Genomic DNA, 144,179 nt, shown 5'->3' with positions numbered 1-144,179 from the left:
TCGACATGCCCCCAAATGAATTAAATTGGTTTTGATATTTTAACCTGCGTGTTACCAACTTCGGGTGCTTCCACATCATGGTTTGCATTTTCAACATCATAATCAAATAGACTATGTTAATATCAACAAACAGAACATAAATCCATCCCTACCTTGTGCCCGGTATCTAAGGATTGGCTTGACAATCTTCGAATGTCATTACACTTTTTGGTGTTTTGTAGCAGATCTACGTTCATCAAATGGTGTGATGACCCGTAGTACCCGGTGCACAGTTTGGATGCTGGAATTATATTTTGGACAAACGTGCACAGCTATCTTACAGGACTCATTTGAAGTAGCCTAATCAGATTAAAACATTGTGACTTAATATAAAGTTAATTGACAAATATGTAGGCTGTATTGAAGCGTTAGGTTCTAGGTGCGCGAGGAATAGCCACTCGGAATTGGAGAAGAGGCAGAGTGCGTGTTAAACTTTCTTGAATAACTGGGCCTGCTGGGATCATATGTGGCCACATTATTATAGGATGACTTGGAAGAATGGTGAACCGCAACAGACAGATCATCTCAGTATCGTAATTAAAAACACAGCCAGACTGGCCTTCCACTGTGCATTTCTATACTGTATAAACTGTTGGGAGTAGACCCACAACTGATCCAAATGGAAGGAATGGAATGAAACATTCAAATGACAGGGCTTTTGCGCCATTATTCAAATGACATTTTCATTGCAGTTTACAGCCTAGTGTCGAATTTTGTCTCACTTGAAAACATTAATGGAATTATTCATTGCGTTGTGGTGTTGTCTATATCATTTTATTGTCCCTAAACAAAATCAATAGGGAAGCTTTTTGAGCTGCCTGTCTCACTGTTCTTTCATGCATAATGACACACCTGGCCTCTTCCCTGCTTATCAGCAATTCCTTCTAGTTCTTGTGGATTTACAGTATATATAAAATTGGTGCAGCTTAAATTATTTTATGTGTGGTATGATTGCTAGTTAGCCTATTGCAGATCTGGACAAACAATCCACCTACCACTATTGCCACTATGAATGGTGGATAGAGGACAAGGTAGACTATATTGACATGTGGTATAGTTAGCATAGTGCATAAGGGAAGCAGATGAGGACATTTACCGAAGATGGAATCAATTATATAGTAAAGCCTCCAAAATAGTGAATGTAAACCAGGGGAAAAATGCACTACCCTCCCATGCCTAATAAAAAACACACTCAATCCTCTCAAAAGCTAAAAGAAAACCCACCTATTTTGGACCACCCTCCACCCTAGTAACTAAGTGTAAAAAACATTAAGAACACGTTCCTAATATTTAGTTGCACCCTTTTTTGGCCCATGTTGACTCCAATGTTTCCCACAGTTGTGTCAGGTTGGCTGGATGTCCTTTTGTTGGTGAGCCATTCTTGATACTCATGGGAAAGTGAAAAACCCAGCAGCGTTGCAGTTCTTGATACAAACCGGTGCGTTTTGCACCTACTACGTACCATACCCCATTCAGAGGGCCCTTAAATCTTTTGTCTTGCTCAATCACCCACTGAATGGCATACAGACACAATCAGTCTCTCAATTATCTCAAGGTTTAAACATCCTTCTTTATCATGGCTCCTCCCCTTCATCTGTGCTGATTGAAGTGAATTTAACTAGTGACATCAACAAGGGATACTAGCTTTCATCTGGATTCATCTGGTCAGTCTATGTGATGGAAAGAGCAGATTCATAATATTTTGTACACTCAGTATAGATGACTGCGTTGTAGAGGACAGCACTCTTAGCAAAGAAGGTTGGGATGGTCATCATGACAGGGCTGAAGTTGGTTCCTTGATTGGTAAAGATGTACCAGGCCAAGTGGCATAGGGCATCCAGCACACCAGAAATGAGATGACCATGACGTTCACTTACTTCTCTGACCTCTTAGTGGTCTCTGACTCCCCCCTCCCCCAGTAATTTTCAAAACTGTCCCTTAAAGATCGAATCCGCATTAGGGGAAACAGTGCCACTGTTCACCCCAGTGTATTTGTTATTATTTTTGTTTTGTTTATGAAAACGGAAGAGAGGAGCATTCGGCAGCGTGGTAAAATAAATTGCTGTGCATATTCTGCTGTCCTAGTGATGTCTGAGGGGTAAACAATATTTGTTGTTTGCAGTAACTTCTTTGTTGTTGTAACATCCCAAACGGACATAGAGGCTCCCACCACCACCACCTCCACCACCACCACCACCACCACCACCTCCACCACCACCACCACCACCACCACCACCACCACCACCACCACCACCACCACCACCACCACCACCACCACCACCACCACCACCACCACCTCCACCACCACCACCACCACCACCACCACCACCACCTCCACCTCCCACCACCACCACCACCACCACCACCTCCCACCACCACCACCACCACCACCACCACCACCACCACCACCACCACCACCACCACCACCACCACCACCACCTCCACCTCCCACCACCACCACCACCACCACCACCACCACCACCTCCACCACCACCACCACCACCACCACCACCACCACCACCTCCACCACCACCACCACCACCACCACCACCACCACCACCACCACCACCACCACCACCACCACCACCTCCACCACCACCACCACCACCACCACCACCACCACCTCCACCTCCCACCACCACCACCACCACCACCACCACCACCACCACCACCTCCACCACCACCACCACCACCACCACCACCACCACCACCACCACCACCACCACCACCACCACCACCACCTCCACCACCACCACCACCACCACCACCACCACCACCTCCACCTCCCACCACCACCACCACCACCACCACCTCCCACCACCACCACCACCACCACCACCACCACCACCACCACCACCACCACCACCACCACCACCACCACCACCACCACCACCTCCACCTCCCACCACCACCACCACCACCACCACCACCACCACCACCACCTCCCACCACCTCCCACCACCACCACCACCACCACCACCACCACCACCACCCAACGGATATATATATAATATCCCAAACGGACATAGATATTTCACCAGTTAAGGATTCCAGCTTTAAAGCTTTCGGAGCTTTACAAACCAAACAAACAAAACCATGATGACCTTGTTTCTAGCCATAAGCTCAAAGCAACCAGCAGATTTTCATTTGTTTGTTTAATGTTTACTTCCTTCACTCAATCAAGCCATGTGCCTTGCATATTTATGTTGATTTATGTTGTGCTTTCCCCAACCTCTAAATAAATAAGGAGCTAATGATTATGTCATGTCTGTCCTCCCCCTACAGCGTGTGTATCCTGGGGAACCGCACTCTGATCTCCAAGGGATTTGACGTTTGTGCCAAGGTCATTGAGCGGGACAACGGCACAGTCACCACCAAACTGTGGAAGATTTTCTGTGACTCCGAGTTCCTCAATGCTACCTGTGACGAATACTTTGCAAACAACAATGTTTCTGAGATCCAGGGTATCCCAGGGGTCAGCAGTGGTATACTGGCTGGTAAGAAGTGCCCATTCAAAACGTATTGTAATCGAATGTAGTCTGTAGTAGAGCGATGTACTGGTACTCCACAAAAGGTATGTAATTGTTATAATGTGCATCTCTATCTCTCTACTCTCTCTGTCTCGCTCTCTCTCTTTCTCTATTCTCTCTCTCTATTGTATCTCTCTCTCTACTCTCTCTCTCTCTCACACAGAGAATCTGTTTGGTTACTACCTGGAGAAGGGAGATTTCTTAGAGAAGCGGGGGATCTCTGCCATGCAGGATCCTGAAGCTATCATCACCAACTCCAACCGTTACGTCCTGGCTGACATCACCAGCTTCTTCACCCTGCTGGTGGGGATCTACTTCCCCTCCGTCACAGGTTAGTCACTACTGGGTAACAGGTCAGTCACTGGGTCAAGGGTCAGGGGTCACTGCTGGGGACCGACTAGGTGAAGCTTATCCCAAAAGGACAGGATTTTGTTTCAGCCAAGCAGTAACCTGATTTTTCTAATAACCTATATTAAGTTATTATAATTACATTTAAATATCTTACCTTATGAATTCAAAGTAAATACCAGATCAGACCCAAGGAAACCAGCGAGAAACATTATTCCTGTTGTAATATCCACTTCATGGTGACAAATAGTGCCGTGAGAGTCTCTCTACAGGCCCAAATGCAGAGAGAGAGAGAGAGAGAGAGAGAGAGAGAGAAATACATTCCACAACCGATGACACAAGAGGAGCTGAATAGGGCAAAATGAGAGGAAGTAGAATTTCTGCCAAAAACCACATCAGCAGAAATTCTGGGGAATACATGAGTCACATTCCCACTATCATCCCAATGGCACAACAGCTGAATAAAATGCCCATTGTGTATGAACATTTGCTCTGTGACATACAGTATAGTATTATCAGTACTCATGTTTTGTGAGAGCTGCTCCTGGTTTGTTGAACACAGCACCAGTTTGCTGGATCATTTTTAAAAACACGGTTGCTACAAGTAAATAGTAAGTTTTGTTAAGGTCTTTTATCAAAAATTGTATTCGTTTTTTTGTTGTGCCTCCACTTTTTCACTTGTGAAAATGTGCACCACATAATTCCTAGCACAGTATAATGAAGAAAGTAAAACGTGTGAAACAGAGGAACATCAAGTGTGAAGGATGGGAATTGGTCCTGTTTAATCCTGTTAATATCTGTTCCTCTGCCTCCCAGGCATCATGGCTGGCTCCAACCGCTCTGGAGACCTGCGTGACGCCCAGAAATCCATCCCCATAGGCACCATAGCAGCCATCACCACTACTTCTATAGTGTGTATCCTTTACTTAAGCCATAAGGCGTGAGGGGGTGTGGTAGATGGCCACGCCTTTCAGCCAGTCAGCATTCAGGGCTCGAACCACCTGGTTTATAATTAAGCAATAAAGCCCGAGGGGGTGTAGTATATGGCCAACATACCACGGCTAAGGGCTGTTCTTATGCACGAGGCAACGCAGAGTGTCTGGACTATGGTATATTGGCCATATATCACAAACACCCGAGGTGCCGTATTGCTATTATAAACTGTTTACCAATGTAATTAGAGCAGTAAAAATAAGTGTTTTGTCATACCTGTGGTATATGGTCTGACATACCACGGCTGTCAGCATTCAGGGCTCGAACCACCCGTTTTATAATACAGTATATACAGTGCATTCGGAAAGTATTCACACACCTTGACTTTTTCCACATTTTGTTATCCGACATCCTTATTCTAAAATTGATTAAATAGTTTTTTCACCTCATCAATCTACACACAATACCCAATAATGACGAAGCAAAAACAGGTTTTTAGACAATTTTGCAAGTTTATTACAAATAAAAACATAAATATTACATTTACATAAGTATTCAGACCCTTTACTCAGCACTTTGTTTGAAGAACTTTTGGCAGCGATTACAGCATCGAGTCTTCTTGGGTATGACGCTACAAGCTTGGCACACCTGTATTTGGGGAGTTTCTCCCATTCTTCTCTGAAGATCCTCTCAAAACCTGTCAGGTTGGTTGGGGAGCGTCGCTGCACATCTATTTTCAGGTCTCTCCAGAGATGTTCGATCGGCTTCAAGTCCGGGCTCTGGCTGGGCCACTCAAGGACATACAGAGACTTGTCCCGAAGCCACTCCTGTGTTGTCCTGACTGTGTGCTTAGGATCGTTATCCTATTGGAAGGTGAACCGTCGCCCCAGTCTGAGGTACTGAGCGCTCTGGAGCAGATTTTCATCAAGGATCTTTACTTTGCTCCATTCATCTTTCCCACGATCCTGCCTAGTCTCCCAGTCCCTACCGCTGAAAAATATCCCAACAGCATGATACTGCCACCACCATGCTTCACCGTAGGGATGGTGCCAGGTTTCCTCCAGATGTGACGCTTGTCATTCAGGCCAAAGAGTTCAATCTTGGTTTCATCCGAACAGAGAATCTTGTTTCTCATAGTCTGAGAGTCCTTTAGGTGCCTTTTGGCAAACTCCAAGCAGACTGTAATGTGCCTTTTACTGAGGAGTGGCTTTCGTCTGGCCACACTACCATAAAGGCCTGATTGGTGGAGTGCTGCAGGTTGTCTTTCTGGAAGGTTATCCCATCTCCACAGAGGGACACTGGAGGTCTGTCAGAGTGACCATCAGGTTCTTGGTCACCTCCCTGACCAAGGCCCTTCTCCCCCGATTGCTCAGTTTGGCCGGGCGGACAGCTATTGGAAGAGTCATGGTGGTTCCAAACTTCTTCCATTAAAGAATGATGGAGGCCAATGTGTTCTTGGGGACCTTCAATGTTGCCTACATTTTTTGGTACCCTTCCCCAGATCTGTGCCTCGAGACAATCCTGTCTCAGAGCTCTATGGACAATTCCTTCAATCTCACGGCCTGATTTTGGCTCTGACATGCACTGTCAACTTTGGGACCTTATATAGACAGGTGTGTGCCTTTCCAAATCATGTCCAATCAATTGAATTTACCACAGGTGGACTCCAATCAAGTTATAGAAACATAACATCTCAAGGATGATCAATGGAAACAGGATGCACTTGAGCTCAATTTTGGGTCTCATAGCAGAGAGTCTGAATATTATGTTAATTCTGTTTTTTATTTGTAATACATTTGCAAAAATTTCAAAAAACCTGTTTCCGCTTTGTCATTATGGGGCATTGTGTGTAGCTTGATGACGAAACATTTTTATATGATCCATTTTAGAATAAGGCGGTAACGTAACAAAATGTGGAAAAAGTCAAGGGGTCTGAATACTTTCTGAATGCACTGTACTACCCCTGGCAGTTCTACTGAAAGCGGAGCTGTCCATGGTTCTGAAACATAGTCCACTGCCAGTATTACTGAATCAGTGCTGTCCATTGTGCTGAAATCTGATTTGTACTTTCTCAGGGACTGCTGACGATAATACGCTGGAATATTAACTATACTTTGTTTGAATGTTTGAATAAACAATATGAAGCATTTGATCCTTTATTTAGGTTTAGATTTCTTTGAGCTTTTGTAAATGCTCAGCTAACTTTGTTTGGGAGACAGTCTGCAGGTCCTTCACTGCTTCTCTCAGACATGTCTGCAGTGGTCCTGTTTGGGGCCTGTATTGAAGGGGTGGTCCTGAGGGACAAGTGAGTCATTAGTATTCTCCTAATCATCCACTGCCTTCATTATTACTATACAGTGCCTAGTGAAAGTCTACAACCTCTTGCACAGTCTTCCCATTTTTCTGCCTTAAATTAAAACTTAAAAGGGTATACATTTGATTTTCTTTATAGATCTACACAACCTACTCCACATTTTCAAAGCGAATTTCTTTCTCCAAATTATTAATAATAAAGATAATAATAAATGTCTTGATTGCATACGTTTTCACACCGTAGAGAAAATACTTGATAGAAGCAGCTTTGGCAGCCATTACAGATGTGAATCATTTTGATTAAGATTTTACCAACCATGCACAACTTTAAGTGCATTGTATAGATTGATTTAGTTTAAATTGATCAGTAAATTTGGTTGTGAATCATTGTATAGATTGTTTTAGTTTAAATTGATCAGTAAATTTGGTTGTGAATCATTGTATAGATTGATTTAGTTTAAATTGATCAGTAAATTTGGTTGTGAATCATTGTATAGATTGTTTTAGTTTAAATTGATCAGTAAATTTGGTTGTGAATCAATGTATAGATTGTTTTAGTTTAAATTGATCAAGCTCAGTAAATTTGGTTGTGAATCATTGTATAGATTGTTTTAGTTTAAATTGATCAAGCTCAGTAAATTTGGTTGTGAATCATTGTATAGATTGTTTTAGTTTAAATTGATCAAGCTCAGTAAATTTGGTTGTGAATCATTGTATAGATTGTTTTAGTTTAAATTGATCAGTAAATTTGGTTGTGAATCATTGATGGACAGCAATATTCACCTTGTCTCTGATTTTGATGTAGATTAAAGTGAGGACTGAGACTGGACCATTCAGGAAACCTCACCACCTCTTGGAAAGCCATTCTGGTGTGACATTGGCATTAAAATGTGTATAATTGTCTTGCTAAAAAATAAAACTCTGTCCCAGGGTTAGGTAAGTTATTACCTGGGCTTTGCTCCATATTAACTCTGAGGCATGAAGACATACGCAATCAGTACATCAATCCCTTTTTAGATGTCATTTTAAGGCAGCAAAATGTGAAGACTGCGCAAGGGGAGTGTAAACTTTCACTAGCGACTGTAACTAGCATACTCCCACTAATTGTCTATGTAACCAGATACAAAACATAGAATAACAAATAACTTTCAAAACACTGAGAATCCAAAAAACTGTTGTGTACACTGAATGTATGATGCAATGGAAGAGGTCAGTTGTTATAGCAAAAACATTCATTGAAAAAGGCAACTTAGAAATCTATCACTGTGACCTCAGGTTTGGTGAGGGGGTGAACGGTAACCTTGTGATTGGTACGTTGGCTTGGCCATCACCATGGGTCATCGTGATTGGATCCTTCTTCTCCACCTGTGGGGCGGGGCTTCAGAGTTTGACTGGAGCGCCACGCCTCCTGCAGGCCATTTCTCGCGATAGCGTCATCCCTTTCCTTAAAGTGAGTACATATACACACACACACACACACACACATTCATATAAAGGCAAATAAAACACACTTTTACAACCACGTTAGCACAGCTAGTTCTTGGAGTGGTCAATCAGCGAACACACACACACAACATTGGTAATGATCTGTATAGTAAATTTACTGTATACTATTACCAGAACCACAGCTACTACTGTTTTAATACCACATAGAGAATGTATCTGTTTGTTCCGAGCAATGTAAGTCCACTCTTCAAATACCTCTCAAGTATGTAGGAGCTAGCAGTGATTACTTATGCATGGCCCTACTATAGTCCAGGCTCAGGTTGACTTGCTGTGATGGAAGCTGTCTTTACCCCCTGCCAAACCCACCATCTGCAGCTTGTGGATAGATAGTGATTAATCACCCTGCAGCAGGAACCAGTGTGACCTGAATGAGAGAAAAGGAGACACTGGAACTCCTACAGTACACTCAACGTTTTACTACAATGTGCTGTGATTTAGGTTCAGGTGTGTGTGTGCATGCTTTCATGCATGTGTGTTATTTTTACATTTTATTTAACCTTTATTTAACTAGGCAAGTCAGTTAAGAACAAATTCTTATTTACAATGACAGCCTACCCCGGCCAAACCCTAACCCAATTGTGCACCGCCCTATGGGACTCCCAATCACAGCCTGTTGTGAAACAGCCTGGAATCAAACCAGGCTCTGTAGTGACACCTCTACCACTGAGATGCAGTGCCTTAGACCGCTGCGCCACTCGGGATAGTTAATAGTTCATTGTATCTCACTGTTGTGTGTTGTCTGTAGGTGTTTGGGCATGGCAAGGCCAACGGAGAGCCTACCTGGGCCCTGCTTCTCACAGCTAGTATCTGTGAGATTGGCATAATCATCGCCTCTCTGGACGCTGTTGCCCCCATCCTCTCCATGTAAGACAATCCCACATCTAATATTAATTTTGCTTCACCTTAAACACACTATGGAGATGGTTATGTCTTAGTAGCAAGTACAGCTGTTCTGACTGAGTTCTTATTTCTGTCTGTGTAGGTTCTTCTTGATGTGCTACATGTTTGTCAACCTGGCCTGTGCCCTGCAGACTCTACTGAGAACCCCCAACTGGAGGCCTCGCTTCAAGTTCTACCACTGGTGAGTTGAACAACTCAACATAGCAGACATAGCTCTAGATCTTAGCTGTGGGATCATCACCAAAGAGTGCTAATATTCTTAGGTGTGAAACAGACTACTATAGGATTTATGTCTGGCACCGGATATCTGGCCAGGCCAAGTAGGTTTCTGTTAGGAAGCTGTTATTTACCTGAGTAGTCTGCCAGAGACACTGTGGGAATCTGGAGCCTGTCTTAGCCTATATTAATCCTCTATTGGCCAGACCACAACAACAGCAGACAGAGAGACAAGATTTCCTGTCTCCAATCTCTGGCCATTATTATGATCAGTAAATGGTGTGGCTCTAGCAGCAACAAACAACAGACTGAGGATGTGACTTCCTGTTCTTCTGCCCCACAGGGCTCTCTCCTTCCTGGGCATGAGCTTGTGTCTGTCACTCATGTTCATCTGTTCCTGGTACTACGCCATTGTTGCCATGGTGATCGCTACCTGCATCTACAAATACATTGAGTTCGCTGGGTGAGTGAGCTTCCGGTCCTTGGACTACAAAGAAAAGAAAAATTGCAATGGGTTTTTCCCAGAGCCAAGACCCATAACAGACTTGGCTGAGTCTAGAGAGAAAAGTTGTCTTTCTCCGTTTTCTTAGCAATTTATCCTGATTCTGTTCAGAGGGTTATAAAGTTGTATTAACTTAGTCACACTGATTAATGTGGCTGCTTTGAGAAAAACAGGGAGTCTATATTGATGTACCAGCACTTGTGTTATTCTCACAAATGCGCTATCCAAAAATAAATTTGAATGAAATATAAATCAAACTGGAGATTTTCAAATACAATGGTTAAACACTGTTGGGATGTTCTTGTATTCATTAGTAACTCAGTGAACATTTCAGTTCATTAATGGTTGATTGAATCGAACTCTCTGCTCGGTGGTGTGTGACAGGGCGGAGAAGGAATGGGGAGATGGTATACGTGGCATCTCGCTCAGCGCTGCTCGCTTCGCCCTCATGAGGCTGGAGGAGGGACCGCCTCACACCAAGAACTGGAGGTCAGTGACTCACAGAGAGGCTAAATGCCATCTACTCACATCTATAAAATAGACTTCTATTATTGCACAAGCTTTATTCATCATCTGTACCATACTGAACTCAAGGGAAATGTACAGTTCCAGTCAAAAGTTTGGACACACCTACTCATTCAAGGGTTTTTATTTATTTTTACTATTTTTTAAATTTTTACACAGTCTCCTCTGAACAGTTGATGTTGAGATGTGTCTGTTACTTGAACTCTGTGAAGCATTTATTTGGGCTGCAATCTGAGGCTGGTAACTCTAATGAACTTATCCTCTGCAGCAGAGGTAGCTTTGGGTCTTCCTTTCCTGTGGTGGTCCTCATGAGGCTGGTAACTCTAATGAACTTATCCTCTGCAGCAGAGGTAACTCTGGGTCTTCCTTTCCTGTGGTGGTCCTCATGAGGCTGGTAACTCTAATGAACGTATCCTCTGCAGCAGAGGTAGCTCTGGGTCTTCCTTTCCTGTGGCGGTTCTAATGAGAGCCAGTTTCATCATAGCGCTTAATGGTTTTTGCGACTGTACTTGAAGAAACTTTAAAAGTTCTTCAAATTTTCCATAGTAACTGACCATGTTTTAATGGACTGTCGTTTCTATTTGCTTAATTGAGCTGTTCTTGCCATAATATGGACTTGGTCTTTTACCAAATAGGGCTGTCTTCTGTATACCACCCCTACCTTGTCGCAACACAACTGATTGGCTCTAACGCATTAAGAAGGAAAGAAATGCCACATATTAACTTTTAACAAAGAACACCAGGTAATTACCTCATGAAGCTGGTTGAGAGCATGTCAAGAATGTGGAAAGCTGTCATCAAGGCAAAGGGTGGCTACTTTGAAGAATCTCAAATATAAAATATATTTTGATTTGTTCAACACTTTTTTGCTTACTACATGATTCCATATGTGTTATACCATAGTTTTGATGTCTTCACTAGTATTCTACATGGTAGAAAATAGTACAAATAAACAAAAACTCTTGAATGAGTAGGTGTCTAAACTTTCGATTGGTACTGTATTTGTTTGTAGGTAACACAGGCATATTCAAGTATGTTCAAAAACAGACATTACATCAACAGGCCATGTTTTCTGTCGGTTTCCAGCTTTAGTTACTTTCTCTGTAAGTCTAAATGAATTTGATAATCCTGCTGGTTAGGCCTCAGATCATGGTCCTGGTGAGCATGGATGCAGAACATAATGTAGAGCAGCCCCGTCTGCTGTCCCTGACCAATCAGCTGAAAGCAGGAAAAGGCCTGACCATTGTGGGCACCTCGGTGGTGGGCACATACCTCAACAACCATGCAGAGGCCCAGCAGGCTGACCAGGTCAGTACTGTCTGAGACACACACACAGACACAGACACAGACACATACACACACACACTGATGAATCATTGATTAATCATTTATAACACCCTGGTCTCTGCCCCTGCCCCTCTCCCACTGTGTGCTCCAGGTTCTGAGGAAGCTGATGGAGACCGAGAAGGTGAAGGGTTTCTCCCAGGTGGTGATCTCCTCCAACCTGAGGGACGGAACCTCCCACCTGATCCAGGTCGGGGGGCTGGGAGGCTTGAAGCACAACACTGTGCTGGTCAGCTGGCCACGCACCTGGAAACAGGCTGAGGACAACCTGCGCTTCAGGAACTTCATCGGTGAGTTAAAGAAGTGGTCAGAGGAGAAGTTTTTCCATACGCTAACTATGCTTTGGATGGTTTTGTATGTTATCATCATTATATGCAAACTCCTGTTCAATCTATTTGTAGAGGTGGTTAGGGAGACGACTGCAGCCAGCATGGCCCTGCTGGTCCCTAAGAACATTGCTGCTTACCCGTCCAACGGAGAGCGCTTCACTGAAGGCCACATTGATGTGTGGTGGATCGTCCATGATGGAGGCATGCTGATGCTGCTGCCCTTCCTTCTGCGCCAGCACAAGGTGGGAACCAACGGCCCTATTTGGATCCCATTTGGGGATTTGGAGAGATAGCACATGCCACTGGGCACAGACGTCAATTCAACGTCTATTCCACGTTGTTTCAACTGAATTGCATTGCAATAACGTGGAAACGATGTTGATTCAACCAGTGTTTGGGATGTTTTTCAGTGTTGGTTATTGAGATATCAGTCCATGTGTTGACAGGTGTGGAGGAAGTGTAAGATGCGCATCTTCACCGTGGCTCAGATGGACGACAACAGCATCCAAATGAAGAAAGACCTGATCACCTTCCTGTATCACCTGCGTATCGATGCTGAGGTCGAGGTGGTGGAAATGGTGAGAGACAAAAATTAAAAACTATTATATGCTCCATAAATTGATTTATTGGTGAGAGTAATAGCAGTTCAGTCGAATACTGTGCATTGATATATGTATATATGTATACATGTATATATGATATATGTATATATGTACAGTGAGGGAAAAAAGAATTTGATCCCCTGCTGATTTTGTACGTTTGCCCACTGACAAAGAAATGATCAGTCTATAATTTTAATAGTAGGTTTATTTGAACAGTGAGAGACAGAATAACAACAACAACATCCAGAAAAACGCATGTCAAAAATGTTATAAAATGATTTGCATTTTAATGAGGGAAATAACTATTTGACCCCTCTGCAAAACATGACTTAGTACTTGGTGGCAAAACCCTTGTTGGCAATCACAGAGGTCAGACGTTTCTTGTAGTTGGCCACCAGGTTTGCACACATCTCAGGAGGGATTTTGTCCCACTCCTCTTTGCAGAGCAGGGGATCAAATACTTTTTTCTCTCACTGTATTCTGTATACTTCTGGCCCTTCTTTGGAAACTGTGTTAACAACCCTCCAGACGAGCTTCAATGACATACAACTCTCTTTCCGTGGCCTCCAACTGCTCTTAAATACAAGTAAAACTAAATGCATGCTGTTCAACCGATCGCTGCCCGTACCTGCCCACCCGTCCAGCATCATTACTCTGGACGGTTCTGACTTAGAATATGTGGACAACTACAAATACCTAGGTGTCTGGTTAGACTGTAAACTCTCCTTCCAGACTCACATCAAACATCACCAATCCAAAGTTAAATCTAGAATTGGCTTCCTATTTCGCAACAAAGCATCCTTCACTCATGCTGCCAAACATACCCTCGTAAAACTGACCATCCTACCGATCCTCGACTTTGGCGATGTCATTTACAAAATAGCCTCCAATACCCTACTCAATAAACTGGATGCAGTCTATCACAGTGCCATCCATTTTGTCACCAAAGCCCCATATACTACCCACCACTGCGACCTGTATGCTCTCGTTGGCTGGCCCTCGCTTCATACTCGTCGCCATACCCACTGGCTCCAGGTCATCTACAAGACCCTGCTAGGTAAAGTCCCCCCTTATCTCAGCTCACTGGTCACCATAGCAGCACTCACCCATAGCACGCGCTCCAGCAGGTATATCTCTCTGGTCACCCCCAAAGTCAATTCCTCCTTTGGCTGCCTCTCCTTCCAGTTCTCTGCTGCCAATGACTGGAACGAACTACAAAAATCTCTGAAACTGGAAACACTTATCTCCCTCACTAGCTTTAAGCACCAGCTGTCAGAGCAGCTCACAGATCACTGCACCTGTCCATAGCCCATCTATAATTTAGCCCAAACAACTACTGCTTCCCCTACTGTATTTATTTATTTTTCTCCTTTGCACCCCATTATTTCTATTTCTACTTTGCACTTTCTTCCACTACAAATCTACCATTCCAGTGTTTTACTTGCTATATTGTGTTTACTTTGCCACCATGGCCTTTTTTGCCTTTACCTCCCTTATCTCACCTCATTTGCTCACATTGTATATAGACTTATTTTTCTACTGTATTATTGACTGTATGTTTGTTTTACTCCATGTGTAACTCTGTGTTGTTGTATGTGTCGAACTGCTTTGCTTTGTCTTGGCCAGGTCGCAATTGTAAATGAGAACTTGTTCTCAACTTGCCTACCTGGTTAAATAAAGGTAAAATAAAATACAAAATAAAAAATATATGTTTTAACACCCATGTCCCTTTTTAGCATGACAGTGACATCTCAGCCTATACATATGAGAAGACTTTAGTGATGGAGCAGCGCTCACAGATCCTCAAACAGATGCACCTCACCAAAAACGAGATGGAGAGAGAGGTAAGCCCTGACACATCCCACGTAATATGTACAGTATAACTCATACAAAGGTAACTGAATATGATTTATATTATCAGTGTAGTAGTTAGCGATCACCAAACAAAGCCCATAGTGTCCAAAAAAAGCTCCTATGTAGTTTATCTAACACCTGTCATTACCAGCCATCATCACTCACTCAACTTTAAATGCCAGCAACAGGGCAAGGCAGCGTGTGAATGATTATAACTACTGAGCTGGTTTTAAAATATAATCTCTGTGTCTGCACTTGCCCAGTTTGATCTGTCTCATTAATCAAGAAAGCAGACTAAGCAACAATAACATATCAGGGAATCTAAGATACCCCGTGAGGATTTACAGAACAACCTGTGTGATCTTACAATGACTTCCCCACTTTCCCACAAAGAAGTCTTCATTCTATAATGTCATGCATTTCTAAAAAATCTACTTAAAAACACTTGCTATAGATTTATATGCATCAAATCTGCTTTGTGTTGAGCAAATTATAATATTTCAAGTGTTGACATTTCTTTTATGTGATTTTCTTCAGTGTTGTAACAGACACCCTCATATGTCAACTCAAACTCTCACGTTTGAACTCATTTTATCTGTTAAAAGTTAAAATCCCTTGTTGCTTTGACTACCACAGATCCAGAGCATCACTGATTCATCCCGTGGTTCTATCCGTCGTAAGAACCCGTCTAACCTGCGGTCTCAGCAGAGCAGTGAGGAGCCGGCTGGAGTCAGCGTGGAAGAGAAACCGGAGGAGGAGGTACAGCAGTGTCATTTTACCTAACTCACTGACAGTGGCGGTCGGTGCCGTTTAAGATTAGAGAAGAGCATGCCCTTGTTTCTATCACAGCATATTGGATGACTGTCATTCATATTTCATTCTCTCAGTTCAATGTAACAGCTACAGGTTTAGGCTACTACATGATACTCTAATTTTCCCTATCATAAGGTTGCTACAACCAAACCTATGAATGAAAGTTTGCAACTTAGGTACACACAGGCCAAGAGAAAAATGTGCCTGCATCTAGCTGATCTAGGGTGTAATCATTAGTCCAACAGTTGCAAACGAGAGTTTCTATTGGACAAAGTCAGGCATGTTTATCCCCATTTCGTTCTGTTTGCTTCTGTTTAAGAAACGTTTTGTAACAGAATCGGTGGAATGAATACACGCGTAAACACGTTTCACTTTCATATTAGCCAGATTGTGCTCCTTCTCGCATCTATGCGCTCTCCTCCTTTCACCTTTTCCCTTTGCTTGTGGACTTCAATGCACAACACATCAGCTGTATGTGACCAGGTGAACAACCTTTCCAAGCCAAACCATATCCGCTACACACAGCCTAGATCGTTGTCACCATATTAGCTAATGTAACGTTATAGTCAACATAGCTAATAGAACTAATGAAACAATCATGAAGCAATGTTCCAGTTTACATTCAGTAAGAAGTTTAGCACTTACACCGGCGGGCCCCGGTGGCAATAAATTAGTAAAACCAAAAGCTTACCTTGGAAGAGTTCCAGTGTTGTGTTGGATAGTCATAGCCAGCTAGCTAACTTAACAGCCCTCTCTTTGAGCAGAGTGTTTGAGTAGGCTAAACTAGCTAGTTGTATTTTGCTAGCTAGTTTAGCCATAATTTTGGAATAAATAAATTAGTTCCTAACTGTTCAACTATATTCTTTCTCAATCTTTGAGTCAACTACTCACCACATTTTATGCACTGCACTGCTAGCTAGCTGTAGCTTATGCTTTCAGTTCTAGATTCATTCTCTGAGCCTTTGATTGGGTGGATTGGGTCAGTTCATGCTGCAAGAGCTCTGATAGGTTGGAGGACGTCCTACGGAAGTTGACATAATTGCTGTATAAGTCTATGGTAGGGGGTCAGAACCAATGTACCCAGAGGAGGAACTAGCTGACCTTCGTCTACACCATGGTGCTACCCTACAGAGTGCTGTTGAGGCTCATGTAGACCTTCATTGCAAAACAGTGTGTTTTAATCAATTATTTGGTGATGTGAATATATTTAGTATAGTTTTATCTAAAAAGGAATTTAAAAGATAAAGTTTTCCCATTTTTATTTGTATTAAATTCTCTGAGGAGGATGGCATTCCCCTTTCTCCTCTGAGGAGGATGGCATTCCCCTTTCTCCTCTGAGGAGGATGGCATTCCCCTTTCTCCTCTGAGGAGGATGGCATTCCCCTTTCTCCTCTGAGGAGGATGGCATTCCCCGTTCTCCTCTGAGGAGGATGGCATTCCCCTTTCTCCTCTGAGGAGGATGGCATTCCCCGTTCTCCTCTGAGGAGGATGGCATTCCCCTTTCTCCTCTGAGGAGGATGGCATTCCCCTTTCTCCTCTGAGGAGGATGGCATTCCCCTTTCTCCTCTGAGGAGGATGGCATTCCCCTTTCTCCTCTGAGGAGGATGGCATTCCCCTTTCTCCTCTGAGGAGCCTCCACTGCCCTTTGATAACCCTTTGAAGTATAATAAAATAATTTAATAATATATGCCATTTAGCAGACCCTTTTATCCAAATCGACTTACATCCATGCGTGGATACATTTTACATATGGGTAGTCCTGGGAATCAAACCTTCTATCGTGGTGTTGTAAGTGCCATTCTCAGCCAACTGAGCTGCAGAAGATTATTCTATCAGTCCTTCATTCTGCTGTTTAAACTTCTTATTTCTCACCATCTTTCACATCCACTGCATTTTTCTTTATTCTACTGTCTATCCTCTTTCTCATCTTTAGGCCTACTGCATTACCTAATCCTCTGTCCTCTGTCCTCTGTCAAAATGCCAATTCTCTCACTTTGACATTGTCCTCTGGCGTGTAGCATTTTAAGGGGACCTTTTCCTCTGCAGCATAAAGAAGGGACATGCCAGAGCAGCATCTTACATACTTGCTTAGCTAAAATGACCCAATTGTGCTTTCAACTTACTGCCTAGTGGTGGTCTGGTGTTTTTGATGTGTCACCCCAACCGACAGATGTCTCTTTCTTTCCTTCACCCTCTCACGTTGTCGTGCGGTGCCCTTCTCTTAGTCTGTGGCTGTCTCCCGCCTTAAACAGGTGCAGCTGATCCACAATAAGAACGCTACCCCCACCAGCCCCACGTCCCCCATCACGCCTGCAGGGGGAGTTGCCACCCCCGGGTCGGAGGTGCAGATGACCTGGACAGACAAGGCTGAGCACCAGGCCGCAGCAGCCCACCCAGAGCAGGGCGGGATCAAAGACATCTTCAACATGAAGCCGTAAGTCTGCTTTCACTTTCACTTTCAATCACATTGTGCCCAAAGGCTTATGTGGACATCAGCTACTTCTAAAGTAAACAGAAGATAAGGAGAAAGTATTTATAGGTTGTTGCTGTTGGGGAGTGGCAGTGGTTTAAAAGCTAGTTTCAGGAGTAATGGGCCAAAAGTTTGAAAGGCTTTTAGTGTCATTCACACAGCACAACTTCTCAATGTATCTTCAGTATTGTAAAGAGTCATCTTTGCATTGTCGTTCTATTCTTACCATGCTGCAGGGAGTGGGAGAGCCTGTAAGTATTATATTGTCATGAGGTTTAAATTTATTTCATGCAAAAATAGCAGTAATGACACAACATCCACCCTGTACTGTATTCCTTCCTCACCTGTCTGTCCCATTAGGAACCAGTCGAACGTGAGGCGCATGCACACAGCTCTGAGGCTCAACGAGGTCATCATGAAGAAGTCCAAGGATGCCAAACTGGTTCTGCTGAACATGCCCGGACCACCCAAGAACCGCATGGGAGAGGAAAACTGTATCCTATCACTTCTTTGGCATGATGTATCATATTATAGCCTACCGTATTATATGATATTATATTATAACATTATGTGGCTTATACTGTCATTTAAGTAAGTGAAACCAAAGGGCTATACAAGATAGCAAATAGCTAGCATGAAGAGGCTATGAACCCAAATTGAGAAAACTTGCATATTCCTTAACTCTAATCATTTGTCAGATATGGAGTTCCTCGAGGTCCTCACCGAGGGTCTCAACCGGGTCCTCCTAGTACGTGGGGGTGGACGCGAGGTCATCACCATCTACTCCTGAGAAAACAACCTCAAATCATAACAACAACCCCCCACCACCCACTCACCTAGCACCTTAATGGTTTATGGCCCCTGCTTCCATTCCCCCTACACTTTTACTCCCATCACATCCCTCATATCCCACTAACACACACACACACACACACACACACACACACACACACACACACACACACACACACACACACACACACACACACACATAACATATCAGCTCACTTTGCACCACGTAGATAGTACCCCCCCCCCCTCGAGCCCCCTAAATGCACTGGCTGAATTCTCATTTACTATCAGCCACCCCTACCAGCATTATGGCTGCTCCTCCCATCATCTAGAAAGCTGTGGCATCAACCTGTTTAGGTTATTTTATGGCTATCAGATCACTAGATGCCAAATGGCACATGAGTTTCTTCTTATACTGAGGAGTGGACATTATTCCCCAACTAAAAGTAATTTCTGTTTGGTAGACCCAATGTTTTTGTTCTGTTTGTCCTTTTTACCTGTCTGTCAATATTGTTGCTTTTCTTCTTCTTTTTGTAGGGATGTGGGTTACTTGCAAGAGAGGGGTTGATATCTTCTCATTGCTGGTCTATTTTATTTTTTGCTTTTATTTATTAATCTGTTCATGTATTTAGAGGATACACTTCATATGTTGTTGTGCATTTGTTTTTTTAATGTAATTTACGATATGATGTGTTGAGGGATGGGTTGAGAATTCATCAATCATCATCAGCATGTCTTCCTATGGATTTTCACCTTGGGGACGAATCCTGAGCAGCAGCACAGTCTATATCAATTTGAAGGAAGGAAGGATAACTGCATGCATAGGCACAGCACACAGTGACATGTGGAGGACACAGACAAACTGCTACTAGGATGTTGTTGTCAGGCTAGATGGGAGTTGAAATGTAATCAATGAATTGAATGAATTACATTTGTCATTGAACTCACTGAATTCTGATGGTTGGTGTTGACCCAAAGTTAATTACTGTAAATAGTGTGCTTTGTCCTATCATGTGATACATACTATTACCAGCTGATGTTCCTCCTGATCAGTGACTAGTGCTGACAAGACCTTTAGGTGGCATAAACTATTGTTATTACAGTTTAACAACTGTAACGAGAAACCCTGAAAATGGATTGATATAAAGTAGATATGGATGTCAAGAAACTACTGTGTTATAATCTAAAACAAAAGTCCATGTGTTTGAAACTATCATACCAAATGGCAACAATTTGAATATATTACCATGTAGTCTACATTAGAAAATGTAAATTGCTAATTTAGAGACACTCATAAATATAGAATGTCTGTGATACACTGCTATATTTTAGTAAATACCTCTGTTTTTCTTTATCATGATTTGGTTTACACTAATTCCAGTCTAGAAATGTGAATTCTACAATTCTTGCCAAATACAAATATACAAATTGTGCCATAGGACAATAAATTACTTTTTGATACAAACTTATTTTTAGTACAAAGGCAAAACTGTGTAGTGAATGAACAAACTATGCTTTAGATGGAAATTAGCAGTGAAACTACAACTGGTTTGAGTGGATAGTTTTGAACCCATCGCAAATCTTCACAACCTTGGACTAGAATGGGAAGAAACCATTTATTTTCAGTGTGGCACAGCTATTTATTTGCTAAATATAATATGACTGTGAACCCCTATGTTCTGCATATTTACAAGGGTATGTCTAAAGAATCAACCCTGGAATAATACATTCATCATATTAATTATTTTTGTAAACAAATATTATACAGATATATGTACATACAGGTAGACCTCATATTTGCAAGTATTTAACATGCTAGTTTCTGTGCACTGGATGGCACTGTTAAACACGTGATAGAAACATAGGATATATGATATACATTTGTATGATATTGTTTTCAGAAGAAAATTATTTAATTAAATTTACTGAATAATTTACGTAAAAACAATATATTTTGTATGTGATGTACACTGTATTCTGTGAAGGATATTCTTTATCTAACATATTATGACATATTATAGATGTTCTAAAATTTTAAAAGCTGCTATTCTGATTAATGTGTAAATATTGAACCAAAATGTTAAGAAATCTATAAATCAGACTGGGGACTGGGAAGAGTATACAGGGTTCGAGTTACTTGGGTAGCAAGGCAGGGATGTTTGACACTAGTCAGTGGTTTTCAACACTGTCCTTGAGGTTCAACAGTCAGCTACAGTTTGCTCCATCAAATCACATAGTTCATGAAGTTATTGACTGGACATGACATTGTTTTCTTTGTGAAAAAATATGAAAGAAATCATAGCTGACATTAGTCAATCAACATCTCCACTGAGCATTGTTTAGTTGGAGAAAATGTAGATTCATGCCACAAAACAATATTTTGAACTTGTTATTGAAGGGCAGGTCTAAGGGCAGATGAAAATATAAACAATCCTTCATGGAGTTTATTTGAGATATTATTAAATATTCAGTTGTTACCCAAATGCTGAAGTCAGTGAGGGGACAGACCTATTTAGGTGTTTGGCTGGTCCTATAGATACCTGTGAGACACTCCGGGTTTGTTGACAGCTCTAAGCTGAGGGAGAGGGGATGAGGTCTGGGGTTAGATAGTGGTAGATAGTTATCCTCAGTCAGCACACTTTTTAAGTGGCACACAAATACTACAGAAAAACAAAATAATATAATCTTGGAAATATTTAACTATACAATCTATATAAGTATTGAAGTAAAATAAAAAATACTATAATGTATATACAGTAACTGGACATATGAATATGATATGACTTGTTTAAAAGTTGACGGTTGAAAACTATTTATATTCCTGTTGGCATGATATTTGTAACAGTAGTTTCATATGGTATCCTTTTAGACAAGAGTTGGTTAGTTGTCATGGAGGACAAGACACTTAGCACACAGTTGTCACTTTTCTTCTCACTCAACTGTTGTTTTTTTTATTATAAATTAATGCATGAAGAAAATGGTCCAAAGTTTATCTTTTGAGTTCAAAATAGGTAGTTGATATGTCTCAGATATCCCAGACCTAGAGCAAGAGCTGGAACATTGTTTCTTTTGTGGGAGGCAAACTTTCTGCCTAGGGAAACTAGTAATTGAGTCAATATGTTTGGCCTCAGTCATCATTTAACTACAGAAAACATGAAAAGATATGGAGATTTGGAACTGTGGAATATGATTTGAGTGTTAAAACTCTGGTATATATGCAATACAAACCTACTGTAAACCTAAAACACAAGACATTTCTTGGACATACACTGCCGTTCAAAAGTTTGGGGTCACAAGAAATGTCCTTGTTTTTGAAAGAAATTTTTTTGTCCATTAAAATAACATAAAATTGATCTAAATACAGTGTAGACATTGTTAATGTTGTAAATGACTATTGTAGCTGGAAATGGCAGATTTTTTATGGAATATCTACATAGGCGTTCAGAGGCCCATTATCAGCAACCATCATTCCTGTGTTCCAATGGCACATTGTGTTAGCTAATCCAAGTTTATCGTTTTAAAAGGCTAATTGATCAGTAAAAAACCCATTTGCAATTATGTTAACACAGCTGAAAACTGTTGTTCTGATTAAGGGAGCAATACAACTGGCCTTCTTTCGACAAGTTGAGTATCTGGAACATAAGCATTTGTGCGTTCGATTACAGGCTCAAAATGGCCAGAAACAAAGAACTTTCTTCTGAAACTCGTCAGTCTATTCTTGTTCTGAGAAACGAATACTATTCCATGCAAGAAATTGCCAAGAACCTGAAGATCTCGTACAGCGCTGTGTACTACTCCCTTCACAGAACAGCGCAAACTGGCTCTAACCAGAATAGAAAGAGGAGTGGGAGGCCCCGGTGCACAACTGAGCAAGAGGACAAGTACATTAGAGTGTCTAGTTTGAGAAACAGACGCCTCACAAGTCCTCAACTGGCAGCTTCATTAAATAGTACCCACAAAACACCAGTCTCGTCGTCAACAGTGAAGAGGCGACTCCGAGATGCTGGCCTTCTAGGCAGAGTTGCAAATAAAAAGCCATATCTCAGACTGGCCAATAAAAAGAAAATATTAAGATGGGCAAGAACACAGACACTGGACAGAGGAACTCTGCCTAGAAGGCCAGCATCCCGGAGTCACCTCTTCACTGTTGATGTTGAGACTGGTGTTTTGCGGGATTCTCCAGATTCTAAACTAGTCTAAAGATGGCCAGTTTTATTGCTTCTTTAGTCAGGACAACAGTTGAGCTGTGCTATCATAATTGCAAAAGGGATTTCTAATGATCAATTAGCCTTTTAAAATTATAAACTTGGATTAGCTAACACAATGTGCCATTGGAACACAGGAGTGATATTTGCTGATAATGGGCCTCTGTACGCCCATGTAGATATTCCATAAAAAATCTGCCGTTTCCAGCTACAATAGTCATTTACAACATTAACAATGTCTACACTGTATTTCTGATCAATTTTATGTTATTTTAATGGACAAACATTTTGCTTCTCTTTCAAAAACAAGGACATTTCTAAGTGACCCCAAATGTTTGAACGGTAGTGTATAGATTTATTGGAAAGTGATATTTTGTCAGAATAGGAGTTCAGCTGTGTCCATCCCCATATCAACAGTTTGACATGGACGAAAAATGTTGCCCGGCCTTGGGAGTACACTAATGAGCCTACTGTTATTGCATGAGGACGATGTTTAAATTGCTGCATTCTTCTGAATCAAGTAGATCCATCCATTTTTGTGCGTGGGGTTATTGGGTACATGAGATGGCAAGCGCTGGAGCCGTAGAACTATAGAGCTTAAATATCTATGGTTGGAAAATGACTGTGTGTTGGCACACGGATGTATGTTGTGCAGATAATGTGTATGTTTGGCTACAGCGGCACTTAGATATGTGGTTTCTAAAGACATATAAGATTTCCCCTATAACCTACCAATCTACAGATCCACCAGCTTGACTGTGGTAGTTATTAATATTATCAAAGACAACAAAACCATGTCTTCCACCATTGGCAGCGGTCAGAGAGACCAGAATGGTATCATATTCCCATGTTTGATGACTCTATCTCTAGAAGTGAGAGGGTTGTCAGTGACAGAATTGTTGCAGAAAAGCTGCCATTCTTCAGGTGTTTCCAAAGTATCATGTCCCAATATACATTAGAATCCTTCCCTATAGCAAAAAAAGATGTCAGATAATTTACATCCATTTTTTAACAGGGTGTGAAAAGGGCTCTCAAATCCATGTATTCTTACCATGTTACATTGGACCTTGCCTTGCTGACTACATTGAAACTATGAGATATGTAAGTGTTAATCAGTAATGCACTTCTGTTTACAACCCTGTAAAATAACTTGACCAATTTAATTAGACCACCGCTTAATTAATGTAGAATCCAACATGTTATATTGCTGCGAGGCTATTTGTGTCAGTCCAAAGCAGATACAGGCATTGCACTGTGATAGTTCTAGCGCATATTTGCACAAATGTGAATAATTGTGATTTGTTCAATGCATGCAAGTAATGTACACTGAGTGTACAAAACATGAAGAATATTCGGCATGGCGTAGACTCTACAAGGTGTCGAAAGTGTTCCACAAGGATGCTGGCCAACGTTGACACCAATGCTTCCCACAGTTGTGTCAAGTTGGCTGGATGTCCTTTGGGTGGTGGACCATTTTTGAAACACACAGGAAACTGTTTAGCGTGATAAACCCAGCATCGTTGCAGTTCTTGACACAAAACGGTGTGCCTGGTACCTTCTACCATACCCTGTTCAAAGGCACTTAAATCTTTTGTCTTGTCCATTCACCCTCTGAATGGCACACATACACAATCCATGTCTCAATTGTCCTAAGGCTTAAAAATCATACTTTAGCCTGTGTCCTCTCCTTCATCTACACTGATTGAAGTGAAATCAATAAGGGATCATAGCTTTCACCTGGATTCACCTGGTCACACTATGTCATGGAAAGAGCAGATGTTCTTAATGTTTTGTCCACTCAGTGCATACTACAGTTTGTTTCTGCAATGTAATATTCATTTATTTATTTTACAATTTAGACAAAGAATTTAGCCACAAGTATTTCATTAACAGTGTGAAACTAATCACAGGGGTCATATAAATACAATGGTCCTACTGAGCATATTTTCTCAGTAGGCCTACCTGTTTATACATGTTGATTTAGATTGAAAATGTATTATTATGCAATTATTTAACTACAACACAGATTATTTGCCCCCCAAAACAATTATGTTAGGTTGCATATGTCAGCTGCTTCCAGTGTAGTGTGATCATTAAAGTCACAAGGGAAATAAAACTTAAATTAATCATAACCCTTGTGAAGGGCTATTCAGTCCAAGGAAATCTAGACACATAATTATTTTTGGAGAACGTTCCTCCATATCTGTATCTCAAATGACACCCTTTATTTGCAATTATGTGCATATTTGTACTTGTTCAAAATGTGTGCACTATATTTTTAATGGGGTGTCATTTGAAATATACCCCATGCTCCCATTTTATGTACTAATTGCTGTACTGCACAACCACCCCATATTATTCTAAAATAGCAATTGTTTTCCATACAAATCGATTCTTGATTAAGCAAGGAACGTTTTTGTTGTTTTCACTGAGGAAGATACATAGTGTGAGGGGGATTTTGTAGCTTTTACTGAGAATGTGTTCAGTTCTGGTTCCCTCAGACTTTAGAACCTAGTATATGCATGTAGGTGTGTCGTTTTCATGACAGTAAAGTAAACCTCAACACATTGTATTAATGTTGAATAAGCCTCCTTTTTTTAGAAGGTAGAATTTTTGTGCAACCCTCATGATTCCTTCATCATCTCGAGAAGTGTGAGCACTTAATGTGAGCAAGAAAAAAAAACAAGAGCTAGTGTTTCTAAATCTTCACTTATGATACTGTATTTATACTTGGTCCATAGGAGCATTGTAACGCATTTTTAAAGGTAGAAATTGATGTAGATCTAAAGATAGCTATATTGATTAGTAGGTGTTTTGTGTTTACAATTTTATGTTCACTCTCCTAGCAACAAAAGTAATGATATAGAGTAAAAATGTAGTGGCGTGTTCAGGTGTGTGTGTGTGTGTGTGTGTGTGTGTGTGTGTTTGTGTGTGTGTGTGTGTGTGTGTGTGTGTGTGTGTGTGTGTGTGTGTGTGTGTGTGTGTGTGCGTGGATGTGCGTGTGTGTGCGTGTGTGTGTGTGTGTGTGTGTGTGCGTGGATGTGCGTGTGCGTGCGTGTGTGCGTGTGCGCGTGCGTGTGTGCATGTGTGTGTGTGTTAGAGATGACGGTGTATGTACCTGTAAGGAAAGGATAAAGACATAACATCTGTAAATACATCAATAACTACCAAAGTAGAACTTAGATGTTTCATTTGTGTGTCAATGCAAGTCGAATATTTTACAGATATAGACATATGTATTATCTATTGTGTTCAATAAGGATATATAAACAGTTGTTTTACCATGTTGTTTTACCATGTCAAAGGCTTATACATCAACAATGGTTAATGGTTCCCTTAAAACCATTTTATAGATTTGTCTGTACAAAATGCAATAAACTAAAGTAATTTTATTACAACTTTGCTTGCAGGTATATTCTTTGTTTATTATCAAACTATTGAGGGTCTCACTAAACACAAAAAAATGCTCATCTTTAGTCCAGTGACATTTAGTAGACAGAGAAATACTTTGACTTGTGCTATGTGCAGTATCGGTGATCTATATCTGTCTATATTAGTTACTATGCTGTTACTAAGCAGTAATGTATTACAAAAGTGTTATGCTACAACACCTAATAGGAAGTGCACATGCGCACTATGGGGCCGTATTTTCCTTTTTGATCCATTTGTTAATCTTTTTTTTCAACATTTTTCTTTTGTTTAATTTGTTAAATTGTTTTAGTTTTTTTATAATACAAAATTATCAACAACTTACATCGCTACATCAAACATGTCTAACAAAACAAAACCCAGGTATGAACAAAAAAATACTAAATACATGCAAAAAATAAAATATATTAAAAAATAAAATAAAGAAAAAAGAACCACAATTCTAGTGCAATTGTATTCACTCTGAGAAAATCTCATTATAATGATTCTGTCACGTCCTGGCCAGTATAAGGTTAATTGTTTTGTAGTTTGGTCAGGGCGTGGCAGAGGGTATTTGTTTTATGTGGTTCAGGGTGGTGTGTTTTTGTAAAAAGGGTGTTTGATTAGTAATTCCGGGTGTTGGTTTATGTTTAGGTATTTCTATGTAGAGTCTAGTAAGTGTATGTCTATGTTTGGGTTAATTGGGGTTGGGACTCTCAGTTGAAGGCAGGTGTTGTCTATCTGCCTTTGATTGAGAGTCCCATATAGTAGGGTGTGTTTGTGTTTGGTATTGGTGGGTGATTGTTCTGTGTTGAGCTTTGCTTGGCCAGACTGTTTTTTTGTTGATCGTTCGTTTCTTTGTTATTGTTGTATGTTCATTTTTGGAAGTAATTAAAAATCAAGATGAGCATACACGTACCTGCTGCGTATTGGTCCTCCTTCACCGACGACAACCGTGACAGAATCACCCACCACTCAAGGACCAAGCAGCAGAGGAAGGAGCAGACGGTTTTCGAGTTGGACTGGCGGGAGAAGTGGACTTGGGAGGAAGTTCTGGACGGGGCCGGACCTTGGCACCAGGCTGGGGAGTATCGCCGCCCGCAGTGGGAAATTGAGGCAGCCAAGGCAGAGAGGCGGTGGTACGAGGCCAGAGATGCGCTGAGGGAGAAGCACGAGAGGCACCCCCAATAAATTTTTTGGGGGGGGCACACGGGTAGTTTGGCTAGGCGTAGGAAGAGCCGGAGGCCAGCTACCCATGGTTATATGGAGGAGCGTATGAGGTGGGGAGCGCCATGTTTCGCTGAGAAGCGCACTAGCTCACCCATACGCACGCACAGTCCGGTGCGAGTTATTCCAGCCCCTCGCAGGTGCCGTGCTAGAGCGGGCATCCAGCCTGGTAGGAGGATGCCTGCGCAGCGCATCTGGTCGCCGGTACGCCTCCGAGGACCAGGCTACCCAACTCCCGCTCTACGCACGGCTACCATCAGGCCCCTGCACAGCCCAGTCTGCCCTGTACGAGCACTCCGCTCGTACAGGGCTACTAGTTCCATCCAGCCAAGGAGGGTTGTGCAGGAGGTAAGATCTAGACTGGCTGTGCGCCTCCATAGCCCTGGGTTTCCAGCTCCTGTCTCTCGTGCGGACCCGGAAGTGCGTCAACCCAGTCCGACTCGTCCTGTTCCCGCTCCCCGCACTAGCCTGCAAGTGCGTAAACCCAGCCTCGCCAGTCAACAGTCGTCAGAGCTGCCCGCCAGTCAACAGTCGTCGGAGCTGCCCGCCAGTCAACAGTCGTCGGAGCTGCCCGCCAGTCAACAGTCGCCGGAGTGGTCAGACTGCGCTGAACTGCCGGAGTGGCCAGACTGCGCTGAACTGCCGGAGTGGCCAGACTGCGCTGAACTGCCGGAGTGGCCAGACTGCGCTGAACTGCCGGAGTGGCCAGACTGCGCTGAACTGCCGGAGTGGCCAGACTGCGCTGAACTGCCGGAGTGGCCAGACTGCCCTGAACTGCCGGAGTGGCCAGACTGCCCAGACTGTCCCGAGTGGCCAGACTGCCCAGACTGTCCCGAGTTGCCAGACTGCCCAGACTGTCCCGAGCTGCCAGACTGCCCAGACTGTCCCGAGCTGCCAGACTGCCCAGACTGCCCCGAGCTGCCAGACTGCCCAGACTGCCCCCAGACTGTCCCTCCCTTTAGAAAAGGGGAATTTTTCTTTTTGTGTTGTTTGGGGTTATTTTTTGTTAAGGTGCTTCCGGGGTAGCACCTTTAAGGGGGGGGTACTGTCACGTCCTGGCCAGTATAAGGTTAATTGTTTTGTAGTTTGGTCAGGGCGTGGCAGAGGGTATTTGTTTTATGTGGTTCAGGGTGGTGTGTTTTTGTAAAAAGGGTGTTTGATTAGTAATTCCGGGTGTTGGTTTATGTTTAGGTATTTCTATGTAGAGTCTAGTGTATGTATGTTTGGGTTAATTGGGGTTGGGACTCTCAGTTGAAGGCAGGTGTTGTCTATCTGCCTTTGATTGAGAGTCCCATATAGTAGGGTGTGTTTGTGTTTGGTATTGGTGGGTGATTGTTCTGTGTTGAGCTTTGCTTGGCCAGACTGCTTTTTTGTTGATCGTTCGTTTCTTTGTTATTGTTGTATGTTCATTTTTGGAAGTAATTAAAAATCAAGATGAGCATACACGTACCTGCTGCGTATTGGTCCTCCTTCACCGACGACAACCGTGACAGATTCAGGAAGATGTTATTATTTTTGTTATTCGCTAGGGAACAAGATGATTAATTCAATCAAAAATATTTGTAATTTTGGTATAGAATTCTGAAATCTTTGTTTGTGTATAAAGTATTTAGCAACAAGAATAAAACAATTCACAATCCTTTCAATGGTCTTGTTATCATTGCAATAATAACATATTATATCCTTCATGTCAAAAACATGGGTAGTGTTCAAAATGGAAAATAAGTATTCTGCAAGGTTATCCCAAAATTCTATCACAGATCTACATTCATAGAACAAATGAGTCAGATTTTCACATTCTTTTTCACAGAAAACGCAGATATCATCAATAGCCACAAATGTGGACAACATATAATTACATGTATATATCTTGTGTAGAATTTTAAAGTGCACTTCCTTAAATTTGTTTGGTATACAATATTTGTAAGGCATTTTTAAGGGCCGGGGGCTGTAGGACACGAGTGGTTCTTACTAAACTACACTAACTGGTAATTTTCTCCACAACACACATATTACAGTGACGACGAGTTGATTGAGCTTCTTAAACGGACATTGCTTGAAGGGAAGAATGTTGCGTGAGTAATGCAACTCATTATCATTATGTAAATCGTCAGTTATTTGTTTCCGCCTAGTAGAAGACTGCTTATTCTAAGCGCTGCTAGCAGGCACAGTGTTCCAGGAGCTGCCAAGTAGCCTACTGGAGTCCAGAATAGCGACACTGCCGCAGGTAGATAAAGTAAGAACTTTCATTGAACCTATTGAAAATAGGCGATCTCAGCGGAGAAATATTGTAAAAATAAAAAAGACGAAAAAGAGGAACGTAACAATGTGTGTATATTATTACAAATGTGCAAAGAATGATAAATTGCAGAAACTTCTGAAATGGATCAAGTGAAGAATTAGATGAAAATTCTGAAAATGAAGGAATACAAATCAAATCAAGTCATACTTTATTTGTCACATGCGCCGAATATAACATGTGTAGACCTTACCGTGAAATGCTAACTTACAAGCCCTTAACCAACACGACCTACAAGGAATGAGGAAACAGAAAAATTAACTGTGACGATGGCAACCATTGGTCGAGTACCAGAGTTGTATATTTCTGCTGTTAATGTAAGTTTTTGTTATTAATTATTATTATTTATTTGTTATTATTTTTAGACAGTAGTTACCATATTTGTATAGGTAGCCTTGTTTGTTTATTTTTCATTTTTTTCATTTGGATCCTCTTGAAAACGAGATGGTGCATCTGAAGAGATTTCATCCTGCAAAATCTCAAATAAATAAATAAAATATGGCCCATTTTTATCGAGGGGAAACATATTTTTTTTAACTGTAGGCTACACATTTGACATTTGAAATTAAATCGTGAAAGTGTTGTATTTTTGTTGCTACCTTCTTGGCCAAGTCTCCCTCTCGCCAAGAAGGCAGCATGGGCTTTTCCTGGTTAAATAAAGGTTAAGTAAAAAAATATACAAAATTCAACACAATTTTACCCTGTCTAAGCTAGATTTTTTACCAATTTCCTAGTTGTCTTGAACGCACGGAAGATGGAGATTTCCGAGGTGTTTTGAACGTGATATGAATGGACAACGAGCCATGACAACATGCTTACGGAATTCTGCCAACAACACCAGCGACAAACACTTTACCAGCGGTCTGAAAAGAGGTAGCTAGGTCAGAAGTTCATTGACTCTTTCCCACGCTAAATACAAAATGTGTAGCTAACATTAGCTAGCTCTGAAACGAGCAATTTGGAGACCTTATATTTTCTTTTGAGAACTTATCATTCAGTGGTCACTCTGACAGAGCTCTAGAGTTCCTCTGTGGAGATGGGAGAAGCATGGTGGTGGCAGCATCATGGTGTGGGGATGTTTTTCAGTAGCAGGGATTGGGAGACTAGGCAGGATCGAGGGAAACATGAACGGAGCAAAGTACAGAGCGATCCTTGATGAAAACCTGCTCCAGAGCGCTCAGGACCTCAGACTGGGGCGAAGGTTCACCTTCCAACAGGACAGAGGCAAGACAACACAGGAGTGGCTTCGGGACAAGTCTCTGAAATTCCTTGAGTGGCCCAGCCAGAGCCCTGACTTCAACCCGATCGAACATCTCTAGAGAGACCTGAAAATAGCTGGGCAGCAACGCTTCCCATCCAACCTGAAAGGGCTTGAGAGGATCTTCAGAGAAGAATGGGAGAAACTCCCCAAAAACAGGTGTGCCAAGCTTGTAGCGTCATACCCAAGAAGACTCGATGGTGTAATTGCTGCCAAAGGTGCTTCAACAATGTACTGAGTAAAGGGTCTGAATACTTATGTAAATGTGATATAATTTATTTTTATAAATTTGCAAAGATTTCTAAAAAACTGTTTTTTCTTTGTCATTGTGGGGTAGATTGATGAGGGAAAAAACAAACAATTTATGTTTGTTTTTTAGAAAAAGTCAAGTGGTCTGAATACTTTCTGAAGGCACTGTATATATATATATATATATATATATATATTATGACATATATATATATGATATATATATATATATATATATCAGTGCCGTTTCAAATTCAACAACAAAAAAATCATGAGCATGGCCTTATTTCTATTACAGTATATTGGATGACTGTCATTCATATTCCATTCACCCAGATAAATGTAACAGCGATAGCTTTAGGCAACTATATGATACTCATATATTTTTTTCCCTATTCCCATCATATACCCACCATTTTCCCTATACCCATCGTGAGGTTGCTACAACCTAGCCTATGAATGAAAGTTTTCAACGTAGGTGCACACAGGTCGAGAGACAAATTTGATGTGACACACAGTGACACATGGACAGACAGTGACATTCAATACCGCAGTCCAAAAGAGAGTTTCTATTAAACAAATTCAGGTATGTTTATCCCTGTTTTGTTCCATTTGCTTCTGTTTTAGAAATGTTTTTCAACAGAATCGGAGGAATGAATCACGCATAAACACAGTTCACAGTTTCATAGCAGCCACGTTGTATTACTTCTCGCATCTCCTCCCTTCACCTCTTCCCTTCGAAACCAAACCATTGTCACCATATTAGCTAAAGTAATGTCAGAATGAGCATAGCTAATAGAACTTAGTAAACCAGCTACAATCATGCAGTAACGTTACAGTGTAGTCAGTAAGCAGTTACACAGGTGGCAATAAATTAGTCAAACCAAAAGCTTACCTTGACTTGGAAGAAATCCAGTGTTGTATTGGATAGTAATAGCTAGCTAGCTAACATAGCATCCCTCTGTTTGAGCAGGGTGTTTCAGTAGGCTAAACTAGCTAGCTGCATTTGCTAGCTAAGTAAATGAAACTGAAAGTGATTTTTTTTTAAGTGAAAGTGAAAAAAACTATATTTCTCTACTTATTAAAGGGTTTTTCTTTATTTTAAAATGTTTCTACATTGTAGTAAAGAAATCAAAACTATGAAATAACACATATGGAATTATGTTGTAACCAAAAGCAAAGTGGTAAAAGGACTTAAAATTGCAATTGGCTAAGAACAGGGCAGCACAGCTGGCCCTTGGATGTACACAGAGAGCTAATATTAATAATATGCATGTCAATCTCTCCTGGCTCAAAGTGGAGGAGAGATTGACTTCATCACTACTTGCATGTATTGACTTGTTGAATGCACCCGAGCTGTCTGTGTAAACTACTGGCACATAGCTCGGACACCCATTTATACCTCACAAGACATGCCACCAGAGGTCTCTTCACAGTCCCCAAGTCCAGAACAGACTATGGGAGGCACACAGTACTACATAGAGCCATGGAACTCGATTCCACATCAAGTAACTGATGCAAGCAGTAAAATTTGATTAAAAAAAACAGATAAAAAAGCACCTTATGGAACAGCGGGGACTGTGAAACAACACAAACATTGGCACAGACACACACACACACACACACACACACACACACACACACACACACACACACACACACACACACACACACACACACACATGGATTTAGTACTGTAGATATGTGGTAGTGCCTGAGGGCACATGGTGTGTTGTGAAATCTGTGAATATATTGTAATGTTTTAAAATTTTATAAACCGCCTTAATTTTGCTGGACCCCAGGAAGAGTAGCTGCTGCTTTGGCAGCAGGTAATGGGGATCCATAATAAATGCAATCCTGTCTCGGAGCTCTACGGAAAAATCCTTCGACCTCATGGCTTGGTTTTTGCTCTGACATGCACTGTCAACTCTCAGACCTTATATAGACAGGTGTGCGCCTTTCCAAATCATGTCCAATCAATTGATTTTACCACAGGTGGACTCCAATCAAGTTGTAGAAACATCTCAAGGATGATCAATGGAAACAGGATGCACCTAAGATCAATTTCGAGTCTCATTGCAAAGGGTCTGAATACTTACGTAAATTAAGGTGTTTCTGTTTTTTATTTTCAATAAATTAGCATGAATCTGTAAAAAAAAATGTTTTGCTTTGTTATTATGTGGCATTGTGTGTAGCTGTAATGTAATAATATTGGGGAAAATCAAGGGATCTGAATACTTTTCAAATGCATTGTATATAGTGAAAACAATAGTTGTCCTAAAATGGAACCTTGGCGATCACCGAACCATACAATTGATTTGTCAGAGGACAAACCATCCACAGAGACGAACTGATATCTTTTCAACAGATAAGCCCTGGCTGTTTTCGTGTACGTTTTGAGAGATACAGGATTAAAAAACTTGAGTGTCTCCATTGGTCCTGGCAGTTCTGTGCAGATTCAGGACAACTGAGTTTTGGAGAAATACACAGATTCAAAGAGGAGTCCATAAGAGGAGTCCATAATTTGCTTTCTAATGATCATGATATTTTCGTCGAAGAAATTAATGAATTCATCACTGCTGAAGTGAAGGCCATCCTCTCTTGGGGAATGCTGCATTTTAGTTCGCTTTCTGAGAGTATCCAAAATAAATGTGGGATTGTTTTTATTCTCCTCAATCAGGTTGGAAAAGTAGGTTGATCGAGCAGCAGTGAGGGCTCTTCGATATTGCACATTACTGTCTTTCCAAGCTAGTCGAAAGACTTCCAGTTTGGTGGAGCGCGAGAATTTATAGCATTTAGAATTTATAGCACAGCTTTTGAGTTTCTATTGGACAAATTCAGGTATGTTTATCCCCATTTCGTTCCATTTGCTTCCATTTCCCCTTTCCGCCAGCGGAACCCCTAGCCAACAGCCAATGGGATCGCATGGCGCGAAATACAAAAACCTCAAAAATCAAATAATTAAAATTTTTCAAACATATGACTATTTTACACCATTTGAAAGATAAACCTCTCCTGAATCCAACCACGTTGTCCGATTTCAAGAAGGCTTTACAGCGAAAGCAAAACATTAGATTATGTTAGGAGAGTACAAAGACAAAAATAATCACACAGCCATTTTCCAAGCAAGCATATATGTCAATAAAACCCAAAACACAGCTAAATGAAGCACTAACCTTTGATGATCTTCATCAGATGACACTCCTAGGACATTATGTTATACAATACATGTATGTTTTGTTCAATCAAGTTCATATTTATATCCAGAAACAGCTTTTTACATTGGCGCGTGATGTTCAGAAAATGTATTCCCACCAAAAACTTCCGGTGAATTTACAAAAATACTCATCATAAACGTTGACAAAATACATAACAATTATTTTAAGAATTATAGATACAGAACTCCTTTATGCAATCGCTGTGTCAGATTTTAAAATAGCTTTTCGGGGAAAGCACATTTTTCAATATTCTGAGTACATAGCTCGCCATCACGGCGACACCCGCCAAGTTTGGAGCAAACTAAACTCAGAATTAGTATTAGAAATATTGTATTACCTTTGCTGATTTTCGTCTGAATGCTCTCCCAGGACTGCTACTTCCACAAGAAATGATGTTTTTGTTCGAAATAATCCATAGTTATGTCCAAATACCTCCGTTTTGTTCGTGCGTTCAGGTCACTATCCAAAGGGTAACGCACGAGCGCATTTCGAGACACAAAAAGTCAAAATGTTCCATTACCGTACTTAGAAGCATGTCAAACGCTGTTTAAAATCAATTTTTATGGTATTGTTTATGTAAAATTGTGATAATATTCCAACCGGACAATAGTGTATTCATTCAAGGAGGAAAAGAAAAAACAGCGTGCTCGCGGGAATGCGCATATCCAATCTCTTTGTCCTCAGCAGACCACTCAGTAACTGAGCTCCTATACTCTGCCCAGAGACAGGAGAAGGCTCAATCCACTTTCTGAAGGCTTTAGACAGCCAATGGAAGCCTTAGAAAGTGCAACGTGACAGCAGAGATACTGTAGTTTCGAGAGGGACTATAAAGAAGAACTACATTTGTCAGATCCTACACTTCCTGGTTGAATTTTTCTCAGGTTTTTGCCTGCCATATGAGTTCTGTTATACTCACAGACACCATTCAAACAGTTTTACAAACTTCAGAGTGTTTTCTATCAAAATCGACTAATAATATGCATATTCTCGTTTCTGGGCAAGAGTAGTAACCAGTTTAAATCGGTTACGTTTTTTCATCCGGCGTGAAAATACTGCTCCCTATCCATATCAGGTTAAGAAAAGTTTTTCAATATAATAGGCGGAATGAATATACCCTTGATCACACACAAACAGTTCACTGTCATAGACACATACAAACAGCTTGTTGTATTTCTTCTCGCATCTATGCACTTTCCTCCTCTTACCTTTCTCCTTTGCTTGTGGACTACAAATACACAACACATTAGCTATCTGTGACCCGGCGAAAAAAGCTTTCCAAGCCAAACCTTCACATCATAACCTCTACACACAGCCTACATCGTTGTCACCATATTAGCAAAAGTAAAGTCATAGTCAACATAGCTAATCGAACTTAAACATGTCAGTAAACCCGCTACAATCATGCAGTACAGTGTACAGTCAGTAACAGTTTAGCAGTTACACCGTCGGACCCCAGTGGCAATAAATTAGTAAAACCAAAAGCTTACCTTGACTTCCAGAGAGAGTTCCAGAGTTGGATACTCATAGCCAGCTAGCTAACATAGCATCCCTTTGTTTGAGCCAGTTGTTAAAGTAGGCCAAATTAGCTAGCCGCATTTGCTACCGAAGTAAGTGGAAGTAAAAAAATATGTATATAAAGCTTGCTCTTTCTTTCCCTCTCTCTTGCTCCTCCTTCATTTTTGAATACCTTTATTTATTCAAAACTGTTCAACTACTGTCTTTCTCTCTCTTTGAGTCAACTACTTACCACATCTTCTGCACTACATTGCTAGCTAGGTGTTATATCAACTACTTACCACATCTTCTGCACTGCAGTGCTAGCTAGCTGTAGCTTATGCTTCCAGTACTATATTTATTCTCTGATCCTTTGATTGGGTGGACAACATGTCAGTTTTTATTTATTTAACCTTTATTTAACTAGGCATGTCAGTTCATGCTGCAAGAGCTCTGATAGGTTGTAGGATGTCCTCCAGAAGTTGTCGTAATTAGTGTCTAAGTCTATAGAAGGGTGTGAGAACCATGACCCTCCTAGGTTTTATATTGAAGTCAATGTATCCAGAGGAAGCTAGTTGTCCTCCGGCTATGACATGGTGCCTCCCTACAGAGTGCTGTTATTAAGTCTACTGTAGACGTTCATTGCAAAACAGTGTGTTTTAATCAATTATCAGTGAATATATTTAGTATAGTTTTATCTAAAAAGGCTAACTTTTGAATGTTTCACAAATTTTTTTTTTTCTGAAATTTACTGAGGAGGATTGGTCTCCCCTTCCTTCTCTGAGGAGCCCCCACTGGTGTTCTCCCCAAAGAATCCAATAGTAGCACTGCGCCACCATGTTCTCTTTGCTTCGCCACCATGTGAAATTTTAAAACTATCGCTTCTTTATCTCAACATCCAGTTTGGAGTCAATAATTAGCCTAGTTATTTCAGGATAACACACTGTCAATTAGGCAACTAGTGACACAACAAAAAAAGAAATGTCCTCTCACTGTCAACTGCATTTATTTTCAGCAAACTTAACATGTGTAAATATTTGAATGAATATAACAAGATTCAACAACTGAGACATAAACTGAACAAGTTCCACAGACATGTGACTAACAGAAATGGAATAATGTGTCCCTGAACAAAAGGGGGGTCAAAATCAAAAGTAACAGTCAGTATCTAGTGTGGCCACCAGCTGCATTAAGTACTGCAGTGCATCTCCTCCTCATGGACTGCACCAGATTTGCCAGTCCTTACTGTGAGATGTTACCCCCCTCTTCCACCAAGGCACCTGCAAGTTCCCTTATATTTCTGGGGGGAATGGCCCTAGCCCTCACCCTCTGATCCAACAGGTCCCAGACGTGCTCAATGGGATTCCTGTCTTGCAGGAAATTACGCACAGAACGAGCAGTATGGCTGGGGGCATTGTCATGCTGGAGGTCCATCTGCAGTCCTTATGCCTCCTTGCAGCATGCCTAAGGCACGTTCACGCAGATGAGCAGGGACACTGGGCATCTTACTTTTGGTGTTTTTCAGAGTCGGTAGAAAGGCATCTTTAGTGTCCTAAGTTTTCATAACTGTGACCTTAAATGCCTACCGTCTGTAAGCTGTTAGTGTCTTAACGACCGTTCCACAGGTGCATGGGGAGGGGGGAAGCTGGAGTAAATGCCATTTCTTGAAATCTAGAGCCTCAAATTATGGGTGCGTTTGTAAATTCACTCTGGCTATCTATTCCGATTTCAGAGCACTAATTGTTTATGGTTCATTGAACAAGCATGGGAAACATGGGAAAAGTGTTTAAACGCTTTACAATGAAAATCTGTGAACTTATTTGGATTTTTAGGAATTATCTTTGAAAGACAGGGTCCTGAAAAAGGGAAGTTTTCTTTTTTGCTGAGTTTATTTTAGCTACATTGTTTTATATTTGGTGTGTTCATAAATTAAATTCTGGAGTGCTTGTGCACTCAGAGTGTGCTCTGGGCATTCGCAAATTTAGAGCGTAGTCAGATTGTCCCTTTGTAAATTCAGAGCGTTTTGCTCTTGGAGTGTTCAGAACGCGCACTGGACCCTCTGGCAGAGGAGTAAGATAGATTTGAGCGTTCTGACCTCACAATGGCAGTGAAGCACCCACGTTAACGGCTAAAGTTGGCTAGCTTACTAGTTACACCCAGACACAAATGAGAGAACACATCACTCTGATCATTTTACTGACCCTAGCAGAGCTGGTTAGGCTGTTCATGTTATCTAGAGCGTTGGTAACTGTAACTGTGCAGCTGGCAACAATTTAATACATTTTTTAGGTGACAGGTCATATATGTTCGTAAATTCATAAATTATTCTGCGCTCTGGCACACAGGTGAGAGTGCTCTGAAATCGGAATAGATAGCCAGAGTGAATTTACAAACGCACCCATAATTTGAGGCTCTACATTTCAAGAAATGGCATTTACTCCAGCTTCCCCCCTCCCCATGCTTTACATCAGCACCACCTTGTCAGAAATTAATGGGGAGAACCCTGCATGTTCTGAAACACCTTGCCAGAGACTGGGAGCACTACTTGGAAAGGTTAAAACACTCTTATGGTCATCTAATATAGTGCTACTCTCTAAAACAGTAGCCCTTACAAAACTTCAGCCCAGGGCTCAATGCTATCAACTAGTCATCCATTATTATGTCTATGTCAGGGAAATGTGTATTTTTGTGTTGGGACATTTGTGTTGTTCTAATTGAATCACAGTACATTAGCGTTAGATAACATGATTGAGTTGACAGTTCCGTTGGAATTTGTCTGTGATCCTTGTCTTCCATGTATGGTTTTCTGCAGAGACAGAGAAATAGCATACCAAGCAATGATGATAAACATGAAACACATAAATGACATAGATGAAGAACTACTTTATACATGATAGCTCTGCTATAACTTGTGTAGCCTTAAACATTTTGATTGTAACAGCATAATGTCACAATGGGCCAGGCAACTGTAGTCGCCCAGTGACCAATGATCCTAACATATAGTGCCTCCTAGTGTATAAACAAGTTAATATATATAAATAATTACAGTTTTTCCTCAAGCGCTTTGGCTCATTTTTTGAAACAGTCTTAACATTCTCTAAACTGTAAGTGCAATTGTCACAGCTGTTTTATGGGACATCACAACTCTATTGCATGTCTGCAAAATGTAGTAACTCAAGCAAAATATTTAATTTGTGCTTCAAAACCTAGTTATTGTGTCAGTAAATTGACCAACGGCACCAAAATAAAACTTTTTCTTGTCATCGTGTGAGCCGTACTGGTCAAAATGTTTAGATGTTTTTTCTACCCTGGAAATGTTTGTTATATACACCTTTCAGTTTTGTTCTACTTTTTTGTTGACACTGACTGCTTACTGTACTGTACCAGAACATCAGTTTTGTCTAGCTGAATGCTATTGTGTATCACACTGAGCTTTTTAGATAGCAATTTCAACAGTAGGTAAAAGTTAACTGGGAAAAGTCAATACTGTGCAATACTGTAGTACACAGAGAAAGGATATGCACATTTGTATGTATACAGTACATTTATTTTTACAGCAATGTGTTACATGTAAACAGAAAATTCACATTTGCATGTCCATTTTTACATATTTCTTATATGTAAAGTCATATATATTGAACAGAAAATTTGCCACAAGATGACATCATGCAACAACAACAAAAAAACGCTACAATGAAAAACCTGCGGCAGTTCTGTAAAAAACAATAATTGTACCTCCTCACACTACGTAACACTACGAGTTCCCATCTTCTTGGTGGACATCCTGTCTCTCTTGTTGGTCTGGCCAGAGATTTTCGTCAGAATCACATCTGATGTTTTCCCTTGCGATGCACCGGGGGGGGAAATCTCCTTGCGTGGCGCAACCATCCCCTGCGGTGAACGCCTGTGATGTCCTCACAAGCAGCATTCATGGCATCTAACAGAGACATCTGATCTTGTGCCCGATAGTCATATACTTTCCAATGAGATTGCGGCCACGTCTCCTGCCTCTGGCCAGATTGAACCTCGTCCACAAAAACACGAACGTGGGTCACTTCATGTCCTTCCAGCTCCGTTATTCTCTACACACAGAAACAAAATATAGAGTTACAGCCTATTCTGGAATCAGACAGTAAAGTAGAAATGTTTTCTGTTTTTATGGGTACCTACAACTTCAAGAAGTATATACAGGCATCATTGAAGTACAGTAGAACTCCCTGTACAATATACCATGTGCACACCAATGGTTTACCTGGACATACTGGTACCGCAGCTCCTTCACTCTGTCACTATTCCTCTCTAGTGGCACCTTGTACAGTTGTTTCATAGTCATTTGATTTTTTTTCTCGAAACTTCGTCTACAGTGGAAATGCTGACAGAATTGATATTTGCAAAGATATTGTTGTCATTTATGATTGCACTTTGGATCTCTTAGCCTGATGGAATTGTTGGCTATGACCACATTGCAAATGTCTTGTGCTTGATGACATGGTCCACACTTGTGGCTCTGATTTCATCAGGGACTCTTATTCTTTGCCTTCTCCCTCCTCCTCCATTAAACACTCAAAACGCCATCACTGTACAATGAAACCATGCAACATAATGTACTTAAGATGAGATCTGGTGTTTGAAGCTGTAAACCCAATTTAAGTGTTCTGAAACAAACAATGTGTTTTCAAACAGAATAGAAGTTCTCTGAAATATGTTGTTCTTCATTCTGCATATTGGTGTTTAAAACACTTTATCGGGTTTCAGTGCATGTAAAAGGTAACATCAAAGAACAGTGTCTCTCATACTTTCAAATAAAAATGCAAAATGGTGTAGGAGCTGTTCTGGCATTCTTTTGTATGATCTTTTTGTGTTGTGTATGTTACAGTTTTTCTCAATAGCTTTGGCTCAATTCTCGAATGATAATTCTTTTTTTCAAAACAGTAAGTTCAAATCTCTGAACAATTCGTTTCTTGTTCACACCAGATGTGTATTTCTTATTCATTTAAGCAAATTCAAATCCAATCAAATCAAAGTTTATTTGTCACATGCGCCAAATACAAAAGGTGTTGTAAGTAAGTGAAATGCAAAAAAGGTATTAGGTGAACAATAGGTAGGTAAAGAAATAAAACAACAGTAAAAAGACAGGCTATATCCAGTAGCGAGGCTATCAAAGTAGTGAGGCTACATACAGACACCGGTAACTCAGGCTGATTGAGGTAGTATGTACATGTAGATATGGTTAAAGTGACTATGCATATATGATGAACAGAGAGTAGCAGTAGCGTAAAAAAGGGTTGGCGGGTGGTTGGTGGCGGGACACAATGCATATAGCCCGGTTAGCCAATGTGCACTGGTTGGTCGGCCCAATTGAGGTATTATGTACATGAATGAGTAGTTAAAGTAACAATTCATATATGATAAACAGAGAGTAGCAGCAGTGTAAAAAGAAGAATGCAAATAGTCCGGGTAGCCACTTGATTACTTGTTCAGAAGTCTTATGACTTGGGGGTAAAAACTGTTGAGAAGCCTTTTTGTCCTAGACTTGGCACTCTGGTACCGCTTCCCATGCGGTAGTAGAGAGAACAGTCTATGACTGGGGTGGCTGGGGTCTTTGACAATTTTTAGGGCCTTCCTCTGACACCGCCTAGTGTAGAGGTCCTGGATGGCAGGCGGCTTAGCCCAAGTGATGTACTGGGACGTACGCACTACCCTTTGTAGTGCCTTGTGGTCGGATGCCAAGCAATTGCCGTACCATGCAGAGATGCAACCAGTCAGGATGCTCTCGATGTTGCAGCTGTAGAACCTTTTGAGGATCTACAGCTGATCTCAGGACCGATGCCAAATGTTTTTAGTTTCCTGAGTAGTCCACAATCATCTCCTTAGTTTTGGTTACGTTGAAGGATAGGTTGTTATTCTGGCCCCACCCGGCCAGGGCTCTGACCTCCTCCTTATAGGCTGTCTCGTCGCTGTCGGTGATCAGGCCTACCACTGTTGTGCCGTCTGCGAACTTAATGATGGTGTTGGAGTCGTGCCTGGCCATGCAGTCGTGGGTGAACAGGGAGTACAGGAGGGGACTGAGCACACACCTCTGGGAAGCACCAGTGTTGAGGATCAGCGTGGCAGATGTGTTGCTACCGACCATCACCACCTTTCCCACCTGGACAAAAGGAACACTTATGTGAGAATGCTATTCATTGACTACAGCTCAGCGTTCAACACCATAGTACCCTCAAAGCTCATCACTAAGCTAAGGATCCTTGGACTAAATACCTCCCTCTGCAACTGGATCCTGGACTTCCTGACGTGCCGCCCCCAGGTAGTAAGAGTAGGTAACAACACACCTGCCATGCTGATCCTCAACACGGGGGCCCCTCAGGGGTGCATGCTCAGTCCCCTCCTGTACTCCCTGTTGCTCAGTCCCCTCCTGTACTCCCTGTTCACCCATGACTGCATGGCCAAGCATGACTGCAACACCATCATTAAGTTTGCCGACGACACAACAGTGGTAGGCCTGATCACTGACAACGATGAGTCAGCCTATAGGGAGTAGGTCTGGCAGTGTGGAGCCAGAATAACAACCTCTCCCTCAACATGATCAAGACAAAGGAGATGATTGTGGACTACAGGAAAAGGAGGACCGAGCACGCCCCCATTCTCATCGACAGGGCTGTAGTGGAGCAGGTTGAGAACTTCAAGTTCTTTGGTGTCCACATCACCAACAAACTATATTGGTCCAAACACACCAAGACAGTCGTGAAGAGGGCACGACAACGCCTATTCCCCTCAGGAAACTAAAAACATTTGGCATGGGTCCTGAGATCCTCAAAAGGTTCTACTGCTGCACCATCGAGAGCATCCTGACTGGTTGCATCACCGCCTGGTATGGGATATGCTCGGCTTCCGACCGCAAGACACTACAGAGTGTACCGTGTACAACTCAGTACATCCCTGGGGCCAAGCTTCCTGCCATCCAGGACCTCTATACAAGGCGGTGTCAGAGGAAGGTCCTAAAAATTGCCAAAGACTCCAGCCACACCTAGACTGTTCTCTCCGCTACCGCATGGCAAGCGGTACTGGAGCGCCAAGACTTGGTCCAAAAGGCTTCTTTACAGCTTCTACCCCCAAGCCATAAGACTCCTGAACAGCTAATCAAATGGACTCTCGAACTATTTGCATTGCCCCCTCCCCCCATTTTTATGCTGCTGCTACTCTCTGTTCATTATCTATGCATAGTCACTTTACCTCTACCTACATGTACATATTATCTCAACTACCTCAACTAACCTGTACCCCCGCACATTGACTCTATACCGGTACCCCCTGTATATAGACTCGCTACTGTTATTTTATTGTTACTATTTAATTCTTAGTTATTTTTCTATTTTCTTTTCTTATATCTGCTGTATTCGGTGCATGTGACAAATACAATTTCATTTAATTTTTTTATTTGATTTGTATATCTTTGCAATATGAAGATGATATGTTCACCATACCCTCCCTTTGCAACTATAATTATGACTTGGTAAAAACTTTGACATTTTTCCTATTAAAAGTGAATGGACAGTGAAATAGTATGTTATATGTTGTTTCTGCTGCTTTTTCTGAGAGGTATTTAAAATACTTTCAAATAAGATTCTTTTTTTCTGAGACCTGTATGCTATTCAAATCAACTAATCAACTAACTATAGATAGATAGATAGATAGATAGATAGATAGATAGATAGATAGATAGATAGATAGATAGATAGATAGATAGATAGATAGATAGATAGATAGATAGATAGATAGATAGATATAGGCTTTGATTACTGTTATTATAGTGCTACATTTGGGGCAGTGTGTGAAATAGTTAATTGAGAACATAAATTAAAATATTACAGAAATAGTAGGCCTATTGATTGAATCCTCCATCCATGAGTTTGAGAAAATAGGATTATTGCATTATAGCCTTGTGAAATGACGACCATTAACTGTTGACGGTGCAAGTGCCATATGAAAAACAATGTCTTCTGGTGTTCTTTGTCCATAACAAAAATTGGCCTACACTGTAACGTTATCTTAAATAAGACATCTCAGTCTTATACCCCCCCCCCAATAAAATGTGTATAAATACAGTACCAGTCAAAAGTTTGGACACACCTACTCATTCCAGGGTTTTTCTTTATTTTTACTGTTTTCTACATTGAAAAATAATAGTGAAGACATCAAAACTATGAAATAACACATATGGAATCATGTACTAATCAAAAAAAATGTTAAACAAATCAAAATGTGTTTTCTTCAAAGTAGCCCCCCTTTGATGACACTATTGGCATAGTGTCATGTAGATAATCATTGTACCATCTAAACTGCTGTGAATATATATTTTCCATAACCAAAAATATTGTATTTTCAGCTGTTTGAAGCTGGTGTACAATACCAAAAGTTAAAGACAAAAAAGGAAACTTAAGAATGGGAAGCATAGAAATTGCGCACATAGAACAGATCTACAGCTTCTTAGACTTCCCTTCAATGAGAATGACAGATCTATAACTCACATTTCTATGTGGTTTTGGTCAGGTCGCACATAAAGTTACATATTGCAGCTTTAAGGTTGCCTATTCCTCATTTGCGGCCCAGCATTGCAAGTATTTGGTTAAGTCATTTTTGAACTAGCAAAATCAGTCCACCAAGCCTAACTGTTGCCTTCTATCCACTGTCCACTTCTGGCCCACTGGCATCACCTACTGTATATCAAAGCCCATTAGCCCTCTGTGTGCATGGTGTGGTTCTAGTTCACTTTAACACTTTAGAGACTGAGTTCGATTAACCTGAGGCTTGTTTATTCACATGAAATCCTACATCCACATTGTTCTCCTCCTTGCTGTTTATCCAACTATTTGCCCAAAATCCCGGCTCTCTTAATAAAGATGCATAACATTCAAGCATGATCACATATGGATTTTATCAACCTTATCCATATACTGTTAAAGCTCCCTAGCAGATTGTATGACAATGCTTCCAACATACAACAAAGATATGTGTTGATACTGATAGGATCGAAAGAAATCCAGCGCTGCTCTCTGAACAGTTTTCTCCATTCAAATCTTACCTTAGCATTATAATTATTTCACAATACTGACGACAGATCAGCCCCTAAAGATACATTACACCTATGGCTGCAAATAGTGAGGCGGCTTATTCTAAATGCTTAGGGCCATCATTGTACACATGATGTCAAATCATGAAATTGAAGAGAAAATGTAGAAAATAGAACTTGATTAAACATGAAATTGATTTCAATATGATTTAAATATATAGGCCCATGTTGCCTAATTATCTTGCTATGCAGTCATTTCAGTTTACATTTTAAGTATATTTGTATCCTTTGGTTGTTTGTAACAATTCCAAAGACATTAGCAACTTTGTATTTGTAGTCAACTTTGTTCTGAAGCTAACAGTGGTCACAGAGAGACAGAAAAACATATTAATTCCATGTATTGCGGATATCTTGTGTATAATAATGCCCTTAGCTGTCCTACGAGTGGTCTGAGGCAGTCAGTAAATAAAGAGCATTTTCAAGTGCAACATTAGTAACGATGGTTTCGGAAATAGCTTGGAAACAGCTTGGAGATTTAACGATCTAACCATCCTACAAAGGTTCGAACAACGAACTTAGCCTTAACAATGGAAATACATGTCCTCAAACTCTAAGAAAATATGGAAGGCACATGAAAGGAGGCAAATGTAGAGTCACATTTTCAATGTTGCGAGTCACATTAATAAAAATACAGTAATTGAGAAGTAAAAAATAAATGTTTCAGGTTAAAATAAACCTAAAATAAAAGGTTAAAATACCATGAATTAATTTAATCTTGCTGGGCGGCTTTGTACACTCCATCTGAGAATGGTGTTGAGGGTTTGTCATTGTCTGGGAGCACATACAGTATACAAGATGCAAGCAGTGAAGTTTCACACTTTAATGTTTGAAATCAAGTCATTATCCACTGTGACAGGTAGATGTCACAACTTCCACCAAAGTCAGTCCCTCTCCTTGTTCAGGCGGTGTTCGGCAGTCAACATCACCAGCTTTCTACCACCGATCCACTTTTCATTTGTTCTGTCTTACATTTAAGTCACTTAGCAGACACTCTTATCCAGAGCGACTTACAGTAGTGAATGCATACATTTCATATTTAATTTTTTTTTGTACTGGCCCCCCATGGGAATCGAACCCACAACCCTGGCATTGCACACACCATGCTGGCGTTGCAAACACCACGCTCTACCAACTGAGCCACAGGGAAGTCTTACACACCTGGCTTCACTCAACCAATCACTTGTTTATTATTTATCCCTCTGTTCCCCATGTTGTGTTTGTGAGTGATTGTTTATTGTAATTCGGTCCGTCTTTGTGGGCTCGTGATGTTACTTTGTACATGTGTCTTTTTGAGTAAAGTATGTTGATTACTCATATCTGCTGTCCTGCGCCTGAGTCGCTACACCAGCTACACACAGGACCCTTACAGACCTGGTGTTGTTCTACTCATATCTGCTGTCCTGCGCCTGACTACACCAGCTACACACAGGACCCTTACAGACCTGGTGTTGTTCTACTCATATCTGCTGTCCTGCGCCTGACTCTACACCAGCTACACACAGGACCCTTACAGACCTGGTGTTGTTCTACTCATATCTGCTGTCCTGCGCCTGACTCTACACCAGCTACACACAGGACCCTTACAGACCTGGTGTTGTTCTACTCATATCTGCTGTCCTGCGCCTGACTCTCTACACCAGCTACACACAGGCCCCTTACAGACCTGGTGTTGTTCTACTCATATCTGCTGTCCTGCGCCTGACTCTCTACACCAGCTACACACAGGACCGTTACAGACCTGGTGTTGTTCTACTCATATCTGCTGTCCTGCGCCTGACTCTCTACACCAGCTACACACAGGACCCTTACAGACCTGGTGTTGTTCTACTCATATCTGCTGTCCTGCGCCTGACTCTCTACACCAGCTACACACAGGACCCTTACAGTAGATAATGGCAGAATTCCAACCTTGTCTACTTGTATCAGTACATTCGTAAAACTTAAACATCAAATAAGCCTCACCTCATGTAGTAAATAAGCAATTACATTTTTATGCTGACCAAATTCAATACTCTCTCATTGACCTCCATACAAAAACTCCTCAATTGGTGGCATTTAGTCTCTCTTCTCTTTCCTGGAACAAGACGAGTGTGTTATCAGTCTCTGGCTGATGGTGCCCGCCTTCCTCCGCCTCCAGGACCCACTGCGCCTGATCGTGGACAATCAAAAAAATAAGTGTGCATTTCCATTATTTCATGATCATTTGATTACTTTCAGAATTGTATCCAATGTCAAGGTGAATCCCTTTTGGTGAGTTCATAGTGAAGATCTTTAGGTTATATGTGATCACTGGCGTGGTGTCTCAATGTTTATGAAGAATATGTTCATATAAGCTCATTAGAAATTCATCAGGCTTTGGGCAAGCTAAACCCCAAACCGTGACGTATGCACAAAATCATGTTCTGATTCCACTGGGGAAGCATGGATTATTTTTAAGCCCAGATCTACCCATTTTGCTGTTAGCTCATAAGTATGTGTACATCGAATTAAAGGCAATGGGTCGTCTTTAATTTCATCTGATATTTAAAATGCAATATTTCATGTTTGTGTATATTATTTTCTGAAACTGTGACAGTCTCCACTGAAGCATGAGCTGTGATTAACACCAACGATGCGTTTAGAAATGTTGAAGATAAATGTTTACAATCATACCTCTAGTTTTTTTTTTGTCTTTTGGCAGTAGGGTTCCATTGTGGCCTTTGCTTTTGTGCTTAGTTCAAAGCCCTCATCTAAATAGTACACAATATACTGTGGTCAAAAAGGCAGTCAGGGTTAAGGGTTACAGAGACCAGATCAGATTTAGTGGGTTTGTTGATCTGTTTCCAGATGAGTCTGTGTCATACCCTCACAGCTGCTGTCTCTGTAATTTCCTCTGTCTTTTCACAATGTTTCGTCCACACTTTCAACTGCTGACTTCACTTCCACAACCTTAGACCACTTCACATTTTTTGTAAATTCATCTAAAAAGATAGAAGAACATTAACTAGTACCTATTCGAATAGTAGAAAACATTTGCAAATTCATAAGCTTTCTACATGGCTGGGATTGTTTCTGGGCCACTGTTAATTAATTAAATGGCGGACAAAATGACAACAAATGGGTCCAGCAACTGTCCAGGCAAAGCTCTTGATTCTCCTCACACTCCAGCTTCCTCATCAGGCACCTCCATTTTCTTGGCTTTGCTAGTCGGGTTTTACCGTGGCCAGTAACAAAACTTTTGACGAAATGTACTCAAAGATATTACAGTTGTCATTTCAACAGCATTTGTGACATGTGAAGTACGTAAATATAAGTTAACACAGTACATTTAATGGAAGGCCATATAAACAAACACATTTTAATTGCACTAAGAAATATGATGAGAGAATACAATACCTACTTTTCCTGATATCAATATTCTGCCACTAATCCAACACTTTCCTCACCCAGAAAATCCACAATGAAGTACATTCTGTTGATAAAAAGAAACAAAGAGTTAGTGAAATGAAAATGGCGCTGACAGAGATGGAAGCCTCGCTTCGCGTTCTTAGGAAACAATGCAGTATTTAGTTTTTTTATGTATTATTTCTTACATTGTTACCCCAGGAAATCTTAAGTCTTATTACATACAGCCGGGAAGAACTATTGGATATATCAGTGTGGATGACGGATCACCACCTCAAGCTGAACCTCGGCAAGACGGAGCTGCTCTTCCTCCCGGGGAAGGACTGCCCTTTCCTTGATCTCGCCATCACGGTGGACAACTCCATTGTGTCCTCCTCCCAGAGTGCTAAGAGCCTCGGCGTGACCCTGGACAACACCCTGTCGTTCTCCGCTAACATCAAGATGGTGACCCGATCCTGTAGGTTCATGCTATACAACATTCGCAGAGTACGACCCTGCCTCACACAGGAAGCGGCGCAGGTCCTAATCCAGGCACTTGTCATCTCCCGTCTGGATTACTGCAACTCACTGTTGGCGAGGCTCCCTGCCTGTGCCATTAAACCCCTACAACTCATCCAGAACGCCGCAGCCCGTCTCGTGTTCAACCTTCCCAAGTTCTCTCACGTCACCCCGCTCCTCCGCACACTCCACTGGCTTCCAGTTGAAGCTCGCATCTGCTACAAGACCATGGTGCTTGCCTACGGAGCTGTGAGGGGAACGGCACCTCCGTACCTTCAGGCTCTGATCAGGCCCTACACCCAAACAAGGGCACTGCGTTCATCCACCTCTGGCCTGCTGGCCCCCCTACCTCTGCGGAAGCACAGTTCCCGCTCAGCCCAGTCAAAACTGTTCGCTGCTCTGGCACCCCAATGGTGGAACAAGCTCCCTCACGACGCCATGACAGCGGAGTCAATCACCACCTTCCAGAGACACCTGAAACCCCACCTCTTTAAGGAATACCTGGGATAGGATATAGTAATCCTTCTACCCACCCCCCCCAAAAAAGATATAGATGTACTATTGTAAAGTGGTTGTTCCACTGGATATCTTAAGGTGAATGCACCACTTTTGTAAAGTCGCTCTGGATAAGAGCGTCTGCTAAATGACGAAAATGTAAAATGTAAATGTAAGAGCAACGTCAACTTACCAACATTACGACCAGGAATACGACTTTCCCGAAGCAGATCCTCTCACCCAAGAAAATGGATCTAATCCCAGCAGCGAAAACAACGGCGACGCAGAAGGGGCAGACGGACTTCTGGTCAGGCTTCGTAAACGGGTACATTGCTCACCGCTCCCGAGTTCTCGCTAGTCTCTTGACAACAATGTAGATGAAATTCGAGCAAGGGTTGCCTTCCAGAGAGACATCAGAGATTGTAACATTCTCTGTTTCACAGAAACATGGCTCTCTCGGGATATGTTGTCGGAATCGGTCCAGCCGGCTTCTCCATGCATCACACCAACAGAGATAACCACCTCTCTGGGAAGAGCAAGGGCGGGGGTGTATGCTTTATAATTAACAACTCATGGTGTGATCATAACAACACACAGGAACTCAAGTCCTACCGAAAAACTGAAAGCGCAATCCACCGCATTTAACCATGGATAGAGGTCTGGTGATATGGCTGAATATTAAAGAGTAGTTATTCCCTCCGCAAGGCAATCAAACAAGAGAAATGCCGGTACAGGGACAAGGTGGAGTCGCAATTCAACGGCTCAGACATGAGAAGTATATGGCAGGGTCTACAGGAAATCACGGACTACAAAAACAAAAACACAGACGTCACGCTTCCAGGCAAACGAAACACCTTCTTTCCTTGCTTTGAGGATAATACAGTGCCACTGTCGCAGCTCGCTAACAAAGACTGTGCCCCCCCCCCCTTCTCAGTGGCTGATGTGAGTAAAACATTTAAACATGTTAACCCTCGCAAGGGTTCTGGCCCTGATGGCATCCCTAGCCGTGTCCTCAGAGCATGCGCAGACCAGCTGGCTGGTGTGTTTACGGACATATTTAATCGCTCTCTATCCCAGTCTGTTGTCTCCATATGCTTCAAGATGGCCACCATTGTTCCTGTACCCAAGAAGGCAAAGATAACTGAACTAAATTACTTCCGCCCCATAGCACTCACTTCTGTCATCATGAAGTGCTTTGAGAGGCTAGTCAACGATCATATCACCGCCACCTTACCGGCCACCCTAGACCCCCTTCAGTTTGCATACCACCCCAATAGGTCCACATATGACGCAATCGCCATCGCACTATCCCATCCGGACTAAAAGAAAACCTATGTAAGAATGCTGTTCATTGACTACATTTCAGCATTCAACACCATAGTACCCTCCAAGCTCATCATCAAGCTGCAAGCCATGGGTCTCGTCCCCTCCCTGTGCAACTGGGTCCTGGACTTTCTGACGGACCACCCCCAGGTGGTGAAGGTAGGAAACAACATCTCCACTTCACTGACCCGCAACACTGGGGCCCCACAAGGGTGTGTGCTCAGCCCTCTCCTGTACTCCCTGTTCACCCACGATTGTGTGGCCATGCACGCCTCCAACTTAATCATCAAGCTTGTAGATGACACAACAGTAGTGGGCTTGATCACCAACAACGACGAGACAGCCTACAGGGAGGAGGTGAGGGCACTCGGAGTGTGTTGTCAGGAAAACAACCTCTCACTCAACATCAACAAAACAAAGGAGATGATCGTGGACTTCAGGAAACAGCAGAGGGAGCAACCCCTCTCCACATCGAAGGGTCAGCATTGGAGAAGGTGGAAAGTTTCAAGTTCCTGGGCGTACAATTCACAGGCAAACTGAAATGGTCCACCCATATAGACAGTGTGTGAAGGACCTCGGCGTTACTCTGGACCCTGATCTCTCTTTTGAAGAACATATCAAGACTGTTTCAAGGACAGCTTTTTTCCATCTACGTAACATTGCAAAAATCAGTAACTTTCTGTCCAAAAATGACGCAGAAAAATTAATCCATGCCTTTGTTACTTCTAGGTTGGACTACTGCAATGCTCTACTTTCCGGCTACCCGGATAAAGCACTAAATAAACTTCAGTTAGTGCTAAATACGGCTGCTAGAATCCTGACTAGAACCAAAAAAATTGATCATATTACTCCAGTGCTAGCCTCAACCTTTAAGTCTTTACTGAAGACACATCTCTTCAGTAGGTCCTATGATTAAGTGTAGTCTGGCCCAGGGGTGTGAAGGTCAACGGAAAGGCTGGAGCAACGAACCGCCCTTGCTGTCTCTGCCTGGCCGGTTTCCCCTCTTTTCACTGGGATTCTCTGCCTCTTCCCCTACTACGGGGGCTGAGTCACTGGCTTACTGGTGTTCTTCCATGCCGTCCCTGGGAGGGGTGCGTCACTTGAGTGGGTTGAGTCACTGACGTGGTCTTCCTGTCTGGGTTGGCGCCCCCCCTTGGGCTGTGCCGTGGCGGAGATCTTTGTGGGCTATACTCGGCCTTGTCCCGGGATGGTATGTTGGTGGTTGGAGATATCCCTCTAGTGCTGTGGAGGCTGTGCTTTGGCAAAGTGGGTGGGGTTATATCCTACCTGTTTGGCCCTGTCCAGGGGTTTCATCGGATGGGGCCACAGTGTCTCCTGACCCCTCCTGTCTCAGCCTCCAGTATTTATGCTGCAGTAGTTTATGTGTCGGGGGGCTAGGGTCAGTCTGTCACATCTGGAGTATTTCTCTTGTCTTTTCTGGTGTCCTGTGTGAATTTAAACATGCTTTCTCTAATTCTCTCTTTCTCTCTTTCTTTCTCTCGGAGGACCTGAGCCCTAGGACCATGCCTCAGGACTACCTGGCTTGATGACTCCTTGCTGTCCCCAGTTCACCTGGCCGTGCTGCTGCTCCAGTTCCAACTGTTCTGCCTGCAGCTATGGAACCCTGACCTGTTCACCGGACGTGCTACCTGTCCCAGACCTGCTGTCCCAGACCTGCTGGAACCCTGACCTATTCACCGGACGTGCTACCTGTCCCAGACCTGCTGTTTTCAACTCTCTAGAGACAGCAGGAGCGTAGAGATACTCTCAAAGATCGGCTATGAAAAGCCAACTGACACTTACTCTTGTGTTACTGACTTGTTGCACCCTCGACAACTACTATGATTATTATTATTTGACCATGCTGGTCATTTATGAACATTTTAACATCTAGGCTATGTGCTGTTATAATCTCCACCCGGCACAGCCAGAAGAGGACTGGCCACCCCTCATAGCCTGGTTCCTCTCTAGGTTTCTTCCTGGGTTTTGGCCTTTCTAGGGAGTTTTTCCTAGCCACCGTGCTTCTACACCTGCATTGCTTGCTGTTTGGGGTTTTAGGCTGGGTTTCTGTACAGCACTTTGAGATATCAGCTGATGTAAGAAAGGCTATATAAATACATTTGATTTGATTTGATTTGAAGAAGGTGCAAAAACGCCTCTTCAACCTCAGGAGTCTGAAGAAATTTGGCTTGACACCCAAAACCCTGACAAACTTTTACAGATGCACAATCGAGAGCATCCTGTCGGGCTGTATCACAGCCTGGTACGGCAACTGCACCACCCTCAACCGCAAGGCTCTCCAGAGGGTGGTGCGGTCTGCACAATGCATCACCGGGGGCAAACTACCTGCCCTCCATGACACGACACCTACAGCACCCGATGACACAGGAAGGCCAAAAAGATCATCAAGGACAACAACCACCCGAGTCACTGCCTGTTCACAACGTTATCATCCAGAAGGTGAGGTCAGTGCAAGGGCATCAAAGCTGGGACCGAGAGATGAAGAAAGAGATTCTATCTCAAGGCCATCAGACTGCTAAACAGCAATCATTAACTCAGAGAGGCTGTTGCCCACATTGCAACCCAATCACTGGACACTTTAATAAATGGATCACTTTAAACAATGTCACTTTAAATAATGCAACTTTAATAATGTTTACATATCTTACATTACTCATATTACATGCACACTTCAAGTAGGCAGTTTACATAGACCTTAGCCAATACATTAAACTCAGTTTTTCACAATTCCTGACATTTAGTCCTAGTAAACATTCCCTGTCTTAGGTCAGTTAGGATCACCACTTTATTTTAAGAATGTGAAATGTCAGAATGATAGTAGAGAATCATTTATTTAAGCTTTTATTTATTTCATCACATTCCCAGTGGGTCAGAAGTTTACATACATTCAATTAGTATTTGGTAGCATTGCCTTTAAATTGTTTTACTTGGGTCAAATGTTTTGGGTAGCCTTCCACAAGCTTCCCACAATAAGTTGGGTGAATTTTGGCCCATTCCTCCTGACAGAGCTGGTGTAACTGAGTCAGGTTTGCAGGCCTCCTTGCTCGCACACGCTTTTTCAGTTCTGCCCACAAATTTTCTATGTGACTGAGGTCAGGGCTCTGTGATGGCCACTCCAATACCTTGACTTTGTTGTCCTCAAGCCATTTTGCCACAACTTTGGAAGTATGCTTGGGGTCATTGTCCATTTGGAAGACCCATTTGCGACCAAGCTTTAACTTCCTGACTGATGTCTTGAGCTGTTGCTTCAATACATCCACATCATTTTCCTCCCTCATGATGCCATCTATTTTGTGAAGTGCACCAGTCCCTCCTGCAGCTAAGCATCCCCACAACATGATGCTGCCACAGCCATGCTTCACTGTTGGGATGGTGTTTTTCAGCTTGCAAGCCTCCCTTTTTTCCTCCAAACATAACCTATGGTCACGATTGCCAAACAGTTCTATTTTTATTTCATCAGAACAGAGGACATCTCTCCAAAAGGTACGATCTTTGTCCCCATGTGCAAACCGTAATCTGGATTTTTTTATGCTGGTTTTGGAACAGTGGCTTCTTCCTTGCTGAGCGGCCTTTCAGGTTATATCAATAAAGGACACGTTTTACTGTGGATATAGATACATTTGTACCTGTTTCCTCTAGCATCTTCACAAGGTCCTTTGCTGTTGTTCTGGGATTGATTTGCACTTTTCGCACCAAAGTATGTTCATCTCTAGGAGACAGAACGCGTCTCCTTCCTGAGCGGTATGACGGCTGTGTGGTCTCATGGTGTTAATACTTGCGTACTATTGTTAGTACAGATGAACATGGTACCTTCAGGCATTTGGAAATTGCTCCCAAGGATGAACCAGACTTGTGGAGGCCCACCATTTTTTTCTTAGGTCTTGGCTGATTTATTTTTATTTTCCCATGATGTCAAGCAGAGGCACTGAGTTTGAAGGTCTTGAAATACATCCCCAGGTACACCTCCAATTGACTCAAATTATGTCAATTATCCTATCAGAAGCTTCTAAAGCCATTACATAATTTGCTGGAATTTTCCAAGCTTTTTAAAGGCACAGTCAACTTAGTAAACTTCTGACCCACTGGAATTGTGATACAGTGAATTATAAGTGAAATAATCTGTCTGTAAACAATTGTTGGAAAAATGACTTGTGTCATGCACAAAGTCGATGTCCTAACCGACTTGCCAAAACTATAGTTTGTTGACAAGACATTTGTGGAGTGGTTGAAAAACGAGTTTTAATGACTCCAACCTAAGTGTATATAAACTTCCGACTTCAACTGTATACTGTATTTTATACCACCTACTGCACCTTGCCTATGCCGCTCGGCCATCGTTCATCCATATACTTATATGTACATATTCTCATTCACCCCTTTAGATTTGTGTGTAATAGGTAGTTGTTGGGAATTGTTAGATTACTTGTTACATATTACTGCACGGTCGGAACTAGAAGCACAAGAATTTCGCTACACTCGCATTAACATCTGCGAACCATATGTATGTGACCAATAACATTTGATTTGATTTGATTTGATTTGAAAGATAACTGAGATCAATGACCACTACCATGGCACTGTGACATATGGTTTTTGTGTTCTCACCAAATGTTTGTGCCACTAGTGGCAGTGGAACACCTTCCATTTGTCAAGATCTCAGCTAGGTCAGCCACCATGTTTGTTTGTGTTTGTGTCAGTGTGTTAGTCTCCACAGCAGGCATCTTCAAATGTAGTACTTCAACAAAAATGGTCTTCTGTCCGCTCTCCACTCGTATGGCCCTCTGCCAGATCTCTGTGGTCAGTATTCATTTTACAACAGTGTTTCTCCTGTGGTTTTCGTACATACCAATCAGGGATAAGCTGCGTGGCTCCAAGAACAGAGGTTCTGGTTGGTGGTACAGTTTGCCCCTTTCCCTCTTTCCCAACTACCTCCACAAGCTCACAGCTCTCTCCATCTTGCAACAGGTTTGGTCTGTTCCTTACCTCCACAAGCTCACTGCTCTCTCCATCTTGCAACAGGTTTGGTCTGTTCCTTACCTCCACAAGCTCACAGCTCTCTACCTCTTGCAACAGGTTTGGTCTGTTCCTTACCTCCACAAGCTCACAGCTCTCTCCATCTTGCAACAGGTTTGGTCTGTTCCTTACCTCCACAAGCTCACAGCTCTCTCCATCTTGCAACAGGTTTGGTCTGTTCCTTACCTCCACAAGCTCACAGCTCTCTCCATCTTGCAACAGGTTTGGTCTGTTCCTTACCTCCACAAGCTCACAGCTCTCTCCATCTTGCAACAGGTTTGGTCTGTTCCTTACCTCCACAAGCTCACAGCTCTCTCCATCTTGCAACAGGTTTGGTCTGTTCCTTACCTCCACAAGCTCACAGCTCTCTCCATCTTGCAACAGGTTTGGTCTGTTCCTTACCTCCACAAGCTCACTGCTCTCTCCATCTTGCAACAGGTTTGGTCTGTTCCTTACCTCCACAAGCTCACAGCTCTCTCCATCTTGCAACAGGTTTGGTCTGTTCCTTACCTCCACAAGCTCACTGCTCTCTCCATCTTGCAACAGGTTTGGTCTGTTCCTTACCTCCACAAGCTCACAGCTCTCTCCATCTTGCAACAGGTTTGGTCTGTTCCTTACCTCCACAAGCTCACAGCTCTCTCCATCTTGCAACAGGTTTGGTCTGTTCCTTACCTCCACAAGCTCACTGCTCTCTCCATCTTGCAACAGGTTTGGTCTGTTCCTTGCTCTTTTTTGTGGTTTGGCTTTTTGGCTGTTCAATTGGCCTGGTCAGACTCTCCTCCAGTCTGTTGACTATTTGAGCTAGGGGACTCTTCACAGATCGCACCATCTTCTTGATTGTCTGCAGGTGGTTTTCAAACATGAAAATGCTCCCTTCAGCACCAGTTTCCCCATGTACAGGAGAAACTGACAGAACTCTCTTGCTTTTCATCTCTCAAGCTCATCAAGGCCTCTGGGGGTGCGAGGAAAGATGGAGGGGATCAACGACCTCAAATGTAGGAATCCGCTGCTCACCTCCTGCACCGGGCCGGCAGAAATTCTCATGCCTTTCTCCTCGCTACACCAGGCCATCAGGAGTTACTTGGTGACCCCAGGCAGACCTGGTGCATGTAATCGATGGGGAAACACAGCACCTTGTCACCCGGGAGGTCAGACAGTGGTGTGTTGCCGTGGTGGTCCTCTGGCTGCGTGTGAGCGTGGAATGACGCATCTGTGCACAAGATTAGGTTAGTTGTCTCCTGGTATGTCACTCAGTTGAACCAGTCCCCTCTTTGGGTACATCTTTCACACCCATAGTACCCAGAGTAACATTTGGTGTTCTTGACCATGGATCTTGCTGGAGTATCACACACAAAGCATTGAACCGTTATTTGGATGTTCCTCCCTCCGTAGTCCAGGCTATTTGCCAAGATCTCAGCTAGGTCAACCACCGTGTCCTCTAGGAACGCAAGGTCCGTTGGCCTCTTCAGTCCACAGATAAGTACCATCGTGAAACATTTGGAAGATTGATAGGAAAACCTTAACATGCAAAAGTTAGTTTCAAGTTTCAAGTTAATGTCACATGCACAGTACAGTGAAATGCCTTTCCTGCAAGCTCTAAACCCAACAATGCAGTAATCAATAACAATGTAATACAAAAAAAACTATGTAGAACAAAATCAAATAGCAATAAGAAGAACACGATCAAGTAAGTAAGCTTTAGGGTTAGGGTTAGCATACTATATACAGGGTCAGTTTACAATATGCAGGAAACTGGATCGATAGAGGTAGATACTGTATGTATAACGGGAAGGTGACTAGGCATCAGGACATATGATAAACAGAATAGCAGCAGCGTATATGGTGACTGAATGTGAGTGTGTGTGTGTGTGTGTGTGTGTGTGTGTGTAGAGTGAGGATAAATGTATGTGCATATTATGTGTGTGTGTGAGCAAATGATAAGAGTGAGTGTTTGTGTGTGTCTGTGTGTGTTGGAGTGTCAGTGTGTGTAGAGACATTGTATAGTGTATAATAAGTGTATAATAAATTACAAGTCAACTTAGATAGTCAGTGTAGGCATTTTGTTAGCTATTTAGCAGTCTTATGGCATGGGGATAGAAGCTGTTCAGGAGCCAGTTGGTGTCAGACTTGGAGCTCTGGTACCACTTGCCGTGAGGAAGCAGAGAGAACAGTTTATGGCTTGGGTGGTTGGAGTCTAACGATTTTCCGGTTTGGTGGCTACCTGAATTCAGCACAAAGCCTTTGCCATCATTTGGGTTAATCTCTACTCAATCTGCTAGGATTCTACTCTGCCTCTATGTTAGGCCATATATACTGAACACAAATATAAACAAACATGAAACAATTTCAACGATTTCAATGATTTTACTGAGTTACAGTTCATTTAAGGAAATCAGTCAATCTAAATGAATTCATTAGGCCCTAATCTATGGATTTCACATGACTGGGTAGGGGTGCAGTCATGGGTGGACCTGGGAGGTTATAGGCCCAGCCACTGGGGAGCCAGGACCAGCCAATTAGAATTCGTTTTTCACCACAAAAGAGCTTTATTACAGTGAGAAATTCTCCTCAGTTTCATCATCTGTTCGGATGGCTGGTTTCAGACGATCCGCAGGTGAAGAAGCCGGATGTCGAGGTCCTGGGCTGGCGTGGTTACATGTGGTCTGCGGTTGTGAAGCTGGTTGGACGTACTGCCAAATTCTCTAAAATGACGTTGGAGGCGGCTTATGGTAGAGAAATGAGCATTCAATTATCTGGCAACAGCTCTGGTGGACATTCCTGCAGTCAGCATGCCAATTGCACGCTCCTTAAAACTTGAGACATCTGTGGCATTGTGTTGTGTGACAAAACTGCACATTTTAGAGAAGCCTGTTATTGTGCCCAGCACAAGGTGCACCTGTGTAATGATCATGTAGTTTAATCAGCTTCTTGAAATGCCACACCCGTCAGGTGGATTGATTATCTTGGAAAAGGAGAAATGCTCACCTACGATGTAAAAATAATTGTGCACAAATTATGATAGAAATCAGCTTTTTGTTCGGATGGAACATTTCTGGGCTCTTTTATTTCAGCTCATGAAACATGGGACCAACAATTTACATGTTGCGTTTATATTTTTGTTCGCTATCTATCTATCTATCTATCTATCTATCGTGCATTCGAAAATAATTCAGACCCCTTGACTTTTTCCCACATTTTGTTACGTTACAGCATTATTCTAAAATGGATGAAATAGTTTTTTCACCTCACCAATCTATACACGATGCCCCATGAAAACAGAGTAAAAACAGGTTTTTAGAAATGTTTGCAAATGTACTCATAGTCCCGCGTGGCTCAGATGTGTGTGCCTGTGTGTAGAGTCAGTATAAATGTGTGTGTATGTTATGTGTGTGTGTTGGAGTGTCAGTGTGCCTGAATGTGTAGTGGCCTTCCCTGTAGCTCAGTTGGTAGAGCATGGTGTTTGCAACGCATGGTGTTTGCAAAGCCAGAGTTGTGGGTTTAATTCCCACGGGGGGGCCAGTATGGGAAAAATGTATGAAATGTATGCGTTCACTACTGTAAGTTGCTCTGGATAAGAGTGTCTGCTAAATGACTAAAAATGTGAATGTACTTTGTTGAAGCAACTTTGGCAGCAATTACAGCTTTGAGTCTTCTTGGGTATGATGCTAAAGGCTTGGCGCACCTGTATTTGGGGAGTTTCTCCCATTCTTCTCTGCAGATCTTCTCAAGCTCTGTCAGGTTGTATGGGGAGTGTCGCTGCACAGCTATTTTCAGGTTTCTCCAGAGATGTTCAATTGGACTCAAATCTGGGCTCTGGCTGAGCCAATCAAGGACATTCAGAGACTTGTCCTGAAGCCACTAACGTGTTGTCTTGGCTGTGTTCTTAGGGTCGTTGTCCTGTTGGAGCATGAACCTTCGCCCCAGTCTGATCTCCTTAGTGCTCTGGAACAGGTTTTCATCACGGATCTCTCTGTACTTGGCTCCGTTCATCTTTCCCTTGATCCTGACTAGTCCCTGCCGCTGAAAAACATCGACACAACATGATGCTGCCACCGACATGCTTCACCGTAGGGATGGTGCCAGGTTTCCTCCAGACGTGACGCTTGTCAATCAAGCTAAAGAGTTCAATCTTGGTTTCGTGAGACCAGAGAGTCTTGCTTCTCATGGTCTGAGAGTCCTTTAGATGCCTTTTGGCAAACTCCAAGCGGACTGTCATGAGCCTTTTACTGAGGAGTGGCTTCCGTCTGCCCACTCTACCATAAAGGACTGATTGATGGAGCGCTGTAGAGAAGGTTCTCCCATCTCCACAGAGGAACTCTGGAGCTCTGTCAGACTGACCATCTAGTTCTTGGTCACCTCCCTGCCCAAGGCCCTTCTCCCCCGATTGCTCAGTTTGCCAGGTGACCAGCACTAGGAAGAGTCTTGGTGGTTCCAAATGTCTTCCATTTAAGAATGATGGAGGCCACTGTGTTATTGGGGACATATTTTGTACCCTTCCCAGATCTGTGCTTCGACACAATCTTGTCTCAGAGCTCTACAGACAATTCCTTCGACCTCATGGCTTGGTTTTTGCTCTGACATGCACTGTCAACTATGAGACCTTATAAAGACAAATCATATCCAAATCATATCCAATCAATTTAATTTACCACAGGTGGATTCCAATCTAGTTGTAGAACCATCTCAAGGATGATCAACGGAAACAGGATGCACCTGAGCTCAATTTTGAGTGTCATAGCAAAGGGTCTGAATACTTATGTAAATAAAGTATTTCTGTTTTAAAAAATATATTTTTAATATGAAAAACAATAGCATGGTTCCTCTCTAATTTTAATCCTAGGTTTATAACTTCTAGGACGTGTTTCCTAGATGCTTTGCTTCGGCATATGCATTGATGGGTCTTAGATTGGGTATCTGTAAAACACTTTGTGACAACTGTTCATGCACAAAGGGGTTTTAAGAAATACATTTGGTTGGTTGATTGTTATATTATATTTTATAATAATACAAATCTGTCAATAGTATTATTATTGTAGTCTTTATTGTTATGTTAGAGGTGAGACATACCCAGAAATCTCAACGTCTTGTCAAGTGCTCAAATCTGTACAGCTTCCCCAGACAATCATGTAGAGTAGCTCCAACTTACAAGAATGGGTTTACAAGGCAGTGATGAAATGGTTTTATATGAGATTCAAACATACAATGACATATATTTGATACAGTTACCCATTCAAAACTGATGTTACAAAATCACTTCTCACTGTGTACATTTCAAGGTTTCACAAACATCAAACAACTATCTAGTTAATGTTTCCTCGGACTAACACACTGTTGAGTTTCCTATTTACTAAAGAACAATCACTAAGACAAAACACAAAAAGTTGTAATATAAACTGTGTACATGTCATTCTATACTGAGAACATCTGAAAGATTTTGATAATAATTTTTATTCATGGCTCAATTTAGGATACTGTTTATTTTTATTTCACTTAAATTGTATTATTTATGTTGTCTCATACCATGCTGATACACTACCAGCAATGCAAACAGATGTGCCTTTTTGGATCAAGATTACTAATAGGCATGATCAGATCATCTTTCTTATTCAGGCATCATATAATGCACAGCCACATGCAAATCCATAAACTCCACCAATAAAACATTGAAAAAACTTAACATGACTACTGGCAATGAATCAATAAATCAAATTTATTTATAAAGCCCTTTTTACATCAGACGATGTCACAAAGTGCTGTACAGAAACCCAGCCTAAAACCCCAAACAGCAAGCAATGCAGATGTAGAAGCACGGTGGCTAGGAAAAACTCCCTAGAAAGGCCAGAACTTAGGAAGAAACCGAGAGGAACCAGGCTCTGAGGGGTGGCCAGTCCTCTTCTGGCTGTGCCGGGTGGAGATGATAACAGAACATGGCCAAGATGTTCAAACGTTCATAAATGATCAGCAGGGTCAGATAATAATCACAGTGGTTATAGAGGGTGCAACAGGTCAGCACCTCAGGATTAAATGTCAGTTGGCTTTTCATAGCCAATTATTGTCTCTACCACTCCTGCTGTCGCTAAAGAGTTGAAAACAGCAGGTCTGGGACAGGTAGCATGCCCGGTGAACAGGTCAGGATTCCATAGCCGCAGGCAGAACAGTTGAAACTGGAGCAGCAGCACGGCCAGGTGGACTGGGGACAGCAAGGAGTCATCAGGCCAGGTAGTCCTGAGGCATGGTCCTAGGGCTCAGGTCCTCCGAGAGGAGAGAGAAAGAAAAGAGAGAATTAGAGGGAGCATACTTAAATTCACACAGGACACCGGATGAGACAGATATAACAGACTGACCCTAGCCCCCCGAAAAAAACTCTGATTGTAACCTGACAACACCCATGCAACCAGGCGTCACACACACCCCAAGGGGGTAGAAAGACAGATTTAATTCATTGAAGGTAAATCACAATTCACCTAGAATTGGTCTATAGGAGACATGTTTTCTGTAGATTTGTCATAGGACAAGTCTTACACTTACTTATATTCAGGCAGACCTTCACTACAAAAATTCCCTAATGTTTCAAATTTTCAAACTCAGGCCTCCCCATTCACAATATAAATTCCCAACTGTTTCAAATGTTCAAACACATTCAACAAGGTCACTACACATTAATCACCAGGACATTTTTATTGCAAACATTTGCTTTACTTCAAAGGAACAGCTGCACTATCATGTTACATAAGCACTCACTCGATAGCTTTAGAACATCCGGACAGGATGACCATAAAAGGGCATAAACACATGACACTAAAAATAGATCACTTTACTATATTCTCTCTCACACATACACTGAGATCCAACAACTAGACCCGTCCTCTCTGGAGTTTAACGATCATGCTGAAGTCAGGTGTATACACTGTTCTCATGATATGATATAATTTTATTGGAGCTTGTGTTGTAAATTTGCAACAAAGATGCTGATTGTGAGGAGTAGTTCCACTACATGTAATTCAACGAGTAATTAAACTACAGTGCCTTCAGAAAGTATTTATACTCCTTGACTTATTGCACATTGTTGTTACAGCCTGAATTCAAAATGGATTATAGTTTCTCAATTGCTTAGAAACAACTCACCATTTTCTCAAATCTTCACACACAATTTTAAAAACTCACACCCGGTACAAACATCTAACTTTGCCCTCAGACAACACACACAAGCTGTCAAAAACACAGACTACATGACTGTTTGCTACACAGTGAAGGGATTAATTCAAAACACTGCTATCAAAATGTTTAGAATAGGTTTTCAGATAAATCATTTGGAACTTTGTAAAATCACAGCTATCCAGATAACCCTTTCAGGAACACCCTGGCGAGAGAAATTCAAAACAGTACTGTAATAAATACCTCTTACATTAGTGGATAAGGGAATACTACTGTATATGCTGTTTTGGTCAAAAACCTGACCTTTGAAATGTTACATTGACAAAACATGCACAGTAAAATACCCAATTTCCAAAAGCTTTATTTCCAAATGCAGCAAATGTACAGGTTACTCAGCATCAGCGTTCTCATCATCTTGCCTCAGGTCAGGCCATCAACGTCACACATTATGTTTGCTCTTACCAGACAGCGTGGGAAAAATGCCTTAGAAAACTCTGGATAGACTCCACTGGCACATCACCACAGGCATCCACCATTGCCTCCAGGAGGTTTTGCTGTGCGTAGGGGTTGCAGTCATACACTCTCCACCGCCATGCTGAGAAAACATTCCTCAATCAGATTCAGAAATGGGGAATATGCTGGCAAAAAAAGAACGGTGAAGCTGGGGTGGTCAGTGAACCAGTCGCGAACCAGAGCAGCCCGATGTAAACTCACGTTATCCCAAATGACAACATATTGGGCTTGCTCTGGTTGCCCTGGCTCCCCTTCCTGTTGAAGAATGTTATTGTGTAGCGGATCTAGAAATTGAAGGAGTTGTGCCGTGTTGTATGGACTCACTTTGACATGGCGGTGGAGGACGTCACGATTGCTGATGGCTGCACATAGGGTGACGTTGCCTCCCCTCTGGCCAGGAACTTGTATGATGGTACTGTGACCAATGATGTTGCGCCCCCTTTCGTTAGGTTGAACCCTGCCTCGTCGATGATGTACTCCTGTGGGTCAGCCATGGCATCCAGTTCAAATAGTGTCTACAGAAGTAAAGAAAACACACATTTTACTCTACCACAAATACAGTACTGTAGTGTACTACTGTACTGGAATGAAAGATTGTATAGTAATGTGTTACAGTAACTGCAGTACTGTATTGATATGCTGGAGAGATGGGCCATACTCCATACTGTAAAAATGCTGTGCATTATAGCAATTACCTGCACATATTGGAGTCATTGCGCCTTAACTCTGATTGATCCTTTCAAAAGGCACAGCTTTTTTGTCCTTATGTGGTTCTTCTGAACGATCCGGTCAATGGTGGAAATGTTGATGCTGTCAGTTCCTTGGAAGACTACCTGGTCTGCAACTATATGGGTTTGAATTTCCCTCAAACGGATGGAATTACTGGCATTACTGGGGTAGAAGGATTACTTAATCCTATCCCAGGTATTCCTTAAAGAGGTGGGGTTTCAGGTGTCTCCGGAAAGTGGTGATTGACTCCGCTGTCCTGGCGTCGTGAAGGAGCTTGTTCCACCATTGGGGTGCCAGAGCAGCGAACAGTTTTGACTGGGCTGAGCGGGAACTGTGCTTCCGCAGAGGTAGGGAGGCGAGCCGGCCAGAGGTGGATGAACGCAGTGCCCTTCTTTGGGTGTAGGGACTGATCAGAGCCTGAAGGTACGGAGGTGCCGTTCCCCTCACAGCTCCGTAGGCAAGCACCATGGTCTTGTAGCAGATGCGAGCTTCAACTGGAAGCCAGTGGAGTGTGCGGAGGAGTGGGGTGACGTGAGAGAACTTGGGAAAGTTGAACACCAGACGGGCTGCGGCGTTCTGGATGAGTTGTAGGGGTTTGATGGCACAGGCAGTGAGCCCCGCCAACAGCGAGTTGCAGTAATCCAGACGGGAGATGGCAAGTGCCTGGATTAGGACCTGCGCCGCTTACTGTGTGAGGCAGGGTCGTACTCTGCGAATGTTGTAGAGCATGAACCTACAGGATCGGGTCACCGCCTTGATGTTAGCGGAGAACGACGGGGTGTTGTCCAGGGTCACGCCAAGGCTTTTAGCACTCTGGGAGGAGGACACAATGGAGTTGTCAACCGTGATGGCGAGATCATGGAACGGGCAGTCCTTCCCCGGGAGGAAGAGCAGCTCTGTCTTGCCGAGGTTCAGCTTGAGGTGGTGATCCGTCATCCACACTGATATGTCTGCCAGACATGCAGAGATGCGATTCGCCACCTGATTATCAGAAGGGGGAAAGGAGAAGATTAATTGTGTGTCATCTGCGTAGCAATGATAGGAGAGACCATGTGAGGATATGACAGAGCCAAGTGACTTGGTGTATAGCGAGAATAGGAGAGGGCCTAGAACAGAGCCCTGGGGGACACCAGTGGTGAGAGCACGTGGTGTGGAGACGGATTCTCGCCATGCCACCTGGTAGGAGCGACCTGTCAGGTAGGACGCAATCCAAGAGTGAGCCGCGCCGGAGATGCCCAACTCGGAGAGGGTGGAGAGGAGGATCTGATGGTTACAGTATCAAAGGCAGCAGATAGGTCTAGAAGGATGAGAGCAGAGGAGAGAGAGTTAGCTTTAGCAGTGCGGAGAGCCTCCGTGACACAGAGAAGAGCAGTCTCAGTTGAATGACCAGTCTTGAAACCTGACTGATTTGGTTCAAGAAGGTCATTCTGAGAGAGATAGCAAGAGAGCTGGCCAAGGACGGCACGCTCAAGAGTTTTGGAGAGGAAAGAAAGAAGGGATACTGGTCTGTAGTTGTTGACATCGGAGGGATCGAGTGTAGGTTTGTTGAGAAGGGGTGCAACTCTCGCTCTCTTGAAGATGGAAGGGATGTAGCCAGCGGTCAAGGATGAGTTGATGAGCGAGGTGAGGTAAGGGAGAAGGTTTCCGGAAATGGTCTGGAGAAGAGAGGAGGGGATAGGGTCAAGCGGGCAGGTTGTTGGGCGGCCGGCCGTCACAAGTCGCAAGATTTCATCTGGAGAGAGAGGGGAGAAAGAGGTCAAAGCATAGGGTAGGGCAATGTGAACAGGACCAGCGGTGTCGTTTGACTTAACCAACGAGGATCGGATGTCGTCAACCTTATTTTCAAAATGGTTGACAAAGTCGTCCGCAGAGAGGGAGGAGGGGGAGGGAGGAGGGGGAGGAGGATTCAGGAGGGAGGAGAAGGTGGCAAAGAGCTTCCTAGGGTTAGAGGCAGGTGCTTGGAATTTAGAGTGGTAGAAAGTGGCTTTAGCAGCAGAAACAGAGGAAGAAAATGTGGAGAGGAGGGAGTGGAAAGATGCCAGGTCAGCAGGGAGGCTAGTTTTCCTCCATTTCCCCTCGGCTGCCCGGAGCCCTGTTCTGGGAGCTCGCAATGAGTCGTCAAGCCACGGAGCAGGAGGGGAGGACCGAGCCAGCCGGGAGGATAGGGGACATAGAGAGTCAAAGGATGCAGAAAGGGAGGAGCGGAGGGTTGAGGAGGCAGAATCAGGAGATTGGTTGGAGAAGGATTGAGCAGAGGGAAGAGATGATAGGATGGAAGAGGAGAGAGTAGCAGGAGAGAGAGAGCGAAGGTTGCGGCGGTGCAATACCATCTGAGTAGGGGCAGAGTGAGTAGTGTTGGAGGAGAGCGAGAGGGAAAAGGATACACGGTAGTGGTCGGAGACTTGGAGGGGAGTTGCAGTGAGATTGGTAGAAGAACAGCATCTAGTAAAGATGAGGTCAAGCGTATTGCCTGTCTTGTGAGTAGGGGGGGACGGTGAGAGGGTGAGGCCAAAAGAGGAGAGGAGTGGAAAGAAGGAGGCAGAGAGAAATGAGTCAAAGGTAGATGTAGGGAGGTTAAAGTCACCCAGAATTGTGAGGGGTGAGCCATCCTCAGGAAAGGAACTTATCAAGGCGTCAAGCTCATTGATGAACTCTCCAAGGGAACCTGGAGGGCGATAAATGATAAGGATGTTAAGCTTGAATGGGCTAGTGATTGTGACAGCATGGAATTCAAAGGAGGAGATAGACAGATAGGTCAGGGGAGAAAGAGAGAAAGAGAGAATGTCCACTTGGGAGAGATGAGGATTCCAGTCCCGCCACCCCGCTGACCAGATGCTCTCGGGGTATGCGAGAACAGAGCAGTAGGAGTAGCAGTGTCTTCTGTGGTAATCCATGTTTCCGTCAGCGCCAAGTAGTCGAGGGACTGGAGGGTAGCATAGGCTGAGAGGAACTCTGCCTTGTTGGCCGCAGACAGGCAGTTCCAGAGGCTGCCGGAGACCTGGAACTCCACGTGGGTCGTGCGCGCTGGGACCACCAGGTTAGAGTGCCAGCGGCCATGCGGTGTGAAGCGTTTGTGTGGCCTGTGCAGAGAGGAGAGAACAGGGATAGACAGACACATAGTTGACAGGCTACAGGAGAGGCTACGCTAATGCAAAGGAGATTGGAATGAAAATGAACTAAACAACTGGGGAAGCGAGAGAGCAGGGCCTCCCTCACTAACCATTCACTGAAACACTCAAACTTTTCCAACGTCCACTTTAGAAATTATAATTGATGTAAACTACAGTGGTTCAATGTTTCCAGGAATAGGCTCAAACTTAGTTTATTCAGCTAGATAACTTGGTACAGTATTCTTCCGTGAAACCCACCCAGTGCACCGTGTCCTATGACGCCGTAGCCAACTAGCATGCTAGCATCCAATAACACACGGTTAGCACCTATACTTGGTTACAACAAACTACCAATGGATCATTCGTGTCCGTGTCTAGTTCCTTTCATAATGCAGAAGTAATTAAACGTTGGCTAGCTAACACAAAGCCACGTTGCATATTCAATGCCTGCATTATAGATAGATAGATAAAATCAAATCAAATTTGGTTTGTCACATGCGCCGAATACAACAGAATACCATACAGTGAAATTCTTACTTATGCAGTTAAGAAAAATAAGTGTTAAGTAATTAAAAAAAATATAAAAGTAACAAATAATTAAAGAGCAGCAGTAAAATAATAATAGCGAGGCTATATACCGGTACAGAGTCAATGTGCGGTGGCACCAGTTAGTAGAGGTAATTGAGGTAAAATGTACATGTAGGTAGAGTTAAAGTGACTATGCATAGATAATAACAGAGAGTAGCAGCAGCGTAAGGGGGGGGGGACGACAATGCAAATAGTCTAGTAGCCACTTGATTAGCTGTTCAGAAGTCTTATGGCTTGGAGGTAATCAATTCAAATTTTATTTGTCACATGCGCTGAATACAACAGGTGTAGACCTTACAGTGAAATGATTACTTACAAGCCCTTAACCAACAATGAAAATCCATTAAAAAAGTAAGAGATAAAAAAAACAAATTATTAAAGAGCAGCAGTAAATAACAATAGTGGGGCTATATACAGGGAGTACCAGTACAGAGTGAATGTGTCAATATGCGGGGGGCACCGGTGTCGAGGTTATTGACATAATTATTTACATGTAGATAGAGTTATTAAAGTGGCTATGCATAGATAATAACAGAAAGTAGCAGCAGCGTAGGGGGGTGCAAAAGTCCGGGTAGCCATTTGATTAGATGCTCAGGAGTCTTATGGCTTGGGGGTAGAAGCTGTTTCAGAAGCCTCTTGGATGTAGACTTGGCGCTCCGGTACCGCTTGTCGTGCGGTAGCAGAGAGAACAGTCTATGAATAGGGTGGCTGGAGTCTTTGACAATATTTAGGGCCTTACTCTGACACCGCCTGATAAGAGGTCCTGGATGGCAGGAAGCTTGGCCCCAGTGATGTACTGGGCCTTATGCACTACCCGCTTTAGTGCCTTGTGGTCGGAGGCCGAGCAGTTGCCATACCAGGCAGTGATGCAACCTGTCAGGATGCTCTCGATGGTGCAGCTGTAAAACCTTTTCTGGATCTCAGGACCCATGCCAAATCTTTTCAGTCTCCTGGGGGGGTGTTTAGTTCTAGGGTCATTAGCTTAGAGATGAGCTTTGAGGGCACTATGGTGTTGAATGCTGAGCTGTAGTCAATGAATAGCATTCTCACATAGGTGTTCCTTTTGTCCAGGTGGGAAAGGGCAGTGTGGAGTGCAATAGAGATTGCATAATCTATGAATCTATTGGGGCGGTATGATTGGAGTGGGTCTAGGATTTCTGGGATGGTGGTGTTGATGTGAGCCATGACCAGCCTAAAGCACTTCATGGCTACAGACGGGTGCTACAGGTCGGTAGTCATTTATGCAGGTTACCTTAGTGTTCTTGGGCACAGGGACTATGGTGGTCTGCTTGAAAGATGTTGGTATTACAGAGGGGACAGGTTGAAAATGTCAGTGAAGAGACTTGCCAGTTGGTCAGCGCATGCTCTGAGTACACGTCCTGGTAATCCATCTGGCCCTGCGACCTTGTGAATGTTGACCTGTTTAAAAGGTCTTACTCACATTGGCTACAGAGAGCGTGATCACACAATTGTCTGGAACAGCTGATGCTCTCATGCATGTTTCAGTGTTACCTGCCTCGAAGCGATCATAGAAGTAATTTAGCTTGTGGTAGGCTCGTGTCTGGGCAGCTCTCGGTTGTGCTTCCCTTTGTAGTCTGTAATAGTTTGCAAGCCCTGCCACATCCAACAAGCGTCGTAGCCAATGTACAGTAGAATGATTCAATCTTAGTCCTGTATTAACGCTTTGCCTGTTTGATGGTTCATCGGAGAGCATAGTAGGATTTCTTATAAGCCTCCTGGTCCCGCTCCTTGAAAGCGGCAGCTCTACCCTGTAGCTCAGTGCGGATGTTGCTTGTAATCCATGGCTTCTGGTGGGGTATGTACCTACAGTCACTGTAGGGACGACGTCATCGATGCACTTATTGATGAAGCCAGTGACTGATGTGGTGTACTCCTCCTCAATGCCATCGGAAGAATGTGCTAGCAAAACAGTCCTGTAGCTTAGCATCCGCTTCATCTGACCACTTTTTTATTGATAGATAGATAAAAAAAAGAATAAAACGCATCATGAGCTGAAAAAAAATATCCCCAAAAACACATTGAAATAGGTGGGTCAACATTGGCAAAACATTCATTTTCACAGTATTTACGCATCCAGATAGTGAAAGGGGGAGAAGAGACCAATGCTCAAAGTCAAGTTTAATATGCTCTAGTAGCTTTGTAAAGTTTACCTTTAGGAAGTCTTTCAACTGGCGGGTAACTGAAACACCTGGATGTGAATTTGCTTGTGACACTTTTGAATGGAAGTGTAGCCAAACTGGTGGATCCATCATGCGGGAGAATAGGAAACATTTCCCATTTATGCAGATTTAGTTTATACCCAGATATTTCCCCAAAGGTTTCAAGAGTATTCAAAACGATTGGTGCAGATAACATTGGATCAGAGATAAATAAAAGTATATAAAATCAGCATAAAGTGAGGTTGTGTGTTTGAGACCTCTTATCACCCCTTTCACTACCTCACTGCTACGTAGAGCGATGGCTAGTGGCTCTTTGGCTAAAGAAAAAGTAATGGAGACATTGAACAGCCCTGCCTAGTGGAACGTTGTAAAGGAAAGTATTCAGAAAGGATGGCATTACTTTGAACTGAAGCCAGTGGAAATGTGTATGTTATTTTACCCCATTAAATAAATGCATCTCCAAAACCAAAGCCCTTTAATGAATAAATAATCCCATTCTATATGTTTTTCCTGCATCCACTATTTCTGAGTTTGCAGAGGGTGGAGTATATATATATATAATATTAAACAGGCGTCTCAAATAAAATAAAAAAGAGTGTCTGTTTTTAAATAAACCCTGTCTGATCGGTGTTGATTAAAGAAGATAAGGCAGTCTCAAAGAGAAGTGATAGGGTTTTATACAATATGTTATAGCTTAATAGGACTATAGGAGGTACACAAGGGGATCCTTATCTTTCTTTAAAATTATTGATATAGTGACTTGGTAAAAAGTCTGGGGTAGAGATTTGGTATCAAACGGGTGGGAGAAGGCTGAGGCTAAAAGCGGTACGAGTTGTTTAGCAAACGTCTTTAAAAAAATTCAGTTGAGAACCTGTCTGGTCCCGGTGCTTTGCCATTCTTAAAGGACTTTATGGCTTGTAAAATTTCTGAAGAGGTAAGTGGTTTATCAACATCCATTCTCACTTTGTTGTTTAGCTTCGGTATTGGTAAACTTGAGAGGAAAGTGTCTGTCAACTGGGAATCTCCAGAGGTTTCAGTGTTATATAAATCAAAGTAAAAGTTTTAAACTGATTATTGAGCACATGGCTATCATTTGATACGCGGTAGGTCCAAAAATGGCAACAGTACAGGCAGGGAATAGGCAAAAGGTGTCGTGAGTGAGGCAGGTAGCCAAAAACTATCATAAATGGGAGGAGAGACAGACGGTGAAAACCCAGAGCTCCGAAAAAGTGTCTCTCAAAACAAACAATACCTCACAGTGATGGGGAGCAAGGAACTGAACTAAATAGTGTGTGATGATAACATGCAGGTCTGTGAACAGGTGATTAGAATTCCTGTGATTGGGATCTGGAGCTGGAAAGTGGGCTGCCACACGTTACACTGAGTACAAAAGAAAAAGGATACACATCATCATGGCAAGCACATAAAGTTTGCGCCTTTTGTAGAGGCTAGAACTGTTCACTTGTTTGTCAGTGACAAGTAACCAATACAATTCAATTTCACGCATCGCACCAAAATGGACAAATCATAGCTGTGTATGATGATCGGTAACAGGATTTTCTAACAGTACAAAAAAAGGTAGCTACATGCCATGAAAAAAACAGTTTCCTAATCAACTTGAAAAATAAATGGAGCCTAACAACTCAAAGAACACTTCAGCTTCAAGCAGAGAGGAGGAATCAGTGTAATTATGGAATGTAAGCTCTGCTTACCAAAGATGGTGGAGGTGGCTACCTACAAAAACTCGGCGTCAAACTTGAGGAAACATGTACTGGTACAAAAATTAAAGTTACAAATATATTTTATCGCCATGAATGCCATTTGTTGTGTAGGCTATGTAGCTAACAAAGTGTTGCTACTAGCCAGTTGCATTCAATCTGTAGCATAATGCTAACGTTAGCTAGCTAATCCGGTTGCTAGCTAGTTAAAAGCTAACCCTGACCAACGTCTTTATACAGCTGAAGGAAGTATAAGCTGTGGTGCGGGCTATTACTGCATTGACATTATGGTGGCTAGTAGCTAGCCATCCCCATAATGTAAGTTGTTGGGGATAGCTAAAAGTGAAATGAATGAACTTGTGAAGATAAAATAATTTTGAGACCTGGGATTTTTAGGTTTGAACATGATCTTTTTTTGCTTGCTTATTACCTAGCTATATCTGTTTGGATCATTGAGTTTCGAATAATAGCCAAAAATCATGTTCGGTAAAACTATAGTTCTTATAACTGGGGAAAAGAAAGAACAATATTCCCCAATATTCGTATGTATTTGGACAGTGACAATATTCAAAACATGCTGTAATTTCTAAATGGTTCATTTGATATGAATAAAAACACCTTATAGCTGACAGTCTGCATTTAACCCCATTGTCATTGTATCTTTTAAAATCCAATGTGCTGGACTACAGAGCCAAAACAAAAATGTTGTCATTGCCTAAATACTTACAGATTGCACTTTATGTGCTGGTTTAAGTTAATTTGTATAAAACCAAACTGCTCAGGCTATACACATTATTGATGACAAACTACAATATTCTCACCTCTGCAACCACAAACAAATGAACTATCAAACACCTCAACTTGCAAGCAAACGAAGATGTCTGAAATAATGGCAGTGGGAGGAGCCAGGTGCGTCACACAGGCAACCGTTGACAAGCTTGTCAATAATTAGATCTGTGAGTGCCATCAACAAATTCTCCGTGGTCGAACAACAAGCTTTTAAATAGTTGGTAACCACCCTGCATCCTCAATGCAAAGTGATCTCCAGATCTACTGTTCATTCAAGAATACATGAAGCTGCCAATCACATGAAGAAGAGAGTTATGCCACACCTTGGCAGGGTAAATTATGTTGCCACCACCACTGATTGTTGGACAGCTCATCAAAGGAGTTACATGGATAGATGAAGGAACTCTGGTGAGACGTTCTGCTGCACTCGCATGCAAGAGATTGAGAGGTTCCCACACATTTGATGTGCTTGCAGGTGCCCTCGATGACATCCATTGTGCATACAGGATCAAGGAGAAAGTGGTAAGAACCACAACAGAGAGTGGATCAAACTTAATCAAAGCATTCAATGTTTTTGGTGAACAGAGCCAGGTAGTAGAGTCAACAGACCGAGACTCAGATGCTGAAGAGCCAGCAGAGCAGGTTGAATACCAAGACACCTATTCCATCCTAGAAAATGACAGTGGCCTATAATATAAACTCCCTCAGCATCAACGGTGTGCATGTCATCTGATGAACCTCAATGCAACAACAGATTCTGCGTTGGCAGAAACAAATAGTCTTAGCTACAAAAGGTTGTCCAGGTCGTCTTTTGCCAAATGCCAAGTGGAATAAAACAGGGCAGTCAACATTCGCTGCTGAAGTTGTAGCGAATGAGTGCAAACTGCAGTTGATCTGTCCAAATCAAACACGTTGGAACTCAACGTACCTGGCTGTGGAGAGGATCCCACGTATCATACAAGAGAAGGGGGAGGATGCCATAAGAAGTGTGTGTGAAGAATTAAAAGTGAAAATGTGACTAGCAATTCTTTTAATCAATGTAATGTTTTCCTATTACAATAATATTTATTGTCCATGAGATGTTAACATCTTGCCAAATGTGCCTACCACTTATCAGAGCCATTCAGAATGGTCTGCAAAAGTTATTTGGAAAAATGGAGGAGCCACAGCTTTTTGCTGCTGCAATCCTTCTGCCAAAGTTAAGACATCTTGGACTGACAAGGCTGATGTCACAGCCGGTATGATTTCTTTACTCCAAAAGGTTTTAACCTCATTGTCCATATGATGATATCTTTTGGTCTTTGAGCCTTTTCTTTAATTGTTTTGTTTCTTTTTTTCGTTATTTAAGTTTCATTACAGGTGCTGGACAATAACCTTTGCATATAACTATGTTTGGGTACAGCCAGACATGGACACAACTCAGAGAATTTTAGGTCTGAATGCATTTCAACAACTCAAATCAATCTCAGTATCTGAGAACAAACAAGTGTGGAAGTCTGTGTTAGAGCTATTGCAATGCCAATAATATGATTGTGTTGCCAGCCACATACAACAGTTTTCTGAAGCACTGAATATGTGAATGTTGTGTTGTTTCCAATGTACAGGTTTGGCGTACATGAAGAATCATTTTGACACAGTTACACAGGACGAGACTGAGCATCTAAGGCAGCATTCATCTAATGAAGAGAATTTCTCCTCATCACTGACAACCAAACGGTCAGAAGGTACCAGGGGAGCTGGATGGGTATCTTGCTAGTCCATTGGACAAAATGGATTTAATTCATTTGTTTCCATACATAAAGAAGTTGTCCCTCAAACTCAACACAGACCTGCCTGCATCTGCCGCCTGTAAGCGTCTTTTTAGCTGTGCTGGACTACTCTTCACTGCAAAACGAGAGCAGGATAAACTCAATTAAGTTAGAAAATCAGCTCCTACTGAAACTGAAGGGAGAAGAGAGAAGTGAGTTAAGTGTTCGGTAGGTAGTTCTACAAAGAAAATATGCCATTTCAACATTTGTATACATGAAAGTTGAAGATTTGTTACATTAAAATCAGCTGTGCTGGATGATCTTGTTGGTTATTTTCAGGTGTTTTAGCCTATCAAGCATTACATGTAAACAATATTACATATTGTGGCAGACCAGGGGGTCAAAACTTTTACACAGATCAGACACAGTAGGATTAGCTCAGTTTCAAAGGTGTTTATTAAAATAAAAGTCCAAAAGAAAAGGACCCTCTCCGGGATACCGTCTTCTGGGCTCCGGGTCCTGCTGTATCCTGTGGGGATCAAAAACTGAACTCCCTCCTGTTACCTCTGTTACCGTCCCCAACTATACAGGAGTCCTTTCCTCCCCCAGTCTCTCCCCCAGTCTCTCCCCCGTGTGCTGCCCTTCTGGCAGCTTTATGGGACTTGTACAGCTGGTGAGCAATCAGCCCTTGATTACTCACCAATCCCCAATCAGCCCCAATTAGTCCTGGCCGGAGAACAAGTCGAGACCTGGCACGTCCAGCAGATGGAGCCATCGCCTCGTGATGTATACTCCGTCTGTCACCAGGCCTCGACGAGTCTCCCCCGGTGGCTGACCTGCTGTACACCACAATATACACTAGTATATAGAAAAGTAAGTGTTTTTGATATTCATTTGTGAAGCTTGCATTCAAACTTCCATTATTGTAAAAGGAGAATAAAAATAACCATCAATTTAAATAGCAAATTTTAGAATTAACAGTAGTCAGAGTAAAAGTAACTTTTTTAAATGTGCTACTTTTTACTTGAGTAGTTTTTTTACACCAGTACTTTTAATTGATTACAATTTCATTAAAAGTAACAGTACTTCTACTTGAATAGGATTTTACAGTACTCTTTCCACCCCTGAAAATAACAATAGCGAGACTATACAGGGGGGTACCAATACAGAGTCAACGTGCAGGAGCACTGGTTAGCTGCAAAAATAAAAAAATATAAAAAAAGTGCCACTCACCAGACAAGGCCTAGTCCAGGGCTCGCCAACTCTGTTCCTGGAGCACTACCCTCCTGTAGGTTTTCACTACAGCCCCAGTTCTAACTAACCTGATGTATCTTATCAACCAGCTCATTTTTATGGTTGGAGCGAAAACCTAAACAAACTACGCTGAGCCGAACTACACCGTAATTAGCAATGTGTCCAACCGGCCTCACAACCGCAGACCACGTGTATGATGTCAACGTTGTGACAGAGTGCCCCATTTTGGCAGGGGAGGTTATGGTATGGGTAGGCATAAGCTACAGACAACGAGCACAATTGCATTTTATCAATGGCAATTTAAATGCACAGAGATACCGTGACGAGATCCTGAGGACCATTGTCGTGCCAGTCATACATCGCCATCACCTTATGTTTCAGTCTGATAATGCATGGCCCCATGTCACCAGGATCTGTACACAATTCCTGAAAGCTGAAAATGTCCCAGTTCTTTCATGGCCTGCATACCAGATGTCACCCCTTGAGCTCATCTGGGACGCTCTGGATCAACGTGTATGACAGCATGCTTCAGTTCCCGCCAATATCCAGCAACTTTGCAGAGCCATTGAAGAGGAGTGGGACAACATTCCACAGGCCACAACCTGATCAAGTCTAGGAGGAAGGAGATCTGCATGAGGCAAAAGGTGGTCACACCAGATATCGACTGGTTTTCTGACCAACACCCCTACCATTTTTTAAGGTATCTGACCAACAGATGCATATCTGTTGTCCCAGTCCTGTGAAATCCATAGATAAGGGCCTAATGATTTTATTTAAAAAATAAAAAAGTAAATCTTTGAAATTGTTGCATTTATATTTTGGTTCAGTATATATTTATTTTCAGGGTAGCTTTACTGTAGCTCAACTTCTTCCAATGTGAAGTAATTGGTAGCTATATTTTATAGAGTAGCTTCTCCAACACTGACCCTGAGATGGCTTATTGTAAAGTACAAGTAGCAGTGTTTGTATGCTTTTCTTATCTAGGGAGAAATAATATAATGGCAAGAAAAAGTAATGCTGGTCATATTTGTGAAACAGCTGTCAGCGTGAAGAAGCATTCTACCAATCTGAGGGTGAGAATGCCTGTCCTGGAGGTGCTCTTCCTAGCCCTCTATGCTGCCTTTGTCAGCTGTGACGATGATGCTAAATTGCAGAACAATGAGACCAAACCCCTGGACAACGCACTTTACAGATATTACCCATTCTTTGCTGACATTCAGGTGATGATATTAAAATCGGTTTTGGGTGCCTTCTGGCCTTCTTTTGCCTGTACGGCTTCAGTGGGACGGTCTTCAACTTTCTGACGGCCACCCTCACCATCCAGTGGGCCATCCTACTTCCAGTTCAGCCATGATGGGACTATCCACCTGGGGGTCATCAACCTGATCAATGCAGAGTTTGCCGTGGTGCTAATCTCCGTTGGGGTCGCCCTGGGTAAGACCAGCCTAGTGCAGCTCCTAGTCAAAGCCCTGCTGGAGATCTCAGTGTTTTCAGTCAATGAATGGGGCTGTGCTCAAGTACCTGAAGATCAACGATGCAGGGGGATCCATCCTCATCCACCTGTTAGCCTGCTATTTCGGCCTGGGTATAACGTTTGTCCTGTAAAGGCCACATCTGAATGAGGGCCACGGCAAGGAGAACACCAGTTACCAGTTAGACATCCTGTCAGTTATGGACACCTTATTCCTCTGGGTGTTCTGGCCCTCCTTGAACTTTGCACTAACCCTGAAGGGAGATGATCAGCACAGGGCCATCCTGCACACCTTCATAGGCTTCAGCTTCTCCATCCTCACGGCGTTTGCCCTCTTCACCATGCTCAGCGTACGTGCTAGGTGTGATGAGCTGCACCGCTTGGGATACAAGTATCTCAGCCCCTTTCTGGCCCGCCACTTCCGGATCCAGGACCATTGTGGCGTCCATAACCTGCATAGCCTCACAGGACTCATATTTTATTTATTTAACCAGGAAGGGCTCATTGAGATTTGAAGTCTCTTTTTCAAAGAGCATCCTTGCCAAGATAGGCAGCACCAAGTCATTACACAATTACAGACAGACAACATGAACAACTACAGGTAAACTAGGAAAAAAAACAATTCACAGGAGTATTTAAAAATCATTAAACAGCAAATTAAAAACATTGACATGTCAGGGAATCAGTCTCAAAATCCTTCATCAATGATTTAAAAACACCAATTGGGACAAGTTCTTCCAATTTAAAAGTATTTTGTAAGGCGTTCCAAGCAGATGGCGCAGAGTACATAAAAGCCCTTTTACCAAACTCAGTTCGGACATTTGGAACAGTTAGCAGGATAAAGTCCTGCTAACGAAGAGAGTACCCACCACATTTGTGAACAATGAAAATTCCCAAATAAAATGCTAGTAAACCCAAAATGGCTTTGTAAATAGAAGCATACCAGTGACTACGATTGACGAGAGAAGCCAACCCTTGTATATAAAGTGCATTGGACGTAAGGGTTTTGCAGCTTAAAATAAATCTCAATGCTCCATGTGGAAGCATTCATATATAACATACCCCCATAGTCTAGTAAAGGCATAAATGTAGCTGATACTAGCCTCCTCCTGGCTTCAAAAGAACAGGCCTTATTCCTAAAATAAAATCCCAACAAGTTCAAATTGTTTTGTAAGTTGTTGAATATGCAATTTAAGAGGCCATCATCAATTCAATTCCAATATATTTATATGAGGTTACAGTCTCAATCTCATTGCCCTGACATTTCTTCTATTTCTTGCCTTAGGAAACACCATTAGTTTAGGTGTCAGTATTGAGGATAAGCTTCAATTGACACAAGGTATGTTGAACAGTATAAAAAGCAGTTTTCAAGTTCTGGAAAGCTTTTGTGAGAGACGAGGCACAACAATAAATAACTATTATCATAAAAGTGAAGTTGCGCATTTTTGACTAAATTATTTATATAAATAGTGAATAAGAGGGGACCAAGTACAGAGCCCTGGGGCACACCATTAGACAGACAATTTAACAGACATGAGCCCATCAAATTGAGTTCTTTTATCAGACACAGTCAGCAAACTATGCAACTGCATGCGCCGAAAGACCTACGCTCGACAATCTGCCTCAGTATAGCATGATCAACTGTATCAAAAGCCTTAGAGATCAATAAAATGTGAGACACAGTGCTGTTTTTTGTCAAGGGCTTCAGTGATAGCACTTAAAACCTTCATGGCTACTGTAATTGTGCTATGCTTCTTTCTGAAGCCCGATAGGTACGTTGATAAAATAGAGTTAGTGAACAGATAAAAATAGTTTTTAATAGACTAACAAGGGTTTCAAGTATTTTGACCAGGGGTGACAGCTTTGAGATTGGCCTATAATTATTTAAGAGTTGGATACCCCCCTTTTAAAAGTGGTAGGACAAATGCTGATTTCCAGATCTTTGGAATTTCATTAAATTCCAGGGTTAGATTTACCTATCTGTTTAGTGGTTCAGCTATAAAAATCAGCTGCCAGTTTTAAAAAGCATTGATCAAGAAGATCAGGACCTGCAGGCTTTCTCTGATCTAAGGATTTCAGGGTTTTATGTACCTCCTGCACTGAGAATGGCAAAAAGCGCTGTGGGGATATGTGCCATCGTGACAGCCACTGAGGAGGTGTGTGAATTTATCTAATCTTCCAGTAGGCGCAGTAAAGTACTGTAATGAGCAGAGAGTGAGGCGGTGGAGTACCCTTTTTAACCAGATCTTTGCGGATTCTTGGGACGTCCCTAACCCATTGAAGTTGACATGTAAAATGGTAGGGAGGAAGATGGCGGAAATGGGTTCAAATGGATCAGCACGTTGAGTAAATTTGGTGAATGTTCTGAATGGACAACAGTAATATTGAAAACTGGAACAAAAAGGAAATTGTCTAAAATTGGAGTGAAGAATACATGTGTAAATCAATCGCTTGTTGGGATGCATATGTGGGAAACACGTTTCAGGTGTCAAATTGTGAAATATACACTTAGAAGAGTCTGTCAGAGTGACCAGGAGAGGTCTTATTTTAATGAATTGTATTTCTGAAGAGCAGAGGAATATTGCTGTAGGCCTCAAAAGGATCCAGACAACAGAAGATTTGCGTTTTGAACTTTGGAGTAGAGCACCGGTCAAAGGAGTCATCTCAGGGGTGCCGACGGATGTTCAGGTTGAATACTTGAAGAGAATTCCTGGTGTGGTTGGTGCCCGGCGTCTGACCCGCTGGGTGAATGGAGAAAAAGACAAGTCTGTCAGTCCTGATGTTTTTTTAAATAAAGAGCAAATACCTATGCATGTGAAGCTTGGTTGTGTAAGATACGACATAAGAGCTTTCGTCCCCAAACCACTGCAGTGTAAGAATTGTATAGAATTTGGCCATGTTTCAAGTACGTGCAGACGAAGAGTATACTGAAGAAAGGTATGTAGAAGTACGACGGTCTTGCAATTGTGGTGGGTATCATGATCCTGAGTTCCTGGAGTGCCCTGTAAGGGTGAAGGAAATTGAGGTGGCAAAAGTTAGACCGGTCAATCAAATCTCCTATGCAGAGGCAATTAAAAGGTTTGAGAAAACAAGTAATGCTAGTGAGGAGATGGTAGTGGATACCCCACAGCCTGTTGTAAATATTTTCTGACAGACAAAAGACACCCTGTGCCTTAAAAAGGGGGGGTTTGTGTTCATTGCCACAGTTAAACTGTAAAGCAGAATTCAAAGAAACTAGACATTATTGTGGCTGCAGCAGAAAAGTTCTCAGGACTCAACAACTTAACATTGGAAGACTTGCAATGGGTACTGGAAGACCCATCCTCCCAGGTTCCCCTTGAGCCTGTGTAGGGATCAGATATGTTTTATTTATTTTTTGGTAGTTTAGTTTGAGGGAATCCTGTTTCCATCCTGCAAAGTAGGTGGCGGGATGCATATTACATTGTGTGATCGCCAATATACCATAGAATAAGTAGTAGGGGGTTAAGGTAGGGACATCCAAAGGATCCCGGATTGCACGAATCCGTTTTTAGATAGGACCAGTGTTGCCAACTTAGCAACTTTGTCGCTATATTTAGCGAGTATTCAGACCCCTCTAGCGACACATTTTCAAAAAAGCAACTAGCGACAAATCTAGTGACTCTTCTGAGACCCTGATGTGAAAGCACGTATTGTTCTTACTCTTCTCAACGAGCAGCGGGTGCTGCCGTGGGCCCCAGCCCCGTCCCAAAGCACTCCCAGGTGGCCCAGTCCTCGCGCAGCAGTCCCTAGTGGGCCCCGTCCCAAAGCACTCCCAGGCGGCCCAGTCCTCGCGCAGCAGTCCCTAGTGGGCCCCGTCCCAAAGCACTCCCAGGCGGCCCAGTCCTCGCGCAGCAGTCCCTAGTGGGCCCCGTCCCAAAGCACTCCCAGGCGGCCCAGTCCTCGCGCAGCAGTCCCTAGTGGGCCCCGTCCCAAAGCACTCCCAGGCGGCCCAGTCCTCGCGCAGCAGTCCCTAGTGGGCCCCGTCCCAAAGCACTCCCAGGCGGCCCAGTCCTCGCGCAGCAGTCCCTAGTGGGCCCCGTCCCAAAGCACTCCCAGGCGGCCCAGTCCTCGCGCAGCAGTCCCTCGTGGGCCCCGTCCCAAAGCACTCCCAGGCGGCCCAGTCCTCGCACAGCAGTCCCTCCCAGCTGCAGTCAGAGCAGGAGATGTTCACCCCTCCGCGTCCAGACTGCAAATGAATCGCGCATGCGGGAAGCCGCCGCTGACTGATCCCACCCTGGCTTACATTTTAAAAAATTATACAAAATTAAATAACCTGAATTACGGCCAGACGAGTTACCATAATTCTCTCACATTGCCATTGACAGTTTTTTCTATTGTCTCTTTTTGTATACAATCTACATTAACAATGTTATGGTGAAAAATGGTCATGTTTTACTGTGACTTGTTGTAGGCTCCTAAGTGGACCATAAGGTTAAAAACCAAACCAAATTAAGAAAACTAAACTAAAAATTAAATAAAAAACTAAGTAACTCCACCAGAGTGTCTCTTTTGGGTCACTTTTGCCGGTCCCAAGCCCAGATAAAGGGGGAGGGTTGGAATTGTGACATAAAAAAAAAACAAGAACCGACAGAAGAAAGTTAATTTGTAGTTCGAAACATATTTAGGGTTTTTACTCACTTTTTGTCTCTGCCACGACGTTATTCCTCTCTCCAACAGCGTCCATCACAATTAAAAGTACATGGCCACTTATGCAAAATAGGTGATGACGTCATTTAGGGACTTCTAGGACAGCCAATAGCTGCTTTCCTTACTGAGGAGTTGGCAACACTGGATAGGACCACGCTCATCACGTGTTGATAAAACGAGAGAACGCCATTTTAGAGACCCTAACGAAGTTGTTTTGTGAAACAACTTCAAACGCTAAAAAAAAAAGTTATACACGTTATAGCTAGCTAATATAAGGCTGAATTCATTACTGGCTGCTGTTAATAATTTCGTTTGCTAACTACTGTACAGTAAGTAGCGCGGAACGAGAGCATTTCTTTTTAAGCTGTTGTGTGTTGTTGGGAAGAACAGCAGCAGGCGAATCCGAGGTCAATTTGGGCCAATTGTATCCTGAAGGCGTAGTTGGCGAACGTGTGTTCACTGGCTGATTTGATAAGTTTGCAAGCTAACTTAATTGTTTCTGGTCACAGAAGAAGCAGACGTTGGGACAAATCCCTGCGGTAAGTTAGCTAACGTTACCATTACAAATCGCCACAGGCACATCTTCCTCACAGATTTTGGCAAACGTTGTCTAGCTAGCGTTACTAGAAAACATATTGGTAGTAAGCTAGTTAAGTTCCATATGGTTCTTGCTCTAGCTAGTTGGAAGCTGCAGGAGTGTTGGTCTAAAAAAGGGACAGTAATGCGCTAGCTAGCAGATTGTAAAGGGCTAATGTAATGTGAGGCTCCGTACTGTCAGAGTTTCTAAACCTAGAGGCGAGACTTCCGGCAACGCTACACAGACCGGGGTTTGAGAAGGCAATGAGATTCTTCCGTAGTTCTTCTCGAAATCTTATAATGCACAACCTAGATTTGAGCCAATGTCTTAAGTAGTTTTACGTGTTATTACTCCAACGTCGTGAAAGTGACATACTGACACGTTTTAATTTGTCAAACTATTTTCTATCGAAAGACTGACAGTTAACGGCATATGACGACTGTTAGACCCGGTGACGTGTTACTAAATATGAACTTAGCTTCGCCTACAAGTGGATTTCTATTGGAGAAGCAGATTTGGCCTATCTTCATACTGTACTGTTAGGTATAATAAGAATAGATTCTGACCCTATGCTTGTTTACAGCTGCACTGGGGTCGGACAGGCTTCCTAGGGTGTTGGGGGACACAATTAAACTTTGGTTCTGGTGTTATACTTTATATTCCATGTTAAGGTAACACAGAACAGTTTATTCCATGAGAATAGGATTTACCATCCATCTTATTTTCAAATGATCAGATAAGGTCAAAAAGGTTGCAGACAGGTCAATGTTAATTCCTAGTCAATAATGGCACCAAATCACTTGTCTGGGTTCAAAGATTCAACACGTTTTGTCCAATATCTCAAGATAGGGTGGTCATATTGTTTTGCCATTTTCAGAGCTGATGTAGAATACAGATGATTCAAATAAAGTAATAAAATGCTATATTATACAAATTAGGCAGTATGGAATACACAATTACAGTAATTTAAGGTAGGGTTAACAAATCAAAATGCTTTATGCCAAACTGAGTGTGTAACAATTTATGAAATTAGAGTACAACTTTTTATACTACTTTATGAAAATCAGATACTTTATGTGGCAATTCGTCTACCGCCCATTCATATAAAGTAAGGTGGCCATATTGTTTACATATTTATGCAGAACTGGGAGTTTACACTGAGGAGTAAGGTTCATTATACTAGTCGAATAAGACATGGGAGAGATTACGAATTTTGGCCAAGATGTATTTATAGACTAATAAACTTTAAACAAATGGCCAAACCGAAAACTGTAGACATTACTAGTGCCTCCCCCGCGATCAAACCGCCATAAAAAAATAAAATGAAAGACAGCCTAACGTGGTCATTGACAGCTGCCTTGAAGGACACAAATAAAAAATGCTTTCTGCTACTAAGATCAGTGAAATGTAGTGTGTGCGCGTTCACGTGAAGGGTGGGGGGGATTTTCGGCACAACACTGGCTGTCCAACTCGGCGCAGCTGTAAGCAAGCAGGGTCGGAATCTATTCTGGCTGGTATATTATTCAAATTAGGCCATCAAGCTAGGCAAGCTAACGTTAAGTAGCTAGTGCTAGCTTACTAGGTATATAGATGGGTTGGGTGTTTAGCAACAAAACCGACGCGTGCACAACTATGGCGCAAAACAGGGTTGGCTTAGCTTGGAGACAAAATATTAAAAACATGCATACATTTTCACAATGAGCACTTGTCTCTCATACATCGTTAGTTGGTTAGCTAGCTAACGAATTTTAGCAATATTAACGTAGACGCGACACCAGTCAAAACAAGACATGGTATCAAGAACAAGCTGAAACGAGCCACCTACGATTCCCCACATGGCAGGTTCGTGTCATTGTTGCTAGCTATCTGGCCATCCAGAATCACAACAACACAGACTTCTGCCCCAATGAAGTGTGCACATCGTTTTCGTGACGTTGTCAGCTAACCCCTATATTCTGTGCCAGTTGCAGTATCTAGATAGACATATTTCTGCTTTTATCTCATGACTGATGTTCTGACTGATGTTCTGACTTGATTGTATCAGGTTCTCTCTTTCAGGAGACCATGGCAGACGACTTTGATGTTGAGGCTATGCTAGAGGCTCCATACAGAAAGGTGGGTAGCTAGAATTGCCAGGCTTGTAGCTATGTTTTTTTTTTTGCCCATTCACTATTTGCTGGTCTTGTATCATCTTGCTGCTCAGAGATATGTTGCTGTTATTTATGGTTAAATGGTTGTTTGTGCCTCTCAATGTTTGAATGAGGTGTGTGATGCATTGACATAATCCAAAATTCTGAATAAACGCCCATCTCTCTCTCTTTGTAGACTTGCCAAACGATCTCTCCCCTCTTCTCTCACCTTTTGATTCGAGTGTGAACTGTTGGGGGGGGGAGTGTAAGGTAGTAATTGCGCAATGTATTGATGTACTGTGATCCCCTAGGACAAAAAGAGCTTCATCTTAGAACATCCTATCACCTGTTTGGTTGCAACAAGGTGAATGCAAATGGATGATAATCAGCACATTTTACCCCACATGCAAAGGAGACAATATTCACATTTTCTGTTGACATGGTAGCTAAAGGCATTTTCACAATGTTAACACCTAATGTTACAGTTGGATTGACTCATAGAAATATAATTACTGTGGTACCAGTAGTTCTGGCACATTCTATTTATATACGTGACCTTTTGTTATGGTGTCAATCAAGTAAGTCTGACCTAAAGATAGGCCTTACATGTATTAGTACCTATTTTACACTTACATTTGGCTTTAGTAGATTAGTCTTCTCTATAGTATACTTTAACAAATAAGGCTTAAATGTGTAGTCATGATTTTGCCAACGTCAACAAAACAAGCTATTGATTATTTTAAAATATGAATACTGTCTCCCTGCCCAAGTCTATTGTGATGGTTTCTGATTTTGTAAATCAGCATCTTGACTTTGCATGCCTTTTAACACCAGTAATATTTTACGTTTTTTTTCTTACTACAATTTATTTGTAAGATTTATTTCAAGATTTCATTTCTATAATACATTTAGTTAATGATTTCACCAGTATGAGTATTTTTCCCCTCATAAAATTCAAACCATTCAAATACAAATCTCCATTCAGCTGGCACCAAAAAAATATATAGGACATTTAACATGAGGCTAAACTAGTAGACTTTTTTCATTTTTTTTTTTCAGTTTTACTTGGGAGTCCATATTACTAAGCAGTGTGAATCCCTGTTTGCTTCAGGGCGAGATGTGTGACAGAGGTGGCATCGAACTCTTACAGTCCAAGAAGGAAAATGGGTGAAGATCACTGGACTGACATCAACCACAGGATCTCTTTTAGCGGCTGTGGGCCAAGCATGGTCTCAGTGGGCTTAGGAACAGATAGTGGTACTGGTACGACAAAGGAGGGGTGGGGTTGAGATGACCAAACTGTTCCCATAACTTACTGTATCATGCCAAAATAGTATATATTTTTCCCATAGACTTTGACTTTTGGCTGGATTGAGTACTGTATAATATGTAGTTATAACAACAGGGGGAGTAATTGGAGTGGAACTCTACAGGGGCTGTAGAAGGACCCCCTTACATACTTGTCCAAACATATTAATGTTAACAGTATTTTTACCTAATGGTTATGTTCTGTATTTTCTTGTTCCCTCCCTCACCCCTGACGACTTGCAATGTTTCCTCTGCATCCTCATGATGTTCTTCTATCAACCCTGCTTAGGATGAGATAAAGTCCTCTAGTGCTAATGGACAGGAAGAGCGCAGTAGTAAGAAGTAAGTACTGATTTTTAAACTCTTTGCTAAACCATCTCCACACAGACTGTTCTCTCTGCTACCGCACAGCAAGCGGTACGGGAGCGCTTAGTCTAGGTCAAAGGGGCTTCTAAACTTCTACCCACAAGCCAGAAGACTTCTGAACATCAACTCAAATGGCTACCCAGACTATTTGCATTTCCCCCCCCCCCCCCCCCACACTCTCTGTTATTATCTATGCATAGTCACTTTAATAACTACCTACATGTACATATTACCTTGACCGTTGCCCCCGCACATTGACTCTGTACCGGTACCACATGTATATAGCCTCGCTATTGTTATTTTACTGATGCTCTTTAATTATTTGTTTTTTTGGGGTTTTTTTTTCTCAACTGCATTGTTGGTTAGGGGCTTGTAAGTATCTCACTGTAGGGTCTACACCTGTTGTATATGGCGCATGTGACAAATACAATTTTATTTGATTTATCTTGTCAGTTGCTACTAGTCATGTTTCAATCATGTAACCTTTTGGAAACTGCATCAGTGATGGATAGATGTCTGAACTATCCGTGTACAATTGTATTCTGTGACTGCACCCTGATAATGTCATCCTGTGTTCCAGGAAAAAAAAGAGGAGCCACAGTAGGACTAGTCGGAGCCCGAGCTCTGACAAACGCAGAAGCAAGAGCAAAGATGGGAAGAAGAGCCGGGATCGGAAAAGGAGCAAGAGTCCAGAGAAGAAACGGAGCCGCAGTAAAGAGCGCCGGCGCAGTGGCTCCCGTAGCAGGGAACATGCTGAACGCTACAGAGGACACCGGAGCCCCTTGTACGTATAGCAGGGTTTTCCAAGCTCTGTGCAAGTTAAATTTTTTACCCAAACGCTACACAGCTGATTTAAAATAATCAACTGATCATCAAGCTTTGATCATTTTAGTCAGCTGTTAAGGGTAAAAACCAAAACGGGCACCTCTTTGGTTCCTGAGGACTGAGTTTGGGAAAAGTTTATTTATTTTTTTTTTTTTTATTTTTTTTTTACCTTTCACAATTTTTGGGCTTCCTTATATCTTGTGTTGTCTACAGACAACAATGGGTTGGAATAATCTGCTGTATCTCCTTGAACATAATTTGTGTTTTCTCCTGTGAAAGCTGTTGTCTATAGAAACTTTCTGTTGATGATGAAATGAAATCTGGTTTTGTATTTAAAAGTGGTGTAGTTTGTTGACTTTGTAATCAAATTGTATTGGTCACAGACGTGATTAGCAGATTTTATTGCGGGTGTAGCAAAATGCTTGTGCTTCTAGCTCTGACAGTGCAGTAATATCTAACAAATTGCACAACATATACCCAATACACACACATCTAAGTAGGAATAAATTAAGACTATATACATATGGACAAGCGATGTCAGAGCGGAACGGACTAAGATACAGTAGAATTTTATTTGTATTTTATTTCACCTTTATTTAACTAGGTAGGCCAGTTGAGAACAAGTTCTCATTTACAAATGCAACCGGCCCAAAATAAAGCAAAGCAGTGCGACAAAAACAACACAAGAGTTACCCATAAACAAACATAGTCAGTAACACAATCAACATTTTTTTTTAAATCTATGTACATTGTAAGCAAATGTAGAAGAGTATGGAGGTAGGCAATAAATAGGCCATAGAGGTGAAATAATTACAATTTAGCATTAACACTGGAGTGATAGATGTGCAAGTAGAGATACTGGGAGGTAGAAGAGCAAGAGGGTAAGTAATAATATGGGGATGAGGTAGTTGGGTGGGCTATTTATAGATTGGCTGTGTACAGGTCCAATGATCGGTAAGCTGCTCTGACAGCGGATGCTTAAAGTTAGAGAGGGAGATGTAAGACTCCAGCTTCAGTGATTTATTTTTATGCAATTCGTTCCAGTAGTAGGCAGCAGAGAACAGGAAGGAAAAGCGGCCAACGGAAGTGTTGGCTTTGGGGATGACCAGTGAATTATGAATTATACCTGCTGGAGCGTGTGCTATGGGTGGGTGTTGCTATGGTGACCAGTGAGCTGAGATAAGGCGGGGCTTTGCCTAGCGAAGACTTATAGATGACCTGGAGCCAGTGGGTTTGGCGACGAACATGTAGTTAGGGCCAGCCAGCGAGAGCATACAGGTCGCAGTGGTAGGTAGTATATGGGGCTTTGGTGACACCAGATGGTGCTGTGATAGACTACATCCAGTTTGCTGAGTAGAGTGTCGGGGGGGGGGGGCTATTTTGTAAATGACATCGCCGAAGTCAAGGATCGGTAGGATAGTCAGTTTTACGAGGGTATGTTTGGCAGCATGAGTGAAGGAGGCTTTGTTGCGAAATAGGAAGCCGTTTCTAGATTTAATTTTGGATTGGAGATGCTTAATGTGAGTTTGGAAGGAGAGTTTACAGTCTAACCAGACACCTAGGTATTTGTAGTTGTCCACATATTCTAGGTCAGAACAGTCCAGTTTAGTGATGCTTGTCGGGCGGGAGGGTGCGGGCAGCAATCGGTTGAAGAGCATGAACTTAGTTTTACTAGCATTTAAGAGCAGTTGGAGGCCACGGAAGGAATGTTGTATGGCGTTGAAGTTCGTTTTCTGAGGTTTGTTAGCACAGTGTCCAAAGAGGGGCCAGATGTATATAGAATGGTGTCGTCTGCGTAGAGGTCAGAGAATCACCAGCAGCGAGAGCGACATCATTGATATATACAGAGAAAAGAGTCGGCCCGAGAATTGAACCCTGTGGCACCCCCATAGAGACTGCCAGAGGTCCGGACAACAGTCCCTCCGATTTGACACACTGAACTCTGTCTGAGAAGCAGTTGGTGAACCAGGCGAGGCAGTCATTTGAGAAGCCAAGGCTATTGAGTCTGCCGATAAGAATGCGGTGATTTGACAGTCGAAATCCTTGGCCAGGTCGAAAAAGACGGCTGCACAGTATTGTCTCTTATCGGCGGCGGTTATATCGTTTAGGACCTTGAGTGTGGCTGCACCCATGACCAGCTCGGAAACCAGATTGCATAGCGGAGAAGGTACGGTGGGATTCGAAATGGTCGATGATCTGTTTGTTAACTTGGCTTTCGAAGATTTTAGAAAGGCAGGGCAGGATGGATATAGGTCTAACAGTTTGGGTCTAGAGTGTCTCCCCCTTTGAAGAGGGGGATGACCGCGGCAGCTTTCCACTCTTTGGGGATCTCAGACGATATGGAAGAGAGGTTGAATAGGCTAGTAATAGGGGTTGCAACAATTTCGCTGGATAATTTTAGAAAGAGAGGGTCCAGATTGTCTTGCCCAGCTGATTTGTAGGGATCCAGATTTTGCAGCTCTTTCAGAACATCAGCTGTCTGGTTTTGGTTGAAGGAGAAGTGGGGGGGGGGCTTGGGCAAGATGCTGCAGGGGGTGCTGAGATGTTGGCCGGGGTAGGGGTAGCCAGGTGGAAAGCATGGCCAGCTGTAGAAAAATGCTTAATGAAATTATCGTAGATTTATCGGTGGTGACAGTTTTTCCTATCCTCAGTGCAGTGGGCAGCTGGGAGGAGGTGCTCTTATTCTTCATGGACTTTAGTGTCCCAGGAAGCAAATTTATGTTTGAAAAAGCTAGCCTTAGCTTTCCTAACTGACTGAGTATATTGGGTCCTGACTTCCCTGAAAGTTGCATATCGCGGGAGCTATTCGATTCTAAAGGAATGCAGAATGCTTTCAATTGTGCATCTGTAAAAGCTTGAGGTTTTTTGGTGCCAAGCCAAATTTCTTTAGCCTCCTGAGGTTGAAGAGGCTCTGTTTAGCCTGTCTGTGTGGATGATCCATTTCAGTTTCAGTGATGTGTACGCCAAGGAACTTGAAGTTTTCCACCTTCTCCACTGCGGTCCTGTCGATGGGGGGGGGGGGGTGCACCCTCTGCTGTTTCCTGAAGTCCATGATCATCTCCTTTTTGTTTTGTTGACATTGTTTTCCAGGCACCTCCCCTCCTCCCTGTAGGCTGTCTAGGCATCGTTGGTACTCAAGCCTACTACTGTTGTCGTCTGAACTTGATTGAGTTGGAGGTGTGCTTGGCCTATGTTCTATGTTGAAGTTCACGCATGAGACGGATAACTGAAGCCATAGCCCTGGTTTTGTGTCCTCAGGTCAATCCCCTCCCTGTTTGTGACCGGGCTGATGTGTTTCAAGAGAAGTAGAGTACACAAAGTAGGCCCAAATGAGGGGAGGAAACTAAGTTGAATAGAATAATACTTATGTATTAAAAACCTATAGTTTAGCATAGGTGTACATACTGAGTTGAACCTTGTTTTACACCCTAGTTTGTGGCTGAAATTTTGTGGTGTTCCGGGAAGGAAGGTTGGTCCACCACATGCCAACAAACTAAGTTTTTTATAATTATTTGTGATGTGACATGCTGGTGTTTGCCTGTTGGATGTCTTGTCAATTAAGTATGTATGTAAAGTCTGGGTAAGAACTAAACCTTGTGATTGTTCCTTTTTTTCAGTTGGAAACGCTCAAGAAGTCGTAGCCCCTTCAAGAAAGACAAGAGTCCAGTAAGGTGAGATACACAGCCGGATTGTCTTAGCCACAGTGGGGCGGGTCAAAAGCTTCAAGTTCCTTAGATGACATGATAGAGGATCTGAAATGGTCCCTACACACCGACAGCGGGGTGAAAAAGGTGCAATAGCGCCGCTTCAACCTCTGGAGGCTGAAGAAATTTGGCTTTGCCCCCAAGACCCTCACCAACTTCAACAGATACACCATCGAAAGCATTCTGTCGGGCTGTCTCAACGACTGGTACGGCAACTTCACCGGCCGCAACCATAGGGCTCTCCATAGGGTGGTGCGGTCAGCCAGTGCATTATCGGGGGCACACTGCCTGTCCTCCAGGACATCTACAGCACCCGGTGTCACAGGAAGGCAAGAAAGATCATTAAGAAGGTGGAGACAGTACAGGTGCATCAAAGCTGGGACTGATAAACAGCCTTCACTAGCCAGCTGGCACCCTGCCCTGAACCTTAGACTACTGCCTTATGTACGTAGTCATTGAACACTGGTCACTTTTTAATAATGTTTACATACTGTTTTAACCCACTTTATATACAAGTTTTCATTCAACTAGGCAAGTCAGTTAAGAACATTCTTATTTACAATGATGGCCTAGGAAGAGTGGGCTAACTGCCTTGTTCAGGGGCAGAATGACAATTCTTTACCTTGTCAGCTCAGTAATTTGATCTAGCAACCTTTCGGTTACTGGCCCAACGCTCTAACCATTAGGCTACCTGCTGCCCTGAAGTGTGTGTGTGTGTGTGTGTGTGTGTGTGTGTGTGTGTGAAATGAAAGTTTATTTGTCACGTGCGCCTAATACAACAGGTGTAGACCTTACAGTGAAATGCTTACTTACAGGATCTAACCAATAGTGCAAAAAAGGTATTAGGTGAACAATGGGTAGGTAAAGAAATAAAAAGAAAGGCTATATACAGTAGTGAGGCTATATACAGTAGTGAGGCTACATACAGACACCAGTTAGTCAGGCTGATTTGAAGTAGTATGCAGATATGGTTAGTGACTATGCATATATGATGAACAGAGTAGCAGTAGCGTAAAAGAGGGGTTGGTGGGTGGGACACAATGCAGATAGCCCGGTTAGCCAATGTGCGGGAGCACTGGTTGGTCGGGCCAATTGAGGTAGTATGTACATGAATGTATAGATAAAGTGACTATGCATATGATAAACAGAGTAGAGGCAGCATAAAAAGGGGGGTTTGGGGGGGGGGGCTCACAATGCAAATAGTCTGGGTAGCCATTTGATTACCTGTTCAGGAGTCTTATGGCTTGGGGGTAAAAACTGTTGAGAAGCCTTTTTGTGGGACTCTGGTACCGCTTGCCATGCGGTAGTAGAGAGAACAGTCAATGACTGGGGTGGCTGGGGTCTTTGACCAATTTTTAGGGCCTTCCTCTCACACCGCCTGGTGTAGAGGTCCTGGATGGCAGGCAGCTTAGCCCCAGTGATGTATTGGGCCGTACGCACTACCCTTTGTAGTGACTTGCGGTCAGAGGCTGAGCAATTGCCGTACCAGGCGGTGATGCAACCAGTCTGGATGCTCTCGTTGCAGCTGTAGAACCTTTTGAGGATCTCAGGACCCATGGCAAATCTTTTTAGTTTCCCGCGGGGGAATAGGCTTTGTCGTGCCCTCTTCACGACTGTCTTAGTGTGTTTGAACCATTCTAGTTTGTTGTTGACGTGGCCACCAAGGAACTTTAAGGTCTCAACCTGCTCCACTACAGCCCCCATGATGAGAATGGGGGCGTGCTCGGTCCTCCTTTTCCTGTAGTCCACAATCATCTCCTTTGTCTTGATCATGTTGAGGGAGAGGTTGTTATTCTGGCACCACCCGGCCAGGTATGTGTGTTTTATATTTTTTTATATATATATATTATAGTATATGTGTATATATTATAGTATATGTGTGTTATTTATATATATATATAACACACATATACTGCTCAAAAAAAATAAAGGGAACACTTAAAACTTCTTGGGGCTATGTGGGACGTTAGCGTGCCACCCGTGGCGCACCCTATCAACAGCAGGTGCATTTCAAGAGCGGCAAATTTGAAACCAAATAAATGTCAAAATTCAAATTTCTCAAACATACAACTAACTTACAGCCTTTGAAAGATAAACATCTTCTTAATCTAACCACGTTTACCGATTTCAAAAAGGTTTTACGGGGAAAGCATAAAGTTAGGTTATGTTAGGAGAGTACATTGACAATAGCTGTGTGTAGTGTATTGTCAATTCAAAGACAGGCGTCACCAAAACCATAAAATCAGCTAAAATTATGCACTAACCTTTTACAATCTCCATCAGATGACACTCCTAGGACATTATGTTAGACAATGCATGCATTTTTAGTTCTATCAAGTTCATATTTATATCTAAAAACAGCGTTTTACTATGGCGTTGATGTTCAGGAAATCGTTTCCCTCCAATACCGGCAGTCAAGTCATGACAACAAAATAATTAATTAATATTAGAAAACATTGGTAAAATATTATATTGTCATTCAAAGAATTATAGATTTACATCTCTTGAACGCAATGGACTTGCCAGATTTAAAATTAACCTTACTGGGAAATCACACTTTGCAATAATCTGAGCACTGCGCCAGAAAAATACGCATTGCGATACAGACTAACCGCCATGTTGGAGAGATCTAAAATTGAAAATACTATGTAAATAATCCATTACCTTTGATTCTCTTCATCAGATGTCACTTCCAAAGAATCCCAGGTCCATAACGAATGTAGTTTTGTTCAAAAAAGCTCATCATTTATGTCCAAAAGCCTCCGTGTTGTAGCACATGATCTAAGCCAGCCGGACTTCACTTCACTTCAAGAACGGAAAAAATATATTTTCGTTCGTTCAAACATGTCAAACGTTGTATCGCATAAATCATTAGGGCCTTTTTTAACCAGAACATGAATAAAATTCAAGGCGGACCATTGGGTTCTCTTTTAAAACGTTTCGGAATGAGAGTACCCACCATCAAATCGCGCGCCAGGTGTCTAATGGGCCATCGCCGTTCCAACGCTCTTCTTCAGTCAGATCTCACTGTAGAAGACTCAAAACACTTTGTAAAGGCTGGGGACATCTTGTGGAAGCAATAGGAAGTGCCAAAATATTCCTCCTTCCCTTTGTTTTTCAATGGTATAGGCTTAAAGTCAATTCAACACATCAGGTATCCACTTCCTGTCAGAATCTGTCTCAGGGTTTTGCCTGCCAAATGAGTTCTGTTATACTCACAGACACCATTCAAACAGTTTTTGAAACTTTAGGGTGTTTTCTATCCATATATAATAAGTATATGCATATTGTAATTACTGGGTAGGATTAGTAACCAGATTAAATCGGGTACATTTTTTTATCCAGCCGTGAAAATACTGCCCCCTATACCCTAACAGGTTAAACAACACATCCTAGATCTGAATGAATTAAATAAATAATCTTATTAAATACTTTTTTCTTTACATAGTTGAATGTGCTGAGAACAAAATCACACAAAAATAATCAATGGAAATCCAATTTATCAACCCATGGAGGTCTGGATTTGGAGTCACACTCAAAATTAAAGTGGAAAACCACACTACAGGCTGATCCAACTTTGATGTAATGTCCTTAAAACAAGTCACAATGAGGCTCAGTAGTGTGTGTGGCCTCCACGTGCCTGTATGACCTCCCTACAACGCCTGGGCATGCTCCTGATGAGGTGGTGGATGGTCTCCTGAGGGATCTCCTCCCAGACCTGGACTAAAGCATCCGCCAACTCCTGGACAGTCTGTGGTGCAACGTGGCGTTGGTGGATGGAGCGAGACATGATGTCCCAGATGTGCTCAATTGGATTCAGGTCTGGGGAACGGGCGGGCCAGTCCATAGCATCAATGCCTTCCTCTTGCAGGAACTGCTGACACACTCCAGCCACATGAGGTCTTGCATTAGGAGGAACCCAGGGCCAACCGCACCAGCATATGGTCTCACAAGGGGTCTGAGGATCTCATCTCGGTACCTAATGGCAGTCAGGCTACCTCTGGCGAGCACATGGAGGGCTGTGCGGCCCCCCAAAGAAATGCCACCCCACACCATGACTGACCCACCGCCAAACCGGTCATGCTGGAGGATGTTGCAGGCAGCAGAATGTTCTCCACGGCGTCTCCAGACTCTGTCACGTCTGTCACATGTGCTCAGTGTGAACCTGCTTTCATCTGTGAAGAGCACAGGGCGCCAGTGGCGAATTTGCCAATCTTGGTGTTCTCTGGCAAATGCCAAACGTCCTGCACGGTGTTGGGCTGTTATCACAACCCCCACCTGTGGACGTCGGGCCCTCATTACCACCCTCATGGAGTCTGTTTCTGACCGTTTGAGCAGACACATGCACATTTGTGGCCTGCTGGAGGTCATTTTGCAGGGCTCTGGCAGTGCTCCTCCTTGCACAAAGGCGGAGGTAGCGGTCCTGTTGCTGGGTTGTTGCCCTCCTACGGCCTCCTCCACGTCTCCTGATGTACTGGCCTGTCTCCTGGTAGCGCCTCCATGCTCTGGACACTACGCTGACAGACACAGCAAACCTTCTTGCCACAGCTCGCATTGATGTGCCATCCTGGATGAGTTGCACTACCTGAGCCACTTGTGTGGGTTGTAGACTCGTCTCATGCTACCACTAGAGTGAAAGCACCGCCAGCATTCAAAAGTTACTAAAACATCAGCCAGGAAGCATAGGAACTGAGAAGTGGTCTGTGGTCACCACCTGCAGAACCACTCCTTTATTGGGGGTGTCTTGCTTATTGCCTTTAATTTCCACCTGTTGTCTATTCCATTTGCACAGCAGCATGTGACATTTATTGTCAATCAGTGTTGCTTCCTAAGTGGACAGTTTGATTTCACAGAAGTGTGATTGACTTGGAGTTACATTGTGTTTAAGTGTTCCCTTTATTTTTTTGAGCAGTATGTGTATATATATACATACACACACACACACACACACACACAGAGTCGAGGTCAAAAGTTTTTAATGACACAAATATACATTTTTACAGTCTGCTACCTCAGTGTCTTAAGATATTTTTGTCAGATGTTACTATGGAATATTGAATTATAATTACACGTGTCAAAGGCTTTTATTGACAATTACATGAAGTTGAAGCAAAGAGTCAATATTTGCAGTGTTGACCCTTCTTCAAGACCTCTACAATATGCCCTGGCATGCTGTCAATTAACTTCTGGGCCACATACTGAATGATGGCAGCCCATTGTTGCATAATCAATGCTTGGAGTTTGTCAGAATTTGTGGGGTTTTGTTTGTCCATCTGCCTCTTCAGGATTGACCACAAATTCTCAATGGGATTAAGGTCTGGGGGGTTTCCTGGCCATGGACCAAACATATTGATGTTTTGTTCCCCGAGCCACTTAGTTATCACTTTTGCCTTATGGCAAGGTGCTCCATCATGCTGGAAAAGGCATTGTTCGTCACCAAACTGTTCCTGGATGGTTGGGAGAAGTTGCTCTCGGAGGATGTGTTGGTACCATTCTTTATTCATGGCTGTGTTCTTAGGCAAAATTGTGAGTGAGCCCACTCCCTTGGCTGAGAAGCAACCCCACACATGAATGGTCTCGGGATGCTTTACTGTTGGCATTACACAGGACTGATGGTAGCTTTTTTCCGGATGCCCCAAACAATCGGAAAGGGGATTCATCAGAGAAAATGACTTTACCCCAGTCCTCAGCAGTCCAATCCCTGTACCTTTTGCAGAATATCAGTCTGTCCCTGATGTTTTTCCTGTAGAGAAGTGGCTTCTTTGCTGCCCTTCTTGACACCAGGCCATCCTCCAAAAGTCTTTGCCTCACTGTGCGTGCAGATGCACTCACACTTGCCTGCTGCCATTCCTGAGCAAGCTCTGTACTGGTGGTGCCCCGATCCCGCAGCTGAATCAACTTTAGGAGACGGTCCTGGCGCTTGCTGGACTTTCTTGGGCGCCCTGAAGCCTTCTTCACAACAGTTGAACCGCTCTCCTTGAAGTTCTTGATGATCCGATAAATGGTTGGTTTAAGTGCAATCTTACTGGCAGCAATATCCTTGCCTGTGAAGCCCTTTTTGTGCAAAGCAATGATGACGGCACGTGTTTCCTTGCAGGTAACCATGGTTGACAGAGGAAGAACAATGATTCCAAGCACCACCCTCCTTTGAAGCTTCCAGTCTGTTATTCGAACTCAATCAGCATGACAGAGTGATCTCCAGCCTTGTCCTCGTCAACACTCACACCTGTGTTAACGAGAGAATCACTGACATGTCAGCTGGTCCTTTTGTGGCAGTGCTGAAATGCAGTGGAAATGTTTTTGGGGGATTCAGTTCATTTGCATGGCAAAGAGAGACTTTGCAATTAATTGCAATTCATCTGATCACTCTTCATAACATTCTGGAGTATATGCAAATTGCCATCATACAAACTGAGGCAGCATACTTTGTGAAAATTTTGTGTCATTCTCAACTTTTGGCCACGAGTGTGTCGTATGTATGTATGTATGTATGTATGTATGTATGTATTCTAGTCATGGCTTATCCTATATAACTGCTGTACACACCTTTTCTATTCATATATTGTATATACATATTTTTATTCTGGACATTGATCGTTCTGATACGGCTCGTTGTTATTTTTACTTGTGTGTTGTATTGCTAGATATTGCTGCATTGTTGGAGCTGGACATAAGCATTTTGCTGCACCTACGATAACTTCTGCAAATCTGTGTATGCGACCAATAAACTTTGATGTGATTTATAAGCTCTATCATGGTTTCAGTTTTGTGAACTGGACTCTTTGCTCACCATCCATGAAAATGATATGTGTTTAACTCTGTTTGTGCTTTTTTTCAAGGAAACCAATTGACAACCTGACCCCAGAGGAGAGGGATGCCCGCACTGTTTTTTGTATGCAGCTGGCAGCCAGAATCAAACCACGAGACCTAGAGGACTTCTTCTCAGCTGTGGGGAAAGTCAGTATTCACAGTTTACAAACTTAAAAGTAGATTGCATTATCGTTGACGTCTGAAATATTTCAACATAGAGACTGTATTTTGACAGAATTTAGCTAATGGTCATTAAGAAGGTGCTCACTCTTGACACACTTACTGTTTTATCACCTGTAGGTGAGAGATGTGAGAATGATCTCTGACAGAAACTCCAGGAGGTCAAAGGGCATTGCCTACATTGAGTTTCTGGAAGTGAATTCAGTCCCGCTGGCTATTGGCTTGACTGGTCAGAGACTTCTAGGAGTGCCCATCATCGTACAGGCCCCTCAGGTAGTTGATTTAACTATAATATTTAGCATTGATGGAATTAGTAAATGTTATGTCACCTTTTACCGCTTACTTGGCAGATAGCATAGACTCACCATTTTGTGTGTGTGTGTGCAGGCTGAGAAGAACAGAGCTGCAGCAATGGCCAACAACCTTCAGAAGGGTAATGCTGGCCCTATGCGGCTGTATGTGGGCTCTCTGCACTTCAACATCACAGAGGACATGCTGCGAGGTGTCTTCGAGCCTTTCGGAAGGGTAAGGAGGAAACACCATTACTTATCAATTACATTTTAACCTCCATTTACACTAACTGTTTTCCTTAACAGATTGAGAGCATACAACTGATGAATGACAGTGAAACTGGACGATCCAAAGGATATGGTTTCATCTCAGTAAGTTCCTGATTTTAGACTTACAATAGATGTGTGCCATTTTAGGTAGCTGATTCACACTGTATTATTGTAGTTTGCAGATGCAGAGTGCGCTAAGAAGGCCCTGGAGCAGCTGAATGGATTTGAGCTGGCCGGACGGCCCATGAAGGTTGGTCACGTGACGGAACGCACCGACCCCTCCACCGCCAGCTCCTTCCTGGACAACGACGAGCTGGAGAGGACAGGCATCGACCTGGGCACCACCGGGCGCCTGCAGCTCATGGCCCGGCTGGCAGAGGGTGAGATATTAGCTGCTGTTTTTGAGTGAATGTAGTTTGGTCTTTTTGGTGCTCAGAATTGCCATTTAGGTTTATTTGTCAGCAGTAAGTGAAAGTTGAGCTTAGTATTCGGTATGTCTACTTTTGTGCTGAAATCTAAAACTGAATTGGTCAACCAAGGTGTTGTTACCCCAGTTGACTTCTAGAATCACTCCAGTGTGTGCTCAAGTTGTTTTGAATAGCTTTGAACAGACTTGATGCTAATGAATAGTTTGTTTCCCTCAGGTACTGGTCTTCAGATCCCCCCGGCTGCACAGCAGGCTCTACAGATGAGTGGTTCCATCCACTCGACTCCAATCCACTTTGTCAACATGGCAGCTGGTACAGGTAGGCTCATTATCCATGTGTAACGTATCTTACTACATATTGTGGAATGAACTACTCACTGGCCTCATCTAAGAACACTGCAGACTCCTCAAAGGAGAGGCATTTGAAGTTTGAGCTATTTGATACCTCATGCAAATGTGAAATTCACCACTAAGTTTGCTTTGGCTATTAATCAAGAAACTCATTCTAAAGGTAGGTAGCAAAGGAAAGCTGTCATATCTGCTTTGGCAGGATGATTTCCAGTTACCTTTTTGCTCCTCCCTTAATTTGGTCTGTGATGTGTCAGAAAACAGTGCAAAGAGGGCTAATATTATCTGGAGATTAAATGTGTTATCATTATCTGCATCCATGACCACCAGTATATGATAATCTCAAATGAACCGCCGTAAGACTTCTCCTCTTTTCTCACTATCATTTCTCCTTTTAATGATCTCTTCCACATTTATCCAATAGATCCACATGTAAACACTAAAGGCCAATCTGGCATTGCCACCAACACTCATTATGAGGTATGTTAATCACTTCAACAACCTGCCAGTCTCTGATGAGTCGGTCTCTGATGAGTCGGTCTCTGATGAGTCGGTCTCTGATGAGTCGGTCTCTGATGAGTCGGTCTCTGATGAGTCGGTCTCTGATGAGTCGGTCTCTGATGAGTCGGTCTCTGATGAGTCGGTCTCTGATGAGTCGGTCTCTGATGAGTCGGTCTCTGATGAGTCGGTCTCTGATGAGTCGGTCTCTGAGATGTCGGTCTCTGATGAGTCGGTCTCTGATGAGTCGGTCTCTGATGAGTCGGTCTCTGATGAGTCGGTCTCTGAGTCAGTCTCTGATGAGTCGGTCTCTGAGATGTCGGTCTCTGATGAGTCGGTCTCTGAGATGTCTATGTGAAGGCTGTTTTTTCACTCACTATCGCCCTGCTTGAAAAGAGCACATTGAATATCATGGGCAACTGGTAGGAAACACAGAAATGAGTTAACATCATTCAAGTCAACCTGTGTGTTTTTGACTTGCCAAAACCAGCAGTTTGTCTTGCTAAGTGAAGGGACTCTTCAAACTTATGTAACACACTACAATATCACAGTACCATGTTAGATGTGAATGCTGATATTGAACTAGCATGCAGATAGATAACCATTGCTTCTCTCACATTGTTTGCCTAATGCTATGGCTGTCCCCCTCTAGCAACTAGGCTTAATGTGCACTGCAGTAGTAAGTCAGTCAATGGTAGTAAGTCAATGGTCTTCATCCATTGTGCGTCGTTCCATCCTCACAACCTTTTCTAACTGAAGTGCGTCTTTCATTTCTCTTCTTCTAATCTTTTAGACATACAAGCCAGCCTGAACCCACCCCCTGAAGGTGAATGTGAAAGAAAGTGTACAGCTTCTCAAATCTGCACATGATTTAATGCTCATCTAAAATAAATCATTTTGTTTCAAACCGGAGAGAGCTCTCCAATGGTCCTTTTTTCTTGTATTGGTTTGAAATCATTGCTGTCATGCATACCCGCATTTTCTTTTTGTTCAAGCCAAATGATAAGATTCTCAAGCTGTCCGTTTTCATCTTCTCTGGTTTTCTTGTGTGTAACTACATTGTGGCCAAGTGTGCATTGAAACAACAGGAAAAACCAGTCCTGTACTTTGAGATGTATTCATTGGTTGTCTTGGTAAAGGGGGAGGGAATGGAAAGGATTGTTAATTTGATATTCTCAGTTGGAAGCAGGGTTGGGGTCAATTAATGCCATTGAAATTCCAGTCAGTTCAGGAACTGATGTTCAATTCAACAGACAGGAATTAATCTGCACTTGACAGCAGCTCTGGTGAGAAGGACCTCTGTTAATGATACTGTAATTTCCTTTTACAGCTCCTGCCACCCCTTCACTGAACCTGGCTCCAAGCAGGAACCAGGCCATGAACCTCTCAACGCAGCCACTGGCTACTCACTGCCTACAGCTGTCCAACATGTTCAACCCACAGTTGTGAGGCACTACTTTTAACCTTTTCATTCCATGATGAAAGGAACATTGTTTTAGATCTTTAAGTTAATTCACTAAACTAAATTTATTAATGCATTCCCAACTATAAGATTTGGATAGAAATGGGAAAATACTGAATGATTGTAAACTAATATGGCATGTTTCTGGGAGCCAAAAAGTATTTACTTTATGTAAATGTAACTGATCATTTCCTGAAGCTGGGTTAGGTCAGATGAGTTTGTGATGAATGGCTTGAAATTACCTGCCTGTTTTCCAGGGAAAATGAACCCGGCTGGGATGTCGAGATTCAAGATGACATCATTGAGGAGTGCAACAAACACGGTGGAATTGTCCACATATACCTCGACAAGAACTCCCCTCAGGTAAACCACTTTTGAAATGCACTTTGTCGTGTCTCTGACTGATTAAATTATATCACAGGCTACTTTATCAAAACGATTACCTAACGTTTGATTGAATTAACCTGTTGGGGCTAGGGGGCAGTATTTGCACGGCCAGATAAAAAACGTACCCGATAATTAACTAATTATATGCATATTCTCGTTTCGGGGCAAGAGTAGTAACCAGTTTAAATCGGGTAAGTTTTTTTTTTATCCGGCCGTGCAAATACTGCCCCCTACCCTAGAGAGGTTAAACATCTGAGTATCTTTTATATCAATAGCAGTCAATTATTAATCGTTACCTTATTCAGTCTCATCTGAACGTCGTAAAATCCTTGGTTATCGAACCCTGGCTAACAAGTTGAATCAGCATTACAAAAATTGGCTTATTTATTTACTAAATACCTAAATGATCACACAGAATTACATTTTCACAGGATGGATCATACATTGATTACAAATCATGTCATAAAAGAAAGTCCCTAGCAGACGAAACCGATCTGACAGCTGATTACACAAAGGGGGTTGGGTTTGAATGAAAGAGCGGGAAGACTGAGGAACAAAAGAATTGGGTCTCTATCGGTCCTTGAGAAGCTATGCTGCCATAAATACAGAATCTTATGAATTCTAATAACCGCCCATTCGGATAAGGAAAATGCAAGATACACACACTGAGCTGCGCTTCGATATATGGAAAACTGGTTTGCCCAGCAGAGATCGCCCTTGTCCTTTGAAGAATATTTCTGGTTGTAGGGTGGATACGTTGTACCCTGTCATTCTTATTAGGAGATTCTGTCCACGTACGTTTACAGCTGCAACTGATAACTCTGCTTCTAGGATGTATCACTTCTTTAGTTAGAGTTCAAAGCTCATTTTGCCATAATCAGCTCGCGCTGAATTGTCAAGTCTAGTAGAAATTCATCCTTCCAGCGTGGTGATCGTCACATCCACGTTGAAATTAGCCGTTTTAAACGTATGAACACCAGTCCTCACATCGTCAAGAACCTAAGTTGACTTCCGTCAACGGGCTTTTGTATTGGGGGAGAGAAGGGGGTGTGTTTCATAGTTCTCAACCAATGTCTGTTCACTTGGGCGTGGCCACTGAGTGAGCATACTTTACTTATGAAAACAATTCCCTCATATAGAATCTTAAAATTACATTTAATCTTTTCACAAATAGTTTCATATTTAAACATTTTAAATTGCACAACAATTCCATGTGAATCTGTTAACTAGAATGTGTAGACTTTCCAAGATACAATTTGTCGTCCTATCATCAGTAATAATGTCTCATACACCAACTGATCTGACATCGTATTCTTTAAGTACCAATGGACACTTTCAACTGGTTGGATTACAGAAATATTGTACCTTTCCCCAACCTTTTGATGTTACCATACTCTGTTAATTTACAAAGGGCTTTCCAAGAGTCCATTCTGTAGGGTGGAGAGAGAAAAGGGAGAAATGTATTTATGGGGGTCATAAACCTCCTACAACAGGGCAACTTCATAGAAGTGGATAGGTGGTCCAGCAAATTGTGCACTTTGCAAATAAATTATAAATGCAGTTACCATTTCTTTGTTTTCTATTATGGTTTAATGTAGAAATGTATATTTCTACCTTTTTACCCATCAAATGATCTGTTGCAGATTGATAGTGTACCCTTACCTTATTGCTTCTTCGTTTCCTTTATAGGGAAACGTGTACATAAAATGCCCCACAATCCCAACAGCAATGGCTGCAGTGAATGCGCTACATGGGCGGTGGTTTGCAGGTGTGTATCCTTGTACCAATGGATTATGTATGGTCATTATTTGATATTTATATACCTTGCATTTAAATCAGTTATGTTTGTGGCTAGGGATGGTGGGAATTAACCAAAATGAAATAGTACCATGTTTTGGGAATTTGTGTTGCTGATTTGTAATCTGTAGCTAGATTGTGTTCTTTAGAACTCAGGTTTCTACATTTAATACATGACTAATGCATATGTATTTGACAAGTATTGATGGAATGTTTTTTTTCTCTCTCTGTAGGTAAAATGATCACTGCAATGTACGTACCTTTCCCGACCTACCATAACCTTTTCCCTGATTCGTTAACGGCAGCCCAGTTATTGATGCCTGTGCGGCAATGATTCTGCCATGCATGGAGTAGATGTCACAATGCCTGTTGGCTTCAATAATGTAAATGTTTGCCAATATGTTGATCTTATTGAACGCAGTAGCAAATTACTGTACCAGTTCCACCCTATCTTCATCACACAATGTTTTCTTGTTCAGTCTGACAGCTATTAGAGGCTAAGCTTGAGTTAGCCACACATTTCTGTAGCTGCACTTGAGCAAATTGTTGTTTTAACCTGCATTGTGAAAAGACTACCTTTTGGGGTTTTGATGGGGGGGGGGGCACGTAGGGTACGGAGTTGTTTTACAGTGGGAAGTCTGCGTATATTTCTGTTAACTGACCCCAGAAGAACAACCCATTTTTGGACAGCCCAACCAAATTAACCTGTGACTCGAATTGCAGTTTGCCCTATGCTGTCATCCCATTAGGGCATTTATATTGTACATTTAGTAATTCAGCTGTGCTTTACAAATTTTCATTTGCCATGTACGTTTTTGTCAATTAATGTGTTAAATTAAAAAACGATGCCTACAAATTTGTGTTTTTTACAACTCCAAGATATTCATTGTTTTGAGACTACTTAACATTTTGTAATCAACTTGATTCGGGTGGGTCAATGTGATGCATTTTGTCATCTTAATGACTTTGCCCTCCATTCCCTATGAAACAATCCAAAGTCATATGTATTTGTCATAACCTGGTTTACAACCGCTGGTCTTATTCGCTGAGTTGGTGTTTACGCAACCGCATGTCCTGCTTTATAAGTATACTGTTTAAATATACAGTAAACCTGCATCTGTAGAAATTGTATTCCTACACAGATTTGATAAATCAATACATTTAGCAGTACAAAACTGGTCAATAGATTTAGTTAGTTTTGTGCTTCAGATAGTCTTGACTTTTCTTGAACTCACAATTCAATCCCTTAGGACAGCACTAACTCCCATGAATGCCAATTATGAAACCCGCATCAAATCATTCCTAACTTTTGTCAACAGCATCTTATGGGAATTGCTTGACAGTGATGCATTCTGGTAATAACCTTTTTAGGAGTCGTTTGAGCTCGACTCTGAGGAGAATGTGAAATGTCACCGTGTCCCCTAAGCCCCCATTATAAGATGTTTATCTGTAGAACTCTACAGGTCCCAAGTCAGCAGTGATCTGTTGAGAGCCTGCAGACTTCACCAATAAACATGAACGCATACCCAAACGTTGGTCCCTTTACTGTACCTTGGTTCTTGACATTAGGCTGGGACCCTTGAGTACATTATCCTATGTATGCATCTTATGTTCTATCACCAGTGGGTGACTTGTTTTCCACACCAGTGACTATAAGAAACCCTTCTAGCCCCCTTCAAAGAGGGGTAAGACATCTCTCATCCATTCAACAGAACAGATAGTCAGTACTGTATGTATCCATTTTCAAGGAACCGCAATGGTTAACAGTAGCCATGTCTTCTCTATCTTTTTCTTGATTCATTTCATAGCACATCTGTACTTAATGCATCTTCCTTTATCGGGTTTTAGAGACAAAGGTACTATAGTGTCTGCTCTTCACACACCTTAGAGGTAGCAGTGAGAGATAGGTAACAGGTTCATTGTTTGATTCTGCACCAGAGGCCATAGGGATGACTAGCAACTTCTCCTCCCCCAGCGGGCGAAGAGACTTCTTTGAAGAGGCTTTGTTCAAGAACCTCACAGTGGTTCTGTTTGGCCTTGTTATTAACTATATCAATGGGACCCTGTTGTACACCTTCTTCACCAATGTGACCTTCCACAGCGACTCCAGGTACATCTTGTACATGCAGCTGATCATCAATGACAGCATCATGGTATCTTTCATTGTGCTCTTGCTTGTCATGTCCTATGTCTGCCCTTTCCTAAATGTGTCCCTGTGTATAATTCTGATTCTAATAGGAAGCAACACTCATAAGAACACTCCTCTGAACTTGGCAATCATGTCTATTGAACGCTTTGTAGCCATCTGTCATCCTTTACAGCACCCTCTGATCTGCACAGTGAGTAGGACCTATGTGCTCATCGCCTGTATTTGGGTTGTAGGGGCCATCCCTGGGTTCATAGATGTCATTATCGCCTTTGTCTTTAAGCCTTTGTCATTTTTCTCTACGGGTAGGATGTGCTATCATCAGAATGTCTTTGACTCAGTTCACAATTACAACAACAACTATGCCACCAATATCCTTTACCTGTGCTTTGTGTGGATCACATTGATCTACACTTACTTTAGAGTGATGCTTTCAGCCAAAGCTGCAACCTCAGATCCAGTTTCAGCCAGAAAAGCCCAGATTACTATACTACTGCATGGGGTGCAGCTGCTACTCTGTATGCTGTCCTACATCGCTCCTGTCATGGACACTACCCTCATCATCCTCTTCCCCAAGTTCCGCTCCATCATACTGTTCTGCACTCACATCATAACTAACATGTTACCCCAGCTGCTCAGCCCTCTCATCTACGGTCTGAGAGATCAGAAGTTTAAGAAGCACATGAAGCGTTCCCTTCTTTGTATGAAAACCAATCCGGTAGTGAAACCTAACTGAAACCTAAAGCACTGGGGGCTTATTCAATGGGGTAAACCAGTGCAACATTGCTACCAGAAATTTCTACTGCACTTACGTGAATGTTGTCAGGTGCAGTGCTACACTTGTTGCATGATACCTGCAGTTGAAAGAGCCAATGGTGAAATAATGTAGTCTGAGCTTAAACGTGTACAATAACAGCCATTGTTGCTATACTGCACACCTAAGTAATAAACCATCTGCTCTGCAATCTGGTATTGCCCTTTATCAAGCACAGCAGGTAATGCTTATTGCTTACATACAGAACATTTGATTAAATTGTGTTACTGACCATTAATGTACTATGTATTACTTTTAAATTCAGCATGAGCCAAGATGTTTCAATTGATACCTGTACATTTCGGTTAGTTTGAATGTCTCCATCATGATAATATGTTGTTAATATTGGAACATTCAGAAACTATTTCCATCTCAATATGATCCCCTCTTGCCTCTAGTTTGTTTTCACCTTGGAAAGATCCCATTGGGGTATTAGGCTATTATCAATATGAACTACTTCTCCAAGGAATTACAGTTACATCACAATCCTTACCAAAAGTTCACTCTTAATGTTCCATTGTTTTGAACTAATCATTGATCTATAACAGAAAAAATGAAGGGGATTTCATTCCACAGATCCACAACAAATGAGATGTGATACACAGGTTTAAGGCACAAAAATAAGACTGTTTTCCTTTAAATGTTTTAACACTGGTAGAATAAACACTGAAAACAGCATGATTTTATTTTCACAGATCTGCACTACCGTTCAACAGTTTGGGGTCACTTAGAAATGTCCTTGTTTTTGAAAGAAAATTGATGGGGTTTTTTGTCCATTAAAATAACAAAATTGATCAGAAATACAGTGTAGACATTGTTAATGTTATAAATGACTATTGTAGCTGGAAACGGCTGATTTTTAAATGGAATATCTACATAGGCATACAGAGGCCCATTATCAGCAACCATCCCTCCTGTGTTCCAATGGCACGTTGTGTTAGCTAATCCAAGTTTATCATTTTAAAAGGCTAATTGATCATTAGAAAACCCTTTTGCAATTATTGTTAGCACAGCTGAAAACTGTTGTTCTAATTAAAGAAGCAATATAACTGGCCTTCTTTAGACTAGTTGAGTATCTGGAGCATCAGCATTTGTGGGTTCGATTACAGGGTCAAAAATGTCTAGAAACAAAGCACTTTCTTCTGAAACTCGTCAGTCTATTCTTGTTCTGAGAAATGAAGGCTATTCCATGTGAGAAATTGCCAAAAAACTGAAGAACTCATACAACACGGTGTACTACTCCCTTCACAGAACAGTGAAAACTGGCTCTAACCAGAATAGAAAGAGTGGGAGGCCCCGGTGCACAAGAGGACAAGTACATTAGTGTCTAGTTTGAGAAATAGACGCCTCACAAGTCCTCAACTGGCAGCTTCATTAAATAGTACCCACAAAACACCAGTCTCAACGTCAACAGTGAAGAGGCGACTCCGGGATGCTGGCCTTCTAGGCAGAGTTCCTCTGTCCAGTGTCTGTTCTTTTGCCCATCTTAATCTTTTTTTTTTTTATTGGACGGTCTGCGATATGGCTTTTTCTTTGCAACTCTGCCGCGAAGGCCAGCATCCCGGAGTCGCCTCTTCCGGGCCAGCCCTAAGATAAAAGACTAAAGGTAACAGACAAAATTAGCAAGCCTGTGAGCTATCTAGTGATTACCTCCTCCCTCCAACTGTACTACAGACCTGAGGCACAGCAGACATGCAGTAGCCTGCCTGCTGGTAGGAGTCGATAACTGGGCTGGGCATGGTCCCGACGGTGCCCAGCCTCTTCATGTACTTGTTGGTGAGGATGGCATTACTCCCCTCCTTGCACTGGGCTAGAGCCACGTACAGCGGATTGGTGGCCATGATGGGGCCGTTCATATCAGTCACCGTTCATCTCGTTCACCTTTGTGATACATCATTGGATGGCTACTTATGAAAAGGTATGGGTATTACTACCTTGGCACTTGTGATGGTGACGTAAGGGGCAAACTCCTTCCTGAGTTTCTCATCTTCTAACCTATCATCCAAGTTCTTCACGTACAAATTGACCCACTGAATCAACACAAAACACTTCTTCCAATTAATTTACGTTAAAGACATTTTTCTTCATGACACAGGTGTGTGCATTTCCTCATAGTACCTGATAGCGGTCGATGCGTTCCTGTTTCATCAGCTTAAACTTCCATTTCAGCTCCCCCTGTCGCGCAATCCTCTTCTGAGCACGGCTCACATACAAAACTCGACCAGGAATGAGTTCTTTCCCATTAATCTCCTCAACTGCCTAAAAGCAGTCAAAGTCAACTCAAAAAGCCCAATTTTAAATGTCATGTTCCCAATTTTCACATAATGACATCATGCTGGTTGATGAGGAGATGACACATAAGGGAGCAACTTCAGAGTAGTAGCCAAATCCAAGAGACCAGCCCCTTTCGTACATTATCAACCGCACACTGAGGGTCCTACCTGGGAACAGACAAGAAGCCTATACAGTGTCTTTGAAAATTGTTCAGACCCCTTGACTTTTTCCACATTTTGTTATGTTACAGCCTTATTCTAAAATTGATTAAATAAACGAAATCATCAATCTACACACAATATCCAATAATGTCAAAGCGAAAACAGGTTGACATTTGCAAATGTATTAAAAATAAAAACAGATACCTTATTTACATAAGTATTCAGACCCATTGCAATGAGATTCTAAATTGAGCTCGGGTGCATCCTGCATCCTATTCCAATGTAGAGGTGAATCCAGGCCCTGCAGTGCCTAGCTCCACTCCTACTCCCCAGGCGCTCTCTTTTGATGACTTCTGTAACCGTAATAGCCTGGGTTTCATGCATGTTAACATTAGAAGCCTCCTCCCTAAGTTTGTTTTATTCACTGCTTTAGCACTCTGCCAACCCGGATGTCCTAGCTGTGTCTGAATCCTGGCTTAGGAAGTCCACCAAAAACTCTGAAATCTTCATCCCTAACTACAACGTTTTCAGACAAAATAGAACGGCCAAAAGGGGCGGTGTTGCAATCTACTGCAGCGAGTTCTGTCCTACTATCCAGGTCTGTACCCAAACAATTTGGGTACAGACCATCCTACAGACTTTTAAAAATCCATCTCTCTAAAAACAAGTCTCTCACCGTTGCCGCCTGCTATAGACCACGCTCGGCCCCCAGCTGTGCTCTGGTACTGATTGCCCCCCCCCCATCTATCTTCAGTGCTACTAGGTGACCTAAACTGGGACATGCTTAATACCCCAGCCATCCTACAATCCAAGCTTGACGCCCTCAATCTCACAAAAAATGATTAATGAACCCACCAGGTACCACCCCAAAGCCGTAAACACGGGCACCCTCATAGATATCATCCTAACCAACTTGCCCTCTAAATACACCTCTGCTGTTTTCAACCAAGATCTCAGTGATCACTGCCTCATTGCCTGCATCCGTAATGGGTCAGCGGTCAAACGACCTCCACTCATCACTGTCAAACGCTCCCTGAAACATTTCAGCAAGCAAGCCTTTCTAATCGACCTGGCCCTGGTATCCTGGAAGGATATTGACCTCATCCCGTCAGTAGAGGATGCCTGGTTATTTTTTTTAAATGCCTTCCTCATCATCTTAAATAAGCATGCCCCATTCAAGAAATTTAAAACCAGGAACAGATACAGCCCTTGGTTCTCCCCAGACCTGACTGCCCTTAACCAACACAAAAACATCCTATGGCGTTCTGCATTAGCATCAAACAGCCCCCGTGATATGCAACTTTTCAGGGAAGTTAGAAACCAATATACACAGGCAGTTAGAAAAGCTAAGGCTAGCTTTTTCAAGCATAAATTTGCTTCCTGCAACACAAATTCAAAAAAGTTCTGGGACATTGTAAAGTTCATGGAGAATAAGAACACCTCCTCCCAACTGTCCACTGCACTGAGGATAGGAAACTGTCACCACCGATAAACCCACTATAATTGAGAATTTCAATAAGCATTTTTCTACGGCTGGCCATGCTTTCCACCTGGCTACCCCTACTGCAGTCAACAGCACAGCGCCCCCCACAGCTACTCGCCCAAGCCTTCTCCCATTTCTCCTTCTCCCAAATCCATTCAGCTGATGTCCTGAAAGAGCTGCAAAATCTGGACCCCTACAAATCAGCCTGGCTAGACAATCTGGACCCTTTCTTTCTAAAATTATCTGCCGAAATTATTGCAACCCCTATTACTAGCCTGTTCAACCTCTCTTTCGTGTCGTCTGAGATTCCCATAGATTGGAAAGCAGCTGCTGTCATCCCCCTCTTCAAAGGAGGGGACACTCTTGACCCAAATTGCTATAGACCTATATCCATCCTACTCTGCCTTTCTAAGGTCTTCGAAAGCCAAGTCAACAAACAGATTACCGACCATTTCGAATCCCACCGCACCTTCTCCGCTATGCAATCTGGTTTCAGAGCTGGTCATGGGTGCACCTCAGCCACGCTCAAGGTCCTAAACGATATCGTAACCGCCATCGATAAGAAACAATACTGTGCTGCCGTTTTCATTGACCTGGCCAAAGCTTTCAACTCTGTCAATCACCACATCCTCATCAGCAGACTCAATAGCCTTGGTTTCTCTAATGATTGCATCGCCTGGTTCACCAACTACTTCTCTGATAGAGTTCAGTAAGTCAAATCGGAGGGCCTGTTGTCCGGACCTCTGGCAGTCTCTATGGGCTGCCACAGGGTTCAATTCTTGGGCCAACTGTTTTCTCTGTATACATCAATGTCGTCGCTCTTGCTGCTGGTGAGTCTCTGATCCACCTCTACGCAGACGACACCACTCTGTATACTTATGGCCCTTCTTTGGACACTGAGTTAACAACCCTCCAGATGAGCTTCAATGCCATACAACTCTCTTTCCGTGGCCTCCAACTGCTCCAAAATACAAGTAAAACTAAATGCATGCTCTTCAACCGATCGCTGCCTGCATCACTACTCTGGACGGTTCTGACTTAGAATATGTGGACAACTACAAATACCTAGGTGTCTGGTTAGACTGTAAACTCTCCTTCCAGACTCACATCAAACATCTCCAATCCAAAGAATTGGCTTCATATTTCGCAACAAAGCATCCTTCACTCATGCTGCCAAATATACCCTAGTAAAACTGACCATCCTACCGGTCCTCGACTTCGGCGATGTCATTTACAAAATAGCCTCCAATACCCTACTCAACAAACTGGATGCAGTCTATCACAGTGCCATCCGTTTTGTCACCAAAGCCCCATATACTACCCTCCAATGCTCTCGTTGGCTGGCCTTCGTTTCATAATCGTCGCCAAACCCACTGGCTCCAGGTCATCTACAAGACCCTGCTAGGTAAAGTCCCCCCTTATCTCCGCTCACTGGTCACCACAGCAGCACCCACCTGTAGCACGCGCTCCAGCAGGTATATCTCTCTGGTCACCCCCAAAGCCAATTCCTCCTTTGGCCGTCTCTCCTTCCAGTTCTCTGCTGCCAATGACTGGAACGAACTACAAAACAATCTCTGAAACTGGAAACACTTATCTCCCTCACTAGCTTTAAGCACCAGCTGTCAGAGCAGCTCACAGATCACTGCACCTGTCCATAGCCCATCTATAATTTAGCCCAAACAACTACTGCTTCCCCTACTGTATTTATTTATTTTATTTTGCTCCTTTGCACCCCATTATCTCTATTTCTACTTTGCACTTTCTTCTACTACAAATCTACCATTCCAGTGTTTTACTTGCTATATTGTATTTACTTTGACACCATGGACTTTTTTGCCTTTACCTCCCTTATCTCACCTCATTTGCTCACATCGTACAGACTTATTTTTCTACTGTATTATTGACTGTATATTTGTTTTACTCCATGTGTAACTCTGTGTTGTTGTATGTTGTCGAACTGCTTTGCTTTATCTTGGCCAGGTCGCAATTGTAAATGAGAACTTGTTCTCAACTTGCCTACCTGGTTAAATAAAGGTGAAATAAAAAAAATTAAAAATAAAAAATAAAAACAGATACCTTATTTACATAAGTATTCAGACCCATTGCAATGAGATTCGAAATTGAGCTCAGGTGCATCCTGTTTCCAATGATCATCCTTGAGATGTTGCTACAACTTGATTGGAGTCCACCTGTGGTAAATTCAATTGATTGGACGTGATTGGAAAGGCACACACCTGTCTATATAAGGTCCAAGAGTTGACAGTGCATGTCAGCGCAAAAACCAAGCCATGAGGTCAAAGGAATTGTCCGTAGAGCTCAGAGACAGGATTGTGTCGAGGCACAGCTCTGTGGAAGGGTACCAAAAAAGGTTCATCTTCCAACAGGACAACGACCCTAAGCACACAGCCAAGACAACGCAGGAGTGACTTCGGGACAAGCCTCTGAATGTCCTAGAGTGGCCCAGCCAGAACCAGGACTTGAACCCGATTGAACATCTCTGGAGAGAACTGAAAATAGCTGTGCAGTAACGCTCCCCATCCAACCTGACAGAGCTTGAGAGGATCTGCAGAGAAGAATGGGAGAAACTCCCCAAATACAGGTGTGGCAAGCTTGTAGTGTCATACCTAAGAAGAATCGATGCTGTAATCACTGCCAAAGGTGCTTCAACAAAGTACTGAGTAAAGGGTCTGAGAGAGAATACAGTAGACGGCACACGTCAAACGTGTGATTTATGACCCTATGTCATGGGTAACGTGTGTATGCCCATATATGGGCATCCTGGCGGGAAGTTATCATGTGCTCTAGGGAGTGCCCATATATGGGCATCCTGTTCCTGTTCTCACGCTTTAGAGTGAGTGTTAATTTATGCTTATATTGCATCGGTTCCTTTGAAGCTGTCATGATGATTGATGTGTAGGGACCTCGTTGAGCTGGGGGATGTGTTTGAACATTTCAAAGAGTATGGCCCCCACCGTGTTTTAGTGACCTTAGGGCTGTTGTCTATGAAACAGGAATGTCCGGGGGTATTGGGGGGGCAGACGCATTATAAATAAGCCCCAGAACACAACAAGCGCCCACGATAAACCACTAAAGAAATTAAACATGGTTTTTGTGATCAGTGACACACCCGTGATGACCGTAACGGAAGCAGGACCTTGGTTGAAACATAGAGAAAGGTCAGAGTATAAAGCAACAATATACGATGCGCCAAAAAAGCGGTTTCTAAATATGTATAGAACCCAAATACCACCCGCAACTGCTCTGAAAGATCAAGTGATGATGTCTATTGGACAGCAATGGGGTTATCTGTTTGATTACCCTGCCTGTAGAGTGAAACTCTATACTGTAGCCGAAGGAGGAGAATATACAGACCGGACTTTAACTTTAACCAGCCTTTGACTCTATCTTGAAGGAAGGAGGAGCCCCCAAGAAAGTGCAAACCGACGGTGGAAAATAATTTTTTAATAATACTTTTCAGAAACTCATGAAGAAGCACAATATCGTACATTTTGCTACAGGTTCGGATTTGTAAGCTTCAGTTGTTGAACACTTTGACAGAACTTTGAAGGAGAGGATGTGGAAATATTTTACAGCTCACAACACACATAGATATATCGATATAGTTCAAGATTTAGTAAAGGGTTACAACTACAGCTACCATAAGAGTATAAGGATGAAGCCCTCCGAGGTCTCTTCTGAAAACACTTTTCAAGTCTTTAAAAATCTGTATGGTTTGTTCCCCCTTTGTCGTAAGAAAAAAATTGATTTTAAATTCACGATGGGGGACTTGGTACGTATATCCAAGTTGAGGGGTGTTTTCAACAAAAAATATGAGCAAGGTTACAACGGTGAGTTGTTCACAGTTACCGAATGTCTACCACGTATACCCCCTGTCTACAAGTTAAAAGATTATGACGGGGAGCTTATAGAGGGTTCCTTTTATGAGAAGGAACTACAGAAGGTACAGATGGGTAAAGACAAAGTCTTTCACGTGGAGGAGATTCTGGATCAAAAGAGAGAAAAGGGTAAAAAATGGGTGTTGTTCAATTGGAAAAACTGGCCCCAAAAGTTCAACAGTTGGGTATTAGAGCACGATGTGGTGGAGGCAACAAGGGTTAACTTAAACCCTCATGCATGATAAATACAACATCATTCGAGTGTACACAGGAGTGCATCACGGAACACAAAGGCTTCTACCTGACTCTCCCCAGTAATGCGTCTGCACATATATATGAATAACCAAAGTTCGAGTTATACAACCAATTTTCCAAAGCCTATAGAGTTATCAGAGGCCTGGGAAGTAGGTCTCAGCGAGATTACATACCTCCATAGTTGGTATAATATCAAGGATAAGGACCGTGATTTTTATTGCAAAAGGATATCGGAACCCCCAAAACTTATAAAGATTAAAAAGGGTTCTATAGAACTGTCGACAGGATCGTCTCAGAGTTGAACGAACTCCTAACCCTGAACAATATGGAAATACTCTTGAACTACAACCCTATTCATAAACGTGTACAAACCTCAGGGGCTGCTGATGGGGGTATAAAGTAGAGGTCGACCGATTATGATTTTTCAACGCCGATACCGATGCCGATTATTGGGGGCCCCAAAAAGAAGACCTGATACCGATTAATCGGCCTATTTGTTTTATTTATTTGTAATAATGACAATTACAACATTACTGAATGAACACTTATTTTAACTTAAAATAATACATCAATAAAATCAATTTAGCGTCAAATAAATAATGAAACATGTTCAATTTGGTTTAAATAATGCAAAAAACAAAGTGTTGGAGAAGAAAGTAAAAGTGCAATATGTGCCATGTAAGAAAGCTAACATTTAAGTGCCTTGCTCAGAACATGAGAACATATGAAAGCTGGTGGTTCCTTTTAACATGAGTCTTCAATATTCCCAGGTAAGAAGTTTTAGGTTGTAGTTATTATAGGAATTATAGGACTATTTCTCTCTATACGATTTGTATTTCATTTACCTTTGACTATTGGATGTTCTTATAGGCACTTTAGTATTGCCAATGTAACAGTATAGCTTCTGTCCCTCTCCTCGCTCCTACCTGGGCTCGAACCAGGAACACATCGACAACAGCCACCCTCGAAGCAGCGTTACCCATGCAGAGCAAGGGGAACAACTACTCCAAGTTTCAGAGCGAGTGACGTTTGAAACGCTATTAGCGTGCACCCCGCTAACTAGCTAGCCATTTCAGATCGGTTACACCAGCCTAATCTTGGGAGTTGATAGGCTTGAAGTCATAAACAGCGCAATGCTTGAAGCATTGCGAAGAGCTGCTGGCAAAACGCACGAAAGTGCTGTTTGAATGAATGCTTACGAGCCTGCTGGTGCCTACCACCGCTCAGTCAGACTGCTCTATCAAATCATAGACTTAATTTTAATATAATAAACACACAGAAATACGAGCCTTAGGTCATTGATATGGTCGTATCCGGAAACTATCATCTCGAAAACAAAACGTTTTTTCTTTCAGTGAAACACGGAACCGTTCCGTATTTTATCTAACGGTGGCATCCCTAAGTCTAAATATTCCTGTTACATTGCAAAACCTTCAATGTTATGTCATAATTACGTAAAATTCTGGCAAATTAGTTCGCAATGAGCCAGGCGGCCCAAACTGTTGCATATACCCTGACTCTGCGTGCAATGAATGCAAGTGACAATTTCACCTGGTTAATATTGCCTGCTAACCTGGATTTCTTTTAGCTAAATATGCAGGTTTAAAAATATATACTTGTGTATTGATTTTAAGAAAGACATTGATGTTTATGGTTAGGTACACGTTGGAGCAATGACAGTCCTTTTTTGCGAATGCGCACCGCATCGATTATATGCAACACAGGACAGGCTAGATAAACTAGTAATTTCATCAACCATGTGTAGTTAACTAATGATTATGATTGATTGATTGATTGTTTTTTAAAGGATAAGTTTAATGCTAGCTAGAAACGTACCTTGGCTTCTTACTGCATTCGCGTAACAGGCAGGCTCTTCGTGGAGTGCAATGTAAAGCAGGTGGTTAGAGCGTTGGACTAGTTAACCGTAAGGTTGCAAGATTGAATCCCCGAGCTGACAAGGTAAAAAGCTGTCATTCTGCCCCTGAACAAGGCAGTTAACCCACAGTTCCTAGGCCGTCATTGAAAATAAGAATGTGTTCTTAACTGACTTGCCTAGTTAACCTCTCTGGGAAATGAGGGACGCTAGCGTCCCACCCGTGGTACACACTATCAACAGCCAGTGAAATAGCAGGGCGCCAAATTCAAAACAACAAAAATCTCAGAATTCAAATTTCTCAAACATACAACTATTTTACACCATTTTAAAGATGAACTTCTTGTTAATCCAACCACATTGTCCGATTTCAAAAAGGCTTTACGGCGAAAACATAGCATTAGATTATGTTAGGACAGCGCCGAGGCGTCACAAAAACCAGAAATACAGCTAAAATTAATCACTAACCTTTGATGATCTTCATCAGATGGCACTCATAGGACTTCATGTTACACAATACATGTATGTTTTGGTCGATAAAGTTCATATTTATATCCAAAAAACCCATTTTACATTGGCGTGTAATGTTCAGAAATGTTTTGCCTCCCAAAACTTCCGGTGAATGAGCACATCAATTTACAGAAATATTCATCATAAACGTTGATAAAATATGAAACTGTTATTCAAAGAATTATAGATACACTTCTCCTTAATGCAACCGCTGTGTCAGATTTCAAAAAAACTTTACAGCGAAAGCACACTTTGCAATAATCTGAGTACAGCGCTCAGAGACGAAACCAAACCCGCCATTTTGTGGTGTCAACAAAACTCAGAAATAACATTAAATATTCCCTTACCTTTGATGATCTTCGTCGGAATGCACTCCCAGTTCCCCAATAAATGTTCATTTGTGTCAATAAAGTCCATATATATGTCAAAACACCTTTTTGTTTGCGCGTTCGGTAGAGTACTCCAAATGCACTGTGCTCGCGCAGTTAACCTCTTGACGGTCGCCTAGGATAGGGGGCGCTACAGCGATTTTTGAAAAACATTCGTGCCCATTTTAACCTCTCTAGGGTAGGTGGGACGAAATCGTCCCACCTACTCAACAGCCATTGGAATCCCGTGGCGCATTATTCAAATACCTTAGAAATGCTATTACTTCAATTTCTCAAACATATGACTATTTTACACCATTTTAAAGACAAGACTCTCGTTAATCTAACCACACTGTCCGATTTCAAAAAGGCTTTACAACGAAAGCAAAACATTCGATTATGTCAGCAGAGTACCCAGCCAGAAATAATCAGACACCCATTTTTCAAGCTAGCATATAATGTCACATAAACCCAAACCACAGCTAAATGCAGCACTAACCTTTGATGATCTTCATCAGATGACAATCCTAGGACATTATGTTATACAATACATGCATGTTTTGTTCAATCAAGTACATATTTATATCAAAAACCAGCTTTTTACATTAGCATGTGACGTTCAGAACTAGCATTCCCACCGAACACTTCCGGTGAATTTACTAAATTATTCACGATAAAACGTTCACAAAAAACATAACAATTATTTTAAGAATTATAGATACAGAACTCCTTTATGCAATCGCGGTGTCCGATTTTAAAATAGCTTTTCGGTGAAAGCACATTTTGCAATATTCTGAATAGATAGCCCAGCCATCACGGGCTAGCTATTTAGACACCCACCAAGTTTAGCCCTCACCAAAGTCAGATTTACTATAAGAAAAATTTGATTACCTTTGCTGTTCTTCATCAGAATGCACTCCCAGGACTTCTACTTCAATAACAAATGTTGGTTTGGTTCAAGATAATCCATAGTTATGTTGAAATATCCTCTGTTTTGTTCATGCGTTCAAGACACTATCCGAAGGGTAATGAAGGGTGACGCGCCCGGCGCGTATCGTGACAAATTTCAAAATATTCCATTACCGTACTTCGAAGCATGTCAAACGCTGTTTAAAATAAATTTTTATGCGATTTTTCTCATAAAAAAACGATAATATTCTGACTGGGAAACCCTGTTTACGTTCAAAGACACACATGGTGTCGCCTCGTGCACGCGCCTCAGTCTCATTGTCCTCTGATCGACCACTATCCAAATGCGCTATTGTTTTTCAGCCAGGGCCTGCAAAGACATCATTCAGCGTTTTGCCGCCTTCTGAGAGCCTATGGGAGCCGTAGGAAGTGTCACGTTACAGCAGAGATCCTCAGTTTTCAATAAAGAGAGTGTAGAAGCCCAAGAAATGGTCAGAGAGGGCGCTTCCTGTAAGGAATCTTCTCAGGTTTTTGCCTGCCATATGAGTTCTGTTATACTCACAGACACCATTCAAACAGTTTTAGAAACTTTAGGGTGTTTTCTATCCAAAGCCAATAATAATATGCATATTCTAGTTTCTGGGCAGTAGTAATAACCAGATTAAATTGGGTACGTTTTTTATCCGGCCGTGCAAATACTGCCCCCCACCCTAGAGAGGTTAATAGTAGAAATAAAGAAAAACCCTGGAATGAGTAGGTGTGTCCAAACTATTGACTGGTACTGTATATTTTTATCCATAATTTGAGCGCCCCGGTTGCCAAGATCATTTTAACATGTCAGACTTGAAGAATCGTTCATCCATTTAGGCACAGTAACCAGGTTTCCATCTAACCTTTTTATGCAAGTAAAGTAACTTACATGCTGGATTGAAAAAAAAGTGATGACAGGCCTATAAACTTTCCAAATGTCTACAAAACTAAATACGGTAGACAAGGGGAGCTCATTTTCTGTCTGTAAATATAATAACCATTATATCGAAGTAAACTTGGAGTAAACCTGAGGCCCGTTTCCATTATCACTTTAAAGTCAAACCAGGTGTGGCAGGCCTTGGGTGGGATAGCTCAAATTGTGTTTCCACTGCCTCCAGAAATGACAAATTATGTAATGTTGCTAAGTAGCCATTATGTGACTGCAGTCGGCTTCTCTAATGATGCTAGCTAGCATGTTGAAGAATTTTATTCACCCTCACCAAGGGTGCCAGCCTGAGCCATGTATTTAGCTTGCTGACGTTAGCTATCTAGCTAAACGGTTAGCGTCTTCACTAGCATTACAAGCTAGCTATCTTAATTCCTACCTTGCTTTCCATGGAGTTGATTATCAGCTAGCAAGCTAACCAAGCAAACCAGACGACAGGTTTGATATGATGTACCTAGCTAGCTTTCAATATGACCTTGACAGCTAAAATTCCTTCTAGCTAATGTTAAGTAGCTAGCATTTGAGGGCTGACTGTTCTCACAAAAACATTTGTGTAGTGCAAAAATGAACCAAGAGCTATGGTAGTAATTTCTGTAATGTAGGATTACCGCAGTACTGCTTGTCCATGTGCTAGCTAATGTTGTGTCAGCATCCAGCAGTGATCAACATGGTGGTTGCATAGTAACAGCGGTTTTTATTTTTTATTTAACTAGGCAAAAGGCCTCCTGCGGGGCCTCCTGCGGGGATGGGGGCTGGGATTAAAAATAAAAACATATTAAATAAAATATAGGACAAAACAGACATCACGACAAGAGAGACAACACTACATAAAGAGAGACCTAAGACAACAACATAGAGTTTGGTAGCAACACAACATGACAACAACACAACATGACAACAACACACCATGGTAGCAGCACAAAACAGGGTTCAAACATTATTGGACACAGACAACAGCACAAGTGGCAAGAAGGTAGAGACAACAATACAACAGCATTGGTGGCAGGCAGTGGCTGAGACAGCAGATGTTCTGACTTTATACACTGCACTCTTTCAGAGAGGTAGTTAGCAAACCAGGCCAAAGACCCTTCAGAGACACCAATACTCCTTAGCCAGCCCACAAGTATGGAATGGTCTACCGTATCAAAAGCTTTGGCCAAGTCAATAAAATGAGCAGGACAACATTGCTTAGAATCAAGGGCAATGGTGACATCATTGAGGACCTTTAAGGTTGCAGTGACACATCCATAACCTAAGCGGAAACCAGATTGCATACCAGAGAGAAAACTATAGACATCAAGAAAGCCAGTCAGTTGATTATTGACAACTTTTTCCAACACGTTTGATAAACAGGGCAAAATAGAAATAGGCCTATAACAGTTAGGATCAGCTTGATCTCCCCCTTTAATAAATAAAGGACTAACTGTGGCTGCCTTCCAAGCAATGGGAATCTCCCCAGAGAGAAGACAGGTTAGAAAGGTCAGGGATAGGCTTGGCGATGATAGGGACAGCAACCTTAAAGAAGAAAGGGTCTAAACCATCTGACCCAGATGGTTTTTTGGGGTCAAGTTTAAGGAGCTCCTTTAGCACCTTGGACTCAGTGACCGCCTGCAGGGAGAAACTTTGTAGCGGGGCAGGGGGAAAAGAGGGAGCGCCACCTTTGGCACCAGTTGTGAAACTGGGTCCGGGTTTCCATCAACCCAGCTTGAATTTCAGAATTCCATTTGAGCCAGCTCAAACTTGGCCCTAATGTTAAATGCCAATGGAAACAAGGCTTTGGAGTCACACTATGACATGTTGTGTGGTCCTCCCACTACAACTCTTCAGGAAAGCTGCTATTTATTAGGCTACAGATTAATAAGGCCTAATAAATTATGAACTTCCCAGGGTGCTGAAAGTGCAAGGTGATTTGCTTGATGCTCCTTTCCAATAAAAATCTAAGATCTTATTCTGGTGACACGATCATTGATGCTTGGTACGCAGTGAGTTAAATTAACTACTGTAGCTAACTAGCAAATTGGTATTGCTTACTAGTTCGTCGTTGAAACAGATTGCAGATTTCTTGCAGGTAGCATTCAAACGGTCCGGCGTTTGTTTGAAATGCAACTTGTTTGCTTAGCTACATGGCTTGCTAGCTAGCTATTTAGCTACGTACATAGATAGCTAGTTATCTAACGTTAGGCTAATGTCAGCTAGCTAGGTACGGTCACTAGCCAAGTTGGCGGACTCGTGATTGCCTATCAATTCCAGCATCACTAATGAAATCAAAATAAATTCCAGAAAATAGCATTTATAAATCCATATTATTGGAGAATGACTGACCTTATTCAAATGCCCAAGGTGGAAACAGAGCTCAGTCAGATTACCTAATTTACAAAGTGCTGGCCTATAAAACTTTCTTTTTTTTGTCATTAAACTACAGTAGGGAACGCCGTTTGGGTCTTTGCGTGTCAAAAAAGATATGTCAAATAACACCATTTGACGCTTCAAATAAGCTTTTAATTTGACACGTCAAATAACACAATTCTACTATAGACTGTTGTGTGTGCTGAATTTGCCCGTGCAAGCCAAGCGCCACCACTACTACTAGTAGCACTGGCAAAGCTGTACTAAAAAGCCTGCGAACAAGCACCCACCGTCCAAGAACGAAGCTAGCTGGCTGCTTATAATTTTAGCTATGGATTAAGTCGATGGCTAGCTAGTTATTTTCATGAATTTAAGTTCAGTTTCAATAGGCGAACAACAAGTGGCAACCTAGCTAATACTTACAACGATTCCTACATCATTACTAAGAATATTGAAAATGACTGCAGTTTCAGGCTGGTTGCATTGACGCTAGCTAGGTACCAAGCTAAAGCTAGCTAGCTACTCCAGATGTTGCTAATAACATCTGTATCAAATATATTTCCTTTTTTTTTTATCCTGATCTTATTCCAAATGCTCACACATACGTTTTTCCATTTGGTCGAACAAATAATGCCTTATTACCAACTCGGTATTGTAAACACATCGTTCGCTTGTGTTGTTCGCAGACTTTTTTTGTACAGCTTGACAGTGCTACTGATAGTAGTAGTGGCGCTTGGCTTGCACAAGCTTATTGACTCGTCAAATAGTGTTCTTTAACGTGTATCTTTTTTGACACTCAAAGACCCCAACGGCGTACCCTTATGAAACACCAACCTTGTTACTCCGTGGCCATGAATATTATAAACGATGTCGACGCGGCCCGACTAAATCTTCTGCGTTAAAAAGTAGTTCACGTACATTCTGGGATTCGAAAAAACAGAAAACTGGGTCCCCGACACTTGTTTTTGCAAACAGTTAAAGGATAAGGAAATGTACAATGGAACATTGTTAATCATATGCACTTAGTAAAAGTCCAACATTTGTTAAAACAAATGAGTGACAGGTGTATACATCACTGCAGCCTCGTCTCATATACTAGACGTAGCGTAAACGTAAATTCGTTATACTAAATTAGAATATGTTATGTTTGGTACTGTATGGTTACATAAGACAGATGGTTACTTTAGGCAAAAAAACAAAAGTAGGGTGGTTGTGTGGGTGTATAAAAGGTTGAGAGTTTGAATCTCCTAATTTTCGCTAATTAGCAACTTTTCAACTACACTGAACAAAAATATCAATGCAACATGTAAAGTGTTGGTCCCATGTTTCATCAGCTGAAATAAAAGATCCCAGACATTTTCAAAAAAGCTTATTTATCTTTGTTTACATCCCTGTTAGTGAGCATTTCTCCTTTGCCAAGATAGTCCATCCAGTTGACATGTGTGTTTCAAGAAGCTGATTAAACAGCATGGTCATTACACAGGTGCACCTTGTGCTGGGGACAATAAAAGGCCACTCTAAAATGTGGTTTTGTCACACAACACAATGCCACAGATGTCTCAAGTTTTGAGGGAGCATGCAATTGGCATGCTGACTGCAGGAATGTCCACCAGAGCTGTTGCCAGAAAATGTGTTAATTTTTCTACCATAAGCCACCTCCAATATCGCTTTAGAGAACTTGGCAGTATGTCCAACTGGCCTCAACTGCAGACCACGTGTATTGTGTCGTGTGGGAGAGCGGTTTGCTGAAGTCCACGTTATGAATTTGGTGTCCAATGGTGGCGGTGGGGTTATGGAATGGGCAGGCTACAGACAATGAACATAATTGCATTTTATCAATGTCAATTTGAATGCACGGAGAAACCGTGACAAGATCCTGAGGCCCATTGTCGTGCCATTCATTTGACGCCATCACCTCATGTTTCAGCATGATAATGTGTGGCCGGCCCCGTGTCGCAAGGATCTGTGCACAATTCCTGGAAGCTGAAAATGTCCCAATTCTTCCATTGCCTGCATACTCACCAGACATGTCACCCATTGAGCATGTTTGGGATGCTCTGGATTGATGTGTACTACAGCGTGTTCCAGTTCCCGCCAATATCCAGCAACTTTGCACAGCCATTGAAGAAGAGTGGGACAACATTCCACAGGCCACAATTAACAGCCTCATCAACTCTATGCGAAGGAGATTTGTAGAGCTGCATGGGGCAATTGGTGGTCACACCAGATACTGACTTTATCTAACCCTTGCCCTTATTAATGTAACTCCTAAACTTAACCCTAACCCCTAGCTTAGCTAACGCTAGCCAGCTTGCTAGAATTCATAACATATCATACGAAATGGGAGATGGACACAAATTTATACATGCCATATGAAAGTCTATTTTCTATATGCTATCTCAGATTTACATACAGAATAATACAAAAATGCTCAGAGACCAGGTTGATAATTGGCAAAAACCAATGATTGTACAATAATGTACTTTGTAAATACTGTTGAAAAATAAAGATGAAGACATTCTGCCTTTAAAAAAAATCTTAAACACAACCTTATTTCACTTGGACTTTGACCGTTTACAAATTATTACTTAAGTGAAACTGGGATGTTTTTTGGAAGACAAACATTCAATCTATAACCTGTTTTCCCAATTTCATGAATAGCTACTTTTAGCTATTCTAACTTTTAACAACCATGTGCGCACTGTGCAAATAGACTGTCTCAAGCTAGGTTTCCATCCAATTGGCAACAGATTTTCATGACAATATTATAAAAAACGCATAAATACAATGTGCATTTTCCCCAGATGTTTCCTTCAAATTGACGTGCGTGATGACATAGTACACAAAAACAACTTTGCTGTTAAATTCCCATGTACCAAATAAAGACTAAAAGTTAAATGGGTTTCCATTGAATGATTAACTTTACTGATGATTTTGTCACAAAACATTTTCAGCTATATTGTGTTCTTTGCACGTGTGCTCTGAACAACAGCTCGCAGATACAGTGCAAGTAGGATAGCCTATACTACATGAAATTTGCAGCCAAGCATCAACCATCATGTCTTTCCCGAGTCAGTGGGAGTACCACACAACATATCGTGAGACCGCAAGTTTACTCCGATATAATGCTTATGTCGATATTTATGTATAAAAGCATTTCCATCCACATTTCTCATATAATACATTTTACCGACACAAGAGCCCTCCTTGTCTAGCATATTTTGTTTAATCAACATTTGGAATGTTTACCGACAAATCAGCCGTTTCCATCAGGCCTGTCATTAAAACCAATTCTCCAACATGTATTTTAATCACATGAAAAGGTTTGATAGGAACACATTTTTGGCCAGAAAGAATACTGGTCAGTAAAAACAAAGCAAGATAGCCTGTTCCACATTTTATTTATTCAGATAAAGATGAGAATTGACTCTAAGAAAGCAGACTGGCCGCTATATGTAGATGGGTGTCTTACTCTGTGGGATGTAATGGTGGTGTTGATATTGTGAATTTGTGACACTGCTTCTTACTTGGGTTGTGGTATGGGTTGGGTCTCCAATCTGCTGCTTCACAATAAATTGTACAGCAATGGCTTCAGAGGCTTATGTTCAAAGCAGTGGAGTTTAGGGGCATGAGAGCAAATTATGACATCATACCTTACAAACCATAGAACAAACATAACAAATATGTTGAGATTCTAAGAGAGAATAGAAGACGGTCTAAGTTCAATTTCAACTTCTTGGCAGTCAAACAAGAGACATGAACCGTCTTCCATTTTGAAGTGTCTAATAGAAAACCAGGCACAGAATTATTGGAGGAAACAACCGCTTTAAGAGGAATATTTTGCAAGCAGGGTTGATACAGTGTGATAAGACATTTTCGAAAAAAGGTTCAGTTACTTTAGGTTTCACAGAAAGATAGTCAATCTTGCAAAATACATAGAACAACATTTAAGCACATACAATTTTCATTGTATTGAGTTCAAGCAGCGCTTGATCTTGAACAGTGAGTTATACCATTAGGATAATAATCCACTTTGTTCAAAAAGAGTTCTGCCTTTCATAAAAGCCTAATACAATTCTGGTGGAATGTCTTATAACGGAGGAAATCTAACATGGCGAAGTAAGGGGTCCCTTAATCAAACCTTGAAATTGTGAAAGTGATTATAGAGCAAAACGCCCAGATGCCAGTGTCACAATACAGCCTGCCTCCTTTCTGTATGAGCCCACAGCAGAATTGCACTGTTAGTTAAATACAGGATTGTACTGTGTCTGAATTTCAGAAGCAAGCAATAGTGACGTGGGGAAGAAAATATAACACTTAGCATCGGTGTTGGTGAAAATTAACTGCCAGTTTAATAACCATACGTTAAACCTGCAATACCATGACAAATCACACACAAAAAATGACCGTAACAAAAATGATGAAATATGCACAACCAGCTAGGTGGGACAAAGGAATTAAGGACGATTAGAATTAACAACCCCCGCCCCCAGCACAGTCAGTCATTCACACACCCAATTTAGCACACACACACAAAAAAAAACCCAAAATAACAGCAACATGGACTCGCTACTCAATACAACCACATTATTTTCACAAACAAAATGACAACCTGCTAACAACTGGACATTACCCTGTCGCCTCAGTGACCTGAGAGGGATAAACTAGTTGGTCAGAATTCCGGCTGCTTGTCATACAGAGGGGGGAGGGGTTGATGGAGTGGAGGGGGATGTTTATAAGCTGTTTGTGTTTAAGAGTGTAGGTAGATTAACAGTGCAATTCCATTAGTTTTCCCCTTCTCCGGTCTCTCCCTCATCTCCCTGGTTTTCCGATGTCCACAGCTGCAAAAAAAAGAGAAAAAGTTTGTTACATTATACTCCCCAAACTGAATTTGGTACCTTCTACACCATGCCATAGAAATGAAAACATATGCATGTAACTGGAAGCATCAATGGGTCGACTTGAAGAAATTACAATAAGAGGAATTGGTGTCAAGTAATTTAATAATTACACAAACAAAAAAAAGAAGGATAAGACTTACAGTCAGGTTGTCCCTTAGTAGTTGCATGATCAAGGTGCTGTCTTTGTAGGAATCCTCATTTAAGGTGTCGAGTTCAGCGATGGCTTCATCAAATGCCTGTAAAGAGGAAATTACACTAAGAATAGAATGCTAAATTGCCACCAGTTATTCCAGTACACAGCTAACCCTTTGCTCCACAAATGCATACAGTTATTGTCACGCCAGTCATTTGTTAAAAAAGTGGTATGCTGAAATAACTGTAGCATGGGCACAATTTTAGATCCAATTTCATGTTTGCAAGCTGAGCCAAAGTGCCTTCTTACAAATGCAGAAAATGGCAAGATAAGACATGTCACAATGGCTCTGCATTCTTTGAGTGAAGCACTTTTTGATTGTCTTGGGGGTGAAAGCTGAGGCGGCATGATTTGGCACTTGAAGTCGCTCACTCACCGTCTTGGCCAAGGTGCAGGCCTTCTCAGGGTTGTTGAGGATTTCATAGTAAAAGACAGAGAAGTTGAGGGCCAGGCCGAGCCTGATGGGGTGTGTTGGCTGCATCTCCTTCTTGCTGATGTCGAAAGCATCCTGGTATGCCTGCTGGGAATTATCCACTGTGGCTTTAAAGGCAACAAGAAGGGAAAGGATGAATTTGAGCACTTAGTGTTTAGCAGTACAATTCATCACATCTTTATGGAATATTTTAACATTTTCCTCTATCCAGACATCTGATCAATTAGCAGCCATGATGTGATTTGGTGTATTTCCTATAACTAAATAAACTCTTGTCTTGTTTACTTACTCTTTTTTGCATCACCAGCTGCTACCTCAGACAGGTATCTATAATAATCGCCTTTCATTTTCAGGTAGAACACCTTGCTCTCAGCTGCAGTTGCATTGGCAATCAGGTACTTGTCAAGAAGTCCCTGAAAGAGAAGACAAATGATTGAAATCAGCATACCTACCTAGAGAGAAATTTTAAAAGTTATATTTCAGAGGGTGGACCACAACAGTTCTTACCAGCACATCGTTGCAGATGTCCTGCAGCTCGGTTTCAATCTTCTCCCGGTACTCCTTGGCCATGGCTTGCTTCTTCTCGTTGCCCTCTGTCTTCTGCTCGATGCTGGAGATGACCCGCCAGGATGAGCGGCGTGCCCCCACAACGTTCTTGTAGGCCACTGACAGCAGGTTGCGCTCCTCATTGGAGAGCTCCCCACCCTGCTCCGTCACAGACTTCATGGCCCCGGCCATGTCGTCATAGCGCTCAGCCTGCTCAGCGAGCTTGGCCTTTTGTACCAGGTCGTTCTTGTCCATTTTTCAGTCTGTGAGAAGAAAAGAGAGTAGAATGTTAGGAGTGTATCGAAATAGTCTGGTGGGCCTTTTTATAGTGCAGATGAAGGAAAGCACTATTGATATTAGATATACCTATAGCACCCTACATATGACTAGTCAATTACAGAATTGATTCAAACTGCTGAGAGGTGACACCGGGCAGTAGGTTAATCTAACTGATTAATGTTCATGTGCCTTCTTTTGGTTTTTAGATAGAGTGGTTAGATTATGCCATTCTTATGAATTAATGTCTAGGGGACTCTGATATTAACTACTTTCATACTACCAGAACTAAGGCCATTTCAAATATAGCTAAATAAGTGACTTCAGTGATTTGCGCCATGATTATGCAATTTTCTATGAATATGATTGCAATTGAATGTTAGCTAAAACAGGAAGCTATGTAGAACTACACTTAGCCTTAATGTTTTACTGGTGCATGGCCGCCATTGTAAGAGTTCCATACAACTAGGCATGGTGGTGTGTTCATGTCCTGAATGTGTTCTTGCACGCAAGCTTGTACTAGATAGTAGTGGCAGTAATGCGTAGTGGGGCCGTAGGGCGGCACCACTCACTACATAACTTGTAAGACTACATGCATAAAATTGCTAACCAGGGATGTATATTAATGGGTCGATAATGTCATCAATTTAGCAAGCTACCTTTACATATCGTTAAGTTAACTACTGCTATCCAATTCTGACAGAACAATCAATCGACATTAATAATAACCTTTCGATGCGTCTTCACCCGCCCCTAGCTACCTACCCCGTTTGAAATCAATAAATATTGTAGCTAATTTCAATAAATAAATATATAGAAAGGTTAATGTCGATTGGTATATATATATATATTAGCTACCTAACCTCTTTAGTGGGACATATGTTATGTATATTGTTTTGCAATCTAACGTTAACGTGTTGGTTATTAATAGCTAACGTTAGCCAATTTAATGCGATATTAAACAACGGTGGTTGAATGGCGGGGCATTTGCTAGCTAGTTAACGTTGCGGAAAGAGGCTTGATGTAACTAACTTTAACTCGCAAACGGTAACGTTGGTTACCATCCTTGTCAAACGATATAATTTAAAGTAGTTAACTAGCTGGCGTAGACATATGTGTTATTGTTGAATCAAAATAATTATCCGGCTAACGTTGCGGGTCAGCTTGTGACATTACATTAGCCGCAAAGGCCTGTGTTCTGCCTGTTAGAAGCTAGCTATAGATGCTAGTCGACGGCTAGCTGCACCACACCACAGAATAGTGGAGGGTCGGTCAAATGGCTAGGAGTAGCTAGCTATCTGTAAGATACGATGTTTGCGGCATCGACTTTTCGCATGTCCATTTCAGTAGGAATAAGTCAATAGTTATTTTCTACTACGATTTAGCTAATGTTACCCGCTTTATCAGTTATAGCTGATAAGTTAGCTAACCATTTTCAATTCGCGTACATGGCCTAACTAGCTAGTTTGGCATGAGCTCAGCTAGCTTACTAGCCACCTAGAAAACAAGTCCTTGTTCAGCACACTTCACCGAGGAGCGTTGTATAATTTAAGTTAGCGAGCTAGCATGATGGCTAACGACTATAATTACACCGAAACGGATATACTGCGTAATATTGAACACACGAAATAAAAACATAAGACATAAATGAACTTTTCTCGGGTCTCCGAGTATGCAAACTCACAATTTTTACGGTTCTAATTCCTGCTTTTTCTCTGGACGATGCAGCCTCCGTCCTCCGTCTCTCTCCTCGAATCGTTCAGGGCAGTACCACTTCCGCTACATTGACACTTCTGTTTCCTTTAGCTAGCTAAAGTTAGCTTCATGTCAACAAAATACTTAACGCTATAACAGACATGACATCGATTGGGTTTAATCATTTTTATTCAGCTACCTACTATGTTTTATCCTCAAAACACTCAATGGGAGACACTCTTTCCCTTATTTAAACCAGGACAATGCAGTGTGTTTTGGCTAGTAAGAGGAACAGCTATACACATACAGTATCTTCAAATTAGCACTGAATGCAATGCATGTTGGATGCACCTGAACATATGAAGCAATTATATTTCCCTATTACTAATATAGTTGGAGGACAAATCTCATCACAGCGTTAAAATATTGTTGAAGATAGCGTGAAAAACAAATGCATTTGGGCAGTGTTTTAAGATATGCAAAGTTCAGGTGTGTACTTGCACTATAGATGGGCTTTGCTTTCAAAATCCTAGCTACTGGAATACTTTTTCTATACTCAATGCAACGTGCAGTTGACGATCAGGACATTTTAGTGAGTATGTTAAGCCAACATGACTCAAAGCTAAATAGACATGCTTTGGAATGAAGATGAGCAGAGAGAGTAGTGTTCAGTATCTTACAATGACTTCCTTTCAAACAATACAGTTGACTCATGCATATGTACATTGCATTAATGCAGTGCAGTTCATCAGTTTTTTGTTTTGTGCATGCATTCACATGCCCCAAGTCATTGCATGTATCAGGGGTCCATAAAGCCCAACTTCCATTCATATACATTATGAAGAAAGTCATTAATCACCCTTCCCCTTCCTTACCCCCCCAAAACACACATCTAGTCATTGAAAATGCATTGGATTTATTACACATTAAGTGGGTCGTTCCACCAAAATGGGTTCCTTTTCCGTCCCTTTGATATTTTAAGTAGAAATCGTGCACCAATGTTGCATTTTAAAAGCCTGTTATATTATATGAGGTGCTCTTTAATTTAGACAACATGGAGAACTCAATAAATCTCATTTTTAATATGAATAAAGACTTGCTGAAGTGCCAAAATTCAGCATTTTGATATGTCGCTCCATCAACTCTGTGTCACCTCTTAACCCCAAAATGTCTCTAAGTGTCACACCTACTCCCTCTCCAATGCTCGACGTCAGCAGTGTACTAACCACCGGTCTTGGCACCATCATTACGCACACCTGCTCCCCATCACTACACACACCTGGACCTCATTATCACCTTGATTACTCTCCCTTTATTTAGCCCTCAGTAAGTATTGGTCTTGTACTTTATTTTAAGGTCAACCCTGTTACGGGAACTGAATGCTTGCTTCAATATGGTGAAATGATTCCTTTTTAAATATTTTTTTTTTTAAGAAACATTGGACATCTAATAGTGAAATGCTTGTAAGCTTTTTGCTACACCTGCAATAACATCTGCTAAATATATGTATGTGACCAATAAAATTTATTTTAATTTTATTTTTTTAATAGTAAAATCATAGCGTAAAAGCAGGAGAGCTGGTTCTACTATATTTGGCCATTTTCTGGTGTTTTGTGGAGGGAAAATTGAGCAGGTCAAGCATAACATGTCAACCATGTTACCCATAGATAGGCTAGAACTGTTTTAACAATTTCATTTTTTGGGAAGCTTGCATTTAATTGCCACTCCCTGTTGCACACAAGCTTCCTGTCACAAGGGGATTCACGGCTGATTTTAAGATTAAATCGTCAACCCTGTTACTTTGTTTGACTCTTAATAGGCACGTTTTGATTTATTTAACTTCTTAAAATGGGAAGACTAGTTTTTTTTAACATGTGCTCTTTATGACAATATTATAATTAGGTGAATTTGACATTTTTTTGTTGTTGCCAACTTACACTTTTCAAAAGGCACCAAATTGGTGGAACGACTTAAGTATTTACACATAACAGTTCTACAGAATGTTTATGTGAGATAATGGACCACTTTTCCTAACACCTGTCCCATGTTGATTTAGTGCTGTTGATCATGAAGCCTGACCTAAAAGGTGTCATTATCAGTGATGGAAAAACTGCTTGAAATTATTGATCACAGTAAAAAAAAAACATACTAAACGAAATATCAATGGGTGAAATACTTCGCTAAATATGGGGGGTAGATTAAAGAAACAGGAATAATGTGAATAATTCTGAAGTGAGGAGTATACCGGTAGTCAATCAAAAGTGCAGCGTTGCCACCAGAGGGATCAAAAGCATTGGATGAAGTTGTCTTATTTTGGTCTCACCACCTGTGTCTCTTCATGTAAAAGACCAATGGTACCAAGACTGCAGACTCCATGAATAGCTGTAGAGAAGAGAATGAGCAAAAGTACCGTCATTGGCATCCATCAGAAGTATCAACGACATTAGATTAAAGGTTTTATTACTTAGATGCCCAAAAAAGTAGGCAGCTTGAGGAGTATAATTGAGATCCACACACCTTCAATCCCATTTGCTTCCTCTGATCGTGCTTAGGTTCCGCTGCCCATCACATGGCTCATAGTGGCTGGGGTGCCTGTGGAAAGATGTCGTTAGGAAAAAGAGTTGAACATGCGCACATCTATTCGTTTTGTACCGGTGTGTGATATCTAGTATGACAAGGAGAAGAGTCTAATCTACACACAATGTAGGTAACTCCCCATCCTAAAACTCTAGAACCTCATTGTAGATAAGCAGAGCCATGCTAATGGCTTGGCCAGGAAAATAAGGCTTGTAGGAGAGCCCTTCTCTCACTGTGACCCCAGTAGGGGGCTCACAGTACCCTGTCAATAAGGAGAACATGTAGTCTTCTCCTCCATGTTTGCAAGGAGAGGCAGATTATAAACAGTGCCCACACTCATAAAACACATCTTTCTTCAGGTTTTGTTGAATGTGCTCCAATCCGGCGTCCTTTTTCTATCCCCCACGGTCTGCATTGCATTCACCTCTTTAACTCATCTATTCCCCTTTTCTATGTCGTTGTCAGGGTTTTGTTTGAGTTTGTTTTATATATTACAAAAAGGTCAATTTGTGTTTGTCATTAGTAGTTGTTAAAAAAGCTGATTACTCAATTTTGGAATGTATGCTTTAGAAACAAGTCAGTTGCTCACACCTCTTCATTAAGCACCTTGACTTCAGTCTCTGTGTGGGAGACTCCTACAAGATTTCAGAAGGCAATGCATTCCATACTGACAGGCAGAACACACCTGCTTTTACACCTGATATCCACGTCAAATACTATAAAACAAAACAAACCCAACATGTTTTAACATCCTCTCACATGTGATAATAACAAAGGAGGTGAAGTAACCTGGCATGATCAAGAGATGAAAGCATGCCACTGTAAGTCCATGGATAAGATGGTGGACGAAGCACCCGATCTGAAGCTTTCACAGACTGGTGAAGCATCAGAGCAATGCTGGCCCCTCATGCGGACAACACACCCAATGATGATAGGGCCACCTTCTTTCCTCTGGACAGACTGGCAAATGACATGTTGCTTGCCTGTGGAAAAGGTGAACAAAAATTAAGGTGCATCAAAGCTGGGACCGAGAGACTGGAAAACAGCTTCTATCTCAAGGCCATCAGACTGTTAAATAGCCATCACCAGCACCTTAGAGGCTGCTGCCCTTTCTACTTAGACTTGAAATCACGGGGCACTTTAATAATAGATCACTAGTCACTTTAATAATGTTTACATATTTTGCATTACTCATCTCATATGTATATACTGTATTCTATTCTACTGTATTTTAGTCTATGCCGCTCCGACATTCCTTGTCCAAATATTTATACTACCGTTCAAAAGTTTGGGGTCACTTAGAAATGTCCATGTTTTAAAAGAAAAGCACATTTTTTTGTCCATTAAAATAACATAAAATTGATCAGAAATACAGTGTGGACACTGTTACTGTTGTAAATTACTATTGTAGCTGGAAACGGCTGATTTTTAATGGAATATCTACAGAGGGGTAGAGGCCGATTATCAGCAACCATCACTCCTGCGTTCCAATTAGCACATTGTGTTAGCTAATCCAAGTTTATCATTTTAAAAGGCTAATTGATCATTAGAAAACCCTTTTGTAATCACGTTAGCACAGCTGAAAACTGTTGTCCTGATTAAAGAAGCAATGAAACTGGTCTTCTTTAGACTAGTTGAGTATCTGGAGCATCAGCATTTATGGGTTCGATTACAGGCTCAAAATGGCTAGAAACAAATAACTTTCTTCTGAAATTCATCAGTCTATTCTTGTTCTGAGAAATGAAGGCTATTCCATGTGAGAAATTGCCAAGAAACTGAAGATCTCGTACAACGCTGTGTACTACTCCCTTCACAGAACAGGGCAAACTGTCTCTAACCAGAATAGAAAGAAGAGTGGGAGGCCCCGGTGCACAACTGAGCAAGAGGACAAGTACATTAGTGTCTAGTTTGAGAAACAGACACCTCACAAGTCCTCAACTGGCAGCTTAATTAAATAGTACCCACAAAACACCAGTCTCAATGTCAACAGTGAAGAGGCGACTCCGGGATGCTGGCCTTCTAGGAAGAGTTCCTCTGTCCAGTGTCTGTGTTCTTTTGCCCATCTTAATCTTTTATTTTTATTGGCCAGTCTGAGATATGGCTTTTTCTTTGCAACTCTGCTGCGAAGGCCAGCAATGACGGCCTACACTGGCCAAACCCGGACGACACTGGGCCAATTGTGCGCCACCCTATGGGACTCCCAATCACGGCTGGATGTGATGCAGCCTGGATTCGAACCAGGTACTGTAGTGACGCCTCTTGCACTGAGATGCAGTGCCTTAGACCGCTGTGCCACTCAGGAGCCAAATGTCCCTAATGTTTGATAGTCCAGTTTTCAGTTAGTTAGGGGAAGATTCTATCAATGTTAGCAAAAACTTTCTCAGAACCTTTTTAGCATGTTGAGGTGTGAAAGTTATTAGAACATTCCCTTAATGTCAAGCAGTACTTTAATGTTCTAGACACGTTTTCATTGCAAGAACATTTATGTTTCCAGGTTTCTGAAGGGTTAGGAGAATATTCCATCAACGTTCCATCAAACATAAACAGAATATGATTGCCATGTTCTCCGAATATACAGTATAATATTAATATTCTAAACACGTTTCATGGGACGTTGAAAGAACATTCCTGTGTCCAGTTTTTTGAGGGTTAGGAGAACATTCCATCAACATCCCACCAAACGTCCCACCAAACATACACAGGACATGGTTTCCATGTTCTCACAATATTAGATATTAATGTTGTAGACACGTTTCATGAGAACGTTGCAAGAACATTCCTGTGTCCAGTTTTTTGAGGGTTAGGAGAACATTCCATCAACATCCCACCAAACGTCCCACCAAACACGGTTGCCATTTTCTCAGAATGTAAGATATTAATGTTGTAGACATGTTTCACTGGAAAGTTGCAAGAACAATTCTGTGTTCCAGTTGTCAAGACGTTGCCTGATGTTCATGATAATGGTTTCATTACACATTACGGCTTGTTACAGTTGCCAGGCCCATCAAGGCCCTAAATTGTGAATCACTGATCCATTCACAGCTCTTTTAGTCTTTTGGGATACTCACACACACACAGCTTTTAACATACAGTGTTTTCAACTTACAGTGCCTTCAGAAAGTATTCATGACTTATTCCACATTTTGTTGTGTTACAGCCTGAAATTCTTTTTTTTCTCTCTCACCCATTTACACACAATACCCCATAATGACAAAGTGAAAACAAGTTTTAGACATTTTAGCACATTTCTTGAAAATGAAATGCAGAAATATGAATGTACGTATGTATTCACACCCCTGCCAATGATTTACGTATGTATCCACACCTTTGCCAGTGATTACATCTGTGAGTCTTTTTGGGTAAGTCTATAAGAGCTTTGCACACCTGGATTGTACAATATTTGCACATTATTAGATGAAAAAATTCTTCAACCTCTGTCAAGTGGGTTGTTGATCATTGCTAGACAGCCATTTTCAATTCTTGCAATATATTTTCAAGCCGATTTATACTTAACAAAAATATGAATGGAACATTATCTCAGCAAAAAAAGAAAAGTCCTCTTACTGTCAACTGCGTTTATTTTCAGCAAACTTAACTTGTAAATATTTGTATGAACATAACAAGATTCAACAACTGAGACATAAACTGAACAAGTTCCACAGACATGTGACTAACAGAAATGGAATAATGTGTCCCTGAACAAAGGGGGGGTCAAAAGTAACAGTCAGTATCTGGTGTGGCCACCAGCTGCATTAATTAATGCAATGCATCTCCTCCTCATGGACTGCACCAGATTTGCCAGTTCTTGCTGTGAGATGTTACCCCACTCTTCCACCAAGGCACCTGCAAGTTCCCGGACATTTCTGGGGGGAATGGCCCTAGCCCTCACCCTCCGATTCAACAGGTCCCAGACGTGCTCAATGGGATTGAGATCCGGGCTCTTCGCTGGCCATGGCAAAACACTGACATTCCTGTCTTGCAGGAAATCACGCACAGAACGAGCAGTATGGCTGGTGGCATTGTCATGCTGGAGGGTCATGTCAGGATTAGCCTGCAGAAAGGGTACCACATGAGAGAGGACAATGTCTTCCCTGTAATGCACAGCGTTGAGATTGCCTGCAATGACAACAAGCTTAGTCCGATGATGCTGTGACACACCGCCCCAGACCATGACGGACCCTCCACCTCCAAATCAATCCCGCTCCAGAGTACAGGCCTCGGTGTAACGCTCATTCCTTCGACGATAAACGCAAATCCGACCATCACCCCTGGTGAGACAAAACCGCGATTTTTCAGTGAAAAGCATTTTTTGCCAGTCCTGTCTGGTCTAGCAATGGTGGGGTTGTGCCCATAGGCGACGTTGTTGCCAGTGATGTCTGGTGAGGACCTGCCTTACAACAGGCCTATAAGCCCTCAGTCCAGACTCTCTCAGCCTATTGCGGAAAGTCTGAGCACCGATGGAGGGATTGTGCGTTCCTGGTGTAACTCGGGCAGTTGTTGTTGCCATCCTGTACCTGTCCCACAGGTGTGATGCTCGGATGTACCGATACTGTGCAGGTGTTGTTACACGTGGTCTGCCACTGCGAGGACAATCAGCTGTCCGTCCTGTCTCCCTGTAGCGCTGCCTTAGGCATCTCACAGTACGGACATTGTAATTTATTGCCCTGGCCACATCTGCAGTCCTCACTGCAGATGAGCAGGGACCCTGGGCATCTTTCTTTTGGTGTTTTTCAGAATCAGTAGAAAGGCCTCTTTACTGTCCTAAGTTTTCATAACTGTGACCTTAATTGCCTACTGTCTACAAGCTGTTAGTGTCTTAACGACTGTTACACTGGATACTGACTGGTTTTCTGATGCAGGTCCCTACCTTTTTTTAAGGTATCTGTGACCAACAGATGCAAATCTGTATTCCCAGTCTTGTGAAATCCATAGACTAGGGGCTAATGAATTCATTTCAATTGACTGATTTCCTTATATGAACCGTAACTCAGTAAAATCTGTGAAATTGATGCATGTTGCCGTTATATTTTTGTTCTGTGTAAATCAAAACTGTAACTAGGCCGCTCAGGAACGTTCACTGTCTTCTTGATAAGAAGTGTAGATTTCGCCTTGTTTTAGTTTAATGTCCTGATGAAATGTGAGCGCCCCACCTGTTTTGAGCCCCACATTTTTTGCAAAAAATCTAAATCAAAAAAGATATGTATATGCATTTTTTTAGGGGGGCTTGCCTGTTTTGCATGTTATTTTGGCATTGATACGTGTCACATATCAGTTTGCAAACAATAGGAAAAAAAAGATATAACTGAGTTAACAAAGCCGCATACAAACATGGTCTATTTTTTGTTTTCTTGAGTAAGGTAGCTCCAAAATGCAGGTGTTTCAGCTTAGTTCAGCTTAGTTCAGTGCTTTCTATGGTGGTGGGGCGAGCCAGCACAAAATAGGAGCATTGCACCGTGATTGTCTCTGTGTTCTGTCACTCATGGGGACACTACGTCATTGCCAAGTTTAAATCCTTAGTAAAGGTAGACATCCAAAATTTCAGCCCTTTGGGTCTTGCCATAGAGTTAAATTACAAGTGCCCTTCAAGAAGGCTCAAGGTCATTAGCCACAGATAAAATGACGTCAAATCACGTTATATGTACAGTAGCTTTGATTGGACTGATCATGTCAACATCTTACTTTCAAAGTCTTAGCTAGCAGTCATCATCATGAATCAAGTCAACAATCTACTGGCAAATCCTTGTCATATGAAGAGAAATAATGTAGAGTAATTATAGATAAAACGTATCAGTGCTCATCGGCCATTGGACATAAAGATTACACAACAAGTTGGAAAGATGGCGTCGAAGAACATGGCTGACGTTTTACCAACCAATTGTGCTATTTTGTTCGTTTTTTTGCATTTTGTGTTACTTATTTTGTACATAATGATGCTGCTAGCATCTCTTATGACCAAAAATAACTTCTGGACATCAGAACAGAAATTACTCACCGCGGACTGGAAGAATCTTTTTCCTTTAACGAGTCCGACGAGAACGATATCCTGCTTTCACTGGAACAGGCCCAGATCCCCGTTATTTGCTTGAAGAAAAGACGCAGGAAAAGGGGCCGCAGATCGGGCAGCCTTCTGAGAATCCGTAGGCGAGCAAATAAACTCCCACTGCCATCCGTTCTTCTTGCTAACGTGCAATCGTTGGAAAATAAAATTGATGACCTACGATTAAGATTATCCTACCAACGGGACATTAAAAACTGTAATATCTTATGTTTCACCGAGACATGGCTGAACGACGATACTCATAATATAGAGCTGGCGGGATTTTCCATGCACCAGCAGAACAGAGAAGCTACGTCTGGTAAGATGAGGGGTGGGGGGGTGTGTCTATTTGTCAATAACAGCTGGTGCGCAATGTCTAATATTAAAGAAGTCTCGAGGTATTGATCGCCTGAGGTAGAGTACCTTAACGATAAGCTGTAGACCACACTATCTACCAACAGAGTTCTCATCTATATTATTCGTAGCCATCTATTTACCACCACAGAACGAAGGAGGCACTAAGACCGCTCTCAACCAACTCTATAAGGTCCTAAGCAAACAAGAAAATGCTCACCCAGAAGTTGCGCTCCTAGTGGCCAGGGACTTTAATGCAGGCAAACTTAAATCAGTTTTACCAAATTTTTACCAGCATGTCAAATGTGCAACCAGAGGAAAATCCTAGACCACATTTACTTCCCACACAGAGATGCATACAAAGCTCTCCTCTGCCCTCCATTTGGCAAATCTGACCACAATTCTATCCTCCTGATTTCTGCTTACAAGCAAAAACTGAAGTAGGAAGTACCAGTGACTCGCTCAATACGGAAGTGGTCAGATGACGTGGATGCAACACTACAGGACTGTTTTGCTAGCACAGACTGGAATATGTTCCAGCATTCATCCAATGGCATTGAGGAGTACATCACCTCAGTCATCGACTTCATCAATAAGTGCATCGACGACGTCGTTCCCCACAGTGACCGTACGTACATATCCGAACCAGAAGCCATGGATTACAGGCAACATCAGCATCGAGCTAAAGGCTAGAGCTGCCGCTTTCAAGTAGCGGGAGACGGACGCTTATATGAAATCCCGCTATGCCGTCAGACGAACCATCAAACAAGCAAAGCTTCAATACAGGATTAAGATTGAATCCTACTACACCGGCTCTGACGCTCGTCGGATGTGGCAGAGTTTGAAAACTATTACGGACTACAAAGGGAAACCCAGATGCAAGCTGCTCAGTGACTCGAGCGAACCAGACGAGCTAAATGCCTTTTATGCTAGCTTCGAGACAAGCATCACTGAAGCATGCACAAGAGTACCAGCTGTTCTGGATGACTGTGTGATAACACTCATGGTATCCGATGTGAACAAAACTTTTAAACAGGTCAACATTCACAAAGCCGCAGGGCCAGACGGATTACTAGGACATGTACTCAAAGCATGCGCGGACCAACTGTCAAGTGTCTTCACTGACATTTTCAACTTCTCCCTGACCGAGCCTGTAATACCTACATGTTTCAAGCAGACCACCATAGTCCCTGTGCCCAGGGAAGCGAAGGTAACCTGCCTAAATAATTACCCCCCCCCATAGAACTCACGCTGGTAGCCATGAAGTGCTTTGAAAGGCTGGTCATGGCTCACATCAACAGCATCCTCCCCGACACCATAGACCCACTCCAATTCGCATACTGCCCCAACAGATCCACAGATGACACAATCTCAATCGCACTCCACACTGCCCTTACCCACCTCGACAAAAGGAACATCTATGTGAGAATGCTGTTCATTGACTACAACTCAGCGTTCAACACCCTAGATCCCACGAAGCTCATCACTAAGCTAAGGATTCTGGGACTAAACACTTCCCTCTGCAACTGGATCCTGGACTTCCTGACTTCCTGACTCAAGGAGGTAAGAGTTTACATACACTTAGGTTGGAGTCATTAACCTCTCTTGGGTAGGGGGCAGTATTTTCACATCTGGATGAAAAGTGTGCCCAAGGTAAACTGCCTGTTACTCAGGCCCAGAAGCTAGGATATGCATATAATCGGTTGGTAGATTTGGATAGAAAACACTCTAAAGTTTCTAAAACTGTTAAAATAATGTCTGTGAGTATAACAGAACTGATATGGCAGGCGAAACCCCGAGGACAAACCATCACCCCCCAAAAAATTCAGCCTACCACTATTTTTAATGGCTGTCACTTTTATTATAAGGCAAAGTCCTCCCAGATTGCAGTTCCTAGGGCTTCCACTAGATGTCAAAAGTCTTTGGAAAGAGTTTCAGGCTGGTTTTTGGAAAAATTTGCCAGAAATTGTAGTTTTTCTAGGTGGCTCCCATTTTGGCTGTAGTGTTTCCAAGTGCGTTAATGAGAGCGCGTTCTTTGGTATTTTTCTCCGGTAAAGACAATAACGATTCTCCGTCTTAAATTTTATTGTTTATTTACGTATTAGGGTACCTGAGGTTTGATTTATAAACGTTCTTTGACTTGTTTGGAAAAGTTTATTAGTAACGTTTGGGATTCATTTTGTATGCATTTTGATGGAGGGAGACTGGGTGGATTATTGACTGAAGCGCGCCAGCTAAACTGAGTTTTTATGGATATAAAGAAGGACATTATCGAACAAAAGGACCATTTGTGATGTAACTGGGATCTTTTGGAGTGCCAACAGAAGAAGATCATCAAAGGTAAGGCATTTATTATATCGCTTTTTCTGACTTTCGTGTCGCACCTGCCTGGTTGAAATATGTTTTTCATGGTTTTGTATGCGGGGAGCTGTCCTCAGATAATCGCATAGTGTGCTTTTGCCGTAAAGCCTTTTTGAAATCTGACACAGCAGCTGGATTAACAAGAAGTTAAGCTTTATTTTGATGTATTACACTTGTGATTTTATGAAAGTTAAATATTTATAATTCTGTAGTTTGAATTTCGCGCTCTGCAATTTCACTGGATGTTGGCCAGGTGGGACGGTAACTTTTTAAGAAGTTGAAAATTGTTTTTCAACCACTCCATAAATTTCTTGTTAACAAACTATAGTTTTGGCAAGTCGGTTAGGACATGTATTTTGTGCATGACACAAGTAACAATTCCAACAATTGTTTACAGACAGATTATTTCACTTATAATTCACAGTATCACATTTTGAGTGGGTCAGAAGTTTACATACACGAAGTTGACTGTGCCTTCAGCTTGGAAAATTCCAGAAAATTATGTCATGGCTTTTGAAGCTTCTGATAGGCTAATTGACATAATTTGAGTCAATTGGAGGTGTACCTGTGGATGTATTTCAAGGCCTCCCTTCAAACTCAGTGTCTCTTTGCTTGACATCATGGGAAAATCAAAAGAAATCAGCCAAGACCTCAGAAAAACAATTCTGGTTAATCTTTGGGAGCAATTTCCAAACGCCTGAAGGTACCACGTTCATCTGTACAAACAATAGTACGCAAGTAATAACACCATGGGACCATGCAGCCGTCATACCGCTCAGGAAAGAGATGCGTTCTGTCTCTTAGAGATGAACGTACTTTGGTGCAAAAAGTACAAATCAATCCCAGAACAACAGCAAAGGACCTAGGGAAGATGCTGGAGGAAACAGGTACAAATGTATCTATATCCACAGTAAAACAAGTCCTATATCGACATAACCTGAAAGGCCGGTCAGCAAGGAAGAAGCCACTGCTCCAAAACTGCCATAAACAAGCCAGACTACGGTTTGCAACTGCACATGGGGACAAAGATCGTACTTTTTGGAGAAATGTCCTCTGGTCTGATGAAACAAAAATACAACTTTGGTCATAATGACCATCGTTATGTTTGGAGGAAAAAGGGGGAGGCTTGCAAGCCGAAGAACATCATCCCAATCGTGAAGAAACATCTCAAGACATCAGTCAGGAAGTTAAAGCTTGGTCGCAAATGGGTCTTCCAAATGGACAATGACCCCAAGCATACTTCCAAAGTTGTGGCAAAATGGCTTAAGGATAACAAAGTCAAGGTTATTGGAGTGGCCATCACAAAGCCCTGACCTCATGCCTATCGAAAATGTATGGGTAGAACTGAAAAGCATGTGAAAGGAAGGAGGCCTACAAACCTGACTCAGTTACACCAGCTCTGTCAGGAGGAATGGGCCAAAATTCACCCAACTTATTGTGGGAAGCTTGTGGAAGGCTACCTGAAACGTTTGACCCAAGTTAAACAATTTAAAGGCAATGCTACCAAATACTAATTGAGTTTATGTAAACTTCTGTCCCACTGGGAATGTGATGAAAGAAATAAAAGCTCAAATGAAATAAATAATTCTCTCTGCTATTATTCTGACATTTCACATTCTTAAAATAAAGTGGTGATCCTAACTGACCTAAGACAGGGAATTTGTACTAGGATTAAATGTCAGGAATTGTGAAAAACTGAGTTGAAATGTATTTGGCTAAGGTGTATGTAAACTTCTGACTTCAACTGTATGAGAAAGAAACTTCCAAATATCTTAACAGTCACAATACATATCCTTATAGGGACAGCTAATGAACGACACTAGGTATATATCATTATTAGTTATTGCTGCTAGTGTATCCAACTGGATTTGAACCCATGTCTCCTGTGTGTCACAAGACTATGTAAGCCTCTCTAGGCTTTAGAGTTAACGGAAGTCTTTAGGTTCCAGGCAAAGTTACTAGTTCGGTTCACCAAACCACTTCTGTAATACTTTTTTCCATGTTATGACTTATGAGTATAATGATCTATTATTTAAAGTAAAAGACAGTTATCTAGTCAAAATGCTTCATTTTCCAATTTTGAAAGGTAATTTCCAACACACAATGACCAAAACCTGTTAACATAATTTTTTTTTTTTTTTTAAGAATATCTTTACGAATATCAATTATAAAAAAAGTAATTAAAAAATAGATATAAATTATGCTAATTAAAAGAGTGCAACTGAGAACCACCAAAAATATATTGGGCACATGAAAATCAAAGCAAGCAAATATAACTCAATTCAGAAATAGCTTTATTCTGTATTTAATTGAAAATAGAAAGATAAGCACAGATAAAAACGGTGATCATAATGAGAGTATACTTTACATTTTTGGGGGGGGATGGTTGGATACTTGAATAAAATAAATCAACTGGCATACTTCCTCCAATTACAAAACAAACATCAAGGCCTAAATACACTACATGACCAAAAGTATGTGGACACCTGCTCGTCGAACATCTCATTCCAAAATCATGGGCAATAATATGGAGTTGGTCCCCCCTTTGCTGCTATTTTTAATGAATTTTTTATTTAACCTTTATTTAATTAACTAGGCATGTCAGGTAAGAACAAATTCTTATTTTACAATGACGGCCTACCCCGGCCTAACCCTCCCCTAACCCGGACGACGCTGGGCCAATTGTGTGCCGCCCTATGGGACTCCCGATACTGGCCGGTTATGATGCAGCCTGGGATCGAACTAGGGGCTGTAATGACACCTCTAGCACTGAGATGCAGTGCCTTAGACCACTGCTACCACACAGCCAACAAGAGCATTTGTGAGGTTGGACACTGATGTTGGGCGATTAGGCCTGGCTCAAAGGTGTTCGATGGGGTTGAGGTCAGGGCTCTGTGCAGGCCAGTCAAGTTCTTCCACACCGATCTCGACAAAACATTTCTGAATGGCCCTCGCTTTGTGCACCGGGGCATTGTCATGCTGAAACAGGAAAGGGTCTTCCTCGAACTGTTGCAAGAAAGTTAGAAGCACAAAATTGTCTAGAATGTCATTGTATGCTGTAGCATGAAATCAAATACCAACATTAGAGGATTAGAAAACCAAGGCTTAAAAGAAAAGGTGTCCATGTATGCCGATGACTCAAGTATATATATAAAGTATATACACAGCTCAAAAAAATAAAGGGAACACTAAAAAAACACATCCTAGATCTGAATGAATGAAATAATCTTATTAAATACTTTTTTCTTTACATAGT

At 42.1% G+C, this 144,179-nt stretch overlaps 4 protein-coding genes, 3 long non-coding RNA genes and 1 pseudogene across 12 annotated transcripts in view; 4 read left to right on the top strand and 4 right to left on the bottom strand.

Moving 5' to 3' along the window:
- Positions 1-21,681, top strand: part of LOC115166320 (solute carrier family 12 member 5) — a 99,627-nt gene extending 77,946 nt beyond the window's left edge. Inside the window, exons 8-26 of the mRNA XM_029720225.1 lie at positions 3,325-3,536; positions 3,733-3,900; positions 4,734-4,832; positions 7,098-7,155; positions 8,439-8,613; positions 9,415-9,533; positions 9,652-9,750; positions 10,129-10,248; positions 10,672-10,776; positions 11,952-12,120; positions 12,251-12,446; positions 12,558-12,727; positions 12,932-13,063; positions 14,824-14,931; positions 15,578-15,700; positions 18,007-18,188; positions 18,461-18,475; positions 18,585-18,718; positions 18,923-21,681. Of these exons, the coding sequence (XP_029576085.1) occupies positions 3,325-3,536; positions 3,733-3,900; positions 4,734-4,832; positions 7,098-7,155; positions 8,439-8,613; positions 9,415-9,533; positions 9,652-9,750; positions 10,129-10,248; positions 10,672-10,776; positions 11,952-12,120; positions 12,251-12,446; positions 12,558-12,727; positions 12,932-13,063; positions 14,824-14,931; positions 15,578-15,700; positions 18,007-18,188; positions 18,461-18,475; positions 18,585-18,718; positions 18,923-19,014 (2,476 nt within the window). The 3' untranslated portion in view covers positions 19,015-21,681. The remainder of the gene's footprint in view (positions 1-3,324; positions 3,537-3,732; positions 3,901-4,733; positions 4,833-7,097; positions 7,156-8,438; positions 8,614-9,414; positions 9,534-9,651; positions 9,751-10,128; positions 10,249-10,671; positions 10,777-11,951; positions 12,121-12,250; positions 12,447-12,557; positions 12,728-12,931; positions 13,064-14,823; positions 14,932-15,577; positions 15,701-18,006; positions 18,189-18,460; positions 18,476-18,584; positions 18,719-18,922) is intronic.
- Positions 21,682-63,738: 42,057 nt separating this feature from the next.
- On the bottom strand, positions 63,739-64,796 carry LOC115166324 (uncharacterized). The gene is made up of 3 exons (XR_003870304.1): positions 64,602-64,796; positions 64,231-64,421; positions 63,739-63,988 (listed from the first exon to the last, which is right to left on the bottom strand). It is a non-coding gene; the product is annotated as an uncharacterized LOC115166324 (long non-coding RNA).
- Positions 64,797-77,020: 12,224 nt separating this feature from the next.
- LOC115166396 (ammonium transporter Rh type B pseudogene) lies at positions 77,021-78,181 on the top strand (annotated as a pseudogene).
- Positions 78,182-80,012: 1,831 nt separating this feature from the next.
- Positions 80,013-82,278, bottom strand: LOC115166323 (uncharacterized). Of its 3 annotated transcripts, none has more exons than XR_003870302.1 (3): positions 82,153-82,278; positions 80,403-80,495; positions 80,013-80,234 (listed from the first exon to the last, which is right to left on the bottom strand). It is a non-coding gene; the product is annotated as an uncharacterized LOC115166323 (long non-coding RNA). The 3 variants fall into 3 exon arrangements; XR_003870303.1 differs by having other exon boundaries at positions 80,403-80,836; positions 82,153-82,245; XR_003870301.1 differs by lacking the exon at positions 82,153-82,278 and having other exon boundaries at positions 80,403-81,168.
- Positions 82,279-82,372: 94 nt separating this feature from the next.
- On the top strand, positions 82,373-104,395 carry LOC115166321 (RNA-binding protein 39). Of its 4 annotated transcripts, none has more exons than XM_029720226.1 (16): positions 82,373-82,700; positions 84,797-84,853; positions 86,465-86,517; positions 87,122-87,325; positions 90,984-91,037; positions 97,910-98,027; positions 98,181-98,333; positions 98,448-98,585; positions 98,657-98,722; positions 98,796-99,000; positions 99,265-99,366; positions 100,687-100,719; positions 101,224-101,338; positions 101,613-101,718; positions 103,432-103,510; positions 103,773-104,395. In XM_029720226.1, exons 2-16 carry the CDS (start codon positions 84,803-84,805, stop codon positions 103,871-103,873), a joined length of 1,578 nt encoding a protein of 525 aa, XP_029576086.1. In that variant the 5' UTR covers positions 82,373-82,700; positions 84,797-84,802; the 3' UTR covers positions 103,874-104,395. The 4 variants fall into 4 exon arrangements, with proteins under 4 accessions (XP_029576086.1, XP_029576088.1, XP_029576087.1 ...); XM_029720227.1 differs by having other exon boundaries at positions 82,591-82,700; positions 84,783-84,853; XM_029720228.1 differs by lacking the exon at positions 100,687-100,719.
- A 76-nt stretch (positions 104,396-104,471) lies between these two features.
- On the top strand, positions 104,472-106,769 carry LOC115166322 (odorant receptor 131-2-like). Its single transcript, XM_029720230.1, has one exon. The coding sequence runs from the start codon at positions 105,489-105,491 to the stop codon at positions 106,419-106,421; it is 933 nt and encodes a 310-aa protein (XP_029576090.1). The 5' UTR covers positions 104,472-105,488; the 3' UTR covers positions 106,422-106,769.
- An 18,165-nt stretch (positions 106,770-124,934) lies between these two features.
- LOC115166318 (14-3-3 protein beta/alpha-2) lies at positions 124,935-129,707 on the bottom strand. The gene is made up of 6 exons (XM_029720224.1): positions 129,584-129,707; positions 127,585-127,886; positions 127,367-127,490; positions 127,021-127,184; positions 126,592-126,687; positions 124,935-126,391 (listed from the first exon to the last, which is right to left on the bottom strand). Exons 2-6 carry the CDS (start codon positions 127,876-127,878, stop codon positions 126,335-126,337), a joined length of 735 nt encoding a protein of 244 aa, XP_029576084.1. The 5' UTR covers positions 127,879-127,886; positions 129,584-129,707; the 3' UTR covers positions 124,935-126,334.
- Positions 129,708-131,101: 1,394 nt separating this feature from the next.
- Positions 131,102-133,047, bottom strand: LOC115166319 (uncharacterized). Its single transcript, XR_003870300.1, has 3 exons — positions 132,961-133,047; positions 132,112-132,186; positions 131,102-131,976 (listed from the first exon to the last, which is right to left on the bottom strand). It is a non-coding gene; the product is annotated as an uncharacterized LOC115166319 (long non-coding RNA).
- Between the last annotated feature and the right edge of the window lie 11,132 nt (positions 133,048-144,179).

The sequence above is a fragment of the Salmo trutta genome, chromosome 28 (genome assembly GCF_901001165.1).
Source record: "Salmo trutta chromosome 28, fSalTru1.1, whole genome shotgun sequence".
Classification (NCBI taxonomy): domain Eukaryota; kingdom Metazoa; phylum Chordata; class Actinopteri; order Salmoniformes; family Salmonidae; genus Salmo; species Salmo trutta.
This window is presented reverse-complemented; position numbering and strand designations above follow the sequence as displayed.

What these genes read in the sequence shown, in the direction of transcription:
- LOC115166321 (XM_029720226.1), top strand. Translation starts at nt 84,803, where the DNA reads ATGGCAGACGACTTTGATGTTGAGGCTATGCTAGAGGCTCCATACAGA. An exon ending in TAGAGGCTCCATACAGAAAG is followed by an intron (nt 84,854 to 86,464) that starts GTGGGTAGCTAG and finishes AACCCTGCTTAG; the next exon opens with GATGAGATAAAGTCCTCTAG. An exon ending in CCTGAACCCACCCCCTGAAG is followed by an intron (nt 100,720 to 101,223) that starts GTGAATGTGAAA and finishes TTCCTTTTACAG; the next exon opens with CTCCTGCCACCCCTTCACTG.
- LOC115166322 (XM_029720230.1), top strand. Translation starts at nt 105,489, where the DNA reads ATGACTAGCAACTTCTCCTCCCCCAGCGGGCGAAGAGACTTCTTTGAA.
- LOC115166318 (XM_029720224.1), bottom strand. Translation starts at nt 127,878, where the DNA reads ATGGACAAGAACGACCTGGTACAAAAGGCCAAGCTCGCTGAGCAGGCT. An exon ending in CCTGCACCTTGGCCAAGACG is followed by an intron (nt 126,688 to 127,020) that starts GTGAGTGAGCGA and finishes TCCTCTTTACAG; the next exon opens with GCATTTGATGAAGCCATCGC. An exon ending in TACTAAGGGACAACCTGACT is followed by an intron (nt 126,392 to 126,591) that starts GTAAGTCTTATC and finishes TTTTTTTTGCAG; the next exon opens with CTGTGGACATCGGAAAACCA.